A 123,371-nucleotide genomic window follows, 5' to 3' on the forward strand; every position below is an offset into this window, starting at 1 on the left:
ACTAAGTACAGGGGCCAATCACTTCCCTCACCCTGCTGGCCACACCACTTCTGACACTAGCCCAGATGCTGTTGGCCCTCTTGGCCACCTGAGCACACCGCTGGCTCCTGTTCAGCCACCTGCCGACCAATCCCCCCAGCTCCCTTCCCTCCGGGCAGCTTTCCAGCCACTCTGCCCCCAGCCTGCAACCTTGCATGGGGTTGTTGTGCCCCACATGCAGGATGTGGCACTTGGCCGTGTTGAACCTCGTCCAGTTGGCCTCGGCCCATCGCTCCAGCCTGTCCAGGTCCCTCTGCAGAGCCTTCCTGCCCTCAGGCACATCAACACTCCTGCCCACCTTGGTGTCCTCAGCCAGCTTGATGAGGGTGCACAATATCCCCTCATCTGATCACTGGGGATTGCAGAGAACTGGACCCAGCACTGAGCCCTGGGGACACACCACTTGTGACCGGCCTCCAACTAGATTTAGCTCCATTCACCATGACTCTCTGGGCCTGGCCTCCAGACAGTTTCTAACCCAATGAAGCATGCTCCTGTCCAGGCCTTGAGCAGCCAGGTTCTTCAGGTGAATGCTTCAGAAACGGTGTCAAAAACCTTACTGAAGGCTAGGTAGACAACATCCACAGCCTTTCCATTCTACACTGAGCGGTTTGTCGAGCAGGACCTGCCTTTGATAAACCCATGCAGACTGGGCCTGACCACCTGGGCGTCCTGTAAGCGTTATGTGATGGCACTCAAGATAATCTGCTCCATGAGCTTCCCTGGCACCAAGGTCAGACTGATGGGCCCGTAGTTTCCCAGATCCTGAAAAGATTCATGTAAACTTTGATCCATGGAAACTTTGATCCATGGTCAAAACAGATTTGACCGTGTTCTGTTACCAGAAAGCAATACCATTGGAATCTGGATAAAAAGGTGTCAAGTTGACTGATGCGACTTTGGGGAAACACCATATACTTGAAATTTAACATGACTGTTCTATTTCTATTGTCTTTGGTTTCTCTCTTCTGTAAATAATGTGAAAACATCAAACTTGAAGATAAAATAAAGGTTACCTTGCTTAAGTAAATGGCTCTACGTGTTCATCTGAATAACATAACATTTCCTTAATTGTATAGTTGGGGGATATAACACAAAGCATGTGATGTTGAACAATATGAATGTTAGTCGAATCAAAGTGCCTACCACATTTGAATTCAACAAATCAGTGGTTACATTTCAGGGTTTGAAAATCTTTATTTTAACTATAGGAGAGAGAAACAATTGTAGAAGTAGGTATACTAGAAAATCAATTACTCCTGAAGCCAAACAAAAAAATGCGTTTTTTTAATAGATGAAATGTATTTTATTTTACTATCTGAAAGAAAAAAACAACACACCTGTATGATCTCTGAGGTTGCATTCCTCTTCAGCCTGCTTTTCATTTGTATACAAAGTTGTTTCTGCATGTATTGTACTAACTAGAGATACAGCAAAAATCCTAGCTACTGGGTCAGTAGTAAGTTTTCACTAAAATCACTAATTAGATGCAATTCAAGTATAGTCTAAAGTTAAATATGAAGCTATACTTAGAATAATATTATAGTCCAGATGATACTTTTTCTCCTGCCTGGATAACCTGCAGTAGGTAAGCTGATCTTCTATGAACAGTTTTTTTTTCTTGCTTCTAAAGTGTTTCTGTACATACAAATGTTGGATGAGAAAGGTTAGGAGAATAGAAGTGATTTATAATGTTGGACATTGCTGGAAAGTAAATATGGATCCTCCTAAACAAAGCCTGAGAATCTTATTTGTGTTATTTCTCTTATGATCTTTATATCAGCAGCAGTACTTTATATTTTTGATGTCTCCCTAGATTTCTGACTGGCCAGAGAATGGGAAGAGAACAGTAAACAAACCATACCTGAGCCCCCCAACAGATGCTATGGATAAAAAGAATCTAGGCTAATAAAATGTGCATTAGATGTGTATATATACTGTGAAATGTGTATATGCACTGTGAGGTAAAAAACACAGCTCTGAGTCACTGCTCAGTAGGCCATGTTAGCTCTATCTGGGTTTAAAGGAGTTGCTTCTAGTAGTTGTAGGGCTCATCAAGATCACTGTCTTTACTTACAGATAGTACAGGTTACCTCATCAGTATTTATGTACTGTAACGACCAGCAATGTTATATGATTTTATTGCTTCTACCTGATTATGTCAGTGCAAATGATAAGAAAAGCAGAGTTTGATAGTTAAAAGCAGAAAAGTGATTAAAAGAAGCTGTAGGAGCCAACAATAAGAATCAGAGTTCCAAATCATTAACACCAAAGCAGAATTTACTTTGAAAAGTGCATCTACAAATATTTACAAAAAATGTGTTGCAAGCTCTGAAGCTAACTTGCTAAGGGTTTGCATCTTAAAAGATTATTTTAATGAAATATCAGCAATAGAATTCATCACCTGCTCTCCTAAAAAGGTATTTAATTTGTATAAGATGGAAATTTTAAAACTGAGATAGTTGATATATATTTATTTGAACTGATAAGTAAATGTTCTATATGTCCTCATATCTGAGACTTCTCATAGCCTAGGGTCTGTGTTAAATACAAAGGCTATGAAAATCAAACAGTTGAACTAGTCACCTGTTTGACTGATACATTATCAGAGTTGTAAGTTTGTGCTTGTGCTAGCAGAAATTACTTGACAAAAAATTTCCAGAGTGAACTAGAAACAGTAGCTTGCAGTTTACCTTAATATGTGCCCCCTGTAACACTTAAATTAGGTGTGTCTATAAATTCAACTGATGAATAAGGAGAATGCATTTCATGTGGCTGGTGCACGAAAACCCACATTTGTACTTACAGCCTTTGATACTGAATTATAAAACTATTTGATATTCTTATTTAGGGCCTCTGTTATGTATTCATGTAACTTCAGGAACGTTTAACAAAAATTCAGCACTGTATAAAGGTAATTATGTTGGATTACATCAGTAACCTTAAATTTTCCTGGGACAGTAGTTAGGTAATTCTAAACCAAAACTCTCACATTTATGACTCTTGTCAGGCTTTCATTCTGCAAAATAGTTAAGAAATTGCCAAACTTTAGACAAATACAGGATCTGAATCTTGAGGGCTACATCAACACGCAGCAACATTTGTCCCCTATTGCTACAGACTAGCAAATCTCAGAGCTCTTCTTTCATCTGGTAGAGGGCAAGGCATAAAAAGTAGACATAAAGACCGAGATGTCCTCAGCTTCCCCTCACAGGTCCTGACTTCAGGCCCTTATACCAGCTTTGTTGCCCTTAGGATACTGTGACCAGCTGACAGGATGTGAATCTGAATGTTTGGAAGTTTTTGAACTATTTCAATAAGCTGAATTATTCTGATTTCTAATATCTTTATATTAATTTGGTAATTGGCTTGCATTGTTTTCTACCTATTGGGTGTGTCACTATCCTCACTACTTTGTAAAATAATCTTACATAATAAAATAAAGTCTACTCATCAACCTCATTGAAATTTTGCTGTCTGACTTGAGAAGAGACAGTGAAATCAATATTTTAAAAGAAAGTTTTAAAAGGACTTAAGTGAGCCATTTGTTCTATCTGTAGTCTAAAATTAAAAATATATATATATATAGAAGCAAAAAATCCTAATTATTTTTTATCAAGTACACTGTTGCTTCACATTTTGTGTCATTCTGACTGACCTACCAGACTGTAGATTCCATGCACTAATTAATTCTGTTCTGGTTCTACAAAATCTACTATGAATCATATCCAACTGTTTTTTAGTCCATACAATTTATGAATATTTTTAAATGTAGACAAATTACACCTCCTGCTTGTGCATCACCTAATAATTCCAAGTCTTTCCTCTGTGCTGCTGCTGATTTCCCAAATAATAAATATTCCAAAGTGGCTTTGGGCTAAACTGTAACTTCTGAGGTATTGCACTCTGTGCTGTGCACTGGTGATTTCCCAGTGATGCTTCAGTGTACAAAAGCTCAGTGTTCTTATTCTAAGTGAGTTATTTGACTGTGGTCTTGAGAATTGGTGGTTAGAGTCTCTTGTTTAGCCTTGGGCTATGGTCACTGCAGTTACATTAATGTGCATGCGCTTAAAAAGATTGCCCTTAAAGAATGTGGAAGGAAGACTGAAGCTCCTTTTGCAGTTTCATTCTCTCGGTTCTTACTATTTTACACTCATTGCCCCTCTCTGCTTGATTAATCCAACAGAATGCCATGTCTCGAAAACTCAGAAATAAGGAGGTTTCACTGTCATTCATTCTTTATCTGATAGAATATTTTAAATTACTAAACTAGCATGTGATCACTGAGGTCACTCAGGAAGACCTGGGAAGAGCCCAGTTCCTTTTATTGCTTCTATAACTATTTATTGTTCCCTACTTTCCTTTTGTCATAAATTCCATCCAAAGCTATTTAATTATTGATCCTGTGGCTCCTGAATGATATGGAAGTGTGGTTCACTAAGCAGGAGCAGTAGCTAAGTGACACAATTCCAAAAAAGGACAAACATTAGTCTTCTGTTCAGTTTCTGTGCTCGAGATTATGTTTGTTTTTCTGGCACTTTGCATTCTTTAGATACACAGTTCCTCAGTATCTTTTGAATTGTATAGCTCCTTTCTTGAAGCTGGAATAATAATGAAGTTTGATGTAGTGTGATACTTCAAATAACCATTCACTCGGGAATCATTTCATTGGGAAGAAAAGTGATATGACTTACTGATAATTTCTTAAATGACCAGTAAGAAATAGATCCAGTAAAGGCATTTTGGACCATTCTGCCATACCAATAGATTTTCATTTACTCCCTTGCTTAGTTTTTTACATCTACCATGAACTGAACTGTCTGCAACTTGTCCTTTCATTAGTCTGTTCCCATGGCTTCACAGTCCAGATCTGCTGATATAATTTTTTAAAAGACAAGTATTTGGGGGATTAAATCTAACATCCTTTAAACTGTAAGCAGACATCTATTGTTTCAGTGGCACATCAACTGTTCCTGCTGTGTTTGCAGGCAAACCATGCAAAACTTCATAGAGCTTTAGTAGGGTCAGCCATATTCTTGTATGTTGGAAACCATTGCTTAGATCCTGTGCAACTAAAAGCAGCAGTTTTTATATCAAGATCTAAAGCATGAGTGTCAGCTGAAAGTAATCTCGCCTAGCCTGAAACAGCAAACATTACTGACAACTGGTGTGGGCAGCTGTAAAGATAGTCTCTCATTTGCTTAACATATAGGGAATGTGTAATAAGAATCTTCCATTTTTATGTAATTAAAACAATTATTATTACCCCTCATCTCCTGGGAAAGCATATTTTTCACTTGCTGAGCTAGACAGCAATGGAAAAGTCACACTGATCCTGTTCTCAGTCCTTTCAACAGATAATTACCACACAGCTGAGCATGGGAGCCATCCTCACTGCAAGATTAAGAGCATTCATTTCTGCTAAACATGTGATCCATGCACCAAGATCAAAACATCTTTTGCTTTTTATTTGCTCAACTGAGGGTATTTTTATCAGTGAGCAGTGTACCTATATACTGTCAGCAAATCACTTCATATCTTTCTCAGTTATAAACCTAAGTTTCTGTGGACTTTCACTATATGGCATATTCTTCACATCTGTGAACTTTCCTGTGGCTTCCACAATGCTGTTTCCTGAGGTATCATTATCCTTCCCAGAAATGGATGCATAGCAAAATGGGTGGAGGGGAAAGGGCTATGTGGCTGTGAATGCATGTTGCACTGGATGAGGCTCATGAAGAAGATTTACAAGAAGATTCTTGGTAAACTGGTAAATTCACCCCAGTCTTCTCAAAACAGGAGACAGCAAATACGGAAATAGCGTTTGAGTAGTTGGACTTGCTGTAAAGGTGAGATAAGGAAACTGTGCTTTTCCTGAATCATCTTGCAGTTTCATTATGTTAAAAGCCAACCTGTTGGATATTGTGCTGCAGAAGCTGTGGATGTTTTGGCAAAGCCCTGTTAATACTTCTAGCATTTACGGTTTTGTTAAATTTCCGTTACTGAGACAAACGATTCCAGACTGAAGAACTACCTTCCACTGTCAGTACTGCTTCTGCCTTTGTATGTGATACTGGACAAATTGTTTAAATCCTATGTTTTCCCATTTATAAAACGGGCATTGTATTTTTATGTATATTTTCATATATAAATATGTTGGTATATTTATAAATGTTTCGCTTCTCTGGAGAAGTGGTACATAAAAACAAGGTAACGCTGATGCATGCAGTTGCTGGTTTCCTAACCTACATTTGGACTAGTAATTTCTGTTGTTTCCTACCACTGTGATGCTTTTGGGCAGTTGAAGTGTACAGTGCAACCAGTAACATTTCACCAAAATAGGTTTTGCAATTGACAGTACCCAGAGAGTCAAACTGGGGAAAGCATTGCTCTGGTTGTTTGTTTAAACTGGAGCGTAGTTGCACCAACTATTGAGATCCAAACATTTTTTTTTCTTTGATAACTAAGCTGTTTTATTGAGTGGATAGTATTAAAAACTGAATTTTGGACCTTGAACTGTAACTTGGTGAAATAATTCTTAGCTTCTGGCTTTTAGGAGTGTCACCGTCCTGCCAGATTTCAGTTTGCCAGATGGTTGTATGTTTGGTTTAGGTGCTATACACATGCATAGGCATCATACTCTGGACATCTGTGATAGGTTCTCTGTCATGTTCTTAAACCACCCTTCATTCCTCCTAATTTATTCAATTTTGCTGTTGTCGTTCATGTCTAAATTTATCTATTTTCTATGTCTTCTGTGTTTTTGCAATTTTTATTTGCACTAAATATTTCATTATATAAGGGGTACATTAATGCACAATGGCACCCCACATAGTTAAGGCAAAATCAGCAGTCAAAGTTATTACTCAAAGTGATTATAAGCTGCATGAAGCCTTTATGTATAAAAAGGGTATCTGTCTCTTCTCTTTTTCATTACATGTTATTGTCTTTCCTTTCAGAAGTGGCTATATTTCAGTAACGCCACACAGATTTTCCAGGATAGAAATTACTATACAGACACGAGTGTTATATGACCTCAAAAATAACTGTGGATTGGAAGGCTAAATCCAGCTCTAATGAATGAAGTCCGAAAGCTGACAGCATTCAGCAATTTCATGAGCTCAGGATATTTTCTAACAAGAAAATTCATTTCTGAGACTTGTTGACAGGAACATCAAGAATGGAACTGCTGCCTTTGCCTCCACCCACTCCAGCAAAGAGTGGGGGGAGAAAAGCAGCTCTTTTTATAAATAGCACTGTTCCTGTCGTATTTGTAAATTCAGTGCTTTTTGTGTTAATGACATCACCCTTTTCTCCATGGCAACTCCCTACGATGTCAAAACTGCAGGGCACCATCAGAGGAACTTAAACCACCGAACGAACACATTGATTCAAGATGATTTAATTGAGAAATAGCACAGAGGGTGACAGGAGGGGGTGGGAAACACAAGCAAACAGGCTACTGTCAACTCTGCTGCTCTGGAAAGCATGCATCTGTAATGACTGTCCCCTAAAACTCTGCCCAATCTCCTCTATTCGTAACTCCTTGTCAGGAGGAGGAGGTGGGTGGCAGGCAGGCAGGCATCTTATTCTTCATCTCCGGTGTGTCTAGAGAGAAGCACTACAGGTGACTAAGCAGGAGGAGCATGACTGACTCACTCCTGAGTTATTTTCTCGCTCCCCTTCTCTCCCCCATTCTATCTTTTCTGTTTGTTTTTCAGCTTTTGCCCAACAGCTTGTATTTTTCCCCAGGCCCTGATGAGAAAGAATTAGCAGCAGGCTTTCTTGTTACCTAACGTTCACAAAAAAAGTGCTTGTGGTTATCCAGGTGAGGAAATAAAAGCCAACTCTAAAAGCAAAACAACAACAAGAAAAAAATTGTCTCTTGGATACAACATCTTCGCATTGTTAAGAGGGGAAAAAAAAAAAAAAAAAAAAAAAAAAACAGAGAGAGAGAAAAAAAAAAAGCTTTTTCTTTGTGAATGTTGTCCAGGAAATACTGAAGTAACTGACATGCCGGGAAACAGTAAATAACTGGCTTCTTTATCAGACTACCTATGGAAAATACCTAATTGCTTCACTGGCAGCCCTGCTGGTTTTGACTTGATTTCTAAACTGACTGCACTGGGGGGAAGCTATTTCACTTGCTGTCTTGATTAAAGAATTAGATTCTGCTGGGCTCCACTTGGGACTCAAGTAGCAGCAACATAATGGTTACATCTGCAGAGTTTCAGTCAGTGTAAACTCTCGTTGTTCCAATCTTAATAAATCTGCCCTAATTTACATCCCTATGAGGTCTAAAGCCTTAGAACTCTTTACCTTCCTTCTTCTGCAGGGTGCCATGAGATCTGTTGCTGAAATTTAGCCTGCAGAAGCGTCAAGATGATATTACATTTTGTGTTTCTGAATTGCATGCCATGGATGCAGGCCAGTTATGCAAGATCAGCACAACACCCACAGAGTCCCTATAGCCAGCCCAGGGACACAGGAGAGCTCACCAGATTGATAAGTAACACTTGGTTTGCCTGAGCAATGCTGTAACGCTATTACTTGCCACTCATAGTTTGAAGCTTATATCTCTATAGGGCATGGGAGTCTTTAATCACTGATTCTCAAAGTGTGAGACTTTGTTATGGCTGTTAACTCCCTCCCCGCCCTGGAGTGAAGCATAAGTCAGCAGTCCTGTGATTTCAAGGCTGAGCTGAGGGGAAATGCACGTATAGTCTTTATGCACTAGAATCTAGATTAGTATCTTGCTTTTGCCTTTTGTGTAAAATGTCACTCAACACACAGTCCCATCCTCTTTGCTGAGATCACAGCATCAGCCCACAATAAAAAAAGGTCCCAGAAAAAAATTGATTCACTGCATTACAGATCTTGGTAGTGGTGTGCGTCTACAGTGAGGTCTTGGCTACTTAACTGCAAGGCTTTAATGGAATTTATCATTGTGATCTTCTCTGTCCTCTGACTGTGAGGTTACTTTACCTTCGGTTATTCTTCCAGTACCTCTGCTGACTGCCAGAAAGAGGGGGCGTCTGGCACTGATATACTCCTCCATGCAGCCAACGCTGGGGTAATGCTGGTGAGTAAGCAGCTGCAAGCTTGATGTGCTTGCATGTATATGAGACTGAACCAGGATTCTTCTGAAGAAGCTTTAAGATGAAATTGCTGAGAATTTTTGCCTGAAGCAAGGGATGTTTCCCATGTCTTAGACAAGTAGCAACCTGCCAGTAGAAGGAAGAAGGGACTGAATTCACTCCAGAAGTATTTCTCAGAGATCTTTTTTTCAAGGTAAGACTCCTACTGTGGGAGGTAGAAGGGGCAGCAGGGTCCAGCTCTGAACACTGAGATGACTTCTCAGATATCCTTACCTTCCCAGACTGTAGAATTGAGATAAATCTCTGAGGTCTCTACCAGTCCCTTTTCAGGCTGGAAATGTTAATTAGCTAATGAGAATTAATTTTTTTGAGGTCCAAAGCCATAAGAATGGGAGGGAGGACTTTTTTTTTTTTTTTTTTTTTAAACACTGTCTTTAGCTGGCCTGTATACTAGCGGTGAACAAGCACCATTGAGTGTGCTTCTAAATCATGCACTTAAATACTAGAATAATGGGTATTTTAGGAACAGGGTGAATTCAAGTAAAATTTAGTAAATAGAGGTTAGTTTACAGTTTATTAATTTTGTTTAGTGCTTTTAAATGCTGATAGAGTATTTTTTGTTCTGTAGGAAGCAAAATGAAGGTGGTTCCTGCTTTGGGATCTTGAGCTCAAAGTTTCTTAACAGGCTTGGTTTGAAGAAATGCCATTGAAACGAGCAAGGAGATTTTTTTTTTTAAAGCACCTATTTGAGTTACACCTGAACAACCAGTTTATCACTGTTAAAAACCATTTCCAGAGTGGCAGAAAGTAGTAGAGACCTCCTTGTCCCTGTTGCTGGCATCTCAATTGAAAAGCATTTAAGACGGAAAAAAAAATACCTTGAAAATACAGAGACAGCTTTGGAAAAAAATGGTAACATCTAAAAAATCTTTATCATTAGTACCACCTTCTCCCTGGCATAAGCCAAGACCTGAGACTATCCCTAATTGGGAACCCTCCAGACTCAGAATTTTGTGCTTGGGTTGTGGTGTATAAATTATAGTCCTCAATTAAAATGCAGCAAAGCACAGATCCTGTAAGGGTGCTGGAGCCATTAAGGAATGCACTTACCGAGCCTAGAAGTGCAGATGAGTGTGGGTGTAAGTCTACACTTTTTCTTTGCACGCTAATTGATCTAATCATTGTGTGGAGTTCCACTTTGCTCTTGGACAAGAAATAAAATACGCTAGTAAAAGCAAAAGCATCTCATGTCCAGGGAAGTAAATGCAGTTGGTAAACTTCCACACAGAGCTGAGAAGGAGGAAAAATCCTTGTCAGATCTGTGAAAAGTGTAATCAGAAGGATCTCTGACTTGCCTCCTCTTCCCTGCCCTGACATGGAAAGAATGGAGTAGTGCCTAGGGGGGGAGCTGTGCTCTGCACAGATTGAGGAGTGGTTAGGTGAGATTGCCTGGGGAAGGGTACTTGTGCCCAGAATTCAGGTAGGGAATAATGGCCAGGAAGGCGTTTGGTGCCAGCAGTCATTGCGTAACGTGGTGCTGTCTCCGCAGATAGCCTTGCCAGGCGCTGGAGCAGTTAATGCAGTTGGATGCTGTTGCTGCTTGATTCCACTTTGTAGGAGTAGTTGAGATGAGGAAATCTCTGCCAGCTTCACAGTCAGGAGTCATCTGTTCTGCCTCTGAAACTTGGGGAGCATGAATGAATAGCTCTTAAAACATTAATCTAGGGCAGCTTCCAAGAATCATGTGTACTTGAAGTCTAGTCTACATTGTGATCTGATTCATTATCCAGGGACAGCAAAGGCTTTGAAGAGGTGTTTAGCCAGTGTGTGGACATACTGAACAGTGAAATCCCAAAGAAAACCTGCCTTGGCAACTTTCAGTGGTACGTTCGGAGTGCATAGGTGCAGCATCAGAGGGTAGGGGAGCAAGTGCCACTGCAAGCAATGGATGTGCAAGCAAGGCAACAGAGGGGAAGGGACACCAAAGAGGAACAGGAGGAGCAACATGCTGTGAGACAGGACAGAGCAGCAGACAGCATGACTTCAGGGTATAGAAGATGCTACTGCTTTTGGCAGTATAACTTGACATCAGTTTAAGCTCAGTGAAATTCCACATAACCAGTGTTGAGCACCATATTATCTTCCATGGGATTGTTCCTTTCTTTAGTAAAATCTCATACCTCTTTTTGAGATGATAGGATCTGGGGGGAAAGGAATGATTTTTTTGGTTCCTTAGAGAGCTTGCGGGATGGATAAATATGAGGGAGCAAATGACACTGCTAGAGAACACAAAGCACAGCAAGACAGATAAAGGTGATCCTAACAGAGGAGGAGGATTGGTAGTTAATTAAAACTACTGTTAAAAACCAGGGTCTTAGTAGTAAAATAAATAATAGCAGGACATGAGTAATTCCTCTCGGGGGAATGATGGAGACAAAATTAAGCTCATGTAATAATGAAAGGGTGTGTGTGCAAATGCTCAGAGGAATAGTAACAGGATAGAAAGGTTTTTTTTTTTTTTTTCTTTTTTTTTTCTTTTTTTTTCCCTCCACTTCTCAGAAGTTCAAATGTGGTTCAAGTCAAAAGGGACAGAAACCTGTTAAAGAACATGCTCCTCAGGGCTCATAGGCCATTTCAGAAGGCACAGCTGTCTGAGTTACTGAACCCACTGTTGCCTCTGCTGCTCCACTTAGTCTCAGTAGAGAGGTGAGAGATTGAGCTCATCCTCTGCTCTAACAAATGATGGCTAGTTAAGTGTGTCGTGGAGGTGCTTGCATACACACACACACACCCAATTCTGAAACCATGTCACAGCTCTGTCTGCCTTTCTTGAGCTGTGATGCCCATTATTCTAAGGTGATTAAACAGCATAAACTCATTAACCATTCTCAACCGTGTAATATACAGTGATGTGACTTCTTTTCCATGGGTGGTTTGCATAATACCGCACTTCAGTTGTTACTCTTTCTGTTTCTTTTTCATTTCTGTGATGTCCGTCTCTTTACTAGACAAGGTTTAAAAATAAACAATTCCAGAATGTATATTTAATAGTAAAAAAATAAATAAATAAACTAAACACGCAAATGAGTGTAAAAGGTATTTAACAAAGAAGAGCTGTACTTAAACATTGGAATGAGAACTCTTGTTGCCCTGAGCAGGAAAGTGGGTCAAGATCCTGGGTGCTTGGAGACCAAAAAAAGCAGATTGTAGAAGCCTTTTCTTTTTTCTCTTCCACCTTTCCTTCTCAGTGTCCTCCAACCCCCAGAACAAACAAAACCCTAAAACAGTTGGCCTTCTGAACAGCTGTCTTGTTTACAGAGGCTGGCACACATTGCTGGCTGCAGTCTGCTATTGGTCACATCACCTCCTAAAATGAAACTCTCTAGCAGGGGTTCACGTTCCTCTGGACTTGCAGAAAGTCTAGTAAGAAACAATGATGCTTCAGCCAAAGACCACTGCGGAAACAACCTGGTGATGTGTTTTTTCTCCTGCAGGTTGCTGAGACGAAGGACTTGTGAATCTAGAGATTGGACTGTGCACTTAGTCACATGGTCTGAACTTTTGGGTAGACCTGTGCGGTGTCAAGAGTTGGACTTGATGATCCTTAAGGGTCCCTTCCAACTCAGGATATTCTATGATTCTATGATTCTATAATCTCCGAGATGCTCAGGTTGCCATTTGCGCTAGAGCTTTGCAGGACACAACCACAGCCCCCCCCCCCCCCCAAACAAGTTTAATTGAAGGAAAGCATAAAGTAATGGTGGTTTATGGTAGATAGGGATGGTTAATTTGTAGTCTGCTCTGAAGAGTCGCTCTGCAGCTAAACTACAGCTCTGAGCAGTGCTCGTCCTGGAGCTGAGGCACTGCAGCCAGCAGACATTGGCCAGTAGCAGCTGTCTAGCTGATGTGATGTGGAGATGCTTAACACACCATTGTATTAAAAAAAAAAAAGACGTTTTATTTCTTAAAATGATGCATACTCTTTCAAACTAGAAGGCAAACGTACTCAGCAGTTTCAGCAGAGACAAGTATCTCTATGAACTGACATTAGTCAACTTGATGGCTCTGAGCTCAATTGTTTTTCCCCTAAGAATCTAGTTAAACAGGACTGTCTGTAGTATGTTGTCTTACTGACGGCCTACTGGTTTTCTCTGCAGTGCACAAAGCCGTGTAAGCTACTATACTTTGTTTTTTTCTCATCCTCTGTTGCCTTTTCCGTTGAAAATTCAAGAAAATTTTCACAGATTTTGCTTGTCTTGTCTAAGGCATAGCAGGAGCTGAGGGTTGTTAGCAGCAGAGCTGAAGATCTGTGCTTAGATAGGGAGGAGTGAAAGACTTGCCTTAATCTGGACCAGGTACAGAGGGGTTAAAATGTGTAGTGGCCAGAAGGCAATGCATCAAGCTTAAAATAACCAAGATCAGGATAATTTAGCTTTAAAAACCATCTGGGGCCTGATTCAGTGCTCATTAAAATTCATAGTAGCCTTACGATTGGCTTCTGGAAGAATTAAGCAGAGTGTTACACTTTATAATGAGTGCCTTGGGCCTTGCCCAAGAAAGTACATAAATGCATACAGTAGTGTTAGAAATGGACTTCTTTTCTGTAACATCCAGCTTTTAGCACTTGTGGAAGTCAGTGAAAAAAACTCTGTTTTCAGTGGACTTTGGATTGGAGCTGAAGAACAGATGTTAGAGCTGACTTTGGAAAGCAGTCTCTGGGCAAGTTGTCTTTGAGCTGTTCATGCTACAATAAGCTGCCCAGTTTGGGTATAAACGTAATTAATTAGCAGAAATCAGAGCTGCTGAGTATGTAGTGAAAGTTGTGGAAAATCGGATTGCAAACCTAGATGCTCCTCTTAGCGACTGCCACTGAGGAAACCTCCTGATTTCTAATGCTTCATTATAAAATATGTGCAGCTAGGGGCAAAGAGACAAAACATTAATTCTGCTGCTTGTTCCTAAGCCACAAACTTGCAGACGTTCTTCAGGCTTTTGTGTTCTCTTCCAAGTTCTAAATATGTTCTCTCTAAGCTTCTGCAGAATAGCAGCCTGAGTGACGTAAAGCTGAGCCAATATCTTATTTAAAGAACATTGCCATTTATGTCTGTGTCATTTAAAAGCACGTTTTTAAAAGTCTCTCAGAACTTAGGGTCACTTGCCAGCTGCTCACCTACATTGTCTGGCTACTTCTAACTTGTGGCTTGTGATCCCCTTCATAATGGGTTGTGTCTGTTCTTGGACCGAGCTCGTTATTTGTTGAAAGAAGGAAATGAAAAAATTTTCCAGATAACTACCCAAGTATTTCTGCAGAGAATCTTTGCTTAAGCGTTTCAGTACAACTCTTAGCCAGACTTTTGATTTCAATGAAAGTTCTGCAGAACAAACCAGAATGTTCATTAGGAATCTTAGCAAGCGTTTGATTTTAAAGGTCATGCATGGAAATGAACTAAGTTGATACTTTTTTAATTCGAACACCTTCCTCTGAATTAATTTATTTATAGAATTTATTTGGTGTTCCAGAGAGGACATGAACAAGATTTTTTTTTTTTGTATTAGTCATTTTCTGAAGTAACTAGAAGTTTAATGAATGTTTTCCCCTTATTTTTATGATGCCATCTTCAGAATCTCAAGATCTGCAGAATAGATGTGCCATTTTATCTGCATCCTAAATGGTTATGTCTGATGTTGCTCCTTTTTTTTTTTTTTTTTAATTACTATTAACTATATATATAGATATATGCATACAGGTATATAAATAAAATCAAAAGATTCTGATATATATATATATATATATATATATTAGTGGATCTGGTGTTATCTTGAAGAGGATTCTGGTCCAGCCACACTGCTACAGTTTCATTTCTTGCAGTGGCCAGCAGGACATAGACTTGTTCCAAAGGAAGCACATTTGTTATCATTCTAGCCAAATACCAGCAGGTCCATGTGGTCAGGTAGGCTGTATAGGTGTGCTTAATTTGGACTCCATTTATCATGTGGTATGGTTTCGGTATAAAAGTGTTCTTACAATACCAGAAACAGACATCTGGCATGTTCAATCCTTTATAAGCTCCATTGCCTGTGTGCACATTTTAGTTATATTTTAGTTCCTTATTGTGGAATCTGAGAGCATTATTAGTTTCACAAACGTTTTATGTAGTTTTAATTTAAATAATTTTTTATTTTTATTTTTTATTTTTTGTAATGGAGAATGGTGGTTGGAAGGTTCATTATGTGCTCACCGCATGTGTTCTGATGAAACACTGCACCAAAGCAACCAGCATCTTATTCTGTCTTAGACTAGTGTTCATACTATTATAGATCCCAGCTTCAGTGAAAACTGGGGAAGAGAGCTGAGGATAAAGAAAGTAAAAGGTTTTTCTAACTACTAGCAGGAAAGACCAAAAATCATTCTCAGCAGTAATTGACTTTTTCTCTTTTCTCTGTTGTAGTAGTTACTATGCAAGATGAGAATATCACAGCTCACATTTTTCTACACTATACAAATAAATTTCTAAGTGGCAATTATAACCAATTAATCCTTTGCAAACCATCCTGTGGACTCCAGTGCATTGACAGCTCATGTAGACAAGGGAAACTGAGGGTAGAGTATTATGACATGCTTGTTTCAGTGGCAGAACAAGAAGGCCCAGTTCCAGCATTGCAGGTTGCTGGCTTCTGAGTTGTGGTGGCATGACTGTGTGGCTGAGCTTTATGCCAGGCCGCTGAAACAATCTGAGGTTAAAAATAAATTAGATATTAATTAAAAAATTAAATAAGCAGGTTTAACCCTTCGTCTACACCCTTGTCTCACTAAAACGATTTTTTTTTTTTTTAAACAGTTGTACTTGCAGAAGGAGGAACTGCAGTGGTGCAAAACTGCAAATGAGTGCCATGCAGTGGTGCCAACCAGCCAGAAGCAAAGCAATTGTTAGTCCAGCCTCAGCAACTGGGAGGGGTTGAGCTAAGGTCTGGAATCTCATTCCTGTCGCAGCAGTCAACCCTTCCCCTTTTCTTTTCCTCATATTCCCCTCAGACAGCTGCTCTCTGCCTTTACCATTTTACTCCAAAACAAGCTATCACACACCACCGTAGTACAAAGCACCCTCCTGCACTTGCTGTAGGGTGGCTGCTGCTGGGAGGATGACCACGATGCTTGCTTCCTGGCGCAGGATTAACAGGGCAGCTCTGAGAAGCTGCACGCCTTCAGCTGCTTAAGACTGTGTTGTCTGCAAGGGCAGTTGTTGTTCCCTGCCTCCACATGGCAGCAAGCAGGACGGGAGCCTGCTGTGCTGCAGGGAGCCATGTGGCTGGATTTTGACAAGCACAAACTGCAGCCCTCAAATTATTCCGGGCTCCTGAGAGTTGGGTTTGAATGTACCCAGAGGTAGAGAGTGACTAATAACGGCAAATGGTGTTAGACTTTTGCTACCATTATTTTAGCCACTAGGAATTCTCTGAATTCTGGTTAATACTTTTGCAATAGCTGACTGACCTAGTTATTCTGAGCAGAAGCTGTAGTATGTATTCCTCTTATGTCAGCCAGGGATTTCAATCTGCATTTCTATAGCATCTTTAAGGATCGCAGCATGCTTGAAAAAACAACAGATTAAGCTGCCTCTGTTCTGGGGGAGTTAAGCATTGTCACAGTCATTTTACTAGTGTGCAAAATGACTTTCCCAAGGTGACCTGACGAATCTGTGAGAAGGTAGGCTACGCTGACTTTGTGCTGTGATGCTGCCATTGCAGGACTGATCATCCTGACTTTTGTGGGAAGCAGCAGATGCACCTCTTGTAGAGTGGCACAGACTTGTCTGGTGGAGCATGATGTTGCTTCTTTTATAATCTAATATGTCTGTGAATTTTTGCAAGTAAAAGATGTGGAAGAAGTGTGAGGTGGCTGTGATCCAAGCTTTATTGATATTACCTGCAGGGAATGTCTACCAAGCCACAGGAATTTTACCAGTAGCAAAATAACCTGTGGTGTGTTCAGGTGATCCTCTCAAGCTTTGGTTTCAACTTCTCATCAGAGTGGTAGTTAAAATTTAAAGTCTGTTGTTTTTCTACCCTCTTTAAGATTAATTTGCTTTCTTGCCTATGTTCTTGGCTCTCGCTGCTCCAGACGTTCTCAGTCCAGGTTGCAGATCTCCATGCTGCTTCCTTGCCAGCAGTTCTCTGCTCCATCATTGGAGTTGCCAGGCCCTGGCGAGACAGTCTGTGATTCTGCCCTGGTGCTGCACGAATTTTCTTCTTTCATGTGACCCAGTGTGCATTGTATTTGGTGGTATGCACTCTCAGTCCCACAATGGTCTGCCAGATTAGAGCACGCAGACATGTCCTATAACAGCATGCAGTCCTCTAGACGAGGTGATAAACTTTAACCAACTTCTAGTTCTTAAGTTCTGGTGTGTTTTCTTTTCATTTTGTATTGGGGCAAAAAGATGGAAACTGGATTAGATGGTAAATCCTTGGGGACTCTTAGAAGCCCACTGAATAGGCTTATGCAGTGGGAGTGCAGATAAGGCCTTGTCCTGCTGGGATCTCCAAGATGCTACCTTTATAATATCAGCAGTGCGTGGTAAGCAGGAGATAGCCCTAATATATAAGCAAGTAATCCAGATAGTGCTGTCTTACAATTTTCTGCCCACCTCTGAATGCAATAGCCTTGGGGAGAAGTAGCACAACTCTAAGCACTTATTTAAAGTGAAACTGCCTCTGGATTGCTCCCTTCTCATCTCCAGGCCTGCTAATCTCATGTGTTGATTATGAGACTTGCTGATTTGATTCCTATCTTGTGCTTCCTCCCACCAGCTGATGCTTCGTGAGTTCGCAACACACCCTTTCTCGTAGTGACCCCTTTGTCCCAGTTGTTAGCACGGTTTTGCACTTCCATGTTAGTTCACTCCAGATTTCAAGAGCCATGAAAAAGAAGAGACCACAACTCCTGACGGAAGCACATTTATGCCTCCTAGCAAATCCCAGAGTTTAGAGGAGCCCTGCTAGAAGATCCAGCTCCAAATCACAGCCTTACTCCATGGATGGGATTGCCTCAGTTCTTCCTGGGATTTCCTGAATGCATCAAAGTTACTGTACCTTGGCATTAGGCTTTGTCTGGAAGCTTGGTTGAAACAGGATAAGCGGTTTTGTTTGTTTGTTTTTCCTCTCTATAGCTTGCTTAGTTCCCCAAAAGCACAAAACAGGTGGTCAAATACATTTCTCCTGGCTGAGGTAGAAGGAAGACCTTGTATATGGCACAGTTGGCTATGGTGCCTCTAACATTTTTGTTTGTTTGTTTTAAAAAAAAAAAAAAAAGATTACAAGTGTCCCATCTTGCATGTTGCCACAGTGAAATGTTGAAAAGTTCATTTCTCCCACAAAATTCTCCTCCAGTAGAGATGAAGTGGGCTTAAATAAATCTGTTGTAGCAGCAGTGCAGGAAGTGAGGTACCAGCACTCTTCTGGTGCTGTGACATGGATGGGCAGCTTTTATCAGAAATTTGTTATGCTTTGTGGGGGGAAGGTGGCATGGCATATGGAATGGCCATTTGCAGTGTAGATGAACGAGATAAGTAGTCTGCGATGCAAGCGTTTAGTCAATGTACCCTGCAGCACTTCTTGCTCACAGGTTATGGCTGCCATCGATAAGACAGGATCTGAATGAGAAGCATGGAGTATACAGCAGCTGTAGGAGGAGTGGGGTGTGTGCATGTGTTTACAGAAATGTGTGAGCATAATTATTTATATTATCTTGTGCAATTCTCTAGGTAAGAAGGGAGCAGTGGGCAGGGAAGGAGCAGTGAAATGTTTAATAAAGGGACAAACGCTAAAGGGGAAAATTAGAGATGCAGCACTTTTACAGGTAAATTTTTCTTCAAAGTGTGTAGGACTACTTGGACCAAACTTGTGAATAGAAAGACTGGAAAGTGTCCTAATTTTTCATTAAGACTGTGGGCAGCAGAGGTTCACACCAACTCAAAGCTGCTTTAGTTCCATCTAAGCTTGTGTCTTGACAAGTAAAATCAGGCTCTTCCATTTATAAAGGACTTGCATCTTGTTCTAGAAGACTGTCTTAGCATGTAAATGCATAAAATATAATACTTATGCAAATCTGAAGCCAGTTCCAAGCCTGGGTGACTCCTTGTAGAATATAAATGACATTTCTTTGTGACGCTCCCAAAGCTATCGTTGTGTAGATGACTGACTCCTCACTGATTGGCACATCACCAAAGCATAGATAGCACAGATGACAATGATGGTTAGCAGTCGTCATGTTTCCTCCACACCTAGAAGGATTAATGCTTTGTTTCCTTATTTCTGATCCTCCACAGTAGTTTTTCCATCTTGCAAGTTCCAGTCTTCAGGAGAAAGAATGCTGTCCCTTTCTCTTGATCTTGATTGTAGTATATTTACTATTAGATTATTAGATTATAGTATATTTACTAATAACATGAACTTTTTTTTTTTTTTTTTTTTTTTTTTTTTTTTTTTTTTTGATTGCATCAGTGTATGGTGCTTGCCCTGTAGGGGGAGGCAAGCTAATCCCCAGACAGAAAGGAACCTGGCTAACTTCACTTCTTATACCCTAGGGATGCTGCTGTGAGGTAACAGGCAGGAAATCTTGGTCTCTTTGGCAGGCTCTGGCAGGCAAGGACCTGCAGTGTAATGTATAAGCTGTGACTGCACTCTCAGGAAGCAGCCTTCCACAATTTAGCTAGCAGATCTGTAAATGAGGATTACGAACCTCAGCCCATCAGCTAAAATGCCAGGGTTTCCATTACCTTCTCCATAGGAACCCCAGTTCTGTTCCTTCTCCATAACGTTACTGTAGATCTTGGGCATTCCCACTAAATCTGTGACTTTGGGTGTTGTACGACACCACCACCTCCTAGCCAGGCAGGATGAACTGGTAGGAAGGAAAACGGGAACAGGGAAACGTGCTGAGCTGGCCCATTGCTACTGCACAAGCCCACTCCCAGCAGAAATGATGACAGCCTAATGGTTATTAGTAATTTGACATTTATTCATTTTAAGGGCAATTTAACAGAACTGAGGTGGAAAAAAAAGTGTGGGAGTGGGGAAGGATTAATGCAGGGGGAGGATTTTGAAGGCTGACTTTTATCTCTGCTCTTTGGATTTAAATACAATACACCTTGGGGTTAAGCCAGCATTGTTTATTGTTCGTGGTTGGGAGAGGCCAAGAACCCCCTTTATTTGCAGTGGCGAAAGAGCAGTCGCAGGGTTTGCTGCGGTGAACTCTGACCTGTCCCCTGACGATACCGAGCCCTTCCACCTGTGCACACCCGCTACTGCTGAGCAGTGGTGGAGCCGGCGTCCTACCGAACGCAGGTCGCTTGTGGAAATGTCTATTTCCAGGAGCCAGTAAACCCTGAGGCACGGCACAGGCAGCGCAACAGGATTACGGGGTGATACTAGACTTCAGACCTCGCAGCACTGAGTCACGGCAAGCGACAGGGGAGAAGTAAAAGCGCCAGGTCATGTGCTGCACATCTGCAATGCAAATAAATTGGTGAATTCTTCTATAGCCAGCCGTAGAGCAAACAATCAAAGCTTTCCTGCCAGGAATTACAAGGAATTGGTGGCAGGTCCTGAAATCTGCAGCCAGGCGACACAGGCGGAGATGTCGGGATTCGTTAGAAGCTGCAGCAGCTCTAGGCCCTGAGGCTGTGGAGCTGAGAGAGAGGAGCTAACAAGCAAGTCGGAGCTTTAATAGGTCAGCAGCGAAGCAGGGGGGGTTAGGAAAGGGTGGAGGGGAATGGGAGATGATCTTCCCGAGGTTCTTGCCTGAGACCTAGCAAGCCTCGGTGCCCAGGTGTGACTGAGCTCTTTTTCTCTCTCTTCCCCCCGTAGGGACCAAAAGGAGGAGACAGTGAGAAGGCAAGATGGTCCCACGAGGCTCTGCTGTCGGTGTGTGTTATTTTCCTTTGGAACATGAATCCGAGGCTTCTCCGCGCTGACTGCATCTGTGCTCCATCTACTACCACACCCTGAAATCAAACTCAGCAGCTTAGGTGAACCAGGCACTGTACAAACATGTCAGACTTGCCTCCACCCCTTTTGCTTCTCCCGCTTTCTCCTGCCATCTTTCTCTCCCAAGTTTATCGGCGTGTCAGCGGATCCCGGTGGCAGAGCATTTCCACCTCACCTCTGGTTACAGAGCAATGAAGAGCCAGGGGTAAGCTCCCTCCTGCAGGTTTGGGGTTCAACATTGACTTGCTTGCTTGCTTTAAAGCAGTAGCAACACTGTCCTAATCGCTGCAGTTTCGTGCGATTTTGTTCCCTCTGTTTACAGAGGACTAGGTTTGTCAGTTTAAACTAACATCTCTGTTCCCCAGTGGCTGTGCTGCTACAGCTTAACCCCTTCCCTTCAGAGCTCAGCCTCGCCACTGCCAGGAACTAGCGTAACGATCACACGTGTGTTGGCAATGCCAGCCTTGGGCAAAGTGAGAGGCGAACGGTTCCGGGTGGTCATACAATTTTTTCTCTCGAGGGATGGTTCTGGAAGGGAAGAAAAACCAGGAGCTGGATTCCTTTGGGAAGGAGTTTACTTCGTCTTTACTCCTATAGCCCAGCAACACCGTCCTCCAATCGGCTTTGCTGCATGGCAGTGGGAGAGTTTCCCTGCAGACCCTTCTTTCTCCTCTCACTTGGAATTGTCCTCTACCGGCATTGTTACAGCAGGACTGCCAGTAAGATCTTGTGTTTTTTGCTTTCCAGTGTCTTTTAGATGGGCCGATGTCTCTGGGATCTGGTAGTGTAAACTATGGAGAGTGAAGATGATGGGGAATGGGGGGAGGAAAATGCATTGTTGAATATTGCTGGGTGATGATCTTAAAGCATTGGGGTGAAGAAGGGGTTAAAATTACTCTGGGTGATGCTTGGGAAAGCAGACAGCACGTCAGGAACATGCATGCTCATTGCTTTTACGCGAGACATAGCAATATCTCCTCCTAAGTCCTGTATCTGTGAGGACCCTTACCATACCTTTGAAGAAGTCTCATCAACTCACCAGTTATAACCCCTCGTGTCTGTATTCCTGACCTTCTGGCTGCTGTGCTAGCCAAGGGCTTTTCAGTACACCTACTGAAACACTATGTTGTAGTACTCGCATGTGTGGGGGTGTGTGTGTGTGGGTTTATGTGTATCTTGGCTATCTGAAAGCTGGCTGATTTCCTCCAGTTTAAATTACTATAAATCTTACTGTATAACTATATAGTTACTATCCTATTGGGCATTTGTACTTGATTATTTTTGCCAAGTGGTAGCCAACATATACAGACAAGAATTTCATCTCACAGCTGCAGAAAGTAGTCTTATCCATTAATGTTTGCTGATACATGTATTTTCTTCTTTGCCAGGACATTAATGCCTTAATGTATTTGGGGACACAGCACTGAAAATAAAAAACAAAACACAACAAAAACCAAAACCCAAACCCAAACAAACAAACAAACAAAAAACACCAAAAAAAAATCGGAAGAGAAGTTTGTGGCTGGTGAGTGAAAGTTCTCAGGTGGTGCTGGGGAATGCACATATAGTAAGAGGTGTTTGCTGAAAATTACGTGTTTGGGTAAAATCCAAGCAGCTATGCCCCTCCAGAGCTGCTGGGGAAAGGAACGCTGCTGGCTCTCTCTCAAGTCCCATCCCTTTGAACAGTCTCATTCTTGATGGCATGATGAAGCTGTAAAATGATGTTCGTATTCTACAACCACCTTGGTATGTACATCCTGTGTGCTAAGTGTGAGCAGAGGATTATGTATCCAGTAACAAAGACAGCTGATCAAATAAGGGAAAGAGCTATCAACAAATAGTTGGCTGGATTAGTAACTGTGCTTTAAGGTGGACAGTCTGTTCCCTGTGCAGGGGTTGTTTCGGTCTAGACGGGTGCCAGTATGGCCTTAGTTATACGTATACACCTGGAAAGAATATCCTGGGACCTATTGACAAGGCTTGCAAAAATGAAACATGAAATCTTGTTTGGTCACAAAATTATTTTCATTCACAAAGAGAAGCACACACCAGGAAGTTCGACTTTCCTCTCTGATTAGAGACTAGAGACTAGATTTTTTTCTGTTAAAAACACTTTTTAACCTACTTCTCTGATGTGCTCAGGGAAATTCACAAGCAGAAAAAAGAGCTAAAATATTTTGTTCAAACTGCTTAAAACATCATGGACTAGCCAACTCCACCTGCAGCTAGAAACTCAGCCAGGTTCCAAGTTCTGCATTGCACATCACGTTCTCCTGAGGTACTGATTGAGGTACTGTGGTGAAGTCTCATCTCATTAAGAGCTGCCGATCAGTTCTGCACATATAGGGCATCAGCTCTGAAGTCAGCAAGAGCAGCAGAAGGCTAGCCAATATGTTGTCCTGCTCAGCACTGATAGCTGGAGAAATGCAGGAAACTTTCAGATCTTGCTACAGGAGACTCTGGGTTAGGGGATCAGGTTTCTTGCCTCTTTGCTTTCCAAGGCATAGACTCGGTGCAATGGAGTACAGAATCAGGACTTGGCTAATTTAGGCCTCATTTCTAAGGGATTTCTTGGTATGGTTTCTAAAAATTGCAGGAGAATTACTGTGTAGCTGGAGGACTAATGCACTGGGATCTCATGTTAGTTTGAGACTGATCAGGTAATGTGAATGTAGGGTGATGACAGACTTAAAGTTGGAATCTATTTCCCTCAGAAAAATCTCAGGAAATTACATTTACCCTAGGGCAGAGCCATTTTAATTTATAGTGTTAGTAATTAGATTACTTTGTAATTTATTGATGAACAGAGTGTAGTTGTAGACAATAGTTATTTATATTTACTTGTGTTATGAGTGCACCTTAGGTTTTAACATATGGAATACTGTGAACATTCATACTCATAGCATGTTTTTTTTTTTTTTTTTTTTTTTTTTCTCCTTTCTGCACTAAGCAGAATAGCTGATATTCCCTAGGAGAAGTCTTGTCTGTTATGATTTAAATTTCCGTATCTGTTGGTCTTGGTTAGTGGCAGTAGTGAGTAGTAAGGTGCTGAGAGACAGCCAGGCTCTGGGGTTTAAGCTGGCCTCTTGTCTCCATGTTTTGGGGCCCACTGCCTGGGCTGCAGCTTTCTCATCAGTTATCTCATGGGAATAACACTAATTGCTGTCAACAGCCTGCAACTTAATACCTATACATCCCACTTTAGGAGAACATAGTGATCATAACTAGGGAGTAAGATTGTTTAGTGTTATTTGGAAGGAAGTTTAACTCTTACATTGTGGTGCCAGCGGGTGGTCTGGGGATCACTGTAGTGACCCTGCCAGCCCTCTGCCATGCTGCTGGAGTGAGGAGCGTGATCTGGGATGTGTGTGGTCATCAGTGCCCCTGCAGGGGCAGGTGTGCTTGCAAGCAGTCAGCCATGCCCAGCGAGTGTTCGACTCATGCTTTGCTCCTGAATTGAGTACAGTAAAGCCTGTATCACGTGTGTTTGCAACACACGGCTATGGCCTTCCTCCTGCAACCCAGCTGGATCTGTGACCCATGACATGGTACAGAGGAGCACAGTGGGGTTACAGTGCTCAGACAGAACCGCAGGACGTGGCGCCTGGTGTTTTGAAGTGATGTGCTTGAAGTAGCCTGTTCCCCAGATGCAGCCCAGTGCCTTGGCTCCCTCCTTTGCCACGTGACCCAGCATGCCAGATGGGGCCCCTTTCGCTTGTCCCAACATAACCTTCTGTCTGAGAGATGAGATGTTGTTATTCATGTGAATTTTTGCAGACAGAGCCTAAAATGTTCTTATTCTAATCTTGGTAGTATCTTTACGCTGACTTTGAGTGGATCTAGCACACGAGAGTGGAGACTGAAGCCCTATATCCAAGCTTGAAGCTCTTTGGTGTTCTGGATTAACAGATAACTACAGCCACTTGCTTTTAACCACGTATGCATCCTTCGTGGCAAAGTAATACCTGTAAAACCATTTGAAACAATGCAGTGACTCTGTGGACATGGAACAGTGACGTGTGCATGTGTCAAAGAGGTGCAGTGCTGTATGGCTTTGTACATCCAGAAGAGGACAGCTACATCAAGTGTTTGAAAGGTAGGGAAACAATTCATCAATGTTTTAGTGACATATGTCTCAGCCTTATGACTTGCAGCATACATCTCTCTGGCTTGGGTAAAGAGGCTGAGATGAGCTACATCCTTCTTTTGGTGCCGTGGTGGTATTTGTTAGCTGTAACCCTCCTACAAACCAAACACAAATGGGAAAAGGCTAATCTTCTAATGAAGGCATCAGATTGCAATTGAGGTTTGGGTGTGATTTCTGTCTGTGTTTCTGGTTTTTGTCATGGTGTCTAGACCTACCTGCTGGCGTCAAGATCAAACAAGTGGTCAGAACATGTTTTAGCTCCCCATGGTGCTGTGCACCCATATTTTTTCTCCGTGGACACCAGGGTGTGCTGGACCTCGATCTGGCCTTGATATGTAGTTAAAAAGCAGCCAGGAGACATACCTGGAATCTCTTTTAGGTTTGCTAACCTAGACATAGCCGGGAAGAAATTGGGCTAGTCATTTTTTTTTCTGTCTCATCTGCAAATGAAGATAATAATTCCTTTTCCTTACCTTTTGTCTCTATAGATGAAAACCCTGGAGGGTGGGGACTGTCTTCAGAGCTTGGCACAGTGGGACAGTGACTTTAGCTGGGATTTCTAGGAGACTGTAAATAATGGAAAGCTTTATTATTTGTCAGGGGAAAAAGTCCATTAGCATTTGGGACATGCCTGTACCGGTTTCAGAAAGTTCAAGAGGTCTTTCCTTTGCAAGTGCTTTTATATGTCCCAGAACAAATTTGGTGTATTATAGCTAAAACACACCTAGAAATATGTCACTGAGCAGCATCCAAAACAAGCTTAGCATATAGGCGTTCACCGTATTTCAGGTTTTAGTCCTAATTTATGAGCAAAGAAATGGAGCGGGGGAGAAAGAGGCAGCACTATAGGCTGTAGACCCTGTTCAGCGGAGGCAGTGCAAAAAATGTTAAGCTGTTGTGTTTTTTCTCATTTGTCAAAAATAAACCCAACAATATAACAAATACATCATTCCCTAAGCTTTTTTTCTAATGTAATATTAATCTGTGTGCTCATGTGTGTGTTTGTGCAGGATTTAGAGCATTTTACCAGTTTGCTGTGCTGCTAGTTCACACCAACACATAGCTTTACTACTGGGGGCTCTGGAAGAGAGAGAAGGGAGTTAAAGGAAAGGACTTGAAGTGATAGCACACCATACAAGCATCCGTTCTTCCTTTAGGGAGGCAAAGTTACCTAAAACTGTATTTCGAAAATTAGTATCACAGATGAATGTGGCAGGGGTCATTGAGACAAGGTTCTGTGCTCTGAAATCTCATTTCAGATTTCAGCCCATTTACCTGTTCTTTTCCCCTTTCACTCACCCTTTGTCATCTTTGCTGCGTGAAGTCACATTTAGATTTTTAAGCTCCTTAGGGAAGGAACCTGTCATTTTTCTTTGTCTGCAAAATGCTATGAACATCTTCTTTGGCTTCGTATAAATAATGATCGTGTCAGACACCTTAGGAGGGTAAACAAGGATTTTAGAAGGTATGGAATGCAGTGAAATACCATGTGTGCATATTCACATGCACATATGCATGAATATATGCCTACAACAAGCTAAATAGGCCATTATTAATGTATTTGAAATGTACTACATGACAGTGACCTGTATAGCAAAGTATGGAATTATGCTTTTCCATTTAATTGGTGAATTCTCTACAATCTTCTTTGTCTTCTGACTCCAAACCCAGTTTCCATATTGCAGTTCCTCAGGTCCTGAGTTCATTTTTCTCCCCCCCCTCCTCTCATAACTGGTTAGAGTGGGTTGGCATTATCTGCTGGGGGAGTGCTTAGAAATCATGGGAACTGCTTTCTTCAGCCTGGGGACCCAGCATTCTCTCTTGTCCAGGGAGGGAGGAATGTGGCAAGCTGCGTCCAGATCTGTGATACCAGTGGAATAAGCACTGTGTGAGTGAGTTCAGTTACTGCAGCAAGGAGGGGGAGGGAAAGCTTATTTTTAACTGGAAACTATACAAGTGAGCCTGAAGTAGCTCTCTGCTGTTTTTGCTATCATCAAGTGTACGTGTGAGTGAATGAGTGTATGTAGATAGTTAAGTACAGTGCCTATATACTAATGGAGTATATAACCAAATGTGCATAGGGTGGAGGCAAGTCAGATTAAATAACAGTGCGTGTGAGCTTCTTTGTCTGAGTGTTTGAACTCTTGTGTTGTAATGAGCATTTCCTGATAACGTTTATCTACTTTTTTTTTTTTTTTTTTTCAGTGCAGTCGATTCTTTTCTGTGCCCTGCTCCTTGGGTTGCCTGCCTCCCAGTCGTTGCTCTTCCCTTTCCTAACTCTGATTCCCCTTTCTCCCTTCCATCCCTAATCTTCCCACCCCTTCCTCTCATCTGAGCCTGACCCTTCTTTCTTCTTGCCCCTCCTTCCCAGCCGATCCCTCCCCCTGCTCTGGATCTGCTGGCTGTGGGATTTTTTCTCATGCTCACTGGCAGATGTGACAGCTTTTGGAACTGTATCATCTAGGAACAGCTATATCTGGAGTTGAAAAATCTAACGTGGTTTCCCAGGCAGCAGGAATGGATCGCTGAGAGAATTTCAATCTCCGACTGCTTTTGTCTTGTGGTAGTGACTTTTATTATTTATGTTTGTGACATTTCTTACAGTACAGTTGTCAGCAGTGAATGAAAGACTAAAGTCTAGTAGATTATTATAATATCAGTGTCACAGTATTTGTATTATTATATTAAAGGGATGCTGTCTACGTTTAACTACAGGTTTGTCTTGATTTACAAAATCTTATATGCATAAAATATTCTTATGAATTTGTTACTGAATTAGAAAAGGCCTGTTTTATGTTTTTTATTTAAACATTCGCTAGCTGGGTATTGGAAATAAAAATAAATAGCTCTTGCATGAAAACCACAAAGTGAAAGGAGACTGGTTAAATACAGACCTTCTCAATGAGATGCAAAACCTACACAGATTATTACAATCCACTGGATTTCAAATAACTATTTTTAGTGTATGAATTTCATTTGATCTTAATGCAGTGTACCTTTAAACCACCTGTCTGATATGGCAATGTCTTTATAATCAAAGATTGATACTGATCATATAAAGCAAATGTCATTGGATGCCCAGGAGTATATTATATTTGGACTTGATTGCATCTTGTTGTTTTTAAGATGTCTATTATAAGCCAATAAGGTAGATGCAGGCTGCCAGTTAGTCACCCTAAAATTGACTGTGAACTTAGTAGATGCTGCTTTCTGGGTTTAGTAAGGATGCTCTTGTATATGGGAACTAAGTGTATTCCGGGTGTTGATTGACAGGTACAGTGATTTAATGTAAATCCACAAACGTGGTGTTTGTGCTTATGGAAACTGATACGCTGGCGTAGAGCTGCTGTTCTACTTGGGGCCAAAATACCACCTAGGCTTTAAAAATGAGCATTCTGAACCTTGTAGTTCAGCTAGAATAATTCTTCTTCTGGTTCAGAAAACATTTGATAGTACAAATGCTAATGGCTGTGGCATTTTTAAAACCACATTTTACAGGACCCCTGGCCACCTGAAGCCATTAAAGAGCAAACTTAAAAGACAGCGTGTGCTATGCCCTGAATATCTTCTCATTATTGGGATGAGATGAGGAATGAAGCTGTGAGAGTTGGAGCAGGAGAAGGAAAGATACCGGTTAAAGCAGTAACATCATTGTGTCTGGAAATGCCCCCATTCTGGTGGATCAAGTAGCTGTAGCGACTGATGTGTAGGCAGCGATTCAGAACTTAAGCTTTGGCTATAATACTACAGATATACTTCCTGCTGTGCTCGGGGGCTGTGAAAGCTCCTCAGTAGCAGCAGCTGTATTAACTAACACCAGCATGTACTAACACCATGAACTGTTGGAATATCTTTCCTTTCCATGGTTGTCTGCACCCTAAAGAATTGCCCTTTGACTTCAGTCTTGGTAATTAGTTAATGCACAGCACCTAGGGGGCATTGGAGGTGAATCACTGCGTTTGAGCAGTCAGCAATACAAATCTGGAGCATGGCCTCTCTTCCCATAAGCTCTCTGTAAAGATGTACTTTGGTTTCCATTAGAACATATTTTGAACAAAGATTATTCTGGCTGCAAAACCTCTTCTAGGCAGAGCAGTTGCTTCCAGTCTCTTTTGTACATGTTTTTTTACTTGCCTAGGATTTTCTTTCTTTTTCATCTGGGAGGCATCTTTAGTAGGCTTCTGGATTGCAATGGGCATTGTCAATGTGTGAAATCTGTATTTCACCATGGATGGATTGCACGTCTCTGGGCTTAGATGGTGTAAAAGCTCTTCTGCGGCACATAAATGGTTCCCATTCCAGTGACTGCATGATCATGGTAACCATGTCAAGCAGGCGTGTATGCATTTTCAGGATCTCAGAAAAGCACAAGGAAGCAATGTCATTGCTCACCTGGTGACTGCACTTTGCTCTCTCATCAAGTTTTTAGTAAAACAACTCAAAATATTTGATTTGTTTTTCACTGTGGGGAAAAAAACCTGTGGTGTGCTGATAGTTGAGGCTAGTGACTCCTAGGAGTGTGTGCATGTCTACAGCACAATGTTATCTCTGTATGTGTTCATTGCCTCTGACCCTTGCAAATATTTATGCAGCACAAATAGTTGGAAGCTGAGGTCCTGTACAGGGGAAGATGATCATTATAAAGTTGAAGATCAAGTGTCAGAAATCTTCTGATGTCAAGGAAGTGGTGATCTTCATCACTTCAAGATATGTTAGTGAGAGGCAGATGCTAATATTAATGCACGATTAAACTTGGAGATCAGTTGTTCAAGCCTAGCGGTATCCAGAACGTACTTATTCTCTCCTACTATTACTGTACGCTTGATAAACTGCAATAATCCATAGAATAAGAAGTCATGGACTAGAATTGTGTTGTGTGGTCAGTATGTTTCCTGTATTTAAAAACTGGTAGTTTACTACCTTGGTTTAAATTGAACCAATGAATGCCTAGGGGAAATGTTACTGATACAACATTATTAATTTAGAGTCATGGGAACCACTTGATTAGAACAGTTGACTTCCTTCTAATGATTTTGACTGTTTTTTTTTTTTTTTTTTTTTTTTTTTTCAATTATAACTCTGTAGGTTTGTTTATTTCCAGAAGTTCAGAAATAACATATCTGGGTTCATTTCTTAGAGAACTACAGCAGTATAACAGTTATCTAGAACATATCCTAAGAATCTGGACACTGAATTTCAGTAAATGTAATGAAGTTTCATGTAAATTTGGTATACAAGAGTGTTGTCTTCAGAGTGACAGAAATAAGGACTTGGGTTCTGATACAACTCCTTTTTCCAAGAAAGAGTGAACCTAAAGTGAAAGTTAGGAATAGGATTGTGTTTCATTATTCTGAGTAAGCCCACAGAAGGAGTTAAATTCAGATAGCCATGGGACTATAAACTCTGTTCAAAGCAAGACTGGACTTTCACACAATTGATTACTAACAGTGTCTAAGTCCCCTTCTACAAGCTTTCTGACCCAAAAGGTCTGAGTACAGATGGGTAAGCAGAAAATTGTCAGAGGAAGGGGGAAGAACAGGTACTTCTTTAAAAACTAAACCTGCACAGCTTATTCCCAAACTAGAAAGACTAGAAAGCTTTAGCATTAAAGTACCTAAAGTGTTTTGGCAGTCTGCTTTGTCTAATCTCTTATGGATCTCCTTACTCAGTCCATCCTGATGCTGAGCTCTGGAGCACACCTGGTCCAATGCATCCACAGAACTGTCATTTGCCCATTAAACATATTTCCACAAGAGTGGAAAGTTACAGAAATATTCCAATTATTACAGAAGTATTCCAAGTTACATTTTTAGAAACTTATAACTTTAGAGTCATAAAACCATTTCATAGAATAATAGAATAACTCAGGGGAGAAGCCACTTCAATAGATTTGTAGTCCAACCTCCTGCTCAAAGCAGGGTCACCTTTGAGATCAGAACAGGTTGCTCAGGGTTTTGTCCTGTCTGTTCTTGAAAATCTCCAAGGATGGAGACTGCTCTGCCTGTCTTGACAACCTGCTCCAGTGCTGGACTCCCCTGATCATGAAAAAGTTTTTCCATCTACCCAGTTGGGACCTTTCTTGTTTCAGTTTATGACTCATCTTTCAGACTCTCACCACACACCTCAGTGAAAAGCCTGGCTCTCCATAGAAAATCTCCCTACTTCTGAGCTGTTTCTTCCTGGAAAGGGTAACATCCCTTCACCTCATCTCTTCCCTGTCTGTCTTATCTGAAGAAGTTGTGCCCATCCCTTGCAGTTCTCCAGCTATTCAGGCTGTCCTGTCCCACTGTATTTTATTCTACCCATGTTGGAGTTAAGTGACCACATGCAGAGTGCTGATTCTTTCTTTTCCTCCATATGTTCCCAGTTTCAGAACAGTCTAAAACTTTTGGCTTTTGGTTTATCTACATCTCTTTTTTTGGATGTAAATTGAGGTTTTGAACATCTCCCGTGTTTGGATATTTTTAAGTGTTAGCTGATTTTGGCTTGCTGTAATTGTAAGGACTATTACACAAATTGTATCTCTCAGCCCTCCAGGGAAAGGAATCTTAATTTTTTCATTTTACCTTCTTCAGCTACTTGCTGGCAGAATTTTGTGTCCAACTACCACTTCCTTTCTCTCTCAAAAGCGCTTGCTTCCATGCTAGGAAAATGAAGATTCAAAATCTGTCTTGGGCAGCTCTTCCTTTGACAACAACTCTGTTGCCTTTAAATGTGACTCAAACGTGTATTACTTACTTGTAGTAGTCTTAAATAACCAGTGAGAGGACAACCCGAGCCCAGTTTTGTAGCACATCAATATTGTCTTAACTGGCTGGACTCTAAAGCCAAACCTTCAATCTAAGTAGAAACTAGTAAAATATAAATGTGTATCTATTATATGTATTTCAATTTTTTATGATAGGCAAAATGAATGTGTAGAAATAAAGAGGAGTTCAGCTATGGATATAACAGGTATCCCTTTTTTTCCCCTCTGAAATAGAACCACTGTTTCACAGTGGAGAGAGAACTAAAAAGGTCACCAGCAGTCCTAGTTCAGCTATTGATCTGGTAGGTGTTCTTGCACCAGCCATTGCTCTACTATTGCTTCTACTTCCTCATCTGTAAAGAGCAGATAATCTTGTCAGCTCCATTGTTGTCCAAGTGCTTGTCACTGAAGAATGTTTTTAATGCAATATACTTAACTGATATTATCGAAATGTGATGTTACTGATTGAGCAGATCACATCTAGACATTCAAGAGCACTGACTACATTGCCATCTCTGATTCAGCCACCATGTTCCGCAAGAAGAAGAAGAAACGCCCTGAGATATCAGCTCCGCAGAACTTTGAGCACCGTGTCCACACTTCATTTGACCCAAAGGAAGGCAAATTTGTGGGCCTACCACCTCAATGGCAGAATATTCTAGACACGTTGAGGCGCCCCAAGCCGGTGGTAGACCCTTCAAGGATCACCCGGATGCAACTCCAGCCTATGAAGGTAAGAAAGGAAGACTACTCTTTCCTCTTCCCTGGGCTAGGAAGGAAGCCAAGCTGAGTTAATGTCTCCAGAACCCCATGTATACTCAAGAAGGGCTAAGGGTGGGGTCTGTAATGAGTTCAGTGGATGGCAGTGGTCTGGGCTTTGATAACATTGCTTTTTTTAATTGTTTTTTTTTTTTTTTGAGGAGATAGTAACTTCATCAGAAATAAGGACATCAGTATCCTTAGCTGCAGTAGTGTCACTGTTCAAATAATCAGCTGGCTGCCTGTCACTGAAACAGGGACCTGTGAAAGCTCTCATGGTAGCTGACGGGGACTTGGATATATTCAGCTGTTGTACAGGGAAGTGGAGAGTTCGTAGAGAGACCTGTTTTAGCAAGTTTGTCATTCTCGTGGGCGAGCAAATTTGGCTGGTAATTAAGTTGACAGGGAAGCCTGAGTGGGAGAGAGCTGGGTAGCAGTAGCTTGCAGTTCGTGGATGTCTCAGTGAATGAGAGAGAACGGGGAGCAGGACTATACTTGGGTTTAGGCTAAAAGGGTTTATAAACCAGCAGTTTTAACAGAAAGTGTAGCGTAGTAAACAGGAGAATTTCCTTAAAGCAAGTCCTTCAGTAAGGAGGAAGAGGTTACTGATCCTTGCAGATGGGTGAATTTAGATGGTTGTCTTGCTTGGATGGCGGTTCATAATCGTCATCTGGAGACTGTATGCTCATAAATGTCTGCAGGGACCTGGCGTGTGAAGAGAGGCAGATTCACGATGGCCTCTTGGAAGAGGGAATGAAAGATGGTGACAGAATTACAGTGTTTAAAGTCTTGCTAGCCTGTGGGAACTTTTTGTTCTTGGTTAGAAGAATGTTACAAGAGCCTAAAAAGTGAAAAGTATGTTGTAAAATAGAGATATTACTACTTGGATTTCAGGAGGGACTTAAAAGAAAATAGCTGTCTATCTGATGAATATATTTAGCCTTTTGTGTATAGATGCCTAAAATACAGACTAAATGGGACTACATTTTAGTATAACACAAGTAGTAATGCAAAACCAAACCTGCGATTTAAATGGCACATCAGGATCTTCCAGCAGAATGCTGATTTATAAGGGAAAAGCTTGTTCAGGAAGAACAGGTAAAATAAGAAGGGTATTGTCTTTGTTTTGTGGTGTCCTGAATCTGCTTTGAGGTTCAAAATGTAGTAGGAGACAGAACCGCAATCCAGAGAAGACAGAAAATGTGTAATAAGAGACCAACTTGTTGAGATCAGGAGCTCTCTGATGAGCTTAAACTGCAGGAGGATTGCTCAGAAAAGTGGAAACTAGGTCAATTTATAACGGGCAAATAAAAAAGAAATTTATGTAGGGACAAAACTGGAAGGCCAAGGCACAAAGAGAGATGTTATTCTCAGAGAATATAAAGAGCACTAAGGAAACATCACAAGTACACTAAGGAGGAGGAGAAGGGGGATGAAGAAAAGAATTAGTTCACTGTTCATTGTGAAAGAAAGTTAATAACAGATGACACTGAGAACTCTTAAATGTTTAATGTTTTTCTTCAGGAAAAGGTTAACTGTGATCAGTTGGCTAACAACATGAGCACAAAAGGATAGGAACTCAGGATAAAATAAGGGAAGAACACATGAGACTTTTTAGATAAGTTAGATATTTTCAAGTCAGCTGGGCCTAATAAAATTCAAGGAATTACAGATCAGTCAGAATAATTTCAATTCCCGGAAAGAAACTGGAACAAATAGGCAAGTAATCTATTTGCAATCACTTCCTAGAAGATAACAGGGAAGTAGCTAGTAGCCTGCATGGATTTATCGAGAACAAGCCAATCATGGCAAGCAACCCAATTTCCTTCTATGACAAGTTAACAGGCTTTGGGTCAGGGAGAAATGATGGATCTCTCCTACATCTTGAGTTAGGCTCTTGATGTTGTTACTTATGACATTCCCAGAGCAAACTTAAGTTTTTCTTAAGTATTTAGGAAAAGTATACTCAAGGAATAGTTTGAGGCATCACTATCAAATATAGAAATGACCACAGAGTGGAGAAACTGGAGTTTTTCCTGAGTCTGATACTGGTCAGTACTTTCATTTATGACTTTTTATATCTGTAGATGGTAAAAGCAAGAAGAAGTTGCAAAACTTTTAAGAGAACATGGTTAGAATGCCTAATAGTCTTTAAAAACTGCAAAAGACTCTTAAATGAATACTTTTTTTTTTTTCTTTTTGCCCAGTAAGTCCAGGTGCAAATACGCTTTTAGATTGCATTGTATAGTTGATTTATTCCTGTTAAACTTCGCTTGAACAAATTCCCGTTCAATAATACCAATCGATAGTAAGATTGATAGTAAGATTTTTTTTATTATTTTTTTTGTGTGTGTGTGTAAGTGCTAATTGGCCCTGTTAAGCTGAGCCCTTATACATAAGGTTCTGGATTCAGCTTTCATAGTGTGTATGTTTTTCTTTGTTATTGTTGTTTTTTGACATGTACTGTTTGTGGCTTGTAAATGGTCACTTTTCTTTTTAAAAATATCACTTTTAGATCTTGGTCAGTAAGACATGATGTCTGTAAGAGCATTCCCTATAGGTTTGCCTCAAACTTAGATGCTTATTCATTAATCTGATGCAGTCTTTAAATATGACTGCAAAGTACAGCTAACTCGTATCTTCACCGTCCACAGGGGATAGGACTGACTTAATGGGTTGGAAGTGCAACAGGTGTGACTTAGTCGAATTTTAAGATGTTTTTATCTAAAATATAAGGTGAACAATTTAATGGATTTTCTGAAGAGGCAACAGCATCTTTTCTTGGAGACTTCGTATTTTGTGAACATGCTGGACAGAAGTCCTTTCTGGAATGATTTTTGTCCCTCTACTTTGGACTATTTGGCTTCTTGAGATTTCTTTTAACTTTATTTTGAGCTATTCTTTTCCCAAGTTCGTAGAAACACTGAGCACATCAGTGAGCTGTGGAGGAGGGCCTCCTTCTCTCCCATCTTCCCTGTGCAAGGGTGTGGAGGCATCCTGCTGAGGGCTGTGTTACTTAGGGACATGAACATACCATCTGTCCTTGCTCAGACTCATTTACGATCTTGTGCTCTTAACTGAGTACATTACTGAAGTAACCTGATATGTCTTAAGTCTCTAAAGGATGAATTAGAATGAAGACTCTTCCCACCCCAATGACAAGTTTAAAAGACTGAGTATCTTTATTTCTGGCATTTTTTTCCTACCAATTTTTGTGCAAAAATGATGGAACCAAGTTGAGGAATTAGTGCCTTCAGCATGTTATTTACTTGACAGCAGCTTGGGCTGCAGAGGAAGGTGCATGTATATGGTGAGATATATTGCTACAACAGGACTGAAGAGCAGAATTTTCAGCTGCAGGTGATGTTGTGTGTGCAGTGTTATCAGTTGGATTATTCTTTCTTCACCTTGTTTGACAAAATCTTTCCCTTTTGCCTTTTGTTCCCGGACACTGAGCAAGCCAGGTGCATTTCATGCACTGTGGTGGCATTCTGTTGAAATTACTTGAGCTGCTGTTTTGTATGAGCTAAATATTAGGCTTGGTGTAATTAATTCAGCATCCTTAGAAGATCCCCAGAGTTCAGTTAGCAAACAGGAGATTGCCATCACTCCAGGGAAGGATTTTCCTCAGGCAGAGATTCATGAAAGTGCAGGAGCGATTCTATGCTATAAATTTCTATGAAGAAATAAAACATTTTGGTTTCCAGCACTAAAAAAGCTTCTGTAAGCATTTCAGTTCTAGAATAAACAAGGTAGAGCACTATGTAATATAATGACAGCTTCAAGTGTCCTACTTCTGTAGTGCTGTTGCTTGTTTGGATGGAAGCCTTGTTCTCCATCACTTGCTTACAAGGCATTTGTGAGCTGGTGTGACCCTTTGTTCATCATTTTTAATTATAATAGCTTGGCAGAACAGAGGAGAAATACAGCGTTGGAACAACGTGGTATTCATTGGTTGAAATTAAGATGCATTAGCAAAAATAGTAGACAACGAGACTAAGGGATGCTGATTACAATGGTACTGAGAGTGGTACAGGGGAGTGATGAACCTTATCCTGGAATGGCAAGGTGATTGATGCAGATAAAGCTTGCGGCATGCTGTAACTTCTTTGGAGGACTATTAGTTCTCAGGAGCTTGTTGAGCCTAAGTTAGTGATGTAGTGTGGCACAGGAGGGAGTACTAAATACACCCAGTTTTGCTCTAAGGTTGTCCTTTAGGATGCAAGTGCAGCAGCAGGATTCACTGTTCTGGCTGAAAGCACTGCTGCTTCTGTTAAATAAGCATGTCACCCAATGATTCATTTTTTTTTTTCCCTCAGTAAAGGAAAATTAAATTTTTCTGTCCTTTTATTATCATTATTTTTTAACTTACTTTACTAAATTCCCTGGGTCTGCTTTGGCTAGACAGATAAAATCTAAACTTTGTCAAGATTAACTGAACCTCAAATTGTAAATCTCTGACTTTTTCCCCCATTTTCTGTGTTTCACAGACAGTGGTGAGGGGCAGCACCGTGGAAGTGGAAGGCTATATCTCTGGGATACTCAACGATATCCAGAAGCTTTCTGCCATCAGTTCCAACACTCTGAGAGGAAGGAGCCCCACCAGCAGGAGGAGAGCCCAGTCCCTTGGGCTCCTGGGGGAAGACAGACCCCCAGACATGTATCTTCAGAGCCCTGAAGCAGACTGGGCAGACAGATATGGAAACTACCTCAATTGCAATGGTGGGACCAAGGTGACCCGGAGGCAGACTATGTGGCCTGATTACAAACCCAGACTGGATGGACAGTCTCATCCCAATGGTATGGTTATGAAAGCCCAGTCCCTTGGGCCTTCGGAGTTCCAGGGTGCTGATGGCAGCTGCCTCCAGCGCGCCTCTGGTCTGCAGCACGTGCCTGCTCTGCCAGGGGAGAGTGACAAAATCGGAAAAAAGAGCTCAGAAGAGTGCTGGCCTCAACCTTGTCTAGTACGACAAGCAAACTCCAGGCCCTCAGGAGAGGGCAGCCCTAGCTCCAAATCAAGGGAGAACAGCTTGAAGAGGAGGCTGTTACGCAGTGTGTTCCCCTCCTCCAGCAGCTCAAACAAGTCAGGCCCTTCCCTGCATATAAAGGTACAGTTATTCCTTATTTTTAAATGATGAATGCAGTGTTAACTTTAGAGTTCCAGAGGTTACTTAAAACAGCAGAACAAATTTAATTGCAAACAATGCACAACCAGCTGTTACTGTTGTGATTAATGCTGGAATCAAAATAGTCCTGGCTGGAGGAAACACATACTCTTAGGCTTCACAGCATATACTGCTAGGCATAGTTCAAAACAGCAGCACAATCTCCATCGGAAAGCCTTGTTAGTGAAGCTGTACATGCAGGGGTGTCGGGTGGGTAGGAGACACTGGACTTACTAATTTTTGCCCTTTTGTATTTGTAAAGGCATAACTTAAATACCCTTATACTAACATAAATGTGCTTTTTCTATTTGTGCAATTTCCATAATTTACATTAGGAATGTATTATTTTGCCTGTGCAAAATACGACTACTTCAGTGGAGTCTGGTGGTTATAGCTTATCTGCCAACTTGCCTACAACAGGAATGTTTGTATCAGCACCCACAGTACTGTCAAACAGGAAATCTGACTTGGGTTTTGCTGCAGATGGGACAGCTCATAGCTACGTCTCCCCCAGGAAAGCTACCCTGAATGAGTGACTCACTTATTAATCTATGAGAAAAACTCCAGGTCCTTTTACTAGATAGGAAATACAGCCCTTCAGGCCATTCCTTCTAATTCATCACAGACTAACCTAGCACTCATTGTCCTTGCACAGCTGTTGAGCATTTTTAAGGCTGTGCTGTGCTGGTGCTCGGCCAGGCTAATTTCTTGCAGATGAGGAGTCCTGAACTCAGAGGAAGATGACAGGAACCACTGGCCCAACAAAACGGATTGCTCTAATGAGTGTTGCAAGCTCCAGCCCAGCTTGTTGCAGGAACACTTGCAGTTTGCATAAGGATCAGGCTCAAGGCTTTCCAACGCAGCCTTCTCCCTGTAGATTCCCTTCCTGAGGGAGTGGGGTTTTGGAGGAATGCAGTTTTTCTGTAGCACAAACCATACTTATATGCTGTCTCAGTGACTCTAGGCTGATCTGTACTGGCTGGAGGCCTGTCCATGAGTACTTAGGAGGACTAACCTCTTCTTTCCTCTCTGGCAAGAGTGTCTTTTCCATGCCTCTGCACTTTCACAAGGAGGAGCAGAGGTTACTGGCCAGATAGCACGTGTGCGTGCACGTGCTTGGGTGTGTTTTGAACTCGAGCTATTTGTGAGACCTTGAGGTTATCTAGTCCATCTCTCTGCTTCAATGAAGGATCTGTACTGTCACTGGCAATTGTTTATCTTCAGTGATTAAATCTGGAATCTCCCTTCCAAATGGAGATGATGGTGTGCAGCTGTGACATTTAAGAAATGTCTAATTGCAAAAGAAATGGAGAGGGGACATCTGACTGAAAATGGGGGGCTACGTGCTTTGACAGGCTGCCAGTGGTCACCACGGTAAGGTGGAGGGCCCTTTCCTTTTGGCCTAGCATGGGGGGAGAAGTGGGAGAGCAGTGACACATCAAAACGTCCAGTGACTGCAAACGTGTGTACAGGGGCTGTCAAATAACCAGAGCAGGAAATAATACTTAGTGTGGTTAGACAAACATGTGTGAGCTTGCATGCGAGTTGTGCCCTTTTGCCTGCTCTAGGTTATATAAAAACTTTTTTTTTTTTTTTTTTTCCCTCCCTCCTGAGACAAAACAAGAGTTGGGAAATAGATATTTCGCTGCCATGAGCATGTCTCCACAGAACTGCAGGGGTGGAGCTGGTAAATGAAGAGGAAGTAACTTCTGACAGGCAGTTTGTGCACTCCAGCACCACGGTGCCAGGACCTGCTAAATCAAACGTTCAGGGGCTGTGTGCATATGCTTGGCTTATGCAGATTTTACTGTTCTCAGAAATCCTTGATTTTAAAAAAGCGAGGTGGATGTAATTAAGCTCTACACGAATATTTTCTGAGAGAAAATGAATGTTCTTTTAAAAATTTCTCTGCTGCTAATCTTCAGTTCCCATGCCCATATTATTAACTTTATTAACACTCTGTCTGGATTGTAAGAGCAAAAAAGCCTGTTGCTTTGAAGTTTTTATTTGTCCCATAATATGAGTGGCTGGTTGGCTCTTTCTGAAGCGCTACGTTGTCAGATCCACTATTAGTTAAATATGACAAAGTATAATGTATTTTATACCTAACCTGCTAGGTGTTTTAATTAGTCAGCATTTTGAGGGTGAGTCTGAGCAAGATTCAAGATTTTTCCTTCTTGGGAGACTGATGTGTACTGCTAGCATGGGAATGCATACCCTGAAGCCATGTTACTGCAGGCTGTGATCTTACTACATCTCAAACTAAACAGGGTTGGGCTGGCTTGGTACTTGAGTGGGAGGTCTCCAAAAAGCCTCGAGTACTTCAGGAAAGAGCACTGCTAACCCCAGATCATCGGAGATCGGTTGTAAGCCCGTGATGTGGCAGGTGGCTCTGCGCAGCTGACGTGCTGCCCTGGCCATCCGCAGCTGTTCTGGTTGGTTGTGCTTTTCCCAAAACAGAGAGCTAATTCTGTGCCTGATCAACAGGAATGCTCGGCAGGTACCCGTGGAAAGTGCAGGGAGAGTTTTCCGTAGGCAGAGTGTAATTACCCGGAGGGAATTAGGCCAAGACATCAAAGTGATTTACAGCTTTGGCAGAAATCCTTTCTTTTTGTGTATAGAAAGATCAGAGGACCAGAGGGATAAAGGATTTTCAAATTCTCTGCAACTCAGGTTGCCCCTGAGTTTTGGTGGCAAGGTTGGAATGCTTTTTAGCAGGCTGCTGGTTCTATGTGTGTGTGGGGGGTGGGTTTGTTTGTTTTAAGCATGAGCTGATATCTAGCCCTCTGAGAACAGAGCCCCTGCTGTATTTTGGAGGTCCTTAAAGCATCACATCCATCCTGTAGCCGATTCTTGAAAATCAACAACCATGTGGCTTCCCCTAATCATGCAGCATATGCTGGGCAGGCCTGGAGACAAGAACATAGAGCTCTTAACCTAGAGCGCTCTGTCTGCTGCAAAATGCATTAGGCCAGAGTGGCGTAAGATGCAGCTGATGCCTGCTGCTTAATCTAACCAGCATTTTTTCTTTCTTCTGCTTTCATATTTGTTCTTCCCAAAGCCTAATGCTTTCTTCAGACCCCAGCAATGGGGTTCACCCCACAGCCCCGCAGCCAAAGCCCAGTCTCTTCCACCAGATCAGCCTGCATCTGACTTCCCCAGGATGATTTCGGAAGCTGGAACTCCCCAGAAATCCCCAACAATGGAGAAGGCGATCGCAGTGCCCCAAGGCAGGCCATCACCAGCAGGGTCTCCGAGAAACCGTCAGACTCAGACGAGTTCCAGCAACCTTCACCTTCCCCAGGACTCTTCCGTGAAAGGGCAGCTGGCCAGTGAAGACCCAGTGGTTGTGACTCATGAGCAGTTCAAAGCTGCCCTTAGGATGGTAGTGGACCAAGGGGATCCCCGGACATTGCTGGAGAACTATGTAAAGATTGGCGAAGGGTCCACAGGTATTGTCTGCATTGCTCGAGAGAAGCACTCAGGGCGTCAGGTGGCAGTGAAAATGATGGACCTGAGAAAGCAGCAGCGCCGGGAGCTCCTTTTTAATGAGGTAAATGTAGAGAGGTGGGGTTCTCTGTCCACCACAAAGCCATGGTAACAGTAAATGTTGTTTTAAGAAACAAAACAAACAAAAAAAAAGGGGGGGGGGTGGAAGAAGACATCTTCTTTTTAACAGAATTATACTAGTACTAAGATAATGAATGACTGCAGGGATGGAGACAACTGCATTGTACTCATAGAGTTCCACATACATGTATTTGCTTTGTAGATGGGATTAGATTTTATAAGTTGTGGCATGGTGGTCAGTCATTCCCTGTGTTTTTACAGGTGGTGATAATGAGGGACTATCAACACGTCAACGTAGTGGAGATGTACAAGAGCTACCTCGTGGGAGAGGAGCTCTGGGTGCTGATGGAGTTCCTGCAGGGGGGAGCCCTCACAGACATCGTGTCTCAGATCAGGTACGAAGCAAAACCCAAAGCATCAGTGCTTGTGTGTCCACCTCATAGACGACAGCAGAGTGGAGATTTCTGGGAAGAACAGTTTCCCTCAGAGCTCTTGTGATGCTTGTGATTGCAGTGCCCTGAAACTGCTGCGCTTCATAACTGTCATCCACTTGAAGCATTCAGATCTGCTTCTGGTGTTGAAGGGAACTTGTTACCATACTGATCTCTTTAGATACTCGCTGTTTATCTCGTTGATAACCTCCCCTGTAAAACACAGTACTCATAAAAAGTATTGCTTATTATATCTGTTGTATTTTGGCCAGGAAGCTCACTATTAAAGAATGTGCAAATAGTTTGCCATGGTACAACCTTAGCAAAGTAGAATTTGTGGGTAACTTCTTGGGGGAAGCACAGCAGGTCCTTGAGGTCTGGGTACCTTCCCAAATTTCACTGCCTAAAGATAGCAACTACTGGACACTCTCCTAAATTTGTTTTTGTATCCACACCACTTCATATCCATTAATGCCCAAAGCATTTCTGTAGGGCAAAGAAATTGTTCTCAAATGCCCTCTTCAGAGTCCCACTCACAAAAAGTTTTGGTGATGAGTTTGAGGATTGTGTCTTACCTGCCCTCCCCCAGCTTCTGAGCAGTCCTGAAATGGCTGTAAACTGGCACAGGGCGCTCCAAAGAAAAGACTGACCAAGAGTTTCTGTAGAATGAGCTTTCCTCTATTAGAAGATTCAGAATGTTAATTGGATTACAATTAAGTAGTATTGCTAATGCTAATTGTATTTATTTTTAAAAATTGTAGTATGCCTTTAATTCACTTAATGTACTTTGACTGACCTTTACTGATCTTATGGTGGGTTTAAGGCATATATCTTGTTTTGCTGGGTTTTCTGTTTTGGATGTGCACCTGTGATGTGTTTAGGGGGGGTGGGGGGGAGGAATGCATGTTGCCCTCTGTATCCTCTACAACCACACCTGTAAGGAATGTCTCGGAAATGCTTATCTGGCCAGCCCTCCAATTTTTTGATCAGAGGTATGTCTCAGGGACTGAGAACCAAGGTTTCACTAAAAGTCCTGTATGTGCTCCTGAACAGGAAATGGAATGTTTAGTCCTGAAAAGTGCTGAGTCCTGGCATTGCAGAGCCAGTGAAACTCTTGTAGCTCATAGCTGGTATTAGTAGAGCCAATAGAACTATAATTTAAAACAAAGCAAACAACAACAACAACAAAAAAAACATATTCTAGAAAGGGTTATGAAGTTATGAAGGTTATGTAGTCTGTATCCACCATTGAGACAGAATTACATCATGGGATGTCAGCACAGATATTATTTTACAAAGCCTTCCTTCGAACCCTTTAATGAATACTTGTTTTTCCACATAGTGGAAACAGGATCTGTTAAAACCATAACATTTATCAAAAGTAAGCTGCAAGCCTTTATCACTTTTTCACAGGGAGGAAAACACTGTCATTCCCCTCATTAAATACTTGCTGAAGGTGATAACTGATTTGCATCTCCAGGAGTGAGCTAATCCCCTAGTAATCTCTCTTACACTATGCAGTCACTTGACTGAAACCAAATTCCTTACATTACAGGCTGAAAGTATACCTCTTTTTATCTTCTAGAACCACAAAGCTATGAAGGGTATCGGCTTTCCTTATAGCTCATGCTATATCCAAAGTAAAAAGCACTGTTTCTAAATAGGTTAGGTTCTGTACTGGGGTAGTTTTTGTCCATCTCTCTTCAGAGTTTAAATTGTAAAGTAGCCCCCTGCCATCCTTCAGATACATTTCTGACATAGGCATGGCACAGTGCAGCCAAAATACGCAGTGTCCCGGTCAGATGGTCACTTTGGTAGAATGAGATGTGGAATACCAACCAAGCAGTAGAAATATGAATTTCTCAGGTGATGGTGCAACCTCCTTCCTAAATGTATAGAAATTGCTCTTACCTATTCAGAAAGTGTTACGTGCTCTGCACAGTTCTACATTTTGAGCTCTCTTTTTCCTCAGTCTTATCTGCTGACATGGATTTGAAGAGTTATCATTTCCATGCCCCCAAATAAGAGTGGTTTGAAACAACTGCTAGAGACAGGCTGAGAATCAAAAGTACTCAAATAGGGGGCTTCAGTGATTCTTTGAGGTACATATCTTCTAGCATTCCTCGGTGTACGTGTGCAGAAACCATTGGCATTGGCCTCAGCTACAGGAAATAATTCTCAGTTCTGCCCTTTTAAACTTTAATTTGATCCTGAAGGTTCTTGTGTTGGTAGTCCACACAGCAGGAGTTTCTGAAGATCAGGTTCTTGGTGTTCATACACAGTGTGCTAGCATTAATAAAATTCAGGAATGACAGCATCTCCCCCTATTTGTGCTACCTTTAGTTAGGTGTAAGACTATCCACGCTGTCTAGCTGCATGAAATCTGTAGGGAATTCCCCCATTCTCTATAAAATTACTTGTTTAGATCCTTTTTGCATAAAGTTGCACAATAGGCCTTGTGAACAAGTTCCACTATATGTGCTTAAAAGTAAGAAGCTGTCTCAACAGTTCCTGTGGCATCTTGGCATGAAGAAGCAGTCTTACGCATCATAATTGTTTGAAACAGTATGTTGCTTGATGAATTTAGATACCAGATTTAAAATGTGATTTCTCTGAATTAGACTTATTAAAGCTTTAAGCTGCTAGTCAAGACAAAAATGTTTTCAACAATAAAACACAATTGTAAAATAATAGAAAGAACAAGAAAGAGTAATGGTCATGGGGAACCAAAATACCTACCTGCAGCTCAGCTTCAAAACTGTGCAGTGCCTTTACACAGGACTTGTGATTTAGTGCTATCCACAGAAGAGTATAATGCAGTTAAAAACCTATGTCCTTAATTTCAGGCTAAATGAAGAGCAAATTGCAACAGTGTGTGAATCAGTGCTGCAGGCTCTTTCATATCTTCACTCTCAGGGGGTCATTCACCGAGACATTAAAAGTGACTCTATTCTGTTGACACTGGATGGAAGGGTAGGTTTCCTCCAAAAAATTATTTTCTGTCTTCTGCTGCTGTAGCCTTAGTTTGTCTCATTATTTCCTTTCTGTTCTCAGTCTCTTTTTTTATACCTCATTCTCTTACTCCTTTTGTATTCTTTATCTTTGGTGCTTCCCTCCACATAGCTTAGAAATTATTTTAAAGTTTTGTTGTTTTTCTCTTTGCACAGGTCAAACTCTCAGACTTTGGTTTCTGTGCTCAGATCAGTAAAGATGTACCCAAAAGAAAGTCCCTAGTAGGTACTCCTTACTGGATGGCTCCAGAAGTTATTGCAAGGGTACCATACACTACTGAGGTAAGGCACCACTTTGCTAATATCAGAAGAGGTAGCAAATGATATTTTGAGGTGTCACACTAAACATTAGGCTCTCCAGGAAAAGCATCTAGGAGCTATTTAAAATAGAACTATAACTATGATTGCAGATTTGATTGTGATGATACCCATTTGACCTAAAGCAATAAAAATAAATAAAGTTAAAAAAAAAAAAAAAAAAAAAGAACAACACATTCAGCTTCCTGGAACAAGGTGTAAACTTACTCTATTTTTATACCTGAAGCTTGGCATAGGCATGTATATGCTGTAGTGTAGACAGATGTTAGCAAGGAGCAGCCTGTAATGTGATATGGATCAGTAAATCAATCAATGCTGTGAGGGGTGGGGAGGAGAGCAGGGAAGACACAAATGGGAGCTCTGAAATTATGGGCAGGTGGCAGCAGACTGATTAGTTTTGTTTACCGACCGACCAGATGTAGCACAAGCAGTTACTTGCAGACCTTTGCATGTTGCAACACCGGCATGGATCAGTCCTAAGTGGAAAGCTGGCTTTGTTAAGCTGCAGTGAGGGATCCAGTAGCATTAAGTGGGTTAATGGTTTACATTCTCAGTAATGTTTGTCAAGGGAAGGGTGTTGTAGCCTTTGTGAAAGCAGCATAGTGAGGACCTGTTGCTCTGAGCTGTGTATTGATGGAACATTGGCTTCCACAGGTGGATATCTGGTCTCTGGGAATCATGGTGATAGAGATGGTGGATGGAGAACCCCCCTATTTTAGTGATTCTCCGGTCCAGGCAATGAAAAGACTCCGTGACAGTCCTCCTCCCAAACTGAAAAATTTCCACAGGGTGAGCATACCGGCAAAGCACTTGTGAACCTGATGATTATCGCCGGGAAACATCCATACCAGCTGTTCCCTGCAGAGCTGGCTGTGAAAACGGTCTTGCTAGAACATGTTTCTTGGGGAACTTCTTTGGACCTTCTTTGCCTCAGTGGATGCAAGCTGCTGCTGACAGCTAGTGGCTGGTTTGGGAAACAGTCCTGGTAATGTGAAGTCACTAGGGCATAAACCTAATAATGCAAATCAAAGCTGCTTCTGGTGGAGGCAATAGTTGGTATCTTGCTGTTGTAAATAGAGTAGCTCATTTTCTAGGGAAACAACTAGGAGGATCCTTGCTCTGGAGAGTTTCCAGCTTAGCAGCTTTTGGGAATGCAGAGGCTGTGTTACGGTCAGAGCGAGAGAGCTCAAAACAGACAGCAACTCATGGGGGACACTGCAGCTGCTTTGAAGATTAACTCAGCCTCATGGTTTCTTCTGAAAAACTAGTAGTGACATAAGAAATGCAGTGATTACCTTTTAGTCATCACTTAGAGCCATCCTCTTTTCATTTCAGTCCAAGCCTCTAAGATCAAATAGCTTTTGCAGCATTCCAAGCTATGCGGCCTTTCCAATTAATCAGAATATCTGCAGCTGCTAAAACTGAATTATTTAACAGAGTAGGCTGCTGAACTAACAGCATACACTCAAACATCAACAGCTGCTGTCTTTTCTATTTGCCTTTGCAACACTAATTGAAATTTCAAGGTCACATTCTGGACCCGCTTAGGTAGTGTAAAGCCAGTTCTGGTCTGGATCACACACCTTGATGGGTGAGACGACCCCACCGTGAGCTGTGAGAGCCAGAGCTGTTCATAGTCTTGCTCTGTTCCACTTCTTCCTGGGAAGCAAGCTGGCTTCCAGCAGACCTCTGGATCGACAGGCCTCTGGCCATCCTCCTGTCTCCCTGCTGTCTGCATGGAGCTAAGAGGGCTGAATCCACAGCTGCTGCATTTTGATTGCAGTTAATGGTTCGCTGGGGTCAATTGCTGTAGCATTGGGTGCAACAGACTAAACAGACACCACCTGGGATAATCTCTGCTGGTTTGCTAAAGCATGGGTAGATGTATTGACAGAGTGATAAAAGCTGGATCCTGGCATTCAGCTGTGTTGTGCCTTCATCCTCTGGCAATCACAGTGTTTGTTCAAAGCACTCATGAAATAAGCTGTGCCTCACTGTGAACAGTATTTTGTGATCTACTAAGTTAACCAGAGCAAGAAAAGTGCCCTCAATCTAAAATGGATGTAATTAGTGGCATTAAAATAAATAAATATGCACCAAGTTAATTTTTTATCCAGTTTTAATGTGACAGAGGATTACTACCAGCAAGAGATGTGCAGAGCCTTTCAGTGGTACTTGAATGTAGTGACTCAGCTGGCCTCAATACCTGTATTTTAAAGGACAGTCCAGCTGAGGTCATTCAGTTCTTTTGGTACACTGCTCTGTAGCTTCTGAATTTTGTAGCAGCAGCAGCAGGTTTCCAGGTTCTCAAATCCTACTTGGGTTATATATTTAAATACTTTTAAAATATTTTAAATACCTACATTTAAGTACTTTTTCCACACTCTTGTGCCTAGTACAAGAAGGAATTGCTCAACCCTTCACACCCAAGTTAATGTGCTGCAGGAAATCTGCTGAATTTTTGAGCTGAAATGCAAAAAAGAATAACAAAATGGGAAACAAGATAAACTTAGATGTGTGCCCCCTTAAAAACAAGCAGCCTGTAAACGTGCCTACCGGTGACAGACAGTTGTTACCATTATTCCATAAAAAGCATGCTGTCTCCTGTTATGTTTCTGTGCAAAAACAGGGCTACAAAGTTGAATTGCACAGGTCCTTTTTAAGTAAACCCACTGCAGCAACCTGCTGTCAGTTGATCTGTTGCCTCGTTCCTTTATCTTGCTGACTTGGTTGGTTGCTTTTTCACAGACTTCCCCAGTTCTGAGAGACTTCTTGGACAGGATGCTGACCCGGGAACCGCTAGAAAGAGCAACGGCACAAGAGCTTCTGGATCACCCCTTTTTGCTCCAGACAGGACTTCCAGAGTGCTTGGTTCCCCTTATCCAGCAATACAGAAAGCGTACCTCTACCTGCTGACTTCACGTAAGAGGAAAATACTAGGAAAAAGTAACACTTATAAATAACCAACAGACCAGGCGGTCTTGTCCTGGGAATGGTGCTCAGAACTTGTCAGTGATCTTCTTACAGGATGAATGTGAATATTGTCCTTGCAGTCTTGGCCTTTGTGGCTTCTCTTTTGCTGAAGACAATCAATATGTACTAGTTCCTAATGAGACCAAGTATGTCTCAAGAATAAAGCAGGTATTTCATGACTTCTGGATTGCTTCTTCCAAAGAACGGCATTTTTATGCGGAGTCTGAGGTTGTGTATCTGAATGCCTGCAAGTTCCTGTAAGCCTGGGCTGCTGACTACTGAACTGGAACAAAATTTCCCAGTTAGAAATGTGATCTTTGTTTTGTTAGTCGTACACTGGAGTCTTGAGCTGACCTAAATGTACATTTTGCGGCACAGATGCCTTTGAACTGTCCAACAATGCACAAAGACTTAACAATTTTTCTCTTCTGAGACTTTTTCCACAGATGATTTTAATCTTCAGTTAAACATGGACCTAGAAAACTGTACATATTTTCCTAGGAAGCAGATGTGATATGTACATATTTGTTTTCAAACAGCTCTCTTGCGTCAACATGCTTCTCTTTTGCTGAGGAATATGTATGGTTTAGTGGTCAGTCTTGAATCCATTTCATGATCTTAAACTTTTGGAGGGGAAACCCTTGGAGGCAGGCCTCAGAGTAGACTCTATGAAGACAATTGTTCTTGCCACCAGGATTTTGTGGTTGAAAATTCATAATATGCAACACCTCCAGTGCTGTTTGGAATGGAGACTCTGAGGAAGCTTGTTCCTGTTTGTAGTTTCCAGGCAGCTTTCCTTCTGAGTCCTTTCTCACAAGAGGGGCCAAGAAGTGCTGCCCTGAGATAAATGTGGGGCAGCACTTTGGGAATGCTTTAGGGGACAGAATGAAAACATTTCAGCTGTCCTGCATGTCCCAGGAGAGATACTTACATTCACAGTGAGGCTGTTTGTTCAGCCTTCATCTCCCCTACTTGCTGCTGCAGAACATGGGGAGAAGGGAAACTTTTGATGTATGTTTTGTAATTGGTATCCCCTTCCCCACCACCCCTTTGCTGATATGTTCAGAAGGTTTCTGGTTGTCTAAGCAGCTCTCTGTTATTTTTAAATAGATTTAGATATTTTGTATGATACAGTTTCTGATCAGTGAGTTAGTTGAGGTAATTGGACTCTAGGTCAGGATGTAACGTTGTACAGTGATGGTGTGCACTTTCGTGAGGTCTTAAGAATATAGTCTTATATGTGGAACTGGGATCCCATTTTGAAAACCAGATACAAATTTATTGGAATTTAAGTTATTCCTGGGACAGTCTTACTGTCTCAGATACTAACCTCGTAACTGCATTTTCTTCAGAAGATGTAAATAATCTCTATCCTCTGCTATTTACTCCAGTTACAGATCCTGCTTCAAAATTGAAGCCACAGTTGATTACTTGAAGTAATTTGAGATGGAATTCATCTGCACTGATGACAGTCACCTAAATGGTGGGCACCCAGACTGAGAAGCATATAGGTTGCCTCTGTAGACCATGGTGAGAAGAGCGCCTCCAGAGGGTGATTCATCTCCATCATTTTAGATACCTGCTGAAGGATGAAATTGCTTTCTTTCGATACCACTCTGCCTGTGGCCAGTAGAGGGATCGTAGGTGGTTTGCCTAGACTGGACGTCTAAGTTTGGGGCTGATGAAGTTAATTGAAATGAATTTGTTTAGCTCTTCCTTAGCTGCACTGGAAAGTTTTTGATGTAAAATGTTTCTGTATTCCAGATATACTGCTTTTTTATGCAAAAGAGCAGGGCTTTAAAGATTTATAATTTGAAAAAATGATCCTGCTCATCTGTAGTTGTGAATCCTTTGCACTTGTGTTTTAAATTAAAGTAGATCTTGATTTATTCACATTCCTGTTGCAGTGTTGAGATGCTTTCAAATATGTCTATAGTTCAGGGATCAGAGATGTAAGGGGGAAGAGTGTGGATGTTGAAGTTCAGTATAACTTACCTATTCTGTGTCTGTGTGGCTTTTAAAACAAGAAAAGGTTGTAGCAGAAGACCTGGATTCTGAAACAAACATTTCTTGGAGCAAGGGATGACAGGTTTAAGCTTTAATGTTGTTTCTACTTCAGCCCAAGTCTGACTAAAGACAGCGAAAAGCCCTTGGAAGATTGCATTCAAGTATCTTATAAAATTTTAAAATCTCATCATCATATCTGTGAGGAATGCAGAAAGTATCCATTTTTTCTGTCCAATACAGAATTAAATATGTGATTCTTGTGTGTTCCTCTGTACAGTTCATGCATGGCATATCACCAAGTAATTGCTCCATTACTTAGATGAGTGTGGAACCAAATATAAATCCTAAGATAAACCTGTGGTTGTTATGAAGACTGAAGTGCTCTGTCTCCAGGGCCAACAGTTCCCTCCCCAAGAGCTATGCAACCAGTTAAGAGAATTATGATAAGCAGAGCAGGTTTTTAATTTGCATTGCAGCAATGTTCAGGAGCCACATTTCCTGTATGCGAAGCGATATCTAAGTATATAACAAAATACAGCCTCTGCTCGGAAGAGCTTATAGTCTACTCAGTGGGTAATTATGCTTTGAGATGTTTTTTTCTCTGAATATCTTTCTGTATGTGCTATCAACAAGGTTACACTTGTATCTCTTGTTTTGTGTCAAGCTTCACCTGAATTGTTCCTTTTTATTTTTCCTTTCTGCCAGCTTTGCTGGTATTGAGCCTTTTCCATGCTGCCACAGCCCTGGCAATCAGCATACAGTAGGCCTTTGAAGATGGCAGGCTGAATTTATATGAACAATTTGCTGAATCAAACAGGGAGTCTGCGACTGCTGTCACCTCCCAATTGCACTTCTGTATATATAATGGTGCCTGTCCTCCTCAAACAGGGCCCTATGCTATTGACTGCAGCAGCTTATTATCCCATTCATTTCAGAATGGGACAGATCTTTCCCTGGAGGCCCCTATCTTTTAACCACTGATTATAGAAGGACCCTAGGTGAAATGAGGCTCCCAACTTTTAAGACTGTTCAATTTAGTGAGAAGAATCCTGTGTTTCTCCCTCTCGCCTGGAGAAAACATTTTGATGGGCTTTAGGTCCCAGTCTATAAAGTGGGGATAATAAGCAGTAAATCCTGACTGTGTGGGGATGTATTGGGCAGGGAGAGTGGCTCTAAAATACTGTAGCTATTGTGCAGCACTTCTGTACCTTCTGTAGCATCAACGATCATGTCAGCTACATATCTTCATTACAGAGGTAGAAGATAATTTTAGATCTTCAGGTACAAACTGAGCCTGAACTGTGACTCTCAACTGGACGTGGTTTGTAGGAAGATTTAGAGCAGTGAGCAGTATGAAGAGTGGCCGCTAAATATTTGAAGGTAATGTTTTTTCTAATTGCAGGAAAGGAAGCAGAGAAAACAGCCTGTATAGAGGGATCTGCATCTACTCATCACAGAAAACTAATCTGCTTTAGCAGTGACTTTCAGGCTTTTCCCTTTTGTCTCTAAAGAGCTCTGAAAATGTGAAGAGCATGATGATAACAAAGGTGCTAATAGCAGGCCGGCCAGCTGCCAGGAGTTGTGCTTGCCCTAACTTCCCTGCTGCCTCCAGTTCCGATGGATAGTGAAGAGACTACAAGGGGAAGATCAGGGAATCTGCCTGAAAAAAATGTCCCAGAAAGGAGTTTGCATGCTGTGTGTCTTGTTAGTAATGTTCTTGATTTACAGAGTCCTGATTGTGCTCCTTCAGGTATAGTGTGTATCCCATGTTGTTTGTGTCCCTTGTGGCTGCAGTCCTCCTTTGCTTAGGAATCTCCATTATTTGATTTTTTAAGAATATTTTTATTGATATAATCAAATAATAATATATCTTAAATATCTCAGTATAATCAAATAATATTCATTATTTGATTTTTAAGAATATAATAAAAAGATGCATATCCTGAAAAATAAGTATTTTGCACAAGAACATTTAGTGGTAAAAAATGAGCTTTAGAATATGCCACATAAAAGATGAAAATATGACAAGAATCCAAGATAGATCCTAAACCTGCTACTGTTCTCTGTCTGAACAGGCACTATTCTTGTCTTAATTGCCCTTGATCTTGGTTTCTGTATAAAACAGCCTTGTTAAAGAGCCCTATCTCATCCAACTATAGTATCTCCCTGTGATCAGCAAATATCCTTTTTTTTAAGCAAAAACACAGGCCGGGCTGCACAGCTACCCAAAGAAATCTTCAAAGATGTTTGAATTCTGTAGGAAGAAATATTGCTGGAAGATCAGAAGGTGGCATTTCTATTCCAGAGTTCGTAAGTAACCAATATGCACTGACTCGGTGAGCTGCTGTGCTGCTGGAGGGGTGGTGTCCCTCAAAATTGGGAAATTATTCCTTGTGCTGTTTGAAAATCCCTACAGTAACGTTTGCCCAAAGAAATTTTAGTGCCTTTGTCTTACTTTTGTCCATTTCTCATGTTCCAGAAATTTCATCCTCTTTGGTTAGAGATGGTATTCGGTCTAGAGGAGCATCAGCACACCCAACCTCTGAGGCATGAAGACTTCAGTGAGGAAAGGTGTTGATGCCGAATGTGGTCTGCACTCTGAGACGTGGCTTTGCGTACACTTAGTGATTCTTCTGTACACGCTCTGGAAAGTACATTTAGCAGATTTTTTTAGCACTAAGGTGTAATCTACATTAAATATTCCACCTATTTTTCATGCATTTCTGCATAAATCACCTGATAAAGCTGTACCAGTATTTTGTTTAATAGCAGAAGCACAACAACACAATAGAAACTGTGATGTGGTTTAAGGGTTGTCATGGTGAGTTTTCTTCCTCAGGCTTCAAACATCACAGGATGCTGATAATGTGAATCCAAACTACAAGAGTTAAGTTTTTTCTTCCATCTGTGTCATAGTCTAGCTGAGCTATGATTATTTTTTTAAATGTCCACACCGTTAAAAAGTCTCATTAAGAGCATTTTACTTTGGCATTATGTCAGCCCTCATTTTGCCTAAGCAATTTATGTTGTCCAAAGGCTGCCAAGAGAGCTGATGTTCTGCTTGGAGCTGATGGCAAAAAGAGCTAATAAAGTTAGAAGAGTACTGGGTTCAGCCTGCTATATCGACCTCAAAAAGCTCACAGACAGCTCAGGAACTCTCACTGAAGGGAGTTGCTAAAAAAGCTGGTATGATGCAGTGATAAGAGGTCTCCAGATAATGAAGCAGCTGGGGATTTGGGGATTTCTTACAGGTGGTGCTGCATGAGTTGGTGCAGGCCAGAGGGTTGTAGCCGTGCTGTCCCTCTTTCCTAGGTCTGCTGTAGGTGGGGAGCAGTCTGTGAGTGAGACTGAGCCTGCCTGACCTGGCTGAGAGACCATCTTTGTCCTGTGTGCTGCACAGAGTAAGAGGGCTCGTCCTTCCCCTTTTCTCTAGGACTGTGATTAGGGCTGTCCCCGTTCCTGTGAAACGTTTTTTTGTTTTGTTTTGTTTTTTGTGTGTTTTTTTTTAGGCACTGTTGTCATGGGAGAGAGGAGTGAAGACTTCCACTAGCTCAAGCCCTGCTGCTCTGCCTGGCTTTACATGTATGTCCCTGTAACTTGGGTTTATTCTGTTGTGTTCAATCACTGTAAGGACGTGAGTGCAGAAAACCTAACTCCTTGTGCTTTGGCAATGCATGGAAAGGGGGCACCCCATGTGCACATTAGGTCTGAACTAGCAGTCTGACTTCCCTCCAGAGGGAGATAAGATGAATTATCCTTTAAAATATCCTCTAAAAAAAACTGTCTGGAGGGATTTGGGATGGTCACTATGGACTGGGTGGCTGAAGCTGGGGACAACCCCATTTTAGCCAGTATGAGAGCTGTGTTTCTGCAGTCCTGGGTGTTGTGTGCTTGCAGGAGGGCAGGATGCTCACCAAGCAATTCATGTGTGTTAAGCAATGTATGCTATGTAGTGACATGGAGCAGGTGGGGGCTGTCATGCCCCTGGAAATACAGTTAGAAACAGCTCCAAACAGCTCTTGTTATCAGCAGTCTCAGGCTGTAAAACGGTGAGCATTGCTGGTTTATATTTATGCTGATAGGAAGTTCGCATGTACTTAAGTGCAGTTCCTTGTTTTTCAGCTGCATCCGCATGTGGCTGAATCCGGGTGAGTAACTGCAGGCACCCTGGTGGCTGTTTTTGTCTGGAAATGACGGGTGCTTAGCAGAAACTGGGGAACCCCACTACAGACAGGAGTTTTTTCTGGGTGTGTTTTGGGTATGTTTTCCATTTGCAGTGTCTCTTACTGCTGTGATTGCTGTGGCTCTGCTCTGTGTTTTTACTGGGAGAGCAGCCTCTCCTCTTGTGCTGATCCCATTTCTAACACCATCCTTGATCTCCACTGCCAGCTCCCCAGTGTAGAAGCAGGGGGCTAATGAATATGAGCTGCAGTTTGGAACTGCCAACACTGCAAGCTGGTTTAGTAAAAGATATTAAATTGCTTCCTGGCTGCAGTTCTCCCTTGCTGTGATGTTTGTCATCTTTTTTTTTTTGAAGGCCCTCAAACTTCACAGCACGAGTGAGACTTCAGGGATGGAGAAGGCTGTTCTAGAAAAGCAGCAAAATTGGTCTAACTGGAAAGCAGTATTTTACCACCATATTCGGTCCTGCAACAGAGAAGGCACTGCTGTCAGCAGAAGGAAAATGGCCTTTATTAACAAATACCCATGGCAGAGCTCCACTATACATGTGAAGGAGGCCAACCAGCAGTCACAATGAGCTGTGAAGGAAGGGAGCTGGGCCCGTGTTGTGGTAAGCTGGCATTGTTCGGGTCTGGAGGGTGGGAGAGAACCACCTGCAAATATAAGACACTGCAGACCAGGCCCTGCATTGCTGTTCTGGTGCATCTGTGAAAGGCCTGTTTGTCTCTAGGCAGGCCCTTCACTAGGCTGAATTAAGCTAATTCGCTAGGTTGGATTAAGCCAACGTGAGGAGTGTGAACTCACCAAAGTAGTTTTGACTCCTGTTGAAATGCTCTTCTAATTTGTGCTTGTGAGGAGGATGCCACTACATTAGAGTAAGGCAAGGTTGCCTGTACTGGTAATCAAGAGTGGTATTTGAGCTGTCAGAAAATGGCTTTGCTAGATTTGGTTATTAAGTACAATAAAGAACAGAATGAACTAGTGCTGAATGTGTGTGAGAAAGATGTATTTAGATTTTTTTTTTTTTTTAAGCCAACTCACTGCATACTTAGTAACTGGAGAAGCTGAATTTGAGGAGTGCAGGCACAGATGGCAGAAAACTCTGCGCATTTGCTGTCTATATTAACATATGCATATGTTGTGCAGCATTAGGGACTTGCACCCATATCTGCTAACCTCAATCAAAGAAAGTAAAAAAGGTGATCCAGTTTTTGTAAGAAATGCAATGTTTTGTTTTATTTTTTTTAGAAAATAAATAAGTCAGAAATTTACAATACACAATTCCAGTATTATGTTAATGCCGCGGGGGAGATATGGTCTCTTCTTGTATGTCAGACCTGGTTTGGAACATCTCATTGCCCATGTCTACTTTAGCTGTTTTTTATAGCAGCACTTCATGATGCGTTTCTCAATGCAGTTTCTAGGTGTAACAGGTCTCATGTAATAAACGCTGCATGCTGTAGGTTTGCCATGACTGAGCTCACTTTTCCAGGAAAGACAGAAAGCTGAAGAACAAGTTGAGGGGTGAGGAAGGCTAACAGGTTGCCCTGTGGAGTGGCACGTTTGGGAGACAGACTGTCTCTGCAGTCAGGAACACCGCTTGTTGTCTCAAACTAAGGGCAAAAGTTTCACTAATGAGAGGCGGGAAGAAGCAACTTTTCAGAAAGGATTCTCACCTGTTTATCTTCTATGGCTGGTTTTAAAGACTCTGTACTGTCTGCAGCTCTGTATTGCCACAGCAAAAGGTGGCTTGAATGGCTAAGTGCATTGAAGGGTCAGTTCAATGCAAGGGTCTCTGGGTAGCTGGTGCTCAGACATAGTAGCTGCAAATCTGCTCAACTGCAGGTCCAGGATTATGTGCAGCAGTGTTTTGTTTTCTGTGGTTTCCCCCCTCCCCCCCCCCCGAACACTTGTTCCTTGAAAAGATTAAAAATGTGGAAGGTTCAACTTCTATTATCTTACTGCCAGGATGAGCAGTTGTTGTAATAAAATAGTGGCAGTTCCCCTTTCCTTTTGTACCCCTAAGCATATTGTCTTCCACCACTTTTATTGTCTTGCTTATGGACAAAATGGACAACTGAAGAAAGATGAGTCTCTTTTTTTCATTTGGTCAGGTCAGTGCTTCCTCTCCCCTTATGAAGTCTGGTGAGTACAAGTGCTGAATTTTGCAAAGCCCCTGTGAGTTGGTGCATTTATGCTTTGGCAGGCCAAACTCCAGTTCTTGGGCTAATATTTCAGGGCTTGATAGAAGGAAGGCCAGAATGTCGCTACTCTGTACTGAATTATTGCTGTTTTCTGCCTTTTTAGGATCCATAAACAGAGTCTATCTTACATGGGGCTAGGAAAAGAGTTGGACCATATGTTTCCAGTTCCTTCCTTCTGGATGAGTGAGAACTTGCCGTGTCAAAGCTGTTCAGTGCAGAAGGTCATAAAACAGGTGAGAGAAAGTATGTGTGGAGGCAGGGGACAGTGATGTAAGTTCTGCATTCACAAAATAAGGTTTTGCTGTCCTAGAAAGTGGAAGTGTAAAGATGGCTAAGATGAACCTATCCTTTTCTTCTGACAAAGCCAAGATATTGGGAACCTGGACCTCCAAGTGTGTTTTGCTGGAAGATGTGATTTTAGTGAAGACAGATGACAAGAGGTATCTGCTAGGGCTGAGTGAGGCTGAGGACCATTTGCCCTTTTTAAAGTCATACAACTGGGCAATTTTCCTTCAGCATCAGGCTGTGGAACAAGACTTTTATGTTATGTCATCAACAGGGGGAAATTGGTATTAGTCCCAGGCAGGCATAATTCATAGCAAAATGGGAAGTGACTAAGGCTTTGGGGGAAGGTGTGAACAGTACTCTGGCAAACAGAAATGATGTGTGGTCTTCCCCTCCAGGCCCCAAAGAACATGGGTAGTTGAGGAGGCTGGCTTTTCCAGCAACAAGGAACATATTCTATAGATTACAGCTGAGCCCTCTGTTGTCATTAACTGGGATGGCAGCCTGTGAAAGAAGCTTCTGTTTTTTGCTGTTCTTTCTGCTACAGAATGGATAATTCAATGTATTTTTTTATGAGCTGAGCATAGCTTTCTGTGCAAGGTACTCTTATGGGCAATATAACTGGCTGGCTCTTTAAGTAACACAATTATTTTCAAACAGCTTAGAAATTTTGGTAAGTGCTGTTATCCTAAGCCTGTAATATGGAGCTAAATTAGCTCCATGGGAAAAAGTTTCTCTGACGCTCTAAAAATGTCAAATTATTGTAGGTGAGAACTCTGCATGTGTGTTTGTGTTAGCAGGAATAAATGCTAAGGCTAAGGCTCTTAGACTCCTCATAGTATTATTGCCTTATAATTGTCCAACAAGCCTGCTGAAGACTAGCAGGGTCTTCAGGAGATACTGGATCTAGATCTAAGAACGTGCCTGAAGACATATCAGAGTTATAAATTTAGAATTAGGAGTGGGAATCAGCCCCTGGGGATAAGTGGAGGTTAAAAAGAAAGAGGAAAAGCTAGAATGCTAGTAATGCACATTGCCACAGAAGGAAATGCTCTTTTATGTTTTATGGATACCATTGCACTGAAAAATCTCCTCATCTGACTACTGGGGGGAAAAAGTTAAAAAGCCAACACTGGCTGTGCAAAGGAGTGGTATGCTAACAAAAAAAAAGATGGCAGGAAGCTCTATCAAAACAACCCTCCTTCCTATAAAGAGAAGCTGTGTCTGTTAGCAGGTAGTGTTGCCAGAAGGAATGGTGCTTTACAGGACAAGAGTTTTTGCTGAGCACCTGACACCCACACTTATGTATATTTCACGGGGTGTTATTATTATATTATATATGCTTCTGTACATTTCACAGGCTGGTTGAAGCCTGTTAGTTAGGCTATTGTAGAATGTCTTTCAGTTAAAGTTTGTTCAAAGGAATCTAGCTCTGAGACTGCTATGATGTGAACAGATCTGTGATGAATGACGAAGGAACTTGGTCTGAAAATTGTCTGAACCCAGACTCAGGTATTAATGTAGACACTGCCATCAGTGTCAACAACTAGCTTGTCTTCAGCCACAGGTCCCTTCACTGCAGAATCAGGTTAGTGCTAAGACTGTAGAAGACAGTGAAGCGTGCTCTGGAAGGTGAGCTCGTCAGACTACTTTCAATACCCAGAATACCAAAGTAGTAAATCCCTGAAGAATTTCAGGGGTTTCCCAGCATGGAAAGAGTAGTTTGTAAAGCTGGTCTTTAACTTCACTATATATGTCCGTAAACATTCCTGAAGTGGAACAGTGAGTAAAGGAAGCATCTCTCAAAATCTACTTTCCTCAATATTACTATCTGTTTCAGTTTCTGGGGGTTCAGCTATAGCTATTGTAAGCCTTGACACCTCTGCCACAGGGATCTTCTCTTCCAGTTGCTCTGTAGAGTGTTGTTCTTCCTTAGGAATACTCAGAACTGCTTCATTCCACATCTTTGGCTCTTCAGGAAAGACTACTTTTGCACAGTTCTTCATGATCTCCTGCACCTCTGTATTCAGGCTTTTCAATTTCTCCTCATACTCTGCCACTGCCTCCTGCTGAAGCTGCAAACAGAGACCTTGAATCATTCTCTAAACACTGAAACAAAATAGAGTTCAGGCTGCGAATGGTATAAAAACATGCTCTAAGAGAGGCCAATATGATGAAATATTAGCACTTTGCAATTTTGGTTTCAACCCACTACTGAATGACTTATCTCCATCCCCCAGGCAAATGTTATCTTCCCTGAGGACAAAGAGGGGAGGAAGGCTGCATGCTGATTTACATTATTCTGTTTTGCATCATAATTTGATGGATGACTTGTCTGCACATTCTTTGCATATCAACCTCTAAAGTACATGAACATGTTTTCTGTGTTCTGAGAGTATGAGTAGCTCAGGAATGAGCCTCACCTCTTCTAAAAATACAAGTTCCATCACATTTTAAATTTAGGGTTTTGTATGATTGGATGGAAGCTGTTGCTGGGAGAGGGAGTGTATGAGTGCAGCAACTCTGCCTCAGCTCTGTCGAGGCTCCTGTGGAGCCACCTTCTAAACCATTCATTTTCTCAACATACTGAGGGAGTGGGTGTCTGAAGTATGTGTGCAGAGGATGAGTGTAGCTGTAATTAAAGAATACACAAGGAAGGCTGATCCCCTGGGGTAGTGTGGATTTACTGTATGGAGTAGCAGCATTGAGCCTAAGAATCATTGCCCTTACCTGGCTTTCTTTCTCCTTGATTGCTCTCAGATTATCTGCCTGCTTCTCTTCCAGTTTCCGCTGATACCTGGCTGTTTTTTCTATCACCTTTAAGAGAAGAAAAAAAGAAAAAAAACACCAAATTTTAAGTTTTCATAAACAAATGCTTGTAACAGCAAGACAGGGTTATAAAGCACATGCCCACAGTAACGTTCTCACTCCCAATTCTGAACAACTTCTGCTGGTTCTGAGTTACTTGCCCAGTACTCAAGACCATGAACACCAATGCTACATAAGCACTGCAAAAGTATACATAACATGTACATGCACTCACACACAGGGCCATGCTCTAGAAGGGGATTGGTAGGACAATCTCCTCTTCTGCAAGATTTCACACATTATTAATTAAATAGATGTGGGGTTATGCTGCCAATTAGTAATGCTTACAAAAAAACCCGCTACATACTACCTGAATTAGGAAGTCAGAAGCTAGACTGCTCTGTTTGCACTATGTCTGCAGCCTGGTGGGAGGACTGATTAAATCCTGAAGGACCTGCAGTGTCTTAAGTGTAGTAACTGTCTTCAGCTGCACTTTAGTTGACTAAAGTACATGTTCAATCCTCAATACAGTAGCAATTTAATGGGATTTAAATACCTTAGAGAACTCGCATTCTGTCTGTGACACATGCTGATGACGTACATGAGACACCCCCACTTTGCAGAAAACAGACATGCTGTGGCAGATTGTCACAGAACTTACCAGTTTGATTGTTTGCACCACTTCCTGAATATGAGAGTTATTTATTTCTTTCTTCAACCTTTAAAGAAAAGAAATGTATAAAAAAAACTAGAATCCATCTGTTATCTTGATACAAAACCTGTTTATCAATACTGATAAAGTGCCATACAGCAAGATAGGACTGCTAGTGCCCACACAGAGACAGGTGTGGTATACTTGCTTAGCGTCCTCCTACATTACAAGCTTTCTCCAATTTTAGGAAAAGGCAAATAAACACCATTCAAATTTGACAGAGACATTAGTTAAACAATTGAATGTAAAATTCTTTTTTTTTTTTTTCAGTTTAACAGACAGCAAAATGACCTTACTCTGAGCAAGAAGCAGAAGAGGCAGTGTACCCTCTTTTCTATACCCTTAAACATACAGAACTGTTAAAATTGATTCATATCAAGCAGTACTTGAGTACACAAGCCTGGTAGCAGAATATTATTTTTATAACAAAATGATTGTAAAGGAAGGATGCAGCCATTATATGCCCAAATACAACCTCTTAATTGAGAGGGCTGCTGAAATTTAGTACAGATTCTACAGAGGCTTGGGAAGACCTGGTTTTGATTCTACAGGGCAAAGTGCCCACTAAGGCATGAAGGCAGGCAGGAAATATTTAGAAGCACTCTTAGAATTCAACTGAACTGGCTGCAAGGTACGTTATCACTTTGGCAAGTAACTGAGACATGTAACAGAGCCAAAGACACAGGGGCCACAGGGGAGGGTCATCTCCAAGGTACCATTTCTCCATCATAACGACCTTCCCCTGTATTTTTGTATTAGCTCCTAATCCCTGCAGAAGGGTATATTTCTTTAGAAATATTCCCTTCTATGCCTCTATGCCTCTATGCTTCTATGCTCTATGCCTCTCTGGCTATTCAGAAATCCAGTAAGTGACATGGATCTTGCTGACTGCCATACACAAAAAGAATTAAGCCTAGGCAGAAAGCTCCAGAAGCCGCTGTCAGCAGCAACTGCAGGAATGACATTATTATTGCAGCTAGGGAGCAGATGTTTGGCTTCACTGTGTATATGCCTGCGTACTGAAATGAAATTGCAAAAACAATGCTATGCTATGAGAGAGGGCAGGCCAGCAAACCTTCCTTGACCCCCCGTAGCTCTGCCACTACCTGTTTGGTTGCTTTAGAAAGTTTTCTTGATGGTGACAGAGACTGTGGAGTAGCACTGTTCCCTGCCTGAAGCAGTATAGCTAGCATTCCCCATAGGTAAAGACCAATAACATCTTCCTCAGTACCTCTCCTGAGCAGCCTTGTCACTAGTATTCCGCATCATGGCTTGGATTCGGTCCACTCTCTTTGCCTCCAGCTTCTTCTTAATATCTTTAATATTACTGTGGAGAGAAAAGTGTGCTGTGAGAGACAGGACTGCTTATAAGCCCCACAGGCTGACAGAGCAGCGTTAGCCCACCACACATACTCTCTGAAGAGTGCCTACTGCATAGAAAAGCAAAGTTGAGTGATTGCAAGACAAAGTTGCAAGTCTTAAAAATATTTTAAGTCCTGGAGGTCTTTTTTTTTTTTTTTTTGTTCTCTTGAGTCAGAGCAAAAGTACAGGAGAAAACACATTATATAATTAGGTTGTATTGTATACCTACATTTGGATTCCTCTGGAGCAGCAGCACACTTACTGAAAGTACTTGAGGGAAAGGCTGTGGATGTGGTCTACCTAGATGTCAGAAAGGCTTTTGGCGCTGTTTCGAAAACTGTGTTTGGTTTTGTGCCCCTCACTACAAGAAGGACAGGAGGTGCTGAAGCATATCCAAAGAAGGGCAATGAAGTTAGTGAAGTGTCTGAAGAACAAGTCTTATGAGGAGCAGCTGAGTGGGATAATTTAGCCTGGAGAAAAGGAGGCTCAAGGGAGACCTTATCGCACTCTAATTACCTTAAGAGAGGTTGTATCGAGGTGGGCATTGGTCTCTTCTCCTAAGGAGCAAGTGATGGGACAAGAGGAAATGGCCTGAAGTTGTGTCAGAGGACATTTAGACTGGATATTAGGAAAAAATTTCTTCACTGAAAGGGTTGTGAAGCACTGAAATAGCCTGCCCAGTGAAGTAGTTGAGTCACCATCCCTAGAGGTCTTCAAAATATTTTTAGATATGACATGGTTTAGTGATGGACTTGGTAGTGCTAGGTTATAAAGGTTGGACTAGATGATCTTAGAGGTTGTTCCAACCTAAGTGATTCTACCTTCTATGATTCTACTTAAACTGCTAAATTTAAAAAAAAAAAAAAAAAAAAGAGAGAAGGAAATACATGGTTATATGAGAGCTAAAAAAGAACACCTGAGGCAGGTAGAATGGAGCGTCAACTACGGGATGTGATCCACAAAGCAGAGACCATAAATGCTTGGAAGACATTCGATCAGTGAGTAAGATAGTTTAAAAGAAAAAAAAAAATAAAATCAAACAACTAAGAACTCTGTCCTTGACTGAGACATATGTGGCCATCAAAAATGCTACCTAGAGGCCAGGGAAGGTGACAAGACAGGTGGAGAAAGGTGTTAGTGTTAGATGTAAGAGTCTGCTGACACAAAATCAGTGCCTACATGCTGGCCATCCAGGTACAAAATGATTACAGCAGGACAGTTGCTGAGGTGTACATGAGAATGGCCATCAGATTGTAGCCCATCCATCTGGAGTCCTGCATCCAACAGTGGAAAGAAGATATGCTTAAGGGAAGCAAAAGAAAGAGAACAGCCTTAGGGTAATTTTTCCCTTCTACACCTTACCAGTTTCGTGTCTATGCTCCAGTTTCTATGCATTTATCTCCCATGCACGTCTCTCATACTTAGAGTTTAGCTCTACTTTTAGACTGCTTCTTGCCCTGAGAGGCAAGGAACTGCATTTATTTGCTCTGTGGAAGTACTCCCTGAGTATTTCACTGGGTGTTCCACATTTCTTCTCTTATGAGAAACAGTGAGTAATCACTTCCCTGTTCTTCTTCTCCATACCATTCATGATTTTACACATTTGTCACATCCCCCTCAATCATCTGTTCTCCAAGCTGAGTCCTGTTTAATTTCTTTTTGTACAGAAATTACTCCTTACTGTTGATTATCCTTGTCACTCCTTGCTCTTTCAAAGGTTTTTGTTTAAGATGGCATACTGAAAAGGTGACTGCACTGTGGAAATACATCTGGAGGTTATGCTGACTTTACTATCTGCCTCTCCCACACGCTTCTCAATCTTTCTTCCATATAAGATCTCAAGAATCTTGCTCAAGATCTCTGAATCTTTCTCAGGTTCCTCACAGCTAGCTGTAGATGTGACTATACTAAATGATATTCTATTGGTAGGAAACCATTACCTAGCTACTCAATGGGTTTTTCTTAGTCCTGTCTGAATATAATTAATAGCCGAGAGAAACAGAATCTTTCTTGATGGGAGGATACAAAAAGAGGAAGTTTTGTCTGACTTAGCAACTAAGGGTTGTGAGAGGATTTAATGGCAAAGAAGAATGAGCAAGGATTTTAGCTTCAGGAAAGTGTTACTGCAAGAACAAATGGATACATGTCTGGCTAGAAATTAGTGAATCGATTCTGCCAGCCTATTTAAGTAGCGGCCAAAACTCCACTCACTCTGAGCTGGTCAGTCTCTGGAAGGGATTAAGTGATGTACTGACTACAGCAGACAGAAATGACATCCAGTGACTGACACTTTTACTTCCTATCTTTCTGAATTAGTCAGTCAAGGCTACTTACTACAGCTCAAACACTTGTACCTATTTAGTTCCTCGTGGTAGGAACACCATGCTGTGAGTCACAAGACAAGAGCTGTCTTCCCAACACTGCCACTGTGTAACTGTGAGAGAGCCTACATCACATTGCTGTGCCTCAATTTCTCACCAAAGAAATACTTCTCTTCTCCCATATTCACTCGCTCACTGTAGTACATTGCTCTGAGATCTAACAGAAAATGCTACCCGAAATAAGAGCTATGCGTTATCACTTTGCTATTCAAGTACTAAATTTACCTTTCTGATGACTCCTTCAGTGCCTTCAGCTCAGCTGTCTGCTTCTCTTTGGCTAACTCCGTTATCTTGGTAACTTGCTGTTTGAGGGATGAAAACAAGATCAAAAACAAACAAAGATGAGACATAATGCACCATCAATATCTAATTACCACCAGATTCAACTTTATCCCTCCCTGTACTGAATTCCAAGGGCCCGCTTGGAATCCACGAGGCTCTGTACAAACCCTTGCACCACATCAGAGAGCTCAGACATGCAAAAAGATCAGACTGTGCTAGTGGACTGACTGCACCAAGGCTTCAGAAGCATACTCTGTGAGCCAGGTCACACAACTCCAGGTTGTCTTTGTGGACAGCCTCCTATCTTTCTGTGCTGGAGACAACAACAGATTCATGGTACTTGTGGGTAAATGGGAAATAGCACTGGAGCCTACCTTCTAAACAACAAGCTAACAAGAGGATGAGCCTCCTATCCTGTGGAAACTATTGCTATAATGTCAGTTCAGTGAACCTTCTCTGCACTGCTGAGATAGCTGGAAAGGAGAAAATCTGTCTGCTGGTCTAAGTGCCGTGTAGAGAGAACTCAGTTTTTTATTTCATTTTTGTAGCTTTGATCACTAAATCTCACATTTGACAGAGTTGGGAGATGGGGAGGTTTTGTTCCTTTGGCTTCTCTGTCTGGTGATAAGCATGATTTCTACATAATCTAGTTCTGAAGAAACTGTTTTTTTAGATTTTTTTTCAGGGTTGGTATACGATAGCCAGTATGGCATACAGCTTTACAAGGTTCTTGTCTAGCCAAAGTGCACCAGGGAAATTTAAGACATGATGCAAATTCCTCAGCAAAATAACAATAGGAAAAGGCCTCAGATTCCTGGAGTCACCCCCTTTTCATTACAATGGGTAGGTAGCATATGCCATACTTACTATTACTGTCTGTGGACTGCAATTTTTCTCCAGGCATTGTGTCTCTTGCTAGTGTTTGCTCAAGGTGGTGGGCCCAAGGGGGCAGGAAACACTCGCGCGCTGCGGGACCAACTGGCAACACCTCATGTAGGTACTTACTTTGACTTCAACTAAGACAAACTGGAAGGCACTTTCCAAATTTCAAGAGGAATGAGATCCAGCACTGCTGTCAGTGCTAAGGGATGGTCCTCAGAGTACTGTCCCTTGCAAGGCTTTCCATTCATTAGCATGGATGTGTGCCAATAGAAAGCACTGGATGTATTGTTGGGGCTGCTCTGTTCCCATGTGTCAGCTGTTCTGGTTGCGTGACAGCAGTGGATGCAACTGCCCCTACAGCATTGTCTGTAATGCTCTGATGCTTACCACTGGTGAACCTGCAGGGCTTCCGAGGTGTCACCCTACCTCTGATGGTATTGCATTGAGCAGGCAGCTGTGAGAAGCATGGTACAACCTGATGTACCCATGCTCCTATACAGTTTTGCACTTGGCAACATATGAAGCCAATAAATGCTATGTTAACCTGAAGCTAAGCTATCAGAAGAGATTGAGACAGAGCCTGATGTGCACCAGGGCAGTTGCTTCTCATATTTTTTTCAAATTGCAGGCCTTTAAAAATGTTTCTGCTGGATGTTGTAGCTTCTACCAACTAAGTATCACTGTCTACATTCTTTTAATTATACTGTATGGACCTAACAATTGCTATGAGGAGTGTTTTCTGCCCCGTGGCCACATTTCTGAGTTCACAGTTCAGTGAAGAACTTGGTTTTTCACATTGTCCTTGAAGGGGTTCTCCCAGGCTACATTTTTTGTCGACAGATGCAGTCCTTACCTCTGTGGCATGCTGTTCCTTCCTCCTTCGAATCCCATCATAGTGTTCTTCCCCCAGCTGGATGAGGTCCATCTTCAACCTCTCTTTCAGTTCCAAAACTTGGCTATCTATGCTTTCTGCCATTACTACAGGATTTGCACATGTAGTATCAACATCAGCTATTGTCAGACTCCTGCAGAACAGATACAGCAGCTGTGCTGCTTCTAGAGATGCTTATATGCTCCCAACAGTCCCACCCATCCATCCCTCAATAAAACCAGGGAGATGTGGATGTCCACATCACTCCATACTCCCCTCAGAGAAAGGGAGCACACTGCTCACCCGTGTTTATCTGAGGGGTTTTCATGACCCAGAGGCCAGATACCCCTGCTGAAAACCTTGTGCTGTATTTACCTCTTCTTCTGGGTTTTCCTGGAGTGTATTGCCCTTTTCTTGCCTCCATGGTAGATAGGTTCCGAAAAGAGGACAGAATATTTCTGCAGCAGCTCTTCCCTCCGTTTACTTCCTTTCCGTTCCAGCTCCTTTAGCTCCTTCTCCTGTTTCTTCAGCAGCTTCAGAAAGAGCTTCATCTGCTGCAGTTCTGCGAGGCTGGCTGTCTGAGGCTCTAAAATATAAAAATAGAGGCCGTTTTCTCTCACACACTATTTCTCACCCTTCTGTGATGTCTTTTGGGGTCAGACAGTTTTTTTCAGCACTGCCTTCATTCAGCTTTTCCTCTCTCTTTTAAGCTTTACATACAGCTCAGTTCCCCATCTGGTGGATGCCTGGCCTGGGGACAGCCAGAAGAATTGCTGCCTTTTGGTATTTTGGCCGCAAGAACACAATAGTGGTAACGTGCTATTAGGTCTATCTCAGGACTTGGATCTTTTTCCACAAGTCTAAGCATCCCAAACACACCCCAACTGTTAAGCTAGCTGGCAGTTCTAATTGCAAGTGAAAAGCTTTGTTATTTAATTACTTTTTTTTTTTTTTTTTTTTTTGCAAAGCCAAGTTACAATGACAGGAGCTTTTATTCCTTCCAGTTCTAACAGCTGGCATTCCCTCAGTTGTCAGGAGTGAGTGAAAGGCCTTTTAAGGTAGGTGAAAATATGAGGAGGGAAGGTGCCTGTGAACTGTTGGAGAACTTTGTTATCTGACAGTAGCAAGTCACTAAGATGTGGTTATCTGTGGCAGAAAAGCCACAAGGAGTTATCTTCTCAGGGGAAGTAACTGTTTTTTGGCGTGGAATGTGTAAAAATTAACAGAACTCGTGGGCGTGTCTGCAGTGCAATGCTGCACAGGGTCAACTACTTATAAAAGGCTTGAAGGCTTGTATTGAGGAAACTCAAGTATACAACTTAAATGCAAGTCTTGGTCAAAAAGTTTAGACTTTCAAACCAGAGCCCACTACACTTCCATATTATGCGATGCCTCTTGCCAGAATACATATTTAATGTAATCATAGTACTGTCTCATGGAGCATTTTTGTTTATGAAGAACTTAAAAACAACCAACCAAACAAAAATGCAACCAAAACCAAAAACCAACAACAACAACAACAAAATATCTGCTGCATATAGCAATTATTTGGCAACATGTCCTGAGGGCAACAGGTTTACTCTTGTACCTTCTGTTCAATTTTGTAGTGTAGGCACACTGGTTATTAGTGTTTTGTATCGATTTGTACCATACTGCATTGGGACAAAAAAAAAAAAAAAAAAAAAAAACAGAAAAAAAACCCAGCTGAACAATACCTTATTACATGTCTGGTTTAGTCAAAGTAATGGACTCATCAAATCTGGCCAGAGCAGATCTTGTGTGATATCTCTAAGCCTCCTACCTTGCTATGAAGTTGAAGTGCGGCAGTGTTGCTGCAGCCTGTGGCCCCAGAAGGCTAATGCTTGAGTGGTCCAAAGCTCTTCTCACTAATCTGTGCTTATTACATCAGTGGCTGAGCGGGCATAAGACATAGACCATGGCAACTCCCAAGTCTCTTTTTTCCTGGAGAACTGCCGTGAGCCCATTCCCAGCCTGAGAGCTTGTCATGCACCAGAGCAGTTGTCAAACTGGGCAAATGGTGCTGTAGGCAGGGGAAGGGGGTTCCGATGCCAAGGGATTCAAGTAGTTTGTCCTTTATGCTGGCTACATCCAGCAGGGCTGAGTCAGGCCTTTATTAATTTACAAACAGGTTTCAATTCTATCCTGGTTGGAAATTAGGCAGCAAGGGAATGCGAGATAACTGGCAAAGCCTCAGCCCATAGGAACAGCATAAAGGGAGTTACCTGTAATCTGTGTCACTTCTATCACATTTTCATCCTTGGCCAAAGCCATTGCTCCTGAAATCACAAGAAGTTCCTGTTTATGTTCTATCTTGAACCTTTGGGTTGAAAAAGGACAGTAGAGAGCTCATCAAGAACACGAGCCACACAAAGGTTGCTGGTGTGAATAGAAAAGAATTAATTAAGCTACTGAGATGCAAAAGTGCTTGGGAATATTGTTAACAGGCACAGCAGAAAAAGAACAGGATTCTTGACTTTGATGGAGAAAAAAGGGCATTTGGTCTGTAATAACTGAATATTGCTAGTGATGATTTGGAATGTGTTAACTTGCTTTGATTAGTTGAGGAGGATATTTGAGACTATAATGAAATTTGAAGAAACAGATTGCTTCAATGCCAACATATTTTAAAGGATACTAACTACATTAATACAGCTAATATGGAAGAAACACAGATTAGCTGTCAATTACTACACAATAGATCAGAACAGAATGAGTTAATCTAAGTGCATGGTAGAGGACATGCTCTTACCTAACTTGAAATTACTCTATCAATCAGTTTGGATTAGAAGCATATTAAAGGAATGTTCCCTCTGGCACTTTCACCAATATATCTTTAATGTTTGTTGGTTTGTTTTGCAAGGCCAAGAAGGTGCCAGAATGAGAGGAACAAACAATGTGAGATCTTTCTCTGCTACTCCGTATTTGAACAGAGTAATAAATGCTTTTTATAGTAGTAAAAAATGAAAGAGACTTTGTCTCTTGACTTCTGGTCAGGCAAATCTGTAATTATTTTTTTTTAACTCATGGCCGAGCAGAGTTGTATGGCTTTTGCTCTCATTATGTTAATAGGTCCCCATTTGATCTAGTGGTCAAAACTGGACTGTGCTCCATTCACAGTCTTGCAGAATGCCAGATGTGGGATCTGCTTACTCTGAACTTGTAGTGCATCTTACAAACGAGTCTCATGATGAATAAAATTACCAGTCTATACGGCTCCCCAAATATTACATAACAGAATGCTGGTTTAAGTGCAGTTTCAAAATGTAGAGTTTTCAAAGAGATCTGAACATACTTAAAATATCAGAAGTCAGAGCGATCTATAGAAAAAGAACCTTGAACAACAAAGAGGTGAAGAGCAGGAAGGTGTTAAGTGATAGAATCAAGCCAGATCTTACGACCATTCTCTCACAAGCGTCCAGAACTCCCATGTCTTTGCTCAAAATTAAAGTCCAACCTCCAATTTCACACTTGGGATAAAAAGCTACATCTCTGCCACAGACCACTTCTCCCTCGATTCCCTCCTAAGGTAGTTACCTCCCAGGAAACAGTGATACTAGCCCAACAAGTTAGCCCCGACTTGGAGAGAAAAGCCATTCATGCCAGCTGAGCCTTCAAATTGATTCCTAGTATTCCTAGTGGGTATCTGGGATTACTTTTTTGTTGTGGAGTAAAAGCAGTATACACGTCACATCTGCTCTTGCCACAACAGTCAAGGCATACCTACACCTTTTGTCCTTAATGACAAGGCTTTCCCTTCTGTAAACTCATCCCACACCCACAGCTTTACCTGCAGGTCCATTTGCAAAAGGGGTGGTGAATTTCCCAGTGGAGTCTGGTATCCCATTGCTTTCAGCAGATGGGAAGTTCCTCTGCATTTCAAGCCTCTAAAACAAAGATCAGAGGTAAATCAAAGCACAGCAGATGGAAACTGAGACCATCAGATTAGCAAACAAAAGCTGTAGCAAAGACACACAAAGCTGTTGTATGCTTTCTCCCATGTTGGACTAAGGAAATCTGACTGTTTCACACCACTAAGATTCCTTCTTCACTGGCAGTGGTATTAACCTCAGAGAACTAAGACAAAAGAAACTGTAGCAATGTATGAAATAGCCTCTGAAGTTTCTCCCACTGCTGTTAGTCTCAGACACTTTACACTTCTATACTGAGGGTAGTTCTCTGCCTGCCTCTGGCTAGGAACAACAAATAAGACAGCCTTGTTCCAGGTTAGTGGAAATCCTATTGGCAGCCCCTCTATTTCAGGCTGAATTCACACAGCATATTTTAGACTATGACAGAACTTGGGGAAACTTACCTCCACTGAGCCATCTTTTAGCTTAACTGACTTCTTATCTTGCAGACTGAAGAACTTAATCGGGTTGGAGAGAGCAATAGTCAGATCTAGAAACAAAAAGGAGGTCTTTGCTTGGATTATCAAATAACTCGCAGTACTCCACTTTTTCTTGCCCTGTCTGGCCTAAATTGGGAAATTGTGGAGAAGGGATATTTTGTATTTTCTACTTGTAACAAGTTTCTCTCTGACATCACAGAGGGAGGGGACTGTCTTTACCTCAGTCCTATTCTACAGTGATGGCTCACAACTGATGTTTACAGCCAACTATAAGGAGCTGAGAAGAGTGTATTACTCCCAAAAGCTCCAAAGGCTAAGACTGCCAGCTTGCACACTTCCCTACTCCAACCCTAGTTCAATCCTGTATAAAACTGATATTTCTTATGAATCTGTGTTAAAACCATCAATTTCACTTGATTTCCCCCATGAATAATGTTCCTGTATATGAACACAGAGAAGGAGAGAGCAAACACAAGATGCCTGCAGTTAAAACCAAAGTATTCACAAGAACTTCTGTGGCTGATGCCATCAAAATTCTGCATGGCTTTGTTCATGATTGTTAAAAGGCTTTCCTGTTAATACCTCCAGGGGGTTGTTTTCCTCATTTATTTCTCAATCTCTCTTTGACCATTCCCTTTTTAAAGGAAGATCTCTGTATTCCAGTACCAGCAAAAACCTCCCCTCTCTTCATACAGGGAGGAACTTCTCTCCTGTGCTTCCTGCGCAACCCTTTCTGTAAAACCCTATTGCTGCCAGTCCCTCACAGTCACCTCTGCACTTGGAAACTGCTCTGTGCCACTGTGCAAATGTAGTATGTGCACCATGGTCCACACAGGGAACAGGTCACAATAACAGCACAAGTGGCCACCTCTCTTCAGCTAAAAGCAAGGGTATGACAGGATGATGGTATGTGCTCAAGTCCCACTCTGACAAGGAATTAAGGGTGCAGTGGGAAAGCACCTCCACAGCTGGAAAAATGCTTCTAGATTTGAGAGCAGAAGATCGGAACAACCCCCCCCCACACACACACACACACTAATGCATACTACCTGCCCAAGCATCAGGAACATAATCCTTTACTTCCAGGTACACAAATAGAGAAGGCATAGTGAGTGGCATGTTGCTTTCACTGCGGAGACAAACATGGTGATAGCCTGAAAACAGAAAGCAGAAGAGGTAAGCTGACCCAATCTCTCTCCCTTCTCATCTGTGTACTCCAACAGTAAGAGTATCTGTCTACAGGAGGGCATTGTGAATATATTAAGGCATTAAACCAAGGCTTTAATAGGATGAATTGAAGGCACCACTGCCTACAGGTATATTCTACATCAGAGATTAATTAACAAAATTAGCAGATGTCCATATTTTCTTCACCAACTTCAAATGGATAGATCTCAAGGTTACAAAAGTTGAAGGGATTTCCACAAAATTTACCTGAGTGCACTGCAATAATGGGAATGACACGATGACCAATGAACTTCCCTCCTTCTTCATAAGCCACAATTTTTAGAGATGCCAGCTCAGGCATCATGATCTAAGGAAAACAAAACAAAACAGAGTAAGGCAACTATGTTCTGATCTCTAGTAGCATATTGGGTTCACTAGGTAGAACTTTACTCTCTTCTACTTCCAACAAAACAAAGCCATCTCTCCAGGAAAGTCATCGTCTGTTTCCACATCTTGTAATTTAAGGCTGCAGTTTGTCACGGACATAACTGAATTTACAAAAACTCCACAAAACACAGGCATCTCAGAGGAGAGACTTCAGGAGGGCAGGCTGCCTAAAGAAAGAACTGTGCAATAAATCCACTGAACTAGCATTTCCACAAAGCAATTTGCCAGAGAAGGAAATGAGCTTGGAAGGATAATTTAGCAAGCTTGGTAACTTTGCCATAAGAGTTGCTTCATCAGCCTCCCCCATTTCCTTCTGCCATAAAATGAACTAAAAATTATTCTGTCAAAACTGTAGCTTGAAAAGTGTTTTCTGAAACAAGGATAATATTTATCTACCACATCCCAAGTAGGCTGAAAATATCTGCTATTTCACAGCGTGCTTGACAGAGATGAATTGTGTAACACGTATTTTGCCTTTGTAACTTACAGCAGAAAGGCCAGAGCTTACTATCACCCTTGACTTAACCTCCCCCCATGCCCTATAACTGAACCAGTGACCACTGAATTCTTGAAGACAAACAAGGCAGCTTTCTGTAATCTGGCACAGCTGAAAACCTCCTGCTGGTCCCATTACTTGTCCTGTACATCTGCACCAGATTCACAGTTTAACCACAGACATTCAGTTCCTTTCATGCTTGAAGTCTTCAAAGCTGATTAGTGAATTCAGTCTAAAGTGTTTCACAAAGGGGAGATTCTTGATGCCTGTTATTGCCAGAAATGTTCACAGCTCCCCTTATCCATACCTGGAAATCTTCATGGGGAGTTGTTTTGGACAACATTATTTGGGTATTATCTGAGGGTGCAACACGTAATAATGCCTCGGTGTGTCTAAAGCTGATGACTGAGATCTCCAGAAGAGAGTCCCTTCTGTTGTCATTGACCTCTCAAAGCAGTGCTTGTGACCAACAGGATCTGTAAAGATTCTCCATCTAAATGACAATAAAATGATACTACCTTTTCAAAAACAAAAGGCTCCTCTTTCCATACAGGGTTAATGGAATTGGCAGTGGAGGTCAGTTTGGTTCTGTATTTGCGTTTTGTGTCCCGTGGCAACCCAAACAGCTCTACTTCCACATATGTCTTCACACTACGGTCTGAGAGGAACTGACCAGAAAGTATCTAGAAACAAGCAGAAACATAATTAGCAACTGCTGAAAAGAATAAAACAAAAGAACCCACCCATACTTTCACCCTTTAAGGCCCCCTCCAGCCCCAAACATCTTTTCTGCTGCAGCTTCCAATCCACATTAGGCTTTTCGTCGCCCGTGTTTCTTGCTTCAACACTTCTTCCAACCTCCTCCCTCCCCATCATCACAGCCTTGGCTTCTTTGCGTGGCAGATGCTAATTTTCCATTTTCATGTGATTATGATTAATTTGATATAGTGAAAAGACTGGGAGTTGCCATGGTAACACTCTCCCACAGGACTCTCTGGGTTCATTTGCCACTAAGAACCCTACTGGGTAATAAATAGAGGGGACATACATGCCAGTTATACACGTGGTGACAACAGCAAATGGCTGTCAGGGGAGGAACAGCACCACGGTTTGTACTTGCCGTGACAGACAGGGTACTTGCCACCAGCACGTCAATGCGGTCCACAGAGAAAGGGTCAAATGGCTTGTCTGGACGCCGCATGAATTCATGCTTGAGCAGATAGCCACACTGGCCATTGAACTCAAACAGAGCCATGTTCTGCTGCATGGGGACATCTGAGGTACAAACAGAGGAGAACAATGAGAAAAATTACTGTGGGACCTCATCAGATGTCTTGTGTAGTACGCATGAGCTGAAAGATGCTGTACTTTTGTAGTTTGTGCTAGCCAAGGGTTCATAAAGTCCTTTCAAAAACTAATTAAGCCTCTCAGCACCCTACAGGGAAAAATATTGCAGCAGCTGTTATAAGAAAGGTAAAGTGGTTTGCTTATGATTGTACCATAAATCTTGGGTAGAACTAAATTAAAACCTACTCTAAGAAGTACCCACTATTTTGAGTGTGAAGTAAATAGTTGTCTCTACTCCTTCCTCCTGTCATTTTGGGCCTCCTCTCAGTCCATCTCCTCTGCTACTTATTGTCTTGTGGACAGCGTCTTGTGGCTTCTGCATCTGTCTTCAGTAAGATACACTCTTTGTAACCAATCTATCACTCTCCCTTTTTAAGTAAATCGTTTTTTTTCTCCTACTGATCCTATGAAGTCTCTTACACTCTTTATACATGAGATAGCAAAGAAGGAAAAACAGTAAAGAACACCATTATCTGGAGGCTTTTCTACGTCTCTTTCTTATGCTGGTTGTACAGCAAGGAATGGCCTTTCTTTCCTGCCCAGGTCAGTATACTGGAAATAATAGGACAGACAGTCCAGTCCTGTAGCCAGATGGAGCTATGCCTGCTGCCTTGTAAAAGAGGATGCAGCTTAGAGGAGGCAGGAGCTTCTGGTGCATCCATACAAGTTATTTACTCTGACATCATGTTACAGAACAGCCAGAGATGGTACCCAGATACTGGATGACAGCAAGCCCATGTATGTGTGCATGCACAAATATGTAGGACAGGCATCACAGGCACTGCATGCCAGGTTTGTGCCAGGCCTAGAAAAGTGCTTTTGGTCTGAGGGAGACTCAGGCAGAAGAGCAACACTTTGGGAACAAGGCACACAGAGTAAATGCATTCAGGGAAACAGTGGCCATAGGAAATAGCAGTGAAGGAAGAGACAATGAACATGAGCACACAGCCTTACCCACTAAGAAGCTGGAGGACAATGCGACACTCACCCATAGTCTGGAAGTTCAGTGCCACCATCTGACAGCCAACATTCCAGAACATCTGGGGCATGTAATTAGAGGAGTCCATCCGGGTGCCTTTGGGGTAAATCCGGCTCATCTGTCGCTTGTTGTATCTACATTTGCTCTATTGGAAACAAGTCTGGAGCACTCCTTATGTACCCTGGGGCTAGCTCGTGTATTCAGATTAAAGAGTTGTTTAAGCTCTTCTATGAATGCTCAGAGCCTTCTAAAAAGAGAGGCCCACGCAACAACAGGCTCCTTTCCCACATCCCTTTCTGTTTAAAAGCAAACAGCTGACAGTCTTGGCTTTTACTACACCAGGATACAAGAATCTGTCAGGAATCTCTGTGAACAGCCCCCCAGCACACCCTGGAAGATCCTGTATCTCTAGCACCTGCACTCTTCATACCTTTGATGAAGAGCTTACCAGGTCCTGAAACCAGAAAGCCAGTTGGACATATCTTAGCCTTAACTCAAGCTTCATATTAGCTCCCATGCTCCATACCACCAACTACCATGGGCAAACATTGCCAAAAGGATACTCTACAAACTGCATAGGGAACTTGGTTAGCAGATCATAAGCCTTCAGTTCCGTGAAGGAAGAGATGACATAACTCCGGTTCTTCTCTAGAAACAGGAAATAAGAAAGTGTTTAGACATAGGAAGCACGCAGCTCCCAATTCTGTGTGTGGGGACCAATGGGCTCAAGAAGCACTCAACCTGTTTATCACCACTTTCTTCCAGCTACTGGTTTCTATCAAGGCAATTTACCTTTCTCTGGTCCAGATGTGGTGACAGTTTGGAGGACCCTATCGTGTACAAAGAAATTGCATGCATTTGCAGCATTTCAGATATTTCTCTGTCACCAGCCAGGATCCTAATCACCACAGAAGAGGAAGGCCAGTTTCATACATTAAGAAAAGCTGGGCTGAATCCTGCCCTCAGAAGCAGCAAAGCAAGATCACATAGATGTCATTAGCCTTAAGCTGCTGCTTTTCATTTTCACTGATGTAACAGAGCAGTATCTGACATATCGTTGTCTTTTCCTTATCAATTCCTTACTACAAGGAGAAGGACAGAAGGAGAGTGTTTGTATTGTACATATGTTCTGGGAGAGAGAGAAAATGGCAGGAAATAGGTTCAAGCAAGTCACAAAAGAAAGTGGAGAACAGCAGCATTTGAAAGCCGTATTCTCCTGGTCAAATGGAAATACTCAGGATCCTGAAAGAACTGAATATAACTTACGGGCAGAGACTTCAAAGGAGTCAAATTTGATAGGCTGTATGTAATTAACTAGGCTGGACATTTCCTCATACGCTGTCACTTCCAAACCAGCGGTGCCCTAGGCAGAAAAAAAATAGAAAAAACACATTAGAGAAGACAGATGAAACCTTTTCCAGAGGTGAAACAAAACACACCTGGGCTTCACATGCAATGAGCGCCAATGGCTGCCCTGACCAAAGCACACCAGTTTCTTTGGCTTCCTGATCTAACAATTACATTGTGGGCAGCATTGTCAAGGGCACACTGAATTTCTGGGTAGCTTGGCAAAAACTGAAACCAAGACATACAGAAAGGTATCAGTACATAAGAAGTCTAGGACCTCTTTAACCTCTCAAAGCATGGACTCTGGGACAAACCTGGGACATTTTTTGCCTCTTATGAGTGATACTAGGGAGAAGGAAATGGGAAACAGATCTCTTCTATTCAAGGCATTGCTGATCTGCTTCTTCCCTCTTCTGCAGCAGCACTTCATGTTTCTGTAACAACTTTTATCACACTAAGGCTGAGCCTCTCTAAACACCCTGAAGGCAGATATTTATCACCAAATCATGCAGAATATCAGAGTCAGAAATTATACCTCTTCAGCTATATCCTCTATGTATACTTGTCATAGCACAGGTTCACTTCCCTTTGCATTCTGGAATTAATCTCCATTCAGTGTGGTCAGGCCCGAAAAAGAAAATAAAACCACAGAAAAGGAAGAGAGACAGTAGTGACAGTACCTCATCTGACTGCATCTTTTTAATTTCCTCTTCATCCAGGTTTCCCAGCTGCTCATCCTCTTCCTCTGGTTCCTCTTCAGCCACATCGCCTGCCCAAACTAAGCGCACACAGCCCACATCAGTAGTACTTAGCCAGTAGCACATGGAGACAAGACATTGTGGCTGCTCACACAGCCTCCGGCTCTAACTCTGCTGACAGGGAAGAACTCTACAAAACCTCACAATCACATCACAGGAGCAAGAGTGGAATATCATATCATTATTAGCAAAATCCAAGTATGAATAGGCCAAACTGGACTAACACACCCAAGAGACCAAGTCATTCTTCCTGCAGGCCTCCCAAAAGCGATGATCACAATGCTGTTTTCCCCACCAAGGTCACACACATTTGTGGGACTGAATGTCTGATTTCTAGCTCCTCTGTAGGAGTGCACATCTTGTCTTCATAAGACTTCATGAGCTCCTGCCATGACAGGGACTGTAAAATTCACTGTTGTACCATTGGTAGAACTCTCTACCTGAGTCCAAGAAATGATGACCTTGGGAGGAGGAGGATGGGAGGAGAGTAGGGTCTGAATGTCTTATAGACCTTCAAGAACCTCAATGTGAGGACCAGTAATGAGAGATGCTAAGCTGGACCTCATTCTCACCAGGTAGAGGTAGATGATCCTTTCCAACCCAAACTGTTCTATGATTCCATTATTCGAAGGTGAATTTGTAGTTATCAGAGAGCTACCGGTGGTAAGAAGTTCTGCACTCTTCCACAAAAACAACATGTTCATTTGTGTGTCAATGAATTACCAACCCATGCAGCCATATGCCTCAGAGTAGGCAGAACTGACTGATGGTCAGGGAATTAAGTTGGTTGTCTCTTTTGGGTTGGAATGAAGCATCTGAAAATATTCTGAAGATTTAACATACCTTCCAAGCTTATACTTCTTGAGATACCTGAATGAATGACTGGTATCGGCTTGCCTCAAGCTAGTATTGGGCGATTTAGAAGGTCTCCAGCAGGCCAGACTTGCTCATCTAGCTATAGTAGTCCCGTTTTCCCCTTTAGACATACCAGTATCTTCAGCATCCATAGGGGCTGGCTGCCCAATGAGTTCTGGTTCCACATTCCTCCCTTTCTTCAAAGAATTCTGCCTCTTCCCAGATACAGATTGTTTCTTTTTGTTCTTAATCAAGATTTTCCCTAAGAGATCCTTAGGACTCGGCAGGGGAACTCCTGGCTTCAGCTGCAACAGAGAAACTTCATACTGAACTTTCATCTCAAAGATAGAACTTGAAACACTCAGCAGTCCTGTCCCTCCCAGTGCCATTCCTCTGGCCATTTACTGGTGCATGGAAACATCTCTCACCCACTGTATAATTTAATTTTTCTATCTGCTGGCTCATCCTACTATATCTATGCAGATTTTTCCTAAGACTTCACTTTCCTGATGTCAGTTTCACACCGGCATTTTGTACCTTTCAGTCCTTTCAAGTTCTGCTGCTTGTGCATGCTGTTTCCAGCCACCCATCCTGCACCACAGCTAAAAAACCATCTACATGCCCTGGAGGCATCCACACACCTCTGGCTTTCAAATGCCACCTACTTCTCTCATTATCCCAGAGCCTCAGTCCTAGATCAGCACTCACGCCATATTTAAACTCTCTGCCTAAGGCAGATTTGAAAAGAAAAATCCTGAAGTAGGTGGGTTTGTGTGTGTCATACAAGGATGTGTGACTCAGACTGTGCTTCTAGACCTACACTCCCCGTACAGATAGCAACAGGCCTATTAATAATTTAGCTAATAGAATCACCCTTATCTGGTTCTCTCTCCCCCCCCCCCCCAGTTTCTCCCCATTGCCTGGGCAAAGACATGAGTCTGAACAGGGGGCAACTGGCAATTTGCTCACTGCTTCTTTTCAGCTTTTCTGATCTCAGTGCTAAAGGCAGATGCTTGGACTAGGTGTTTTAACTCCCCTCTCCCCTATTTAACAAAAAGGAATTGCCTCATACTTTGCAGAACACAGGCACTGCCCATTATTTGTAAATCACTATCCATTCTTAAGGCAGCTGAAGTAGTGCTGTGCATAAGGATCACTGAAAACACCACCTTCTCCACAACAATACGTGCTTGCACAAGCTGTTGACTAGGGTCAAGCAGAGCAGGAGCTTTATTCAGCTATTCTAAGCGTAAAGTTACGCATGTCACTGACCTGTCCATCTATGCCCACAAGGGGATATTTCCAGGGTGTGAACAGGGATTTAGAAGCATTGGTAGGAAGAGTCTGAAATGCTGCTAAGCCCTTGTTCCTGTTTCTTTCCAAAGCAATTGCTGGCAGACAGATCTGAAACTATACCATGTACGAAAATACACTAACTCATCTTCGTACAACCAGTATAGCTTGATCACCTAGAACTCAGTTTCCAAAGTCATTCAGGTGACAGTGCATTAAGAACAGAATCAGGCAAACACTTAGAAAAACCTCTGTGACTGCAAGGTCTTCCCTCCTCTTTCCGTGTTGCTCTCCACTATGAACCAAGCTCATTTACCTGCTGCACCCTATCTTTGTCACTGTCCTTCTATGTGTTGTGGCATCTCCTAGCACCAGGACTGACTGCTTTTTCAGAAAGACCTCTCCACTAATCCAAGTTCTTTAACCTCCTTCCCCAACTTCCACTTACTGGGTATTTTTCCAGTGGCTCTGTCAGCAGCATGTCTCCGAATATGGTTCGGCAGTACTCAGCCATCTTTGCCTGCTGCTTGGGCCTAGTATACAACGAGAGAAAACAGGAATGAACAGGAGAACAGATGCCCAAATCCAGAGCCTAGCATGAGCAACCATCTTGAGATCCACAAAACTCTACCCAGAAAACCATCGCTTGCCTTCTCACAAATACACGTATCCTGAAATCCCTTCCCAGGCTTCTCATTTTTTCATACTCTGCCACACCAAGTTAAAAGGTTACACACTTGTGGTTGCACTCACTCTGCAGTTTACGTCTCACCTTTTGGCTCTGACCCCCTTTCAATTGATGCAAAAACCTCTAACAGTGTTTCATGTCAGCTCAGGCACTCACTTGAAACCAAGGAGCCCTTGCCTGTCTGCTCTGGACAACAGAGAACACAATTCTCCCACATTTGGTCCCCAATCACCAGACACTCACGAGTCCACGTGGTTCTCAAAGGACAGGATGACAGGGTAGAGAGATGTTTTAAAAGCACTTTCTGCAATGGCCTCGATTGCATCCTAAAGGAGAGAGAATGGTCACAGAGATGAGATCAGCAATCACTAATAGCATATCCATCTCCCCACTAAACTAATCCCCAAGTTTCAGATCTCCACACTCATCCTTGTCAGGGGGTTCTTTTTAATGTAACTAAACTTCTCTGGCAAGAAAGTGAGAGATGTCTTCTCTTTCATAGCTGTCCAGATTTCCAGCTCCAACCTTAAAGCCCTATAATTCTCTTTCACACAGCTGAAGTCAATAGTTTGCATAAACATGAAATTGAAGACCTGAAACTCAGTTGTTTTTTTCCTTACATGGCTTAATGTATCCAGAAATGACAGAATATCTGGCAAGAGAGGCAAGTCACTGCCAGATGCACTTCCAATTGGTAGAGAAAGGTATACACAGCACCAGATTAAACTGCCTCAAACCTAATTTACATTTACCTCTGAACCTGTCCAATTTTCTATCATTTCACCCGCTCATAAAATTCTTCTGTCTAGCAGCAGAGAAAACTGGAATGTTCAGTCACCAGCAGCGCTGACATTTCAAATGCAAATACCATGGAAACATTCCCAGCATTAATGATGAAAAAATAATCGTATTTCCCTCAAGTCCCTGTTAAGCTGCCACAAACTTTCCACTATTTTCTTCCCTGGTGCTGCTAATTGACATGGTAAAGAAACATCATTTGTTCCTCTGCAATTACCTCCCAGCTTTTAGTCTGGTGTGTTTGTGCACTAACTTCACACAGTCCATGGCATACTGCACTACGACACACAGGCTGCAAATTAAACAAGGCCAGGGTTAGCACCATGACCTCAACCTGGGCAACCTCCTTCCTCCTTAAAAAATACTCCCCAAACAATTAAGCAGTCCCCTACTGCCCCCCCAAATCCTGTTTCAGCAGTGATTTTAGCACTGAGGGGTGCTGCCCCCAGCAGCTCCTCCATGGACCACTTGGACTCTGCCCAAGAAACCTTCAAGGTTCAGAGGAGGAGAAACTACAAAAGCAGCTGCTAAAAGGCCACAGGCAATGGCAGAAAAATGGATAGAGGTGTGGAGGGAAACATCTACACATTATGTAAAACTAAAACCTGGGCATATGTTAACAGGTTATAATTTCCTTGAGGTACAGTCACATGTTTTAGCAGAACTCTGCAATTACAGCAGCTACAGCTGTCATTATTTCTCCTATCTGTAGTGAACTGCTGTGCAAAATGCAGCAGTGCTATTACAGGATTTGGGAAATTACTGACACTGAATAAGACAATACCTCTGATCATTACTAAGGTTGTGGTGTTTTTTTCCCCCCACACATAAATATTTTAGTACTAGTGAAGTGTGGGAACTGGGGGAAGATAGGGAATAAGAATAAAGACAAAAAATAATAAAGAATGACTCTGCCTTTTGGCAGCTGCTCTATAAATGAGGGCAGAAAAAATAAGCGTGGTGCATTGATTTTTAACTGGTGCATTGATGTTTGTAACTTCTGTGGTTAAATACCCTAAATTTTCAAGGGAGAAGTAGGCTTTGGACTGTGCTTCTGAAGCCTGGCAGCTAAATCCTTGGGGAATACGTCTGCCCAGCATGCTAGAGAGCAGTTGTTCCCCTGAACACATTCCACACAGTCATGTAATTAGGAAGTAATTAGAACTTTTTCCTCCAAAGCACCGCTATCTGAGACTGTAAAACACACAAACCTGCTGTAGAACAGTTAGAAAATGAACTCATTTTAAACATTTGTTTTCTAAAAGCCACCTTGATTGTTTCTCCGACTTGCATCCATCCATAAAATCCACCATCCTCACGCAACTTTCTATCCATACGTCCATCTTGCTACACAACTGCGTGTATGCAGGCACACCTACTCAACTGTCTCTCCATCACTTTTACTTGACTGCCTGCGTTTCAGTCATTCCTTCATCTTCATCCAGCTAACAACTTCTCTGGTGGTCCTCCCACTCCAAAAACGTATGCAAACTCCAGCCTATTGCATATTTGCTCATCTTTCATTCTACCTACACATTCATTCACTTTGCCATCAGTCTTTCCCTCTCAAACATTTTTGCCCTCAGCCCATGCAGCTGACTGTTACCTCGGTCAGCTAGCCTCCTCGAGCTGAGATCAGTTTAAAACCAAGCAGGACTAAAAGTGAGGAGAAGATTCTTTCCGTACCTTGAAGAGGATCTCAGTTGTCATGGTGAATCCATGAGTGATGATCGGCTCCTCATCTGGGGGACGGCCCTTCCAGCAATCCAGCTCTACGCAGCGACAGCCAGCCAGCAGTGTCTGGCGATACATTTCAGGAGACGAGATACCGGAAAACTGACCAGCTGCAGGAGAGCACAGGCAGGGAGGCTCTTTAGCTATTCATGTGGGACACTTTCTGCATAAACTAGAGCAACAGAACTCTGCTGTCTTTGAGCAGGTGTGCATGGCAGAATGACAAGACATTTTAGGTAACAGGGTGACATTTCTTCTTACACAGCATTTAAGTGTCAAGCCCCTTACTGTGCTTTACAGCCCTCAGCCCTCCAAACTTCAGGGTAGATGCACCTGCCTGATTAATTGTCAGGATCATTCATCCATCCCTGGTGATGGTACATACCTGCTGGAGCTGAAGCAGATTCTGGAACTGCCCATACCTGTTAAATATGTGTTGTGTGATGAATTGATGAAGTAGTGTGAGAGTGGCTGCGTCATGTCCTGGTACAGCACCAATTTATCCAGCGCTATCACATTGTTCTCAGGGCCACAGAGAAACCAGACCATCCCCTCTGGAGACAATTGCCCTACATAGAGAACAAAGATGTTAATGGTACTGAAACAAAATAGTTCTGGCACCTCGTCCCAGTGCACTGCAACACAGAGGTTTGTGAGAATCAGGCTGGTTGTTCCCCTGGGAAAGCCAGGATAGCAGAAGGTGTGAGATCCTCTACTATTTTCATGCTACCTTGACAGCAGGACATAACATAAAAACAAGACCTACGGGCCGAGCAAAACTCACCTCTTTGGATGTTAATCCCACTGGGCTCATATTTCTCTATCAGGCTCTGCACCTGCTCAGGTTTTGCTGGTGGGAAAAGGATGTCATTGAGGCGAGAGTCTCGCTGCTTCTTGTTGATGAACTTTGCCAAGTGTTCCTTGGTCATGTAGGGTTTTGCTTTTAAATGGCTAAGGGGAGAGAATTATAGGGGAGCAGAGGTAAGGCATGTATACTACTAAGAAAACTTCACAAGAGATTGGTCCTTGCCCAGGTTAGCAATGGGCACCCAGTTCTCTGGGCCCAATGTTCTGTCTGCGTTCCTTCCTGTAAAAGATGCTTCTCTCTGTGGCTATTTTTCTTCTTTTATATTCTTCCTAACTAATGTGCTACTGTTAAGAGGTTGTATAATGGAAGAAGGCGGCATAATTTGAGCTTCTGACTTGAACTCTAAAGGTAATTTCAGAACACATTGAATAGAAATTAAGTCCATTTAAGAATCCACAGGTTTAGCTACTTGAAAAGAATTCACTAGCTACTGGCAAAGCTCTGTGGTTCTAATGCTGTACATGGTCTTGTCTAAGGCTAGCCAAAAGCAGTATCAAATTAGCACGATCTAGTGTTGACCTGGAATCAGCCCTTCCGATAGTGACTATTTAGAGCCCATGCAGCACAGTGACGCCTGATCCCTTTTATCAGGGTTGTCAGTGGAAGAGTAAAGTGCACTGGCACTGTTTTGTGACATGGGTACCTGCCTTTATAGGCAGGCTTGAGAGCAGCCAAATAATAAATGTAGCAACCCCTCTCCCCACCTTTTTGCCTATCTTTTGCCACAAGAGATCAAATCCTTTTATGTGGCTTGAGGGAAACTTACTGTGAGGTAAATATCTCATCAATCTCAGGCCGTGGACACAGATTCATGAGGAAAGTTTTATACACAGTCTCAGGAAAGTCCTCTGGATTGATGGCATCATTCTGAGAATGAAAGAAGGACGTGTCAGTACCATTAACCCATGATGGTTTTCACCTCTGTTAACACTCAACACCCCCAGTCCAGCACTCAATTGTGAAAAGGCAAATAAGCAACTGGAACATCTAGCAAGGTGTTTAGGAAAGAGGAGATGGAGTGGAGAAACATTATAATGGCCTACTTCAGAACAGACAGTTATTTAAACTGTCCCTTGGTGCCTCTTGTGTGATGATATAAGACTAGTGCGTGGTGAACTGACAGGAACTGTTAGAGTTCCAGATTGTACTCTGCAGGTTGGTAGAAGTGCTAAGAGTAACCATGAGACCTGTTGCTTCAAAGAGCAGTGAAACAGGCAGAAGGGAATGTGCTGTTTCTTGTGCCACATAATGCAAGTGACAGAGCTGCAAGTGCTATTGCTTTACAAACAGTAAGAATTGATCTTAGCAGGCCTGCAGTTAAGGCAAGGTAGCTAGCAAAAGGACAGGGTTTCAAAGCAATTTAAGAGCATCTGGGTGACTGAAGTTTTTAAAGCTAAGGGAATCACAGTCAGGGTAGTCAGAAAGATTTTTCTCAAGCTAGAGAGATCTTTGGGTACCTAGTAAGACCCTTACCTTGCCTTTTGGAAGATGACAAGCACTTAATGCTGCTTCCACCCTTTTCCTGTCTGCAGGAAACATCTGAAAAATACTAAGCAGACAGGGAAAAAAGAAACTATCACCACAGGAGTCAAGTCAGAAAGCCTGGGTTTGGGTGGCTAGGAGCTGCAACCAGAGTGCAAGGCATTCAAAATGCACAACAAAGGAGACCAACAATAAGACATGAACCAAAGAAGGAAGGCAGTGTTTCTCCAAGAGTACCTGATGGACCAGATCTTATAAGCCTATGGTTGATTTTCTGACTGCTGCCTTAATATAGAAGTTCTATATTTTTGCACAGGGATCTAGAAGAGCCTTGTTACTAAGCTGCGTCAGCTTACTCCCAAAATCATTACTCGCTATCCTTGCCTACATCTCTTGGAGGTGCCCTCTTTGGTAGCTGTTCTCATGCTACAAATTCCCCATACTTCCTCCCACAAGACATTACCAATGCAGTAGCTGGCACTAGCCAGCAATAAGTTTGTAGTCAAGACAATATTCCAAAATAAGCAAACAAACATTGTACATATTTGCTGGTTTAGAAGAAGGCAAAAATTTCTGTCCTGGAAACCAAAGGCTTTCCGTGAATTCAAGGAACAAACTCATTACAGAGGAAAAAAAAAAAAAAAAAAAAAAAAAAAAAAAAAAAAAAAAAGCTCATCTTCAATTTAGAAAGCTGGGTATTGGTCTACAGGGTAGAACTCACCTGGTCAAGCCTTTGGCTTAAAGCAGCCTCTGCTGTATTACGGAATTAACATTAACTGAGCTTTCCCTAATTTCAGAATATCCCAATCAACAACAATGAGGTCTCTGCTGTGGATAAATTTAAATGTCAGGTCTATTACACTCCTGGCATCACAGCTGCTCAATGACAAAAAAGGAGAACAAAAAGTGCCAAACGTGTTGACAGGTGGAAAAGTGCTCAACTGGAGCTGCAGATGATTTATGCAAACTCAGTGCATGCTGGTTTCTCGAGCAGCCCTTTGCAAGGCAAAAAATGCAGCACTCTTGTTATGCTTCAAAAGGGATTTAAATGTCAAAAGAGAAAGGCAAATAAATGTGGAATTAAAAAAAAAAAAAATCTGATATGAAGTTCTGAAAACCTTGCATACACCTGCACCTGGAAATGCTGAATATTTTTATAAATCTGGCTCTTAATCCAGACCATTTTAAACAACTTATGCTTTAGACCATAAGTCTGTTTTTCTACTCTGCAAGAAAGAAAGACCAGGGCATTGAAGAGGGGTACAGGCTGCACCAGACATTTTTTGAGCTTATTTCAGAAAAATAAGCTGCTTTCTCTCTACAGTAATGCTACCTTGCTTGCATTTTAAAGATCAATTTAAAGTACTCTTTCCCTAGTGTGAGTTATTCATTAAAGAGCTATACATTTTTAAAAGCCCCTTGATGTGTACACTGGTTTCTGGTAGAATGAAATTCTACTGTTTTGTAGTTTAGAAAACAAACAACAAAAAATGTTTATTGTTGAATAATGATCAACCATCCAGGAGCACATTTAGCCAGCACAGATTTAATGTGGAATCGTTATGCAATATAACACACAGTAGGTAGTGTATTTATTACAGGTGATTAGCACTTGCCTCTTGTGACGCTGTAACACAGCATAAGCTTAGAAACAGAGTGGTTCAGAACTTTCCTGTGAATACCCATGAATGCACTCACTGCAGGTCCTTGTTCTTAAAACAAAAGATAAATTATGTACCTCAAAGGGAATTCAACACTGCATTGCAGCTTTTTTTTAGTCTATGAGTTAATCGACATCAAGGAGTCACAGGGTCAGCCATGGAGTGATCTGACTAGGGAAGATACTGAGGGACACAAAACCAATTCTACATTTATGCCATGCAGTGCAGCGGAGAAGTAATAGGTCCATCTTTGCTTCAGCAAAGCAGCATTGGCTTATTCTCATGGCAGCCCTACCCTGATGAACAAAGCCAATACTTGTGGCATTGAGCTCAAATCTACCCTATCCTGTACTTGAGCCAGCTTTAACATTGGCTCAGTGGTCTGTCCTCAAAGGCTGTTTCCTTCATGCAGAGTGAAGATGGAAGGCAGTGGGATTACACCAGGGGAGAACAGGTATAGCAGTCATACATGAAAACAGGAGTGAAAGCAATGGATCCCTACTTCAGGCTATCTGGAAAGTCAAGCAAAAAGTTCTCCTGTAGGAACGATACACATACAGAGCTCATTGCATGAAATCTCAAACAAGTCTTACAAATCTCAAAACTCAGGTTTGCAAAACAAATCCCCAGTTAGAATTTTACCAAAGTTGCTTAGCTTTGGAAGTGAAGTCCATGGCTGTTCAAGACAATTTCTTTCTGTAGATGAAGGAAGTGGTCACAAAAGGTCTCCTTTCCGGACCCAAACTATGTCCCAGACCCCTCACTGGGAGGAACCTTGGTGCAGCAGGACCTCATGACCTGAATACAGAGGCAATGGCCTTTACCTCTTAGGCCCAGTAGTAGGCAGCTGAAGTCACTGAGCTACCATCCTCTTACCAGCTCCTCTGTCTTTACTGTCTTTAATTGAACATACAACAAAAAACAACCAACCAACCAACCCATACTCACTTCCTGACAGGAATCTTTCCCTCTGCATTAAGCTGCATCTTCAGTTTCACCAGGCTGTGAAAAAAGAAGTCAAGATGATGAAAATTCACTTGTACAGTCTGACAGATTCTGTTAAGGAAGGAGCAAAAGAGAAAATGCAACTGGGAAAGGAAACCAACGGTTAACTGGAAAACGGGGTCCTGCAGACTGTTACCTTAACCTCAAGACAGAACCTATTCTCACTTCTTGGGAAAGAGAAACGGGAGAATTGTAAGAGAACTGATATCAGAATTATTACTCTGAAACGTATGACATAAATATGAGATAATGGTATCCTACTGTTCCTTAGTGATCCCAGGCTGCCAACCAAACAGCATTACAGACAAGAAAAAGAGGCAGCACGTTGCTGGGCCAAGCACTGTGATTGTGGGTGGGTGGGGGATATTTGAGGCTCAGAATTTCAGTTTGTCTAATACCACCTAATACCATGTGTGTGTTTGACTGGTACTGTGGTACCAGTCAGTTGTCATACAACAGAGGACCCATTTACCACCCCCTGCCCTGTGCCTTAAAGCTCCCAAGTTGAAAAAAGGACTCATTTGGAGACTGCCCAAAAGACTTGGAAGCTAAGAAGCCTTTTCTTTCTTTTAGAGACAGAAAGAGCAACAAATAAGTGTTTCAGAGAACAATGTTTGTTAGAAATCACTTACATTTTCTCCAGGAAGGTGTACCGAGAAGCATTGTATGTGAGGGGATTCCGAACGATGGCCATAATATCCTCTGCCCAGCTCTGGAGAAAAAACAAAGACACAAAGTGGAGGTAGTTGGGCATTACAGAACTGTGAGTAGGAACACCACGTTGAATATGGAGAGGGCATGGACATGTCCTGATACTGCTGGGCTACAAATCCCAGCTGCACCCTGGGCCTGGCTACATCACCTTCCTACTGCCTATGCATACCAGCAGCCAAAAGTTTTCTTACTGAGTCATCTCAGTTGTCTATTCATACAAAGCACAAAACGACACACGTGAACAAAACCTTGCTGGTAACACTGACAAGGTTCAGGCTCCCTGTCTTCCCTTCTTCTTTCCTGCTCCCCCTTGAATGTCCCAGCTCAGTGTTTCCCAGTGCTTCCTTGTCCTCAGGTCCTCATACCTTGCCAACATTTTCCTTGTAGGACACAAAGTTATGGAAAGTGAGGTCCACCATGTCAGGGCCAGATACAATAGTCAGAGTCTTAAGCAGAAATGTGCTGTGAGGGTAATCCAAATTAAAAACTTCTCGGAGCTTCTGGCACTGCAAAATAAACAGAACAGGTCAGGACAAGTGAAGAATGAGGCGAACTGCACCTGAAAAAAAGTGAACAGGACCCAATGCAAACATTGACCCAAATCCACAGCAAGCTTTTTGGCATTTGCAAAATTATTTAATGCAATCTTCCTTGTCTTTCCTTATTTTTCCTTTTTATTCTGGAGCCTGCATTACCTTCATCCTTCAAGCAACAACAGTTGCGACCAACATCACTGCACAAACATGCTGTTTTGGTCTAAAAAAAGTACACATTGGAGACTGCTTTGAAAGAAATTCTTTGTGAATCTTCAGCCTGAACTTGAAGAGAGGCAGATGAGTATTTGGTCTGCCCATACTAGAGGTTCATAACCAAGTTATTACAGACAGCCATTTGTGAAAACATATGCTAAGAACGTATTTTAGATCAGCATGATACTTCTTGCTCTAGCCTCCCTTCACCACAAGAAAGGTGGTGATAGGGATCCCAGAAGGTCTACAGGGTTTAAGCCTGGTTATTGCAGAAAGAGGCCCTCTCCTTCCACGTGACGTTTTCTGCGAGTTGTCAGTTGCTACATTTATTTTTTCCATAGCAATTGCAATGTGAGCCATTGCTGTAGGACCAGAGATTTGTTAAGTATAAGACTCATCCGATTAGTCATACTTGGATTTCATCACCATATGAAAGTATTTATAGAATCCCCTTAACTTATTTAGCATTTTCTGCATTCCTGTGTAAGGCATCACTAAACCAAGGTATCCTGGAGTTACACTGATGGTCTCTTTTTATAACAAAAGGATAAAGTTCCCGTGTCCTCAAATAAAGCACAGCAATTTATTATTTGAAGTGCAGGATAAATCTACATTGAAGCAAACAGGGAGGCTGTCAAAGCATCTGCTCTTTCAGAAACTAAGAGCAAAATTCACAATCAGAGATTCTTAGAAAGGCACGTCATTCTCAGAAATTTAACTACAGCTGGAACTTGAACTCTCATTGTGTGCACGTGCAGTTAGACACATGGCTGAGTTATTTCATTTCAACAAATAATACCCTAACATCAGTAATACCCTAACACGTTGGAGTTACCACATCAACCTCAGCAAAAGAGCTTTTAGTTAAATGACTTTACATGTTTGCTATAAATTTAGAGCACTTAAAGTCAGCCACTGCAGCTCAGCTCCTGTTTAGCAACTCGTTAATCTGCTATTAACTGGACAATGTCTGAACCTTTGCAAGATGATGAAAATTAGCTTCCTGATCTTTCACGAACCTCAATTTAGCCAAAACCAATAAATAAATTGAAACAAAAACAAACAAAAAAAAAACCCTCAGATATACAAGCAACTGTTTTCATTCCAGCGTGATTCAAATGCAACCAATTGTTTCTGCCACTGAATTTTCTCGTTATATTTGGACTATGATAGTTGAAACCGAAACAGATCAGCTTCAGGCATTCTCATATGCCTGCACTGTCTCACACAGAGAACTGCATATATATTTTATAAGGAACTACGCAGAATTTTTTTTTCCTACTGCATTTTTCTAAATTCCTGCAGCATCTGAAATTTGAACACACCTGCTGCAAGCAGGCATCTTTAGGAAAAACAAAATGAGCTGGATTATAACTCAAGACCATCTGACTGCTGTCTCTCACTTCACAGAAGCCTCTCCTTGGTGGTACCTGAAACCTGTGTAATCCAAGAATATTTGGAGGGAAAGAAGTGGGGAGGCAGTCAGTCACCCAAACAATTTGCTTATTTTCTAATAGCCACAGGGTTTCAGAAATGTGTCATTTTTGCACTGTAAGCAATTTTTCTCTGCAGAAGTGAACAGCATCCACACACCCTATTGCACTCACAGTGACTTCTTGATGGAGCTTGCACATTTGATAAGTGGCAAAGTGTCAGGATTTTAGTCTCAAATTTAACTTCATCTCGCAAACCCAGCGGTATTTGTTCAGCTTCCTTACCTCTGGTGTTGTAAATTATATGAAGCTAAGACAATGGAGAACTTGTGGTTTATGCTGAACTCATTTCCTGTATTTGTTACAAATCGGCTCCTCCCTCCCCTTCCGTCTCTGCAATCTGGTGGCCCTTGGCTCTCCCGCAGCCATTTCTGAGCAGGACGTGTCCCTAGCAGGCTGAATGCTGTACCAGGGCTTCTGCCCTTCTTGCTGTGCTCTGCCAGACAAAACTTGATGTGTGCAGTGTTCAGTAATGGCCTGACCATCCTCTCAGAGCAAGCAGCTGATGGTTAGCCTTGCCCTATAGAGCTCTCTAGATACTTTATCAGTTTACGACACCCCCTAACACCTCTGTGGAGTTGTTAGCTTCGTTGTACAAGAAGCAAACTGAAGCAGGGAGAGGAAAAGAGAGGGAAGGATGATCTTCTTAGGGATCTAAATTGGGTCATATTTTCCCAGCAATTATTCCCTCCCTAGCCTTAAGCAAGTCACTCACTTACTTTGTGCTGCCTACTTTACACGAGGATTATCTCCCTCATGGGATAAATGCAGTGATGTTAGCATAACACCGAGCAAAAATGGGGAGAGCGGACTGTGTCCAAAGGCACCGAACCTCATGCCATGTTTTCCTCTTTCATAACCTGTATTCCTTCAGCGCTTTCTGCTGCAGCTTCACTGGTAATCACGTAATGCCACACTGCAGGTGGACATAAAAGAAGGGAAGGAATTGGTATGTGAAAAGCAGGACAACCATGTTAGCTATGCAAATCAGAGGAAGGGAAACACAGTTAGGAAATCCACTTAAAAAAAAAAAAAAAAAACAACACACAAACAGAAAACGACCAATCAGCAGAGTGGCTGAAATACAGAATCAGCTTTCATTTCCCTTCCTACCCTCCTGATTTCCCTAAAATCCTGATCTCAAAAAAAAAAACCACATTCATAATCCAGAGAAAAGCAAATTCTCATGCAAACATAGACAAAAAACTAGGCTTAACACAAGAGATGGAAAGAGTCTTTTGTCTTTTCTCTGCTTGAAGCAGGATACAGCCAAATGCCAGCCAGGATTTGCTACAGCTGCACACACTCGCTGCACAATGACAATTCTGTGTCCCTGTGAAACACGTTATGTGATGCAGTGCTTGTGGTATTGGAGAACACAACTAGAAAAAACAATCAAACTCTTTCCCCCTTACATTCTTTAGGACAGTAGTGCCAAGCCCACAAGAAAACCTAAACAAGAGATCTGGTGCGTTCTCAAAGCTGTAAGAAGAGGAGTCAGAGAGGGCACGGTGAAGAGCAAACATGCCCCAGACTCTGGTCACTGTGCTCTGTCTAGAGGGGAAGGTGGTCCTGGGGACTGAAAGATTTTTGGAGAAGGAAGGTCTTGTTGGGTCACTCAGCGGGAAAGGGAGCACCAAGATTATCCCAATGTCTTTGTCTCTTCAGGTAACGCTCGTGTTCTCTCCTTGGCAGATCTGCGGCACTGTGGGAGGCAGGAGGCTCGTGGCTGAGCTGCAGCAGGGAGTGCTGGTGGCACCTGCAGCAAGCATCTCAGAGAGACGAGGGAGAGAAAGATGCACAGATGAAGCACCTCACTGCTCTTATCTACAGGAGCTGGAAAACACAGCAGCACACAGATCCGCATGGCACAAAATAACCCACAGCCTTCTGGAATGAAACAGGAACAGACTGTGAGGGAGAGATCCAGGCTGTGCATCCTCAATAACTTCTGTCCCTGTAGTCCATAAGCTCATGCTGTCTCTCCCGCATTTCTGCAGCAAAAGGCCATTTTTCTGATGTGGCTGTTTGCTTTCTTGACCCCCTGCTCCACCATCAGTTTGCGAGCCAGAGGTTTCTACTTGCTTTTCTCATTCACATGTATCAGTTTGTCTCTGTACAGCTTCTTAGGATCATCACTCTTATTTGGAGGCCCAAATTTCAGACCTTGTTTAGGTCCATCCTGGGAACTGTGCTCACACACCCATTGCTGAATGCAGAGCATAGCACTTGAGGTGTTGTTAGATGCCCAGAGATGCTTTCTCTAACCCTGCAATGCAGCAAAATGACTGACAGCCCCCAACCTGGATATAGCCCACAGCTCAGCACTCTGCTCATCTCTGAGCAAATATGAATGCTCCCTACGTGGGTGGTTCCTAAACACTGCAGGTTCCTACTTCATTGTCCAAAGTCCATGAGAAATACCTCATACACGTTCAGCTCAGCGTCCACATGTCTAGATTCAATAGCAACAATGTGTGTAGGAGGACGAAATTGTATTATAATAACGAGCAATAGCAAGAAAACACAACTTTTGTTTTTATGAAAAATTATACTCATTTCAGAGCCAATGCCTTCTAAAATGTCTAAACAAAACCGAAGACGTAGCCAACAGCTCAGCAGCCTGGTCTACAGAACCATGTATTTTGGTCTTAATTATTACATCGTGCAAGTGTTCTAGGGTCTTGGTGCACCAGAAGAAAACAAAAGGGAGCAGCTGTTATTGTTCCTTGTTCCTCAAAGAAAAACACAAAATTGCATTGTAAATAACATCTTGATCTGCTTTGGCATGCTGCTGAACTACTTTCAATAGCTTTTTATCTTGTCTCGTTTATGTTAAAAGTCTCTGCTAATTCTTATCTTTATTGCTCTTGAACTTGTGCCAGAGTTCATTCTGCCCTGTCTCTCTCAAAAAAAAAAAAAAAAAAAAAATCGAGAAAAAAAGCTGCAGAACATTTTGAGTAGCTCTCAAAAAAAAAAAAAAAAAAAAAAAAAAAAAAAAAAAAAAATTTTTAATAAAGTAAAGGGGGGTGAGAAGGAGAAAATGCATACACATAGAAGAGGTCACAGGAGGACTTGACTTCAGCATGCTGTGTGCATGTTTATGTGCTAACATGCCAGGAGGCAAGGGCTCCAGCCAGAGGCAGGAACAGAGAGCCTTTGCTGAAAGGGCACAGCTGTTCCTCACCTTCAGGCAAGTTTAGTTCCCTGAAGTTTGCTGCCAGCTCCTAGCTACTTGTTCCTTCTTGGATGTTACACTCCTGTCTGCTCGACGCTCCCTAAGCACCCTGCAGTCAAAGAGAAAGTCCCTCTACCAACCCCTGCCTCACAGCTCGCAGGGACGACGCTGGGACCCATACTGGTGAGGGAGTGCATGCAACAGCAGATGTTTTCAGAAATGGTCTTCTGCACAGAGCCCTTGGTGTTAGTCTTCTTGCCATGCAAAGAGAAGTTACAAAGAAAATACAAAACCTCTTCCTTTGGCAGCAGCAGCAGAATGTTACTGTCCTGAGTACCTTGTAGAAGAAAGCACTAGATGCCCATGGTAAAGCACTGCCCTTCCTGGTAATTGCTTTTGGCCATGATTCAGTAAGAAAACTGAATCACATGCTTTGTCTCACAGAGGCCATGGATTTACTATGGCTGGTGTCATTCGCAAGGCAAGGGGAAAGGATGCTTGATGTGGCATTGCTTGTATCTGAAGCTCTTCTAACAGCTGTGATCTGGTTCTCTTTGTCTTAAATATCAACCATTAGCCCCTTCACTTCCACTTTTCACCAATAAGATGAGTAACTGTCTATTAATTTCAGCAGCTATATCCTACAACCATTCCAAGCCATTATTACGTAACAGGGGAAACCAGCACATTCTTTCATTCTTCTTCCCTTCTCTTCTCACAGATCTTTCTCCGCTTTGTCACACCACTTTTCCATATTTATACCTTTTTGTAATTATGCACCAGAGCTGGATGCACTATGGGGAGGGTGTGGTGATTCTTGTTAAGAAATTTTTCACTGCTTTCGACATTTCTTTGAGTGTTCTCAAATTCTGTTCTCAAGAAAGCCAACTGAATACACAACTGAGGACTTCAAACATGCTCTGTAAGCAGTCAGGACAGTACAGCTGTACATAAACTGGACATTTCCAGGACTGGATAGCACATCTCTCCCACCACTTCGGTTCAACACCCACACAAGACCTCCCATCATCTCATAAGAGAAAGGTGGATAAGGAGCCAACCTAGTACATTTTATAAAGTGCTGTCAAAGAAATACCAGAAAATCTCCTGAAATAAAAAGATGTTATATTAAATGATTTTAAGATACAGGACTCAAAAAGCACTTCCAATCTTCACAGCAGAGGTTGTCATCATGTGCATCACTTCTGCATGTTGAAAATACTTAATAAATGACTGAAAGCTTGACCTTTGTTTCTTTGTTTGTAAAAAAATGAACTGTAGCCAGTTTCCAAGACTGCAAAACACTGTTTCTAGCCTATTAAAATACAGAATACTAGAATATTGTATAGCTATTAATATGGCTATTAAAATAGCTAGAATACAACAGCTATAACAGGCAAGCCCAAAGAACCATCCAGACGCCTGGGGAAGAGTATAAGAACAGGGCAAATCCAATCATACTTCCCTGGCACATTTCTGCAGCTTCCAGCAATTTGTGGCTAGGCAACTTCTTAAGCCAGCTCCAACCCCAACTTCCTGAGCCTGCCTTCACTGGAGAGGTTGTGCAGCCTAATCATCTTTGTAACCTTAGATGGTCTTGAACCTGCTCTTCTCCTACAGCAGGTGGTTCTTCATTCTTCTAGTCCCTGCCTTGGCCTTCTGGAGCCCAAGCCATGTGGCTGGAGCTCTTTTTGGTGAAGACTAAGGCAAAATAGTCCTTATATACCTCATCCTTCTTCAAATCTCAGGTGACCAGGTCTCCTGTTTCCTTCCAGAGAGAGCCCAGAATTTCCCTAAACATCTTTTCATCACCGATGTACCTATATAACCCATTCTTGTTGCCCTTGCTGAGCCTGGCCATATTTAATTCTAAAAGGGCTTTGGCTTTCCTAACCTGATCTCAGGCTGTTTGAACAATGTCTCTGCATCCCTCCCAGGCTATCTGTCCTTGCTTCAGCTCTCTGTAGGCCTTCTTCTTTTTCACATGTTGTGCAGGAAGGCATCCCACAGCACAATGACACGTGTCAAACAGCAGCATCTCTTTTTGCTCGTGCTGAACCTGCCTTTGGAAAATTCCACTTGATGCATAGCTCTCATGGGAAGAAACACTGAGCAACAGCTTCATGCTCACCTTCTCCATTCAGCTCCTGATTTAACAGCATTCCACGATACTCTTCCACAATCCCCTCCCCCCCCCTTTTTTGTCTGACTGCAGACTCTCTGCTCTTTCTCTTCCACTGATGCTCTTCCTACAGTAGCATAATTAATAAAAGTATGAAATGGCTATTTTCTACTTTTTCCAGTTCTTGGTCTAATTTGGTAAAGTCACTAGAAAAACAGAAATGGGGTGCATTCAGGTCGTACACAGTGGCATAATGGTATTTCCTAATTCCTTATAATTGTTAACAGACAACTTTTTTGACCAAATACAAGAGAACACTAAGTCAGCACTTTCATGGGTTTACTACTCAAAAACAAGATCATGAGGGTATGTGTAATGGTCAACTAAGAGCCTGTCAGAAGAAGGTTAAAATGTTTTTTTTTTTTTTTTTCTTCCTGTGTGTTGCCCGATGTTTATCCATACTAAATTTCATCACTTATTAGATCATCCAGTCAATCAGCAATTCAAGGTCTTTCTACAAATCAGGCCTCATTTTATTACTACAAATAACTTGGTACCATTGGAAAACTGTCATCTCTGTACACCTCTTTTGTAGATCCCATATGAACATGGAATATGTCACAGGCCCAAGCACTGGTCTTTCTGGGAACATGGGAGTTTACTAGTTCTGTCTTCTCCTAGGACATCTTTTATATCTTTTTTTACTCTCAAGCAGTAATTTTTCCATACAAAGACCTCAGCTCTCATTCTGTTCTTTAAGAGTCTTTGACTAAAATGGGAATTACACAGGTCACTTTTTAATCTTATTGAAAAGATATAGAGCTACCTGTGGGACACTGCCACTGATTCCAACATTCTTGCCTTTTGCTACCCTGGTACTGCTCATGAACCCACCATACTCTTTACTAGAGCCTTTTTCTACTTTTATTAAAAATCTTTTAAAAGGCTATTTCAGGTACCAGCTTTGATGTGGAATGTGCTGATCACAAAACCATTGTGAATCACTCTTAAACTGGGGTTTGTCTTGTTTCCAGAGCACTTCCTTTCTGGGAGTAGTGGCTCATCACAGAAAGATGCTTTTTGAGTAGAAATTCCTTCTGTCTAGGGGCAGCCCTGACACTGTACTTGTGCTGCCATGTTTCTCTTGGTAGTCTCCAATGCAAGTCTTCTTTAATTAGACCAAAATCTCAGTCATTCTCCTGCCTGCCTGGCTGCTGCTACCAAATGGACACCCATTTATGGTCTCAGTACTTCCACCACCGATTTAAAAACTACAAAGTTGGATTTATTTCACAAACCGGTTATTTGTGAAGTTTAACACCCTAGAAAACTGTCTCATAACTCTCCTTTGCATAGATCTTTTCCTTCAGTGTAGCACTCAGTTCTATTAGCTCCAAAAATTGTATGCTCTCAAATGAAAAAAAAAAATCTGATAGCTTTTTTCAAATATTATTCCCACAAAACAAGTTACAGATGAAATTGTAGGCTTGTTTACAACTCAAATGTGTTTAATTCTAGTTATTTTTCTGAAAAGAAACAGTTTCTCAGAAGGAATTAAGATTTTTAAGAATTGTGAAAGATGGGTACTGCTTTTGAGCTCTGCTGTACCTTTATCATCCATCTTCTTAGGTTGTTTTGAGAAGCATCAGCCTCAGGGAACTTTGATTAGACATTTTTAGAGAGGTATTAGGAAAACATCCATACTTCTTGCGCAAAGAGGCTGCTCAAGTCTCTCAGTGTATATTGCAAAATCTTCCTCTTTTACATTAGACTGAGAATCACCTATGTTACCATATGGAGCCATTACCTTCACTTTTTTTCCTTTTCGCTTTCTAGCTTTACTTTAATTTTCTGCTTGTCTTTTTCACACACAGAAAAGTTCAAACCAAACAAAAGTCAAACCCTGAAAAAAAAAGTCCTAACAAGGACACAACTTTGCTGCAGGAAGCTTAAATTATAACTGAAACCAAAAACAAAGCCATAATCATGTGCTTCCCTTAGTATGCTACCCTGCAAACAGCTATTTGAAAAAAACAGTATCTTTTTTTCTGAAACTACGTTTTTTTCCCCTTTAAAACCAAAACCAAAACCACCACACACTGTGTTGGACTCTAACTACAGGTTTGTAGCTGCCTTGATCCAGCCTATGCATCTTTGTATGATAGCAACTCTGGTAACTCCGTACAGAAGCATCACAGGACTCCTTCCTGGTGTAACTCAGTGATCAGAAAGGCCAGACCAAGGTTAAAAACAGCCAGATGCATGGCACAGGAGAGAACACAGCTGCTGTGCACAACAGAAGATTGCTCTTTTGGCATGCACTTGGAACCTGACCTGTTGTTTCCTCAGCTTTCTGGCATACTCCTTCCAACAGGTTCATATACCACAGTCTGTGTCTTTCAGGTGCACAGTGAACTACTGGGAAGTTTAAGAACATGAGTAGACAGCTTTTCTATATTTACATAGTTCTGATGTGAAGAGAAAATGGTGCCTCAACCTTCTTATAACAGAAAGCCAAAGTAAACTGCCTCAGCTTATGCCAAAGACCCAGACAGCCTTGCCATTCCCATACAAACTGACAGAAATGAAGCACTCACCTTGGGGATTTTGGCAAATCGCCCTACTCGAGTATCTCGGATGCTGGTTATATCCAGAATTTCCATTTCCTACAACAGAACAAGGACAAGGAAGGTTAAGGAAAGGAAGATGTAAAGACAAAACCATTGCAGAGCCCCCAGAAGCTGCAAAGCTGGTCTGAGCCAGTGCCCTTCGTTGGGGAAGAGCACTCCGAACAGGAACAACACAGGCAGGGAAACATCAGCTGCTGATATGCTGAGCTGGCAGGCTGGTTAGCATAGAGGCAGTGTTGGTCTGCAGCGCCATCCTTTTCAGGGTGAGACCCTGTGTGGATTACAAAGGCTCTGACACTGGGATGAAATGAAACTCCTGTCTACCCATACAACAGGCCTCCGTTTTCCTGTCTTGACCACCAGATTCTGGGCTTCAGATATGGACTGTAGTCACAGTAGACCTGAATTGGCCCAGACATCCAGGCAGAAACAACAGGAGTGGCAGAGCCTGGGCAGTATTTTTGCCAACCTTGGCAAGCAGGGAATGGGGACACCACTACAGCTGCATTTTCACCTCAGGGTACAATGGCAGGATGAGGATACTGAGCTAGAGCTGGGTAAATAAAACCCAAGAAAGCAGATAGTGTGACTTTTGAAATGAAATGGTGAATCTAGGCAGAGCTGTGGCAGAACATGAAGTGCTCAGTAAGCACTGCAGGGGAAGAGCACAATGGTGGTGTGAGCCAAGTGTTCATCCTACTCTGTACCATTTGGATCAATTTAAGGAGACAGGTACTGCAGAAAAAGCATGCACATGGATTTGATGCACACGTAGCCTTTCCTACTCTACTATTACATTCTCCCACTTCTGTACCAGAGTCTAGTACTGGTTGTTGAGACAGGAACTCATGTCATGCGAGGGAGTATATGATATGCATAGAGGTTTGAATGGGGAAACTCCTCCCCAGCAAACAGTTTATACATCAATGCAATCCAGAATCTCCTGTCAGTGATATTATGAACCTGTCTTTTGCCTTCACACAATCAACACAGGGCAGCTGAGCTGGAAGGCAGGCAGCACCACTTCTCCCAACAAGCCTCCTGAAGCAATTCACATGGAGGACATTCCATGAGCTTCCCTGGGCAGCCCACTCCACATCCTCACTGTCCCTGCTACTGGCTAGTTGTTTTGTTTATTTTGTTTGTTCTTTTAATATCCAGCCTGAATTTCCTTCCTCTGTTACTAATTTACCTGCTCACAACATATCTGGAGAACAAATTATACTTGTTGCAGCAGATATTATTTTCCAAGATTGTAATAAAGAACAATGTGGATACCGTGTCTTCTGGCTGTATCCCCACTTTATTGTCAAGCAGGATGGAAATGTTAGTGCTAACCTCACTCCTTTTTGGTTCCCTAGCACAAAAACAGTGCAGCCTTTCCTTGCTGCTTATGACAAACAGATCTCAAGACGAGTCAGCCATAGAAAGATTAATAATCCATATGAGTTCAGCAACTGAACGAAGAACTCACGCTCTGTCTGTACCAGCACATCTCTTGTGCCTGGTCACTGTGCTTGTCAGCCTGCACATGACCTTTTCAAGCCTGCCCTAGCTCCTTCTGGCAGCCAGCATTTGCCCACCACCCTTACTAGCTCACACACACTCTGCGGATTCCCTCAGAGGGAAAGGCACCAAATGCTTGCCCAAGTATGTAAACCATGCTGTTGCTCCACTGCAGTTCTCAAAATTGTTTAGTTTATTTTAAGTGCTAACCAATGGCATTTTCCAGAAAAATGAGACCCCCCTGTCTGGGTCTTCTCATGTCAGCTGGCTTCCTTATCCCAGCAGCTTTCCTAAGTAATTAAATCCCTCACACTACTAACCCAGTGAAATACTTCACTTCTGATAGGTGATAACAGCTCCCCCGGCCCATTTTATGCATCTCCAAGTGCTACCACTTCTTGATGCTTGTCTGGAACCATTGCAGCCTAACTTCTATCACCAGGAGTGAGCACAGCCCTTGAAAAGGAGAATGAGAGTGACGGAGAGGGCTGAAAGACAAACACATCCTCTGCAGGGATGTCACAGTCCCCAGCCGTGCAATACTGTATTCTCAGATGTTAGGGCTGCGTGGCAGTGCTTTGCCCAAGCTGGCACTGGGGCACAATCTTCTGAGAATTTAGAGCTCACCAAAAGACGTCAGGCCTCTTGGCCAGCGTACTGTGGAGGAACACCGTCTCTGCCTTTATCTACCCTGCCTCTTTAGCATGTAGGTCATGAGGAGGAAGTAGCACTGAACCACAGCTCTGCTCTGGAAAGCAGAAGTAAACCCAGCCTTCCACCTCCAGGCAAGCCAGACCTCTCCACCCTTTATTGTTACCCATCAGCAAGGAACAGAATTCTGTTTCCTAAAATTGTGGCATCTAACTCCCCTCTGGCAGCCAGCATCCTGCGCTTTATCTCCATCAGTGTACGCACCACCTTGGCCTTAGAAGAGTACAACTCACTCTCCAGACCTGATGTAGTCTCTACACCACTACCTTTATTATTTATAAAGATAGCAGGTCAGTTAATTACACCACAGGCTACACAGAAGGTATGTTAGCCACTGCTGCACACACTTAACTGCACACTTATAGCTGTTTTTATTCTAGCTGCACCATTGTATTGGAATGAAGAATCCTTCAGCAAGCTGGATAACAGCGATATCAATACTACTCCTTTCTGACAAGTCCTTTGAAGCACATGTAGTGAACTTCACAGGTATAAGACTGTTTTTGCTTGTCACACTGAATGGCTGTGCTCACCTCTGGCACATTCACAGCTTAGTTTTCTGCTCTTGCTGGAACTCTGAAGATAAATTGGCCACTGAATAAGCACTAAACTTCCAGGTCTGTTGTGTGGGGTTTCCTGCTAAGTGGAATGAGCGTGGCTGCTTTCCTGTGTGCAGTACTCCAGCACTTCTGGTGTTCTAATTTTGCACAAACTTGAATTGACTATTTGGAGACCAACCTGTGAAATCTCAGCACTTACCTTATTCTGATAGGTCCAGTATAAGTAAAAGCCCTTTGGATCCACCCGAAGAATCACAGGAGAAGCATTTGCTGTTTCCTGACCAAAACAAACAACAAAAAAAAGACACAAAAGGTTAGCACCTTATGTGATTTGGGGAATCCATCATGGGATGCAATATTCTCAGTTAAAATATAGACCCAGTCGGGTGAATCATCTTCTGATTTATGGAAAGAACCAGATTATTTCAGTACATCTCAAGTGTAACAGCGTGAGGCTACAGAAGCTGATTTCTGCTGAAGCCTGGGTCTCACCTTACACTATGCATTTAGCTAAAATAACTCTTGGGACATTTCTATACAATTAATAGAGAAGAAAGTTCCTGTAGCTGTGACTATTTCATTTGAACTGCCTTCCCTCCAAAGCACCTACTCCCTCCTGAGCTCCAGAAGGAGCCTAAGCCAAGCATAGATGACATTCATCTGCGACACCTACCATCTAGATATCTATTTGTGCTAGTTACCTAGGCTCTCTTTACAGTCCATGGGGATCTAGCCAGGAGGAGTTCAAGGAGGGGTCCATCTAATACAACAGATGAGTCTACTTTAGGAGGTTCTTAAACTCCATGGATTATATCTAAATGGACTATAAGAACCACATCCTATTTAAACACCCAGAAAGTTAGATAAAAACGATTTGGGGCTGATACAGAATCCTGTACACCAGGGCGGGGGCCCTCCAGATCAGAATGAAGGCACAAACTGCAAAGGAAACAGGCTGCTGCGAGGTTGCATACTTTGCCTCTGAATAATTACGCTGCTTCTGCATTTTCAGTTAAAGGCAACTTCACAGACAGTTCCAACACAATGCCCATTCCCATCTCCCACCAAGCCTGTGCTGAGAGATGAATTAGCACGAGCTTTTTGGAAACAACGGTAAAGAGTGCGCAGTGCCTCTGCTTGGGGCCAGCCCATCTGCTCATTCAGTCTAGTGGGCTCCTGACTGCATTTGACCTCTGGTGGTAGAGATGATAGGATCGCAAGGCCTATCAGTCATTTCTAAGAAGGCTTCAAATTCACTTCAGGAAGTTGAAATACTCAGTTAGTGAGTTGAAGCCAGTAAAGAATTTGGAGATTGTATTGGTCATTTGGCCTTGGGTTCTTCAGTTTGCTATTGAACTCATATTTTGCCCTAAAATATATCTTTATTCCCAGGGACCTCCATTTCCAGATTCATTATACTTCTTGGGCTGTGACCACTACAGTAAACTGCCCGTGACATAATGAATCATATGTTCTTCTTTGACTCCCTGTCTTTCTCATACTATACTGGGGACAATGTTGAGCTGCACAGCATCACGCCTATGTTCCCAGAGCTCTCAGCTGGCTCTCTGAACACATGGCCTCATGCCATGAAGAGCAGAAACACTGTTCTACTACTACTAAATATTGTGTCAGGTTTCTAGATAAACCTTATCTCCTACAAAGCAGCTTGAAAATAATTTGAGGCTGTAATAAGTACTGCCAAAAGGCATGCGCCTGATCAGGGACATGGATGGCAGTGGGGTGCAGGTACACTCTCCCACAGGGTGGCTCCTTGGCAAAAAAAAAGAGCTGGTGAATTCCACAGCAGATAGTCCCACAGCCAAACTGGCTGCTGCTCACACTGTGGAATTCAGTTCTAGGACAAAAAAGAAAGCAAGTGTTGTCTGGTAAAATCCTGTAATGTGGGTTCCATAATCTTAAATGGATAGAAAACATCTTTGCTTGTACTCAGAAGGTTAAGAGTCAGCATGGAGCCAAACCCATACACATCCGTTCCACTTAAGAGCCATCTACTACATTCAACCTTAGATATTGCAAGGGTTCCCAAGCTGATTCTCCCTCTTCTGGCTGGCAACCCCAGAACACTGGATACTAGACAAAGCCCAGCAGAGTTGCTCCATAGCTCAAGATGTTGCATGCTAACCCAGTGGGGATGGGTCAGAAGAATCCAGCCTAGCCTGGATCCTATCGCACTCTCCTATAGAGAAGACATTACAAATGCTGGATAAGGTACAGGCAGCTCAGGGCGGGGCGTGGAGAGTGTTTTTGCTTTTCTTGAGAACCTGCTGGGTACAATGAAGGCCTCAGTGCTCCCCAAAACTACAGTGATGTAAGGAGCCAATCTGATCTACGTTCATTCCTTTGCCTCATTTATTGTAGAAAGAGGTCAAACCTGTTACCAACAGCATGGTCAGGTCACCTCAAAGAGTCAGACAATAAAACCAACACAGGTTCCATGACCCCTGAAGTTCTGTTTTTACTCTGACCCTCCACTAGCAACCCAACAGCCTGGAGCTCTTTCCATTTTCCTTTGCAGCCTGCTGTAACTGTAGAGTAGGAAAACATGATGAGATGGAGCAACGTGACCAGAACAGACTACCTAAAGGCTTTTATAATTATTGGACATCAGGTTTCTAAGTCCAGTAATTAGACAAAGCCTTTTCAGGAGTGCTTACAGGTCTGTAAACCTTGGGCAAAAATCCACACAGGACTTGAGCTCCCTCATTCCTATTTGCTGTTGCAACCACAAGCACTTTGTCAGTCTTGGAAGTCCAGCTCAATTCACCCTGGGCTTCAAGGGAACCTGACTAACCCAGAAATTCCCAGTGTATTTAACAACTTCAAGTTTTGGGGAAAGTGATCCCCCTGGACTGAGCATAGAAAGTCAGCAGCGATTTTTGGTAAAGCTCAGCCTTTGATTAGGCAAGTTTGGCTCCTGTTATCCTCAGAAGCTAAATCCCTGTTCAAAAGCAAAGCAGCCACAAGTACATTCCACAGGCAATGGCCCTGCTGGGAAGGAAGGGAGGGCTGCTCTTTCCACCAAAACCTGGTGTCATCTTCCTGCTTATGGAGAGCTAGTGGAATAATTGTCCAGTGATATTCCAACAAGTGTTCCTCAGCACTCATCCTTCCTGTCAGCAGTATATTACATTACTTTCTCATTTCTTTGTGCTGCTGGACCACCCCTGCTTATGCTGCACACAAGTGATCTACCTCCCCCGCATGCACTGCCTTGGGACTTAAAACTCTATTCCAGTTTTACGCCCACAAAAGCAGGCACTAATCCCTCCTGTGTTGCTGTGGGAGGCTCCTTCTAACGAACCTCATTTGCAACACCACATCAAATGCTTCCCCCAGATCTCAGTGAATGATCATAACCTGGCCTGCTCCCTGGCTTACCAAGATTCACACTCGATGGCACGCACATCAAACTCCAAACAAGACGGATGGGCAGCTGCCATCGCCTTGCCTGGGTGTGTGGGTATTAGGGGAAATACTCTTTGCCTTCTTAGAAAATGAGGAGGGGAACTATTACACCCAAATTAACTCTTCTGCTGATCCACGCTTTCTTCCCCTCCCAATGAAAGGCAAAACGAGACTGCAAACCAGGCCTTTTGAAGATACAAGAGAACACAGAGCTGAGGAGAGAAGCAGCTTTTTACAGCATCCACCAAGGCTCCGGCACTGCTAAAGCCCAGGCCCCTCGTTGCTTGGCCACCACGTTTGGTAGCTCACAGACCCGCAAGCCAGGCAGTCACGAAAGGACACGGCTCGCCCAGATCCACTCCAGCAGCAGGACTGTAAGAGGAAGCAACTTGGAATCTGATTGCCTCTCATCTGCAAAGCATGGAGAGCCCATGCAGCAAGTAAATCCTACCCCTTGCACTCCCCAGATGTGTCCAACAGCAGCGTGTGCCTCAGCCCGGGGAGGCTGCCAGCCAGGACTGCCTTCCTGAGGGCTGGCTCACACAGAGCAGCAGGACCCAGGGGTCCTACACCTGCTGAACTGAGACCCAGCAGCACACTCCTTCCTTCTGGCCTCCCCAAGAACAAGAGATGCAGAAGTCACGTCACCAACTCCCAACATGTATGCCCTTCAGTTTTGGCCCTCAACTCTCCTGTTCTTCTCAGCTCACTCTCCTTCCTCAAACATCACTGCTCTCAGGTATGCCAGTGCCTCATCGCCCCCCAGCTGAACATACACACTCCCAGGCCGCCACAAACCCTGCCCAAAACACACCACCTGCCCCACCACCATGCTTACAATCTAGAGAAGCAAAAGCCCCGGTACTCACATCATCCCATTTGATGAAGCGCTCGCCCTTGGACAGATACTCCTTCACCTCCGGGGGCTGCAGGACAGGGGTAAGCATTGACATTGTCCCGTAGCTGTGCTCCTCAGCTAAAAGAAGCAATAGGAGTAGCACAGTTTGTTCCTCGTTGGCCCCCTCTCCTCTATCTCTGCCTCTCACATGGCAAGGCTCTCTGCCATCTCCACTGTTGGCATCAGAAAGCAAACAGCCTCTTACATCCCGGCCAAATTTAGGAGGGGCAGTGACAGGCAGGCGAGGACCGACGAATCTGCATTGTAAATCAACAGCTCTCCAAACAAGCACGAGAAGCTCAGCCCAAGGTCACCTAGAGGGAAGCCTGCGATGAGCGGAGATGCCCGCGTGGGCACACATGCACGCACACCGTCTTTCCAGGAGGGACCGACTCCTCAGGGCCGTACTTGTGAAGCGCACGGTTTGCAGCACTTCCGCAACTGAACTTCCTTAAATGTTCTCTTTGACAAAGTGCAGGCATTGCCAGTCGACACTCAAAACTATTTCAGCAGATGTGGTTACAGAACAGCTCAGGGTTTGGCTACAAGCAGACTGCCCCCTTCATGCAACCAGGACAAATATCACGTACAATTTATATTTTGCTCTGTCGACTCCATTTGTGGGGCCGCTTGCTGCACTGCCCCATCTAACTTTTTTCTTTGTTTTACAGGTTCTTCTTAACATTAGCCTCAAAGTGAGAAGGTGCTGGTGAGAAGGTCCACCAGCAGGGCAGATGGAAATTTCACAGGCAGATGAAAAAAAAAAACCTTCACAAGAGTACTTAGGAACTGCAACATGCTCCAGATTCACTTTGGTCTCTGGGAGGTCCTCTGGGAGCACAGGATAATAAAGATGAGTAAGGTGGGGACTATAACAATGAAGCTGCAGGGAAGAAACAGAAAGGGGAACAGAAGGTTAATGGCAAACAGTGCAAAAACAAGTCCCCCACTCCCAAACTTGAAGAAAAGGAATTAAGCGTGGACAGCAGAGGAGAAAAGGAGCTTCTGCTGCCAGAAGTGTACTGGCTAACCACAAGGAGAGTGTCTTGTGTGAAGTACTGAAACAGGCAACATTAAGTCAAAAAGGTAGAGCCATGGAACTAAGTAGAAGTGGAGATAGCTGTACTGCACTTGCTGTAATAAGATTTCCATCTTCATAGAAGATGCCAAGGATAAAATCCTACCAGGAAAGTCATAGTGTGTTGTTTATAAGGGCAATGAGACTATACCAAGTAAAGCAAAGGGAGCTAGCTCCATAATTTTGTTGTTCCTTCCCACCTTCGACTTACCTACTTCAGCAAGGCCAGTTGAAGGTGGATCAGTCATCCTTCCCTAGCCTATCTGAAGGAATCAGAAGGCATTTTCAAATGTCAGTGGCATGAGGGAGGAGAGAAATTGGAAGGAGATTAAATGGACCTGCAGGAAGTGCTCTAGCTGTAAGAATCAAAGATGGCAGCGATTGTCAGACAGATTCATGCTGCAGAAACACAATGCTGAGCAAACCTCGCATCCTTTGTACCTTTCTTTCAAGAGTTTATCTGCCTGACAAACATTGAATTAGGGAGCTTCTATACTGCCAGCTACCATTGAGTTTTCTGCATTTACCAAAATATTTTGCAAGGCACTGTACTCTAAGGATTGGCTACCCAGCTGATGGCTGTTAGCTTTATTTTATTATGACAGAGAGCAGAGGTGGCTTACCCATCACTGTGGTTGCTCAGTGTCAGGGCTGAGACTGAGACATAGGAAAGCATCATCTCCAGTCTTATAACCAAGGCACGCTTGCAGTTTTAAGTTTCTTTGCTTATGTATCAAAGTTGCATGTGCTGAAAGTGCAGGGGGCACTGCAGGCCCAGCCATGGCAGCACAACCAAGCTCCCTCTTGCAGGGACTGCTGTTACTCCCAAGCAAAGTGGCAGATGACAGTGACTACCCAGATCCCAAGGGCTGTGATGAAGGAGCTCACACATGCCAGCAACAGCCTGTGACTTGGCATAAATGTCAGTGAAACTCCAGGCACTGATGAGTGTTTTTTTTTTCCTCTGTTCTTTTTGTGAATAGCATAGGAACAGACCCTGAGGCTATATAGGTATGTAAAGCCCACAGGAACACAGGAGGCTGCAGTGAGGAGGGAAAGTTTGGGCTACTCTCACCTGACCCCTTCTGTACGGCCTGAGCAGTTCCAGGACTGCTTGTCTTTGACTCAGGGAGCAGCTGTGAAACAGATGAACTTGCTCAGGAGTGCTGCAGTACTCCTGTAACTCCCATTGTGCAACACAAAGCACTAAAGGCAGGCCTTGGAGAACACAGCTGCGAAGCAGCAAAAGGTGGGATGAGCTTTCTGCTGTCAGAAGTCCGCAAAATAAGGCAGCCACAGCAAGTGATTTCAGTGGGCACCCTGTATTTAACACAAATATAACAGCTTTATAAGCAATGCTTGCTTCTTGTCAGAACCAGGGTGTCACAGAACAGCAGCTTCTCTCCTGCATTCTCTCAGAGCTGTACATTTAACAGCTTTCACTGTCCCATCAACAAACCCAAAGCAAGCAAGAATTGTGCCATGGCTTTACTTGCTTGGCACTCACGGTGAGCTTTCCCTGAAGGGTAACATAATAAATAAACACGAAGAAGCAACCAAGCCAGCAGCTGTCCTGAGAGGCTGCCTGGCACTGCAACACCAACTGCCAAGACCCCTCCTTGCAGAAAGATGGTCATTATAGCTGAAGCTCACTTCCTTTTGCATAACCCAGGCACCTTATCTCTTATTTCACACTCCTTGCTCTATGTCAGAGCTTCTGCCTCTTGCATGAAGAGACAGCTGATGGCATAGCGATAGAATAAAACAGTCCTGCCCTCTGCTGAAAGCTTTGATATCAAAGCAGGCAGAAGCAACAGCACTTGGAGCAGCATTTATTCTAAGCACCCTCTTGCAAAACCATCACCTGGTCTGTAGCCATCCCACATCCACTGCACCTCCTTTGCTTTCATCCTTTACCTTCACCACTGTACATCCCACCACCTACTACAAGAATTTCAATATCAAACATTTCCCTCACCCCCCGTGACTCTCTTACCTCCTTTGTCCTACCTATTCAGCAGCCTCTACCCCCCACAAAATACATGCAGAGGCAAGGTAGCCAGAGTTACCCTTCAGAGATTTTATGAGATAAGGTTTGTAGACAGAGCTTTTAAGACACACTATCTCCTGAACCACCTTGACTGGATGACTCCTCAGTTCTAGCAAATTCCTTTGTAACCTCAACCCCAACCCATTCCTAGCACACCCACTTCTTCTGAAACCTGTAAGAAATCTCTCCCAGCATTGCTCCATTATAATTATACTTTGCAGTGTGCAATACTGTCCTCTGCTGAATGAGCTATGATATTACACACACAGCCTTAGAGCATTACCTTCAAACACCAGTAATGAACTCACAGCCAAGCAAAACTGAATTAATCTTACTTGTCCTTTTGCTATTCTGCAGTCTGAGCCACAGGAATCCTGAACGGCTTAAGGAGACCCTCAGGACCACAAAGGCCAATATATCCTCACCATCCCTGGAGATGGGAACTGCTGAGTGTGTGCCAAGACATTGTGTCCTGCTTGCAGCCCAAACCACAAAGGCCAAGGATTCACAACAGCCCTCAGCTGACAGCTTCATCTTGATCTACAACAGCCATGCTGTCACATCAGAGGGCTGGGGGCTGCTACATCATGGAAAGACAAGTGGTCACAGGTGCCACACTATAAAAGCAGTGAGGTCTTGTGTAAAAATAAACAAATAAATAAATAAAATGATCACGACCTGGCTAGATCCAAAACTGAGCAGGCACGTGCAGCCCTTACACTTACAACTCTGATTGCTTTCTGCATGATCCCAGACTGCACTGCTGACTGAGTGCTGCCAGCAGAATCACACACAACTTAAGCATCCTATGCACTACTACAGTGCAAACGTAATCACTGCACAGGGGTGATGGGACCATGCAATTCCTAATTACAACCAAAAGAATAAAATTTCCCAAGAGAGGTCATGAACAGAAGAGCAAGAAAGATGAAGAGCAGCAGCACGCTAGGCAGAATGTGTCAATCTGATGTTACCTTGCAGTAACAGAGCAGCAAGAATATCTAATTGCCCTGCTTTGTTCATCTCCAGTACAGCGTAAGGAACACAAAATCATGATACTGGGGGACAAAGACCCCCCTTTGCTCTTGATCTCAACTTCTTTCACTGTACCAGCCCAACTAATTTCAACTTTACTGTTTTTGCTTTTTGCAGTCAATCAGTTCTACATCCTGGACGTTGCTCACTCTTCTCATGGTTAGGCATATTTTTTTTCCACTTACATGGTCAGATCCCACAATAGCTATTGCTACCCACACAGGTCAAGTCCAGAAGAGTGCAGCCTCGTTGGGCAGGTCACAGAGAACAAGACATTTCAGCTGCAGCACGGAGGGCTTTGAAGATCAGGGTCAACACCTTAAATGACACACCACGGATATAGGCTTGTGTCCTGCTCCAGGTACTAACGGCTTTGGGAATGGGAGAATATTTTTAAGGTCATCGTGCTCATTTTCAGCTGAGAAACTATTATTTCTGAAGCATCAGTCTTCACTGTGGAATCCAGAATGGAAAATGACCTCTGATACACAACAGCTTTTGCTCAAAGTGTTCAGGGTGCAGGAAAAACCAAGCTGCACTGGCACGATGCATGGTTCTTGCCCCATCCAGACAAGATCCCAACCAAGAGCCTGGGTGTAGGCTCAGGTACTGACCACATTTTGGCTCTTCCCCTTCAGTGAGCTCTGAGGCAGCCTCTTAGCATAGGATTTCCAGGGTAAGGCAACAGATTAGCTTTCGAGGGAGGATTAAATCCACACTTCCCTGAGAGTAAGTACATCTGTGTGTGCAGATTTAGAGAGATATCAGCTCAGTTCCCATCAAGCTGAGGCAGGTAACATGGCCTTCAGACCACAGATGGCTTTTTGTCATCCAGCACAGAATGGCTGACAGCGCAGAGTTCACCTTTGCCTGCTCTCTCCCAAGGAGGTACACCCAGACACATCAGTACTGTCATAGTGATCTCTCAACCCCGCATGAGTTATGAATTTATGCACTTTAAGACAGGACTACAAAGTAGTGCAAGTGCACTGCAGGTTTCCTATATCACTTGGACACCTGTGTCCACATAAGCCCCAATGCATGGACTTTGAAAGGCACAGTCCCAGTGAATCCCATTCAAAAAACTGAGGCTCCCAGTCCAGACTACACCCCAGTGCAGCACTACTCAGGGATGAAGGAATAAAAGACATGCTCTAAGCCTTCTTTGCTCTGCCCCTACCAGCTGCCTCCAGGTTAAATCAGCCTCAGCCTGCTACCCAAGAACCTGCTTTAGTAAGAGCCCTGTTATACCCAGCCTTCACCTCCCACTATTCCACTCCTTGCCAATGGCCTTTGCAAACTACGTGCCAAATACTTTGCCTCTGAGGTGAAACAACGACGTACTCAAGTTGTCTTGCAGCTAAGAATGTATTTTCCATCAGAGGCTGCAAAGCAACAAGCAGGCAGGTCAACAAGCAGGTCTACAGCCTCCACCATTTTAAGTGAATAGCACAAAAATCAGACTGGCAGGTTTTTCAGGGCAAGGACCACTTCCAGCTCTCAGGTTTCTCACTGACCTCTACCTGTATCATTGAGGCTATTGAAAAACCTCAAAAGGCAGCACGGCCTTTTGAGAAATAAAGCTGTCTGAAGCTAAGGGGGCAAGAACCCACTCGTGCATTGGTCTTTGCTAACCATCTGTGGAGGGGATGAAGGTTTTACAGCAGGTCCTGAAGAGATGAAGCCTGCTTTTGTTTGCTTTTAAGGAGAGGTTTGCTCTACTGATGCATCATTGTTGGCCACGACCCTGCTGTACACACAAGTGGATTACTGACCAGACCCATGCCACTGACTGATGAGCACATGAATACACACATGGCATGGTCATCACATCCTTCCACTGCTCCTCTGAGGGACTCATCTCCCTGCCTTACCAGGAAAGGCCCTTCTTACCTTGCTTATTTGTGCTTTTTACACAGCTTTTCTAGTCCTGACAGGTGCAATCAGCACTACATCTTAAATTACCTCCTTTCTCTCTAGAGGTTAAAATTAGAACTTTTTTGTTGTTGTTGTTGTTTTGTTTTTTATTTCATCACATTTATCTGACAGAGAACAAGCAACATGCAAATACAAAATGACTACAGACTCTTGGAAGAAAGCTCTCTATGAAACTTAACATCAGCTCTGACCCAGGCCACCTGTTACTACTTAGCGTGTACACCACTGGGTTAGTTGTCAGGGTTGATTTCATCCTGCAGTCCACAATTTGTGGTCTTTAAGGTCTGGGTAAGTGAGCCACAGTTGGTCCCCAGGATTACATGACCTCTGTAGTATTTTCCAGCTGATAATGATGCATAGTGGTCTGTAGGAAATAGCGTAATAACACTGTAACATAACCAAAATGATTTGGACACCTCTGTTGGCAGTGCACATAGCCAGATGAGTGGATATTGTCAAACTATTGGATCTGGAATAAATATTTTCCTGAGCAGAACAGCCAGTGGTTTGTAACACAAGGTTTATCTGAAGAAAACAGCAGTAATGCAGAATCCCTCTTAGGCTCATTACCAACAAGTCTCCTTTTTCACAGGTGTACAACACAGCAGAGACTTCTGCTGCCGTTTTTTGTGCTTTCTGCCCCTGGAAGCATCAGAGCAGTCACTCTCTTAAGACTTTACAGCTCCATTTCCAGTCACAGCTTGAACCAGTATGACACAAGCGTGAAATCAGTAAGATGTAATGTACAAGAGTGCAGCTCCAGCAAAATCAGGAGAGGTTTCAGCCTGCTATCTTAATTCACTCAGTAACCCTTGCACAGGGTTATCAATAGAAGTCCAGCACATTTTCCCTATTCAGCTTCTGGAGCCTGGCACACAGAAATGAAGGAAGTCAAAAAGCTAACAGCAGCTTCTGAACGTTTCTGCAAGCAAATGCTTCCTGATCTCACAGTAGTTTTATCACATTCAAAGCTACATTATTTTAAGTAGGGTGAAAACCCATGCTAATCCTGTATATGAAAGCATTTATGTGGATCTTTAAAACAGTTAAAACTTCACATTGCCTTAGTGTAACTCAGCAAGGACCCACACTTAAGCTAAGGCAAATTGACTTTGAAGAATGCACAAGCTGTTTGGTCTAACCAAGAGACTGGCTGTATTAAGAGCGGGCCCTAAAGAGTGTCAGACATAGCCCTGGAGCAATCAAGCATGAATGAACTGGTACAAAAGCACCCTTCTCTATCCCAGGAAAACATCTATACTGGATTGAAGCAGCTGTAACCCATGCTAAGCCAGCATCACTGCATCAGGTCTGCATCATGAGATTACAGATATGGATTTCCTAGAAAATCCTGTTCCAGTGCTTGCAGGGGCAATCAAAAATGAGTGCGACTGAATAAAGTATTGTCATTCTGCGAACATTACAGGCTGCATTTTCAGAGAAGCTCTGACAGGGATCTGCCACACATACATGTGTGCAAATAACATAAACATGGTTGTATGTCTGCATGCATCAGGGAGAAAAAACACACGTACTTATTCTCCACACAAAGGTGGAAAAGTTCAGCTTCTTCCAACAAACCATGAAAATCAGAGGAAAAGATCCACAGTCGGGTTACATGGCCATCAATCGCTTTCCTACTGCTTGAAAAATGGTGATTATTTTCAAAATGCAGCCCGAAGAACTGCATTCGGATGCTAAGCCTGTGTGGGTGTATGCACACATACACATTTCCTCCTGGCAAAAAGCAGCACTGATTTGTGACTCTAGATTCCTGCAGAGATTGTGTTTATAGTCACAGCCTATACAGACAGCACAAGTTCACACCCAAAGAGATTTTATTTAGGAAAAAAAAAAAAAAAAAAAAAAAAAAAGAAAAAAAAAGAGGAAAAGAAAAACATTCCCTCTCTTAGTGTCCCCATACTTGGTGAAATGAGGGCAACTTTTCCCTCCACAACTCCATGTGTGAAACCTACAGCTCAGAGTGCTGGGAACCCCTGGGACTAGAGCTTAACATTCAAGCAAACGGTGGGGTTTCTTATTCCAGTGAATGCCCAGGGCACTGTCAAGCCACCCTTGTCAGCCTTTTTTCAGTTTCAGAAATGTGTCATGAAAATAACAAGCCACAGAGAATTCACATTATCTTGGAGAACTCCCATGCCATCAGAAAGCTCTCTGAGTTCTGTATCCACTTGACAGTACATTAAACAAAAGCAGAGCCTCTGCAGTTTTGTAAGCACCTGTTATAAAGCTAGCCAAGCAGCTCTCCCCACGCCAGAGCCTGAACCATCATCTACTTACAGGAGTTTCTAAGCATTAAAAACAAAACAATGAATCCTTTTCAGACATACTTTTTCCCATAAATCTAGTGTGTTTTCCCATGGCATGTTCACTATCCAAAGCTCTCCTACAAGTAGGACATAGTCTTTATGCTAAGTAGATGACAGAATAAAACAGCTCACCAGATTGATGACACGAGGTTGAACTGTTGGTGCATCACTGCCTTGAGCTACCAGGAGCTTTTTGCCCAGGGCCCCTACCCTGAGCAAAACCAGATCTCACTGTTATATCTCAAATCTAGCATCACTTTTACTATCGTTCCCACCCATCTCATAACCTCTGCTTTCCAAGACAGCGCAAGACAGTGGGTTGTGCAAGCTTACTACAGCTAAATCAGAAGGTGAAGGAATTAAAAGAACATCCCCAGCCTCCCCCCAGTCTGTTACTGGATTAACAAGGGAGAGAAGTAGCACCTTCCTACATAAGACAGAGAAGATTTTGAAGTGTGGTAGGAAAAATGCCAGAGAGGAATGGAATCAGATTCCCTGCAGGCTTCAAACGAGATGGGAACAACAGTATAAAATCGGTGTAAAATGTTATTTCCTTTAGAAGAGTGGAAGAGTGGAGAGTTGAGCTTAAAAGACTGCCCCCTACCAAGGGCAGAGACATTCAGCATGACAGAAGGCTCAAGTCTAGCAAAGTATTTGCTCAAGAACTTTAGCCAAGAAAGAGGTGGATTTAAACATATCTATTCTGTCCTTTAAACAGTTGCAGGCTTCATCCGTCTCTCCCCTTCTCAACTCACAGATGTGACCAAGAACACTGTATAACAACACTACGTCCTTACAACTAATAAAGTCTGTAATCTACCTGCAGAAGTCACGTTGCTGGAGGCAGGCACCCAGAACAAAAACCAGGGCTAGAGTTCTGAAGAGGGATTGGACAGTGTCATGGGACTGAATTATGATTTTATTTTGTGTTATACAAGCTAGCATAAGTGCAGCGTCCAAGAGGCACACCTCCCAGAGCAAGCTGATCGTTTGTAGGGTGTCACATCCAACTGCCTCCTAAGGACCGAGCACAGGAAGGGAAGGCAGAGCAGCTCCGTCATTAAACCAAAAGCACAGGAACAATGGGACCGTAGGAAGCCCTGCAGCCCATCCCTTGTCCCAAGGCAGGATCAGCTGTGACTTATCAGCACTGACAGGCATTGACTCAGAGAGCTTCAGGAGGCCTCCATTAGCAGGGGAGGCTCAACAACCTCCCAGGCAATCCACTCCAGTGCTCCACTGCTCTCAGAAACAAGGTCTGCACAGAGGTAATTTCTTAGGCCAATGATCTTCCCGTAATTAAGTCTTCTCTGTCCTGAAGCACTAGATGCTATCCACTGACTCTGAATGTGGAAAATCAATAGTACAAGTTTATTTAGCTACATCCTTCCGGGGCCCTTGTAGAGCACACACGCATCCCATTGCAACAGGTAGCTGCAGAACTCAAGCACTGCTGATCAGTCAGGTGGGTGGAGCACCTAATCTTCAATAATATGCTTTGGCACTGAGGTTTTCAACTAAACACAAGCGTAGGGCAGTAAGTAGCAGGCTCATAAGAAGATGAGTCTCCCAGAGGACCCTCAGACATGAGAAGTAGAAAATCAGAGGAGCTTTTACACAATCAGACCCCAAAGGGTACAGTGCCTGAACCAGAGCTTGGGAGAAAGGCTGGATGTCCAAGGGTTACACAGCTCTCCTCTGCTGGCAGGTCCAGTCGCAAGGTGCACCACACGCCCTTCATTCCTCTCAGGCAAGCAACCCCTCTCGTGTTCTCGAGGCAAAATCTCAGAGAGGACTAATTTGCAAGTTTTGTCTAGTCTGATGCATTCATTAACTCCACAAGACCTCTCTGTGCTCTGCTCCCAGAGCTCTACTTCTGCACCACAGGAGGCTGTTTGATGCACAGTTTGGCATTTTTGCTGAAACCCAGAGGACAAAGAAAATATCTTTATTGCAGCCCTGGCTTCCTGGCTCTCGCTTGCCTTTAAAACAGTTGTTAGCAAGGAGCTAAGTTTAGGAACAGAAGGCACATGCCTTCTGGCAGCTGCCTGTACTTGAACAAAAAGACCTGGAGAGAAACTCACACCCATTTCTTCACAGCAAAAAGAAAGGCTCGCCCCCTGATTACAGCAAAAGCCAACAAGAATTAGTACTTTACCAACACACCTCTTGTCTTATTCAGAGCAGAGGGCTTGGCAGAGAGGAGAGTGCCTTAAGAACACTGATTTTCTCTGACACTGTGGTGAAATTATGAAGGCTAAGTCTTCACTGTGACCCAAAGGCACACCATGCCCTGAATAAGCAATGAATAAATGTAGCGGGGAGATGAAGACACCAGGCTCAAGGTATGATCTCAAGAGCAACACAGTTCAGTTTTAAAACTGCATAACTATAGTCCTGAAGAGTGAAGGAAGAGGAGCAAAAGAGGTGGGAAGGCAGGAAAGAATAACACGCTGAGCTGTCTACTGCCACAGCTTCTAGCTGAAGCAGCTTTGGCTGCTCCTAGAATCTACATTCAAGAGGTACGTGGTGTAGTTGGATCCCAATCACACTACACAGCACCTTTGCTGGGACTGCTTCTACAACTCCACAGCACATCCTTAGCAAATCTAGTCTGCCAAGATCTCAATTGATAGAAAAGGAGCACCATTAATTAATTGTTAGATTTAAAAACTGACTTTCAATGAGCAGAGGAGAGGAAAAAAAAAAAAAAAAAAAAAAAAAAGGAAAAAAAAACACCAGTGAAAAAGCCACAAATATTTGCACAGATTAAAACTTTGTTTCCTTCCCAGGAGAGGGGAATCTGATTGTGGGGATATAGGACTAAAGCATGCAGCTGTAACCACTCATTAGTACCAGCTCATTGTTACATTCAGTCCCTGTGTTTCCTGTATCAACCTACTGAGTTGTTTAAACATCTTTTTTTTTTGAAAACAAAAACAAACAAACAAAAAAACACAAACAAACAACAAAGTCAACATGTTATACATCTGAATAACTAGCAACACCAACTCTGAATTTTGTCTGCCAACTTCTAGACATTACAACAGGTTTAAAGTTAAGTAATACGGGATGATGTAAGATTTCCAAGGACAGATTTAAAATGCAAGATAACAACATGGACTAGACAAGCAGCATGCAAAAACTGTCAGGGTCTCCAAAAGCAGCTAGCAGCATCACACCCTTTAGCTCTTCCCTCCACACAGGAGCAGGGTGTGTATACAGAACATCCCATAGCTGCTCTCCCTCCCCAAAAGCAGATCAGCTCAAGGAGATAAAAATGTATACTGCAGCCAGGCGGCTGCACTGTTACCAAAATCAGCTCACCTTAATGGACTGTTTAGAGCCCCAGATTCTTTCACCCTTCTAGGAACAATCAGCCAGAGCCATCCAGTGCCACTTACCGGGGTGTTTCGTAGCCCCTTTCTGAAGGCTCCCCTTGCTGCTGGACACTGCCATGCCCACCTTATGGTTATGAGGAACCATAACCAGGTTAATGAGGAAAGCGCTGGGAGTCAGCAGGTACAGATTGTCACTACGATGCCACCCTTACGCACGCATGCAATAGCCCTAGAGCTTTTAGTTAATGCAATCCACATTTTGCCAAGAACTGTAATTGCTTTGAAATTACTCCATCTTAATCCCTATCCCCAGTAGTCTTCCTCAGAGCTGCAAGTTCCTTGCTTCTTCCTGCAAAAAGCTGGGGGGGGGGGGGGGGGGTTCCCTTCTCTCCCAGCCCTCCAGGTTTTATCCCGTTATTAAAGGAAAAAGCAGAATGCTAGGGTAAATTCCAAACTCACTCATCCCCTTTCTCTGAGGTTTTTCTGGGTGATGGTCTTCTCTTCAGCTGCCATGGGCCTCTTTTGCAACTGCAACTCCTTGTTGCAGACAAAAGGGTTTCAGGTGCAACACACCTGGCTGCCCCAAGAGTGATGGGAGGGAAGAAAAGACAATGATTATAAAAAGCACAATGTAACCCTTTGAGAAATAAACATCTTGCACCATAAAGGGAAAAAGAAGGGGAAAAAAAGCTAATCCATACCCAGGAACAGCATTTCATCTGCCTTCAGAATAAGCTGACAAAATGTTTTTGTGGGGAAATAACACGCAGAGAGTAAGGCCAACCCAAATCTCAGCAGCTGTAACTCCACTTTGGATTATTCCAGCAAGTTTGGTGTTAGCCCAACCAGAATGGCACTAAAACTGCCTCTCCAAAAACTGCGGACTTGTATCAGGAATAGTGCAGCCAGGAGGGGCAGGGAGGTAATTGTCCCTCTGTACTGTGTTCAGCTTTGGGTCCCTCACTACAAGAAGGACATTGAGGTGCTCGAGTGTGTCCAGAGAAGGGCTACAAAGCTGGTGAGGGGCCTGGAGAACAAGTCCTAAGAGGAGCAACTGAGGGAACTTGGGGTGTTTGGTCTGGGGAAGAGAAGGCTCAGGGGAGACCTTATTGCTCTCTGCAACTGCCTGAAAGGAAGCTGTGGGGAGCTGGGGTCAGCCTCTTTTTGCAGATAGCTAGTGAGAATGCTAGAATAGCATTCTAGCTAGTGAGAATAGCTAGAGGGAATGGCTTTAAGTTGCGCCAGGGGAGGTTCAGGCTGGAAATGAGGAGACATTTCTGCTCAGAAAGAGCAGTCAGGCACTGGGACGGGCTGCCCAGGGAGGTGGTGGAGCCACCATCCCTGGGGGTGTTCAAGGAAAGGTTGGATGTGGTGCTTGGGGACATGGATCAGTGGGGAAAGTGGTGGAAGGGGTGTGGTTGTACCAGATGGTCTTGAAGAGCTTTTCCATCCTTAATGACTCTACAATTAGCACCATCACAGCACCGCCGCGGGAGGGCAGCACACACCCTATAGCGCTGTTTCCCCACAACACCCCCGCGCTTCCCCAGCCCCAAGGCCCCCCTGAGGGGGCTGAGCAGGGCCGTGAGGAGGCGTTGGCGGCGGCCATCAGCCCTTTAAGCTCAGCCCCCCAGAGCCCCGCTCCCTCCTCCCCTTCCTGCGGGCGGTGCCGCCGCTTTTAGGGCCGCCCCGCGGCGGCTGCCGGAGCCGGCGGAGCAGCGCGGGCACGGGGCGGCGGCAGCAGCAGCGCCATGTCCTGAGGGGAGGAAGAAGAGAAGGAGGAGGAGGCGGCGGCGGCGGCGGCCGGCGGCTTGGAGCCCCCACCACGGAGGGGTCGGTGGAGCAGCGGGCCAAGGGCCGGGCCCCCATGAAGGAGAAGGAGGCCGGGGCGGAGCGGGGCAAGCCCGCCACCTACACCGGGGACAAGAAGGCGCGCATGGCGGCCAAGACCAACAAGAAGTGGGTGCGCCTGGCCACCGTGCTGGCCTACGTGCTGTCCGTCTCGCTGGCCGCCATCGTCCTCGCCGTCTACTACAGCCTCATCTGGCAGCCGGTGCGCGGCGGCGCCGGCCCGGTCGCCAACTCCTCCTCGCAGCCCCACGTTTCCCCGGCGCCCGGCTCCAGCTCCCCGCGGCCTCTCGCCACCACGCAGGAGGCAGCGGCTTCGAGCGGCCTCGCCCAGGCGGGGGGAGGCCCGAAGGAGCCTCCTCCATCCCCGGCTTCTTCTTCTTCATCTTCTTCTTCTGCCTCCCCCTCGCCGCCTCCTTCCAAGGGCCCCCAGTTGCGGCCGGGGTCGCACGGAGGCGGCGCCCCCCCCTGAGGAGCCCCCGCGGTGAGGGCGCTGGAGGCTGACCGCTGGAGGACGGTGGCTGCGGGACATCCTTATCTTCCCCTAATCCCCGAAATTCGTCCTCCGAAGGGGGGTGTTGGTGGCTTCCTTCTGGGCTAGCTTCTCCCTCCGACCCCGCGTTGGACTCGCGAGCTGCTGGCGCCCGGCTGTCACCGGGAGGATGTCGGTGGGGCCCCAAAGCTGTGGCTGTTGGCAGGACCGGCCGGGGACAGTGTGGATGTAGAGGCTGTAACCCGTTGTTTAAGTACCGAGTTTTGTTTAGCCGATGAGCATAAACTTATTTAAACAGATGTGAAAGAGGTAAATTGACTTGTTTACTACATTAAAATATTTTCCCAAGATGAAAGTCTCTGTAACACAGCATGTTCTCTTTGGCGATGGGCTTGGGGAGGGAGGATCGGGGCAAATGTAGAGCTGGAAGGACTCCGGGTAGCAAAAATGACTTGCCCGCTGCGACAGGCAGCTCTGACATACCGTGCTGTTGCTTTTATTTGTCGTTGGTGTCCTTAGGAGAAACCTCTGTGTGCCCAGCTCCTGCCAGTTGCAGCATTGGTGATGAGAGAAGGTCTGAGCTATCCCAATGGGAGCAGGTGGGTGCTGGTGGTGCCTGGTGCCCTGTGTGGGCTGGCTGGGCACAGCACCTTGCTGGCACCCCAGGGCCCACAGGAGGTAGGTCTGTGCTAGCCTAGTGTGCACTGAGCAGGCTTTACTCAGAATATGATGCTTGCCTGCTGTGCAGTCTTCAAGGCTGATCTGCCTGGCTCTGTTCATTGATGATGGGTGCAAAAGAGTGGTGTTTAATGGCTGTAGGATGTGGGCTCTCAGCTAGGAAGCTGCCAGACCGAGCAGCTGCTCTTCAGATGGATGGTTTTGGTTGAATGAGTTAACTGTTAGGCTGCCAAGCTATTCAGCATCCCTGGGAAATGATCCTCGGAGCTCAGATTGCCTCTGCTGAGGATGAAAACCGTGCTCTGATGTATTGTGTTTCAGTTGTACAAATCACATAGGTACTGTAAAATATATGGCACTCCTGTTTTATTGGGTAAATAGCTGCTAAATCAGTATGCTGTGGAGCAGTGGTGATGTTAGGCCTGCTTCAGTGGCTCAGGTGTGATTTTCCACCTTTATACAGTTTTTTGGACAGCATGCAGGCAAGTCTGTATGTTGTTACTGTGCTAGAAAAGGAGACTAGCTGATAAGAAGGAAAAAGATCATGCTTAGTCATTTTGAACAAAAATGCACGCGTGATCATTGCCACCTTTCTGCGGGGTGGGTGGAAGAAAGCAAGAAGTGGTGCAGGAGCTGAAAAGTCCCAATCTGCTGCTGTATCAGGTGGCTGCCCTTCCACACTGCAACCTCCAGAGCTGCTTCTAAGCTCTTCCTATTTATCCGGTGTAGTGACAGGGCTCTGTTTTGTAGCTGTGGCCAGGCAGTTGGCTGGGTTTAGCCCCATGTGTGTTCATTCTGTAGCAGTGGGTGACTTTGTTCCCTTGGCAGTTCGGTCTGTGACATACTGATACCTGCTCATAGGGCTGCAGCATGCATGCAGTGGTTCTGGCGCCTAGTGATGATGCTGTTTGCTGTCTCCCATATCTACATCTGGTTTTAGAAGCAAAGGCTTACTGCAGCTTCCTAGGAGAGGAATGGTCAAAGCAGAAACAAAGCAGGTGTACCAGTTGAGTTTAGTCTGTCTCTTGGCTCTAGTACTAAATGCAGAAGCAGTTAGGAAGTGTCTCTGGCAGGGAGCTTGTGTTTAATTGTTAAAACTATCTTTAAAGATAAATAAAAGCTGGGTGGAATTATACAGAGACAAGGATTTCTCTGGTGCTGGTGTGCAGCTCACAACTGGTGAGCCTGTAGTGGCTCTGAACAGTGCATCTGATGTACACTGGATGTACATAGGCTCCTGGTGTTTTTCCTCCTCTTCTCAGGAGACTAATGGGGCATGTCTGTCTAGAGCAGATGGAAGAGGAAGTGAATTGAATTAAATGGGCTGCATTGCCCTCTTCCAACCTCTCATGCGTATCTGTGGAGGGATGCCTTGTATTCAGGAGCTGTAACAACTTAAAGCTCTTCACCTGGTTTGTGGTTTTGGTGGCAAAGGATCTGCAGGACAGTGGTTGTGATCAGAAACCCTTTATCAGAGAGAATAGACCCATTGGTGGTGGTTGCCTCCCTTTCTGGTGCTGAAAATGGTTGGTTAGCAATAGTTGGTTAGCCAGAATTAAGAGAGCTGTGGTTGTTCTCATTCCTCTATGGAAGTGCAGGCTTGATGAGTTCCCAGGCTGCTTTTGTATCCTCTCTGCTGATAAATCGTGATTTAGGTGAAACACTTATTCCCCTACCTGTTACAGCTGGCTGCGGAGCATCCTGTTACTTCACTACAGCTGTACCAGGTGTGCAAGGGGAAATTTTGGCTTGTAAAGGTATAGAATGATTTCAAACTGCTGGCCTAATGACTAGGAATATTTTGTAATTTGAACAGTGTTTTGCAAAGCTCTTCTGGACCTAGGCTTTTCAGTTTAAATCTCTTCTATGTCCTTTCCCCAGCTGGGAATTAGTACTCAGAAGGACATTAAGTTGTTGTCTGCCTTCAGTGAGCCCATATTTATGCTTGTTCATACTCTTCATGGGCCAAGAAATCAGTGGCTAAATGCACTTTGTAAGTACTTCCAGTAATCAAAATGGCTTGTCTGGACTGGTTTCTATGTGTAAGTTAACTCCTAGTACCCTGATTCTTTTATTTTTTGGGGTAGGTTGGCTGCAAGAGATAATGGCTGGATTGTCTTTCAGGGCTGTGAGTTCTTGCATTATGTTGCAGTTGTTGTACTGAAACAGTCATCTGCAACTTGACCACACTTTTAGTGCCATGAAGTGGTGCAGTCACCAGCTTTGGCTAAACCTGAAATTTAAGAAGCCAGACCACATTGCTATCTGTTGCGTTATATTGGTCTTTCCCTTAATTGTTTCTGTTGGGAAGTCACTGAAGTAGGTGAGTGTTTCTCTAACCACTGTAATTGCATCAGGTGAGATAAGGCTCAGGCTGTTACATTGTTTCCTGGATAGAAATCACTAACACTGCAATTTGTGGTGATGTTCTCTTGGAATTGCTGGCAAGATTGATCCCTTTCCACAAATGCTGTCCCACGTGTTCCTTGCCTGCAGAACTGTGTCTGTTTCCAGTGTGTGAGCAGATCTGTGAGAGGGAGCTGTGTGAAAGGTAGTTCGGATGAAGGTAAGTCAAATGTCCAGTGTTGAATCTTAGGCTCTTTCCTTGAGGGAGTATAAGGATGTTAACAGGAGTGTCAAAACCTCTTGCTATGGGATGTTCCTGTAAAGGAATGATGGTTCTAAGGATATGGCAGGACCAGCGATATCTGTACTTCTTTTCCCTTGAGCTTTTTATTTATTAAAAGCACTAATGATTCTGTATTGCCAACTTCCCTGCAGCAGTTTAAGTTCTGGGTTTATTGTTCAGGGTATGAATCCCAGATTTTTGTTCTCTAAGCCTTGAAGAGTTTGCGGCACAGCAGTCACTGTGTATTTGTGCTTCAGGTGCAGCATGGTTCTGAACTGCACTGACACAGTGCATCATTGCCAGGTGTCAGGAGAAAGTGAATGACACAGTAGCTTTTAATTTTCCAATTCCTAGTCACAGTAATTGCTTGAGAGAATGGAGAAAAGACTAGGTCATGTTCTGGTTTAACTTTTTGGCTGAGAAGGGTCTCACGAGTGAGGAATTCGA

The 123,371-nt window shown here is 43.0% G+C and overlaps 3 protein-coding genes and 1 long non-coding RNA gene across 16 annotated transcripts; 3 read left to right on the top strand and 1 right to left on the bottom strand.

Moving 5' to 3' along the window:
- The first annotated feature begins 8,690 nt into the window (after window positions 1-8,690).
- LOC311438387 (serine/threonine-protein kinase PAK 6-like) lies at window positions 8,691-50,139 on the top strand. 11 transcript variants are annotated; one of them, XM_084522711.1, is made up of 12 exons: window positions 8,691-9,330; window positions 21,003-21,327; window positions 21,643-21,841; window positions 32,542-32,750; window positions 37,267-37,884; window positions 41,003-41,494; window positions 41,773-41,906; window positions 44,789-44,915; window positions 45,110-45,235; window positions 45,926-46,060; window positions 48,020-48,193; window positions 49,636-50,139. In XM_084522711.1, the coding sequence occupies exons 3-11, from the start codon at window positions 21,754-21,756 to the stop codon at window positions 48,185-48,187; spliced, it is 2,097 nt and encodes a 698-aa protein (XP_084378837.1). In that variant the 5' UTR covers window positions 8,691-9,330; window positions 21,003-21,327; window positions 21,643-21,753; the 3' UTR covers window positions 48,188-48,193; window positions 49,636-50,139. The 11 variants fall into 11 exon arrangements, with proteins under 11 accessions (XP_084378837.1, XP_084378834.1, XP_084378831.1 ...); XM_084522708.1 differs by having other exon boundaries at window positions 8,703-9,121; window positions 9,252-9,330; window positions 48,020-50,139; XM_084522715.1 differs by adding an exon at window positions 22,511-22,647 and having other exon boundaries at window positions 8,705-9,121; window positions 48,020-50,139.
- A 4,370-nt stretch (window positions 50,140-54,509) lies between these two features.
- LOC311438388 lies at window positions 54,510-57,658 on the top strand. The gene is made up of 2 exons (XR_014694073.1): window positions 54,510-55,043; window positions 56,741-57,658. It is a non-coding gene; the product is annotated as an uncharacterized lncRNA (long non-coding RNA).
- PLCB2 (phospholipase C beta 2) lies at window positions 55,642-117,279 on the bottom strand. Of its 3 annotated transcripts, XM_084522702.1 has the most exons (33): window positions 117,263-117,279; window positions 105,476-105,582; window positions 101,377-101,454; window positions 98,368-98,436; window positions 88,594-88,734; window positions 88,147-88,226; window positions 87,458-87,511; window positions 84,840-84,915; window positions 84,133-84,233; window positions 83,283-83,449; window positions 82,921-83,067; window positions 82,451-82,608; window positions 80,210-80,292; window positions 79,727-79,811; window positions 78,119-78,290; window positions 77,053-77,150; window positions 76,292-76,388; window positions 75,589-75,673; window positions 75,035-75,159; window positions 73,820-73,974; window positions 73,218-73,382; window positions 72,024-72,123; window positions 71,639-71,743; window positions 70,554-70,639; window positions 70,029-70,125; window positions 68,464-68,517; window positions 66,596-66,806; window positions 66,203-66,374; window positions 64,411-64,487; window positions 61,674-61,769; window positions 60,392-60,449; window positions 59,653-59,739; window positions 55,642-58,997 (listed from the first exon to the last, which is right to left on the bottom strand). In XM_084522702.1, the coding sequence occupies exons 2-33, from the start codon at window positions 105,557-105,559 to the stop codon at window positions 58,725-58,727; spliced, it is 3,636 nt and encodes a 1,211-aa protein (XP_084378828.1). In that variant the 5' UTR covers window positions 105,560-105,582; window positions 117,263-117,279; the 3' UTR covers window positions 55,642-58,724. The 3 variants fall into 3 exon arrangements, with proteins under 3 accessions (XP_084378828.1, XP_084378829.1, XP_084378830.1); XM_084522703.1 differs by lacking the exons at window positions 68,464-68,517; window positions 117,263-117,279; XM_084522704.1 differs by lacking the exons at window positions 55,642-58,997; window positions 59,653-59,739; window positions 60,392-60,449; ... (4 more) ...; window positions 68,464-68,517; window positions 117,263-117,279 and having other exon boundaries at window positions 70,029-70,123.
- A 1,579-nt stretch (window positions 117,280-118,858) lies between these two features.
- On the top strand, window positions 118,859-119,972 carry INAFM2 (InaF motif containing 2). The gene has a single exon (XM_084520089.1). The coding sequence runs from the start codon at window positions 119,144-119,146 to the stop codon at window positions 119,594-119,596; it is 453 nt and encodes a 150-aa protein (XP_084376215.1). The 5' UTR covers window positions 118,859-119,143; the 3' UTR covers window positions 119,597-119,972.
- The last annotated feature ends 3,399 nt before the right edge of the window (window positions 119,973-123,371 follow it).

The sequence above is a fragment of the Aythya ferina genome (genome assembly GCF_964211825.1).
Source record: "Aythya ferina genome assembly, chromosome: 5".
Lineage (NCBI taxonomy): Eukaryota > Metazoa > Chordata > Aves > Anseriformes > Anatidae > Aythya > Aythya ferina.

Excerpts from the sequence above, each read along its gene's own strand:
- PLCB2 (XM_084522702.1), bottom strand. The coding sequence starts at position 105,559 with ATGTCAATGCTTACCCCTGTCCTGCAGCCCCCGGAGGTGAAGGAGTAT. Across the intron at positions 77,151-78,118 it reads TATGGATGCTGAAGATACTG|TTTGGGCAGGCGATGTGGCT; the intron begins GTATGTCTAAAG and ends GTGTGCGCTTAG. Across the intron at positions 70,126-70,553 it reads TAAAAGATGGCTCAGTGGAG|AGGCTTGAAATGCAGAGGAA; the intron begins GTAAGTTTCCCC and ends TCTTTGTTTTAG.
- LOC311438387 (XM_084522711.1), top strand. The coding sequence starts at position 21,754 with ATGGCAGTGGGAGAGTTTCCCTGCAGACCCTTCTTTCTCCTCTCACTT. Across the intron at positions 41,495-41,772 it reads GGGAGCTCCTTTTTAATGAG|GTGGTGATAATGAGGGACTA; the intron begins GTAAATGTAGAG and ends GTGTTTTTACAG. Across the intron at positions 44,916-45,109 it reads TGTTGACACTGGATGGAAGG|GTCAAACTCTCAGACTTTGG; the intron begins GTAGGTTTCCTC and ends CTCTTTGCACAG.
- INAFM2 (XM_084520089.1), top strand. The coding sequence starts at position 119,144 with ATGAAGGAGAAGGAGGCCGGGGCGGAGCGGGGCAAGCCCGCCACCTAC.